The sequence below is a fragment of the Arvicola amphibius genome, chromosome 1, assembly GCF_903992535.2.
Source record: "Arvicola amphibius chromosome 1, mArvAmp1.2, whole genome shotgun sequence".
Taxonomy (NCBI): Eukaryota; Metazoa; Chordata; class Mammalia; order Rodentia; family Cricetidae; genus Arvicola; species Arvicola amphibius.
The window spans coordinates 11,948,996-12,093,174 of NC_052047.1; the positions used below are offsets into that span (position 1 = coordinate 11,948,996).

At 38.5% G+C, this 144,179-nt stretch overlaps 1 protein-coding gene and 1 non-coding gene across 6 annotated transcripts; both read left to right on the forward strand.

Annotated features, from left to right (window-relative positions):
• The first annotated feature begins 19,071 nt into the window (after positions 1 to 19,071).
• Cnot6l (CCR4-NOT transcription complex subunit 6 like) lies at positions 19,072 to 99,072 on the forward strand. 5 transcript variants are annotated; one of them, XM_038335650.2, is made up of 12 exons: positions 19,072 to 19,190; positions 42,305 to 42,426; positions 45,244 to 45,430; positions 47,309 to 47,394; positions 64,185 to 64,274; positions 74,926 to 74,994; positions 78,556 to 78,713; positions 81,441 to 81,595; positions 87,947 to 88,098; positions 89,720 to 89,947; positions 93,032 to 93,234; positions 96,407 to 99,072. In XM_038335650.2, exons 2-12 carry the CDS (start codon positions 42,315 to 42,317, stop codon positions 96,617 to 96,619), a joined length of 1,653 nt encoding a protein of 550 aa, XP_038191578.1. In that variant the 5' UTR covers positions 19,072 to 19,190; positions 42,305 to 42,314; the 3' UTR covers positions 96,620 to 99,072. The 5 variants fall into 5 exon arrangements, with proteins under 5 accessions (XP_038191578.1, XP_038191572.1, XP_038191564.1 ...); XM_038335644.2 differs by lacking the exon at positions 19,072 to 19,190 and adding an exon at positions 21,155 to 21,210; XM_038335636.2 differs by lacking the exon at positions 19,072 to 19,190 and adding an exon at positions 21,340 to 21,464.
• LOC119806160 lies at positions 35,912 to 36,095 on the forward strand. The gene has a single exon (XR_005284175.1). It is a non-coding gene; the product is annotated as a U2 spliceosomal RNA (small nuclear RNA).
• Positions 99,073 to 144,179: the final 45,107 nt, after the last annotated feature.

Below are 144,179 nucleotides of genomic sequence, written 5' to 3' on the forward strand. Positions count from 1 at the left end.
AGAGAATGAGAAGAAAGAGGGGGACACACCTGGAGCCAGAAGCCAGGCAGCCATCGGCCAGCAAGACAGAGAGCAGGAAAGTAAGACATCAGAAAGAAAAGGTAAAAAGCCCCGAGGCAAAAGGTAAATAGACAGGTAAATTTATATGAAAAGAGCTAGCTAGGAATGAGCCTAACCAAGGTCAAACATTCAAAACTAATAAGTTTCCATGCCATGATTTGGGAGATTGTTAGTGGCCCTAAAGAAAAAGCATGGTACAATTCATTTTTATACCATGATAACTGGAGAGATTTAGAATGGTTTTTCCCTTTTTGCATTAATTCATTTTTTGGCCCTTTGTTATATAGTTAAGATTTGACGTAACTGTTGTCCTTTGGGGTTTTAATGAGAAAACACTGTATATGTTGTTTATAAGACATATACATAGCTCTCTCCTCAATCATCTTAACCATCTTCTGTATTACATTTCAAAGTCAAGGCCAACACCGATACATAGGGACAGAGTTTCATCTTTACTTTGAAAGTGTTTAATATTAATATATTTTGGGAGTTGGATAGGAGTTACTTCAGTGGTAAAGCTCAAGCTTAGCATGTAGGATGTCTTGAGTTCAATCCCTAGCAACATACATGGAAAAGATAAGGAGAGGGAGGAAGAAGAGAAGGGAGGAAGAAGAGGAGGAAGGGAAGGAGGATGAGAGAAGGGAAATATCTTCTGGGGGGAAATCTAAAGATCTAAAAGATTCTACCTTTGAAAAGTTAAGAATAGTCATCTCTCACAGTACAGAAAAACTTGAAAGAAATGAAAAAAAAAAAGATAATGAAAGGAAAGCCTCCAGGGAAAACCCTTCTGCTGAGGATGCACTCAATGCTTAATTTAAATGTAGAAAAGGCCTATCACTGTAATAAGAACAGTTAATAGAAAAGACTATAAGAAGGATATCAAGGGAGTGAACCAGGTAAGGAAGATGAGGCAAAAGCAGTGTTCTTAAGACAGAGAAAAATCTGAAAAATGCTTCAAAGGCAGGGAAAGTTGTTGAGCCCAGAAACTCAGACATCCTGCGGTCATATAGGAAAAGGGTTGTCTATGTCAGTGTCTATGTCTGCCAACGAGCATTTGGCTCCATCAAGCCAGCTGCCATATCTTTATTATCTTTGTGTTCTCCAGAGCAGCCAACTCAGTTCTCAACTCATAGAAGTACTCTGTGGGTGTTGCTGGGCCCTAACAGCTCCCTTGGGGGAGGGGCTGAGAAGGGCTGGCCGGCATCAATGGCATAGACGCTGGGAGTCAGATAAAAGGCAAACAACAGACTTGTTTATTCAGCTAATGGGAGAGCCTTACATACCCTCTTTCAGCACCCAGACTGCTTTCCTGGCAGTTGACATTGTGTGGTCGCCCCTCACTGGTAGGCATGATCAGGACCACTGACTGTGCCTGTTACTAGACACTCAGGCAGATTCCAGGTAGGCCCTACAGAGGTTGGGTTGAAAGTGACTAAAAGTGACCTGCATTGTAGTTCATACTGGAAAAAGGACAGAGATAAAACTTTATAATTACTCACTGACTCCTTGATTCATCCCCAAATTCTTCCCAAGCACCCTGAGTTAGGAAGGCTCTGAAGACATAGCAACAAATCTGTTTTCTTTATAAAAATGTAACCCATACATTCCAAGTACAGGTTTAGAATTTCCTGATGTTTGGGAAAGAACTGTACCATGTGGCCCTGTCATATTTCCTGGCTTCCTGTCCCAGTATGGTCTCTAAATGAAATGCTATCGAAACAAACATACAGGGGAAAGAAATATTCTGGGCCAAATATCATGGATAAATGACTTTCTCCTGGTTCCCCAAATTACAGTGAAAAGTTTACTAAAGACCAGGGGAAGCGTTGGCTGGTGTCTACTGTGCAGCGTCTACTGACAGCAGTGGTTTGTAGTTGGCTGGTGTCTACTGTGCAGCGTCTACTGACAGCAGTGGTTTGTAGTTGGCTGGTATCTACTGTGCAGCGTCTACTGACAGCAGTGGTTTGTAGTTGCTTGTTTTTTACTCTTAAGTCTTTTGGCTCTTTGGGGGGGGGGAATCTGCCACCAAGCTCCCAAATAAATCACACACATGGAGGCTAATTCTTTCTTATAAATGCCTGGCTTTAGCTTGGCTTGTTTCTAGCCAGCTTTTCTTAAATTATCCCATCTACCTCTTGCCTCTGGGTTTTCATCTTTATCCTATATAACTTTTCTTACTTCTTACTCTATGACTTGCTTTGTAGCTGGGTAGCTGCGCCCTGGAGTTGTCCTCCTTCTTTCATTCCTCCATCTCTCCCCTCAGATTTCTCCTCCTGTTCATTCTCTCTGTCTGCCAGCCCCACCTATCCTCTCTCTTGCCTCGCTATTGGCCATTCAGCTCTTTATTAGATCAGTCATGTGTTTTAGACAGATACAGTAACAGCTTCACAGAGTTAAACAAATGCAACATAAAAGAATACAAAACATCTTTGCATCATTACACAAATATTCCACAGCATAAACAATTATAACACATCGTTAACTAATATTCTACAACATTAACTAATAATAAATTCCTAATGCTGTGAATCTTTAATACAGTTCCTTGTGTTGTGGTAACCCCAATTATAAAATTATTTTTATTGCTACATCATAACTGTAATTTTGCTATTGTTATGAATATTAATGTAAATATCTGTGTTTTGGGATGGTCTTGTGAATGGGTAATTTCATCTCTCTAATGGGGTCATGACCCTCAGGCTGAGAACTACTGATCTAGGATCATCTGGGACATGGGCCTCTGGGAATAACTGTGAGGACAGTATTGCATTAATTGAGGTAGAAAGACCAACCCTAGTAGTAGCACTACTCCCGGGCTGGGATTCTGCACTGTTTAATTGAAGAAAGGTTGTTGAGCTGCAGCCAATGTTCATTGTTCTCTTGCACCTGATTGTGGAAGCTCCTTCTCCTTGGCTTTGTTGCCACAATGAGCTGTCCTGCTGAAATGTGGGCCCGGATAAACGAGCCCTTTCTTCTTTAAGCTGCTTTTGTCAAGGCATCCTGTCTTAGCAATAGGAAAGAACCTTAGTAAGTTACTGGGATGCCTGCTTGTGAGGCTGAGGCAGGAGGATTGCTTAAGCTTAGGCATCTGAGACGAGCCCGGGAAGCACAATGAGACCCTGACTGTAAACTAATTAACTGACAAGACCTGAGGGGTGGGAAGCTAGGGGTACAGTATCGTAAGGCGTGTATTTATCCTCTTCCAGGCCCAGAGCTCCAGCTCCAGCACCACAAATAAAGAAAAGAGAATTGAGGATTATAGAAAAGGAAATGGCAGAGGATGTGGCAGAGTAACTTAAAAGGCTGGGGCAAGAGGGTTGCTGGAGCCCAGGAATTTGAAGCCAGTTTGAGCAATACAATGATACTTGAAAAGAAAAACCCTCTGAGCATGGTGTTGTACTGGTGCACACCTGTAATCCTATCCTGAGCGAAAGAGTAGGATCATAAGTTCAAGGCCAACCTGGGATAGACTGAGCTTCATCTTAAGATCTCTCTCTCTCTCTCAAGAAAATAAGCCTAAATAATATCATAAGTTTGCAGGATCTATATTGAAGTGTTACAGTTTTGCAAAGTTCATGTATTACTACAGTATAAAATTACAAGTGGGGAGTATGGGGAAAGGGGCAGCTAGAAACTGTAAACATTTTATCTGTATCCTTATTTTTTGGCCTATTGTTTGGTCTCATATGGTAGATGAGGGAGTAATATTTAATAACAATTACTTAATCCTATATTTCCAAACATGTGGATTTCTTGGCCTTTGGATATCAGAACTCATGTCCATCAGTTTGGGCTCATTCAGAAAAGCTTTTCTATCTGAAGACTCCCCTCTTCCCTTTGAAACTATCGAGGAAGATACAGTCCTTCAGACAAAACTCGACGTGCTGTCTGAGGATACTTTGTGATAACTGCATGCTAAAACACTGAGCTGAAATTCCTCCAAAGACGTGTACAGTAATGCAGTAAGTGGGAAAATTAGTTCTCTACCATGAAACAGATTTTCTTAATTTCTTCTTTTATTTCTCATCAGATAAATGGGATGTACATATTCCAAAAATAATACTTACAAAAACCTAAAGGAGTGTGTGTGTGTGTGTGTGTGTGTGCACGCTCACACATTCATGTATGATCTTTACTCCTTATAAAATCACACAGTTCAAGCCAGACATGGAGGCACACACCTTCAATCCCAGCTAGGGAGGCAGAGGCAGGCAGATCATTGTGAGTTAGAGGACAGCCTGGTCTTCAAAGAGAGTTCCAGGACAGCCAGAGCTGTTAAAGAGAGTAACCCTGTCTTGAAAACAAACAAATAAACAAACCACAGAGTTCAGTAATGGGGACTCCACCCTAATATCCAGACCTAAGCTATGTAGGAGACTGCTCTTTCTTTTCCCAACCGCCCAGACCTGAACAATCACACAGAAACTATATTAATTACATTACTGTTTGGCTTATTAGCTCAAGCTTCTTAATAACTAATTCTTACATCAAATTAACCCATTTTTATTAATCTGTGTATTGCTATGAGGCTGTGGCTTAGCAGGTAAAATTCTGTTCTGGCATCTTTCTCATTTGGCAGCTACATGGCATCTATCTGACTCCACCTACTCTCTCTCTCTGTATCTCTTCCAGTTTGGCTATATTCTGCCCTGCTATAGACCAAAGCAACTACTTTATTAACCAATGGTAATAAGATAAATTCATAGCATACAGAGGGGAATCCCACATCAAACATACTCACTTTCCAAAGGTCCCACATCTATGCACCACGGTCAGATCAAGTTTCCACCATCTTAAGAAGACTACCATAAACGTATAAGTATTAACTCAGTATGAGTTGGAAGTTGGGAGGACAAACCATATTTAAACCACAGCTGTACTCATTGAAGTAAGAGGGTTACATGGAAAGGATCCAGGAAAGGAAACAGCTCCTCTATCTTCTGAAATGCCTCCTGTGTGTTTGTATGATCCAGTGTGTTAGTGTTATCCAGTGTGTTGGTGCAATCCTGTGTATTGATATGATCCTGTGTGCTGGTGGTGTTGTGATCATGTGTGTTGGTGTGATCCTGTGTGCTGGTGTGATCCAGTGTGTTGTTGTGATCCTGTGTGTTTTGTTATTTATGTGATCCAGTGTGTTGGTGTGATCCTGTGTGTTGGTGTTGGTGTGATCCTGTGTGCTGGTGTTGGTGTGATCCTGTGTGCTGGTGTTGGTGTGATCTTGTGTGTTTTGTTATTTGTGATCCAGTGTGTTGGTGTTGGTGTGATCCTGTGTGTTGGTGTGATTCCAGCATTGCTTATAAGCACTATCTCATGGAATCCTCACAGCTCCATAAAGCAGAAAGCATTATGTGTGTTCTATAGGTGTAGAAATGAAAACACAGAGATGCGAGTGAGTCTGTTAGTCATTGTTCCCTGCTGTTCCAAGACAGTAAGCTCATAAAGAGCAAGCAATTGTTGGGCTCCTCACTTTGGAGCTTCAGTCCATGGTCACTCGTCCCTGTTGGTTAGGGCCTGTGACAGCAACATGTAGCAGAACAAAGATTCTTACTCATAGCCTAAACTGGAAGAGAGAAAGGGGAAGAGACCAGTGTCCCACAGTCCTTTTCTTCCTCTTCCTCTTCCTCCTTCTAGTGCTCCTCCCCACCCCACTCTTCCTCTTCTGTTGGTTGTTTTGTTGTTTGTTTTTGTATTGGTATTGGAGTTGTGTGCTGGAGATTGCTGGACTCAGGACCTCGCACAAGCCACACAGGCATTCTACCAGTGAACTTTACCCCTTCCCACAACCCCTTTAAGAACTTACACTCAGTGGCCTGGAGACCTCCCACTGCACCCCATCTCTTAAGTGGGAGTAAGCTGGAGCCAAGCATTTACACTTGAGCTTTTGGGAAACTTCATAGATTCAAACTATACCAAAGACTGCTCATCTATTACACAGGGTTATAATTTTTTATAATAATACAGGGTTATAATTTTTTGTATTGCATTGAACTCTGTAAATCAGTCAACAAATAGTTACTATGGGTTTGTTACGTATAAGTGTTACAGTGCACTTCAGAAGAAAGAAATCAGTATATACACCCTGTTTTCAAATTGTTTCCCTTCTAGTAACAGAGAGAGAGAAAGAGGAGGGAGAGAGAGAAGGGGGTGGATTCTAATAATGAGAAAATATTTTGAGATACAGCCATCTATTAGCTTAAGAAGCAAACAACTGATGGGGGGAGGGAGATGATGAATATGAAACAGTATATTCCCCAGGCATGTTGCTGCAGGTCTAAAATTCTCAAGCTCCTTTAAAAATTGAATTTGCTAGTTATATTGAGTCATTCATTCGGAGATAGCCTTAGGGTAGGGACATTAATTAAAACCAACTGTAGCAAATCCAAATACAGCAAAGAGCACTTAAAAGGGTGGAGGAAGAAGAGGTGGGGAACAGCCTCCCATGCTTCCCGACAAGAACTGTTCTACAGCGATCACAAAGGGAAGGCATTCACAGAGAGAAGATACAACAGAAGGTAAGCAGAGTGTGAGCGAAGGAGCCTGGCTACTCTAAGACTGTATTTGGCAATATACTGTAGTGGCAAAGCTAACTTTGCCACTTTGTTACAATACTAACAGCACAATGACCTGGCTTGGATCTTGGCTCCCATGAAGAAAGTTACTTGAGCCGGGCGGTGGTGGCGCACGCCTTTAATCCCAGCACTCGGGAGGCAGAGGCAGGCGGATCTCTGAGTTCGAGGCCAGCCTGGTCTACAAGAGCTAGTTCCAGGACAGGCTCTAGAAACCACAGGGAAACCCTGTCTCGAAAAAAAAAAAAAAAGAAAGAAAGAAAGAAAGTTACTTGACATCTTTGAGGAGAAATAATAATATTTACTTTATATGGTGTTTGTAAAGGTCAAATAGGCAAACACAAATTAAATACCTTGGAAATTGTGAGCTCTTACTAAATGGTGTCTATTGCTATCATTCCATAATTTAAGGAAATGGTGTTTAATTCCATAAATATCTAATTAGTTGGTAACCCCCAATGTCATTTTAAACAACAGGAATGTTATTAGGCTAGGTGAGCTTTAAAATGTTTCCTGTATTAATGACTTGTAGCTGGTCTATCTCTACTTACAAGTTTGGCCACTGAGAATTGATAAGGAAGGTTTTTAGATACCACAATCAGGAGAGGGAGCTGTCATAGGAAACAATATTTGAGATAAGTGAAGATCCAAAAATTCTCAGGAAAGTCTTACACATGACCGGATGCATCATGCATGACCTTTAAATGTCATTATGAAAAGCGTCAAGCCCTGTGGGTTACCAGCTCTTGCCATCAAGGGCTGATGGTATAGCTTAGTGTTTGATCACTTGCCTAGTGTCTGTGAGACCATGGGTTCAATCCCTAGCACAATGGGGGAAACCTCCCCCTGGACAAACAGGAAATGCATGTCTACAATGGTTCAAACCTAGAACAAACTCAATTTTACTTACAAAGGACTTGGGATTTTAAAGAGGAAGGTTAATACAGTCTTTTTATAGAAACAGAGCTATTATGTAACTAAGAAAGAATATAATTGTTTTTCCTGGAATTCTACCAAAAGTAACTTACCATTTTAGAACTATCATGTCACTTCTGTAACCTGCCACACCTGTATATCAGCCGGTCTGCTCAGAGCCATGGGATTCACGCTAAAGCGACATGTGGATACAAGCGTCTAATGCCTTCATTTTGGCATCCACTGTAGTCAAGTCTGAGCATTTCATCATTGTATTTAGTGGTGAATTACTTTGCTTTTAATTATCATATAGCTTATAACTAAGACATTATATTATTTTTAAAGAAATCATTGTGCACATAAAACATATTATTTATGCATACCAGGTCAGAACAGGTCAGGATAATAAAGAAAGATTACAAAACACTTTCTATTAAACGAGAGTGCTGGATCTGAAGGGATTGAGCATTATATTTGATGGTATTACATTACACTAACGCTGGCACTGAGTGGGAAAAAGTAAACTTCAGTGTTAGCTATGGTCTAGTCTCAAACACACACATACACAGATGTACAAACAGACACGCACCAAGAGCTGCACTCCTTTTATAATGTCTTACAGATTATTAAGAAAAAGAGAGCCAATAATAACTACACTAAAGAGGCCTCTTCTCTGTGCCCCTCAGTACTAAAATCCACGGTCTTCACCTCAAGTAGAGAATTATGGCAGTGCATTGTTTGGGTTTTCAGGAGTTAGATGGGAAACAAAATTTAAATTCTAATCCTGGCCAGACAATTTCCTCCACCCCCACCATTTCTTTCTTTTTTTAATCATTTGAGTTTTATATATTTATGTGATGAATTTTAGCAATTTTCACCTTTCGTTACCATCTCGTGTCTCTCCTCTCAGTGAAACTCTTCCCAAGTCCCTCTGACTTTCATCCCTTGATACGTGTGTGTGTGGTGTGTGTGTGTGTGTGTGAGAGAGAGAGAGAGGGGGGGGGGGCAGAGACCCACTGAGTTTAGAGTTGCTAGCATGACCACAGGTGGGGTTATTTACTGAAGTCTGGATAACTTATCAGTGGTTACGGCACTGAAGAAAATGACATTCCCCTCATCTAGCTGCCAGCAGTCCCTCAGAACTCAATGTGAAAGACCAGAGATTTTCTCTATCTAGTAGTTTCCTTTGAAACATGTTCCTTTGAAACAAGGGAGGAAAAACTTTATTTTGGCTTGTAATTTCAGTCCCTTTACTGTGGGAAAGGCATGGCGAAAGCAGCTCGGCTTATGATGGTGAGGCATGGGTTCACATCACAGTAGACTAGGAGGCAGGGATCCCAGACTTGAGCAGGTATAACCTCCAAAAGGTCCATCTTACAGGCCTACTTCTACCTGCTAGGTTTCACCTCCTGGCTCCACAGCCTTCAAAATTGTTCTGGACTTCAAGTTGGGTCCATTGCTCAAAACATGAGCTTGTAGGCGACATTCCTGAGTCAAACTATTACAATAACATGGGACTTCTTACTTCAAGGGCTGCCCAGATGGGTGGGGAGGTGGGAAGAAACTGGGAGGAGTAGGGGGAGAGGATACCATAATCAGAATATATTGTATGAAAAAAAAAATCTATTTTCAATAAAAGAAAAAAATCACGAATAAACATGACCATACTAAGCAAACAAAAAACAAAAACAAAGAAGCAACAAAAGCCATATACAACAAAAGCCATATACAACAAAAGCCATATACAACAAAAGCCATATACGAGCCTGCGAACAAATACCAACACAGTAGGACACACGGGTGCTAGCAGGTGTCTATGGCCAGGATACACAGTGACTACTTTTCTAGTTGCTGTTGTCAAACACCCAACCAGAAGAAGCAAGTTGAGGAAGGAAGGAGATGTTTTGGCTCACAGTTTGAGAGTTCTTGTAGAGGAGGTGATGGCAGAAGCTCCCAGCTGAGCAAACCACCGGAGGAGAGAAAAGGGAATGTTTGTTTGACTGACTTCTTCCTTCCTTTCACTCAGTCCAGGTTCCGAGCCTATGGAGTGACTTACCATATTCATGCTGGGCCTTCACCTCAGTTAATTGTCCCTCACAGACACCCCTAGGTGTGTGTTACACAGACAAATCAAAATCCAGTCTAGATGGTAATGAAGATTAGCCACGACAATATATTCGGGGAAACACTGGAATAAACAAAATTAACAAGTTTTAGTAAGACTTAATTAAAACTCCTGTTTTGCTGTAGCTCCGTCCCAGGGCCTCATGCATTTTGGGCAAGTTGCTATGTCACTAAGCTAGAGTCACAGACAACAAAGAAACAAACAAAAACAAAACTAATTTTCTTATTGAACTAGCAAGTATTCTCAGTTTCTGGGAGTGAAAAAAATGCAGCGGGTCACATGTCCTGCTTTTATATTGACATATGGACTCCCCTCTTTCTACACACCAAGAACCTCTTGGGAAATGATGATTAGCAGAGCAGTTGTGGCAGCTGACTAATTACGGTAATATGGGGCTATTTCAGAAGGCTTTCTTACCTTCAAATAAAAGTTCCCAAGGTGTGTTTTCAGGCACTATATAGCATGCAAAGGGATAGGGGTTTCGTGTAGTGATTCTCCCAAGTCACACCATATGAAGGGATTCTAACTTGTTAACTTCATGTTGACAAAAGAAGGAACTGAGAGGGTTAACCAGAGAACATAAATTAGAATGTGTGATTAGTCTGAGCCATTTCAGAACTAAAGTAAAATATGGGTTCCTTCCTCGTAGCAAAAATTAGCTACATTGTCTAAGCATGAGAAAAAAATGTGTGGTTGTTCATTTGGTTCTAATATTGCAATTTGGGACAGCAATTGTAGGTATAGAAAGAATGTGTTATTATATATGGGAAACTAACAGGAAGAAGTTAGAAAATTTGTGATATTAGAAATATTGTTCTTTCCTGGGTCTTTTGGGAGAATGGGCTAGCAATATGTAGACAAGCTAAACAAAGAATTGGAATACAATTCTAAAAGAATCTCCACCCAGAAAGAACATGGTTCCTTTAACTAAGATCATTTTAAAGGTCAGCTGTTAGAAGTTCTCCTAATTTATTTGACATAGGTGTATCAGCACTTGGTTCCTTCCTCTCTCCTCCCTTTTCCTGTTCCTCCCCCATTTCCTTCTTTGCTGGTGGTGGGGACTGAACCTAGGGCTTGACCATGCTAAGCATATGTTCTATTGTTAAGTTGTCGCCATCCCAGGTGACATGTCAGGTCAAGGTTTCCTTCATAACACATAAAATCCCTGAGGGTAAACCAATACTGAATTCTATACTTTACCCAAGTATTAAGCCCCTACATGCACAAGTCACTGAAGCTGATTTCTGGAGTGGGAGTGGAGCACCACCACTCAATCCGGGATTCAAATTCATTTATTGTGACTAAACCAGATTTGGATTATTTAATTAGATAAAATGAAGTACAGAACATACCTATGATATATAACAAAATGTTTAATTTTAATCCAATAAATCCTTAGTTACAATATATAGTTGCCAGGAAACAGGAGAAAATGGATCAAAACAAATTCTAATATATTTGTCTAAGTAATCAAACAAACCAAAAATTTGACATTGTTTGGAACGATTGTTCCTTCAATTGGAATTACTGGTTCCTTCAATAAGTCAGATCTATAAAAAAGGGAGTGTCAAATAAAGTAAGACCTAAGAGTCTTATTAACAAGATGCACTGTGGGATCCTGGGTTGGAGAATGGATGGACGGGAGCTCTGGCGCTCATTTTTTTTATCTGAAGGAAGCACCTCTCATCACGTTGATAAGGCCTGCCATTGTCTCTCCTTCCTGCAGCTGTCTATTCACAAACTCTGCTTATGACATTTCAGCTTCTTACACATGACTCGATAAATCAGCTAACCCAGTTTTCTTCATTATTGTAAGAAGAATTCCTTACTGGGGCTCAGGATAGTGCTATAGCTAGTTCTGCGTTCTGTTCTCTTTACCACATGAGAAATTGGGTATCCTGAAATTGGATATTTTGTTTCAGATGAAGTGAAGCAGTTTCTCCAAGATCATATAAGTGGCAGAGCCAAAATCTGTGTTCAGATATACCTTTTCTAAAACCTCTGGGTTCTAGCCACACCTAGCTGAATTCCTGTCCTAAACACACTGTGGGGTTTTCAGGGGCAATGGGCATGTGGCCTGTTATGCGAGCATCAAGGAAGGCTGCAGGGAATTCTGGGGTGGGTGCTTGTAAGGGCAGCTATTTGAGAGCATGGAAATGGAAGGTCAAATGGTGGAAGCCAGGAACAATGTTAACCAAACAATCAAACTGGGAAAGCTGGGGCACGTGTAACACGTTTGGATATAAAGTAGGGAGAGTGACAGAGAAATGTGCTCAATTTGAAAATGTCTGGGTCCAGGTTATAACCATCTTGGAAAGGCAGTGGGAACCCTGTACAATTTACTGGCCCAGAAATAGTTACAAGCACAATATGCACACACTCCTATAAGTTCAGTGGTATTTGGGACAAGAAAAAGACCTTCCTCTTTAGAAAAAACAGTTTTTCTTTTTAAAATTTACAGAGTAAGGGAATCCTTCTATTTGATATCTCAGAATTTAAATACAGATGTTCTTGAGGATACCAGAAACAAGCTCTACTGATCTTTCAGAGAGATAAAGAAATAAAGGGAAAAAGGGAGTAATTATGAGCCTCTAAAAACAGACCATGAAAGTTTTGCTGAAAATGCCTCACTTTAATTTAGATAAGCATAATAGTATGCTTACTTTGCCAGCATAAAGTTTCGCCAGTATTAATTTTTTTGCAAAATAAATACACTACCTCCACTTTATTTCTCTGGATCCCCAAGACATTCAGCGTTATAGTGAGGGATCCTGTCTATGTTGTCCTGCTGCTTACTTATGACAGCAATGTGTTTAACAGAAACAGTTTCTCAGCTTCTTTTCCAGCTAGTTGGTGGCTTTCATTAAGTTTATGGATAATAAAATCTAAGCAAGTATTTTAGGCAGACCTTCCAGGAAAGTGTTTACAGATGAAGATAAATGTTGCATTGCCAAGAAAATGAATCAGATAGTGAGAATTCCAACTTCCACATCTTTTTCAGTCTTTGAGCAGAAGATGCTCCCATTCTTATAGATGAGTTAGAAGCTCCTCCTCAGAGTGCAAGCAGTCCTTGAGAATATGCATCCCCTGCTCACATCCTGACCAGCAGCGTTTGCAGTAAATTGCACAACTATGTGGGGTGGGCCCTGACACAGGAGCTGGACTATGAATCGAGAGGAAGTTATGCTTTAAAGATAAGATGGTCCTGTTGGCCATGATGGTCCCTGGACTGACCACTAGCAGACTTCTCTAATGTAAGAGAAACCAATGTTATTTCCCATTTATTTCACTAGCAGATAATTCCTAGTAAACTAAGAGGAGATAGGCTAGATGTGGTACCACATCTATAAAAAGCAGTCAGAAGACAGAGGCAGGAGGATCATGAGGCTAGACTGGGGTGAGCTACACAGTGAGTTCCAAGCCAGTCCAAGCTACATAGTAAGATCTTGTCTTGAGAAATAAGAAACAAACAAAAAATGTTGATGGTATGACGTTAGGAGGGCTAACGTTAATCAAATATTTCTTGAGAATTTTTATCAAACACTAATGACAAGGAATATCATATTTATATTTGCTGATGCCAGAGCTCATGATACAGGATGTAAGACAGAGATAATCATGCACAAGTAATTAAAGGATACTACCCCATGGTTGTAACTCTATATACTACATAGAGACAATTGGCCAAGAGGCAAATGGGTACTGTGCCTTAATAGATCATATACAGAGAGAATTTTTCTTAATTTATCTTCATAAATGGAATGTCTGCTTTGCTTATAGACTATGATTTAACCCAGGATGGTGATGACAATGATACTGTCTTTTTGAAGTTCTGCTTGGTGATTTCCAAATGTATTTAGCATCAGTTAGTCTCCTTTGAAAGAACATGTGGTTATACAGAAAAAAAAATGTCTACAAGTTTTGGTTTTAGAAGTCAACTCAAATTACATTCTACACAAAAGAGAATATATCGGTTAATCTAAGCATACTTTCTATCGCAGAGTTGGGCACAATGTGTTTAGAGTTTTAGGAGGATTTAGATAAAGCTTCAAAGAGGAAGGAATGCTTGAGCACCACTTGCCACTGAAACAACCTGCTTTAAAAAAGGGCAGAAATACTTTCCCCAAAGAAAAGGAGCACCAGAGAGAAAGGAAAGTTTCTGGATAAACAAATGCAATATAGAGGACAAATAGAAGAAGCTTTCTAATTTACTAGTTTACTTTTAAATTTTGTGTATTTATTTATATTAGGGTCTAACAAGGTAGCCCTGTGCTCACAGAGACCTGTATGTCTCTGAGTACTGGGATTAGGGGCATGCACCACCAGGCCCAGCTTAGGTCTTATCTACTTGTTTCCCCCTGTGTATAAAGGTAGCTTCTGAAGCACAGCTTTGAAAATCCTATGACATTAGTAGCATACAGTATTAAAATAGTTGATTTTATTGATTGGATAGTATGTTGGCCACCTCCCAGACGCACTGAGGCACGAAATATGTGTCTTGGTAGCAATGATGGCCTGGCTAGAACATATAGGTGAACTACAGCGAAGTACTATGGAGAGTAATGATGATACCAACGGGATCAAGGTACAGACTAGAAATTCTCAGTGATCAAGGGCTTCAACTAGATAGTTTATAAGGAAAACGGATAATGAGGACTGTAGTGATATTTTGTTTGTGTTTTAACAAATAAAGTTTGCCTGCAAATCAGAGTGCAGAGCTAAGATACTGCAGAGGTACCACACACATTTAATCCCAGTACTTGGGAGTCCTGTGCCTTTAATCCCAGCACTAGAGAGGTGGAGACAGGAAGGAATATGGCTGGGTGGAGAGAGGTATATAAGAAGGGAGAAGACAGGAGCTCATGGCAGTTTGAGGTTTGGTGGAGACAGATGAGTCTGGAGATGCAGTCTGAGGACAAGATCGCTCCTTTGGTCTGAGCATTGGTAGAGGTAAAAGAACTCTCTGGTGATTGGACACTTTGCTTCTCTGATCTTCAGCATTAACCCTTATCTTCTACTTTGAGTTTTTATTATTAATACCAATTAGAATTCGTGCTGGAGAGGTCATTAAGAAGAACTCTGTTTACCATCTTATGGCGGATGACATATATGCTACAACAATAACAGCAGTGAAACATATTCATCTATTAACAGTTGTGAGTTGGATGTTAAATGTCCCATAGGCTAGTGGCTTTAAACACTTGGCTGTTGGTGGTGCCATCTGAGGTTATGGAATTTCACTGGAGGAAGTGGATCACTGGGAGGAATGCCTTGAGATTTTAAAGCTCAGCCCTACTTCCTTCACTGTGATGCAATGTGATTAGCTTCCCCCTGCTCCTGCTGCCATGATGGACTGTATCTCCTTGAACTGTAAGCCAGAATAAACCCTTTCTCCCTTAAGATGATGCTTGTCAGATGTTTCATCATAGCAACAAGAAAAGGAGCTATTACATCAAAGTAGCAGTGTACTTGGTGATAGCCATAGCCAATCTTGAGAAAGGAACAAGGGGAAGGGCAATGGAAAGAGTTGATGAACCAAGAGAAGGGTGGAAACACTAAGTCACCACCCTTGGATGTACACACCAACGGCAGTTGATACCTTCAAGAAAAATAAGAAACAGTTCATCATAGTGGTGCATGCCTGTAATCTGAGCCCTTGGGAGGATGATGTAGGATTGCCACAACTTCCAAGGTCGTCTGGCTATACAGCAGGCCATCATTCACTATAATGTGAGATCTTGGCTCAAAAGCAAACCAGCAAACAACACAACAAACCCCAGGGGCTTGGGCTATAACTCAGTTGGTAAAATGTTTGCTTAGCACACACAAAGTCCTTCGTTTGATCCTTAGGAACCCACAAAACCAGGCATGGAGGCCCAGTCCTATAATCAAAGCACTTGGAAGCAGAATGATTGGGAGTTCAAGGTCATCCTCACTGCATAGCAAATACAAAGCCAACTTGAGCCACACTAACTTCTATTTCCAAACAACAACCCCCAGAACCCACATTAAAAATGTCAGGTATTGGGGAGGAAGTGGGAGGAGTGGAAAAAGGGAAAACCATAACCAGGCATGTTATATTAAAAAAAACATTTTCAATAAATGAAAAAAATAAGTCAGGTGTGGTCTTGCATTTTTGTAATCCCAGAGCACCAGGAAAGGAGAGACAGGTGTATGATTAGGGCTTGCTAGACTGTTATCTTAGCCTACTTGGTGAGCTCCAGGTCAAAAAACCCAACCCAACCAACCAACCAATGATAAAAATATCCTAGAAACCAAACCCTCCAAAATCACCAAACAAACCAATTAGGTACACAGCCATTGAGAAATGACACCTAAGGTTGAAGAAGCCCTTGGGCTTCCAAATGCACGTACCACAGAAGTGTACACATCAGTACATGCAAGGAATGAACACACGTGAACAAATATCAAACCCAAAATAAAAACACCAAAAAGAAACATAAAAAATAGATTAAGAGCGGAGGAGAGAGAGTGATGTAGGTGACAAGAGCGTAGAAAAGGCACTTCAGGGAGACATTGCCACTTCACTAAAATACAGTTTGGAAGTCCTGTGAGGAGGTCTGCAAAGTAAAAAAAAACAGACCACATTTGCGTGCATTTTGTATGATATGTTCATATATAGGTGTGCACAAGCTCATGGGTGGAGGCCATAAGACAGCTTCAGCTGTTGCTCCTGAAGTTCTAACTGCTGTGTTTCCTTCTCTTTTGCTTGTTTTGTGTTTATATTTTGGAGTCAGAGTATTTTACTGGCTTGGAACTCACCAAGTATGCCACCATACCCAGACCCCCCACTTTTTGGGTAGGTTCTGGAGGATCAAATTTGAGTCCTCTCTCTTGCAAGGCGAGCACTTTACTGACTGGACTATCATCAAACACAATACTTATTTCAGAGTTAAAGCCATTTACTTATTTATTTATGGTTCTGGGAATCAAAACTAGGGCCAAGTGAGTGTGACAAAGTGATATATCCATGACTACAGTTCAGACCAAGTTAAAGTTACTCTGTATCCATACAAATTGAGTAAAAATACATTTAACTACCTTACCAACATTTTTAATATTTATTTTTATTCATTTATGTATTTGTGTTTATCTCTGTGTATGTTTACAGTGTGTGTGCAGGTGCCCTTGGAGGCCAGAAAATGTGGCCTTGGATGCCCCGGAGCCAGAGTTAGAGCCCAGCATAGATGCTGGGACCAGAACGCAGGTCCGCTTGAAAAGCAGCAAGCACTCTTGGCCACCAAATCACCTCTCCAGCCCTATTTTACTAATTACATCTTAAATACATCTAAATGTGAATTTTCTTAAAAGTTATGAACTTGTTCCTATAAACATAAGTAATAAAACCAATAAAATAAAATTAGTCAAACAGTAGTAATTTTGTTTAAAAAAAAACATGAAATCTTTCCTTTTGAGTAAGTTGCGGGACAGAATTTGATAGCAATAGGATACCAATGAAAACATGGATGAGAAGATTTATTCAGATAAAATGTTTCAAATGCTAATGTGGAACAAATCACAGAACAAGTACTTTCTTCACTGAGAAAGAATGAACTAATTCTGCAATCATTAAACAAAATTTCTATTAAGGCAATTTGGCCTAAAAATTTTTCTTAAGAAACTTAAATTGGATAAACTAGCCTTTTACCTTTTCTTTTGTTTTTAAGATTTAATTGTGTGTGAGCGTGCATGCGCGCCTATGCGCACTCGACCTTGGAAGCCAGAAAAGGGTGTTGGATCTCCTGGAGCCTGAGTTACAGGATATGGATTGTAGGGACAAGTACAGACAGGGCTCTTAATGACTGAGCCACATCTCTAGCTCCAAAAGCTCTCTAAAAGGAAAATTTTCATTGACACATAATTGTATTTATTTACAGAATACATTTCTTTAAATGTATACATTGTGTACTGATGAATTCTAGAAAATTGGTTTACCCATCACTATGAGTAGTCATCAAGGAAATACAAATTAGAAACAAATGAGATAACATCAACAAACTCAGTATGCCAAAGACAGATCTGTACTCCTGTGTTTATTACAGCTCCATTCCCAATTGCCAAGGCAGAGGTTTTTCTATTTTATTCTAATTTATAATTTTTTTAAAAAAGGTAAAACCTGACAAACATGAAAAACACCCAGCAAGTTTTCTTTATTGAGACAGGATCCCACTCTGTAGTCACAGCAGGCCAAGAATGTTGACCAGGCTGCTGGCCCTTTGCCTTGAACTTGCAGCAATCCTCCTGCCTCTGCCTCCTGAGTTCTGAGTTCATAAGCATGCACCACCACCTCTGTTCTATAAAAATGATTTTTAAAAAATGGTCAGCGAAACCAGTATGGTGGTAGAAAGCTGTAATGCTAGCACTCAGGAGGGAAGAGGATAGTTGAAGGATATCCTAGAGAGTGCAGGGAGATTGCCTCTCCTCTAACATCTAGAGCTAGGGATTGTAGCTCACTAGTCCTCAGTAATTAAGCACTTGTTAGCGATGCTGGGGTGGTGGTGTTCGCCTTTAATGTACTCGTGAGCCAGAGGAAGCAGATCTCAGTGAGTTTGAGGCCAGCCTTATCTACAAAGCGAGTTCCAGGACAGGAAGGACTGTTAACACAGAAAAACCCTGTCTCAAAAAACCGACCAAAAAAAAAAAAAAAAAAAAAAAAAAGCTGGAAAGAAAGGATGCTGGAGGCAAATTAGTCCTTTACTTTTGTTTGTAGAGAGTCAATATACTTGCTATCTTACAGAAAATACCTCTGTGAGTAAAGATTATCTGAACGTGACTGGATTCAACTGAGGTTTTAAAAATTATTATTGACGTTCATGTACTTGTTTTGCTTAAATGTATGTCTGTGTGTCTGGTGCCTAAGGGAGTCTGAAGAGAACATCAGATCCCCCAGAACAGGGGTCACAGATGGTTGTGAGCCTCCACATAGGTGCTGGGTATCAAACAGGTCCTCTGGACGAGCATCCGTGCTCTTAACCACTGAATCATCTCTCCAGCCCCCACCTCCAATGGAGCTTTTGATAAAAAACCTTTACCATTTACACTCTAAATTCTAAATGTTCTAATTAATCCCCTCGCCCCCAATGCTGTGAAACATTTACTACTTAAATTGAGACACCAGCAACGATCATTTACCTATGTAAATCTGGGCCTCAAGATTTATTAGTGCTTTTTAAAAATCCACAATGGCCCCCTCTCTCCTCCCTGTACTATTTCTCCTACAGCAGCCGATGGTGATGGGTAGTATCAGACTGCTGAGGTAAAAAGTCAGTGCTTTCAATCTGTCCTTCTAGGCATTGTTCAATAATTTGTGTCACCTTTCATTTTTGGCTCGTTCTCTGAGAACTTCCTGTTTATGTGTCAGCTTCCCCTGCAAGGACTGTGAGGTACTATACATGTTTGTCTCTCCAGGGCTAGGAGAGAACATACCACGCCTGGCATGTATGTTTGCTTATTGTGTATGAGCTAGAAATCCATCTAGAGTCGTTTGAAGACGGGCGAGACAAGTAAGTATCACATTTATCTGACTTAAATTTTGAAGGATTTATTTACCTTTTTCAACACTTGATAGTAGTTCTACTTTGCGGGTATGTGTCAAGAAATTTGATGGCAAATAAGGTATAGCAAAGGCAGGTTTACTGACTGCCCTGGCCTCCTGAGGTCACTTGTTTGACTGTGCTGTTTACAGAGCTAAAGATTAGTAATTATTGTTAGTATTTTTGTCAGCCTCAACTAAAATAGTTGGGACTGAATAGACTTCTTGCAGAATTTAAGACCATTTTAACACCTTTTACAAAAAGTGTGTATGTGTTTGGGGGTGGGGGCTGTTGCTAGCCAGGGAAGGAGAAACTGAACAAGGATGGAAAAACAACAGGTAGCTTGTAGGTCTTTTTGGCCCAGAGGGGCTTTTTCAGTCATCCACACTTCCTGGTGACAAGATGAAAAGGGCAGTTCAGTTTTTCATAAATGATTTGCATTTTAATCACATCCCTTTTCTCCCCTCGCAAGCGATAAAGGCTTTAAACACTCAGCAACAGGGCCTGATATAAGCTGCAACCACACACGGTTGCCTTAGTGGGCTAAACAGAACGTATTTCTCGAGGATAAAATGTGTTGTACGGTGTAAACACCTCTGGACCATCCTCGGCAAAATACCCAGCACAGAGCCACGCACCGGCAGGGACGGAAAGTGCAAATCCAAGGCGGCGTTCTGTCGTGAAGAGCAAATGCAACTGGCTTCTCGGTCTGTTGGTGGAAAAACCTTCAAGTGGCAAAACACATCCCTCCGAACTTAAAATAGCAAGCTCCATTCACGCGGCAACCAATAATATTTCTAGTTTACCCTTAAATGTTTTCATGCCGTAACTGCCGCAAACTGCCAAATACAATTTTATCGCGAGAAGGGAGGCTTTAAAAATAGGACGGGGTTATCGCAGAGCGTCACCTCCCGCCACGTAACTTAGACACGCTACCTGTTAAGAAGGAAAAGAAGGAAAGAAGCCCACTGAGGACGTGAGAGAACATTTCCTTGGGTCACTTCGCCTCACCTGCCATCTCCTTAACCAGCTAGAACGCCCTGGGCTCTGCAGTGGGCCTGCGTGGGACGAGCGTGGGGGGGGGAAATCAGTGCGGAGTCCACGCAGGTCCCCGCGTGTCTTCCCGCATACCCGTCAGCACCGAGGTCCTGATAATCCTACAAGTCTCCTCAGCTCAATCTAATCAGGGAGAATTTTTTTTTCCCAAAACACCACCGGCGGGGGCGAGGAAGGAAGCCAGCCAGCGGCTCGGCCGCCCCGCGCGCACGCGCACCTCCCGCGGCGCGGCGCCGGAGCTCCGCCCCTTCCCGCCGTCACCCCACCCCTCGGCGCTGGGGAGTGACTGACTCCCGCCAGCCCCTCCACGTCAATCAACCTCCTCCTCCTCGCACTCTCTGCACCTTGTTATTAATCTCCAAAGCGGTAGCGCCCGGACTCCTCTCCCCCGGCCCTCGGGGGTGTGAGCGTGTGTGAATTAGAGCGAAGGCACCGAACGCTCGCGTCTCTCTTCTATCTTTCTCTCTCTCTCTCTCGGCTCGGCCCGGCCTCGGCAAGCAGACCCGGCTCGGCGGTAGCAACTCCCGCAGCGGCGGCCGCCTCAGCACAGGAGAAGGCCAAGGCCAAGGCCGGGCTCCGTGAGGCTCTCGCAGCTGCGGCTCGCCGCGTCTCCGGCGCCCGGCGGGGCCCTCTCCTGCGCGGCGCGGCCGGGCCCGCGTCTCCCCTCACCCCGTCCCCGTCCCGATCCGTCTGGTCTCCGCTCCCCTCGGCCTCCCTCCGCCGCCTCGGTGGTTCCTCAGGCGGCCCGGCCCGGCCCGCCCGCCCCGCGTCCCCTCCGGCCGGTGCCTCTCCCCCCGGCGGGCTGCCTGCATGTCTTTACTGCCCTCAGCCCCGCCGCCACCGCCGCCGCCGCCTCCCCCGCCGCCGCAGCCCCAGCAGTCGCCCCGCCGCCGCCGTCGCCGTCGCCGCCCGGACCCTGGCGCGCTGAATGCAGGTGAGGAGGGGGGCGCGGGCCTGGGCGGCCAGCTCGGCGCGTTCGCCTTCCGGGGCCCGGCCTCCCGCAGCCGCGGGCCCTTGGGGCGAGCGGGCGGGCGTGGGTGTTTGTGTTTGCGTCTGAGGTGTGGAGGGGAGCATCTGTGGGGGCCTGGTGCGCGCGCGCGTGTTTGTGTGTGCGCGCGTGTGTGGTGTTTCCCCTGCCGCGGGGAAATGGCTGCTGTTGCTCGTCCTGGGCCCGCGGAGGAGAATGAGGTAGAGTGTTTTCCGCGCTCCGGAGTAGGACCGGGAGTGGAGCGAGGGGAAGTGAGGTGGGCGAGGGACGTACGTGTGTGGGTGTGTGAGTTGGGACTTTGGCGGGCGGGAGGCGGCCCCGCGGCGAGTGGGTGTGCGTGTGTGCGCGCGTGTGTGTGTGTGCGTGTGAGTGTGGTGGCGGGCGGCGGGAGCCGGCCCGCGTCGCCTCAGGGGGCGCGGGTTCCCGGCCGTGTGCGTGTGGGGAAGGGGCCGGCGGGCGGCGGGGGACCCCTGAGCGGCGTGGTCCTCCCGCTTCGAGGCCCGGAGCTCGGGAGCCTCGCAGGTGAGAAGCGCTCGGCGGGGCTCCGCGGAGGGCAGCGGACGCGGGAGGGAGCGCGGCCCCCGCGGCGGGCGGCGGGGGCTCGGGCCGCGCTGCCCGAGGCTGGGGCCGCGGCAGGAAGCGCGCCGGCCTGCAGCGCGGCCTAACCGTCTTCGCGCCCGCCCGCCCGCCGGCCTCCCGCCCGCCGGCCTCCCCAGACGCTCCCGGGACGCCGTGCTCGCGCGGGCCCTGGGCGCGGCCCAAGCCTGGCCAGGTGAGGGTCGGGGGCGGGACACGCGGGTGGCGGTCGCCTGGGCCGTCCCCCACGGCTCCCGAGGGGAGACGGAGGCAGATTGGGGCGTTCAAACTGCAGGCCTTTCCCCGGCTGGCGGGGGGACCCCGAGGGAAAGTGAATCCAAACAGTCCTTCTCGGAAGACGTGCTCCTCGGAGCCCCCCTCTCCGCCCTTCCCCGAAGGCTGCGTGCGGGGCGAGCCCGAGTCAAGACGTCTTTGTTGTTGTTGTTGATTACTTTAGCGTTGGCCAGATTTTTCCCCCCAACGCTAAGGGAGAGAATCACCCAGGAAAGGCGGGGGCAGGAAGGGAAACTGGCCTTCGTGGCCTGTGCTGCTGGTGGGGTCGGCTCGATCTGGGGAAATTGAAATTGCTCCTGCCCTGCCTCCTGGAGGGAAAGGCGTGGACACATGGAGCCGAGGAGGTCGCCGAGGAAGAGGAAGTTCCCCGAGCTGTCACCTTCGCCGGGCCAGCTCATTTAGCTTAGGCTGTTTAAGGGGGATTGTGCTCAGGAGTTTAGCTGAGCTGCGTGTACGCAGGGGCAGCCCAGCCCAGCGCCCTGAGATGCTACCTCATCCTCTCGGGTCTCAGCATAGCCCTCCCTGGACAACCAAGCATGCTTTCCTCAAGTCTCCCCGACCTAGACCAAGCGGCTTCACGGGGTGCTCCTGGAAAGCTATTTTAGAAGGACCAAATCAGAAAACGGACCTAAAGGTAAACCTGCTGATGGACGGAGTGCTTCGCAGGACTATTTATAAACGGCCTCTGATTGCCTTGCCCGTTTGCCTCACTGTCTTCACAGGGGTGCTTACTTAGCCCACACAGTTAGACCTTGCCTGTGGGTGCAGTCCCAGGACGGATTGGATGCTTTTAGGCTGTGGTCAGTGTGATGGCCAGAGACTGCTCTTTCTGAACCTGGTCTCACAAAGAAACAGTATGTTGTTCGCTGGGAAGCTGGGGGTGGGGTGAGGAGGAGTTAAAGCTGTTTTCTATTACCAGCACTTGAAGAACAGCCTGATGTGTGCAGTTCAATGGAAAAGCTCTTTAACTTTTACAGACCTATTAGAACCACGGCCATGAAATTCGTATTTGTTCTCGTATTCTCTTTCTCATTAGAATATCTAGAGGGTTTTTTTTTTTTCTTTTCAGTAAGGTAAGACTAGGATGAGAAAACATGCTTGGCACGTAGTGGATGCTTTATTTTTGTACTGCCTGCAAAAACTCTGATTTTAAGTGTTGAAACGCATTTTTAAGTACAAATACTCATTAATTACCTAGAACGATTGCTTAACTGACTTAGGGACCAAGAAAATACAGCTAGGGATGTAGCTTTGTGTACAACTTACCTTGCATGTGTGAAGCCCTGGGTTTGGTTTTCAACACTGAAGGGCAAAGGAAGTGTTTTTGTTTTTTGTTTTTTTTTTTTTTTTTTTTTTTTTTTTTTTTTTTTTGGGGGGGGGCCTTCGAGATAGAGAAAGTGTTTGTGAGCATAATGAGATATACTTTTTCTAGAAATAAAGTTTTCATTGGAGCTTTACATGTGAGTTTATAGTAAATAGCAATATTTGATGTGCTTTATATTTTTGAATAGTCTCTTAGTTTCATTACTTAAGAATTTTTGTAACATATCCCCTGGGGGAGGATTCTAAGTTCTGTACAAGTCTGAATGCAATCAAACGTTAAAATGGATCAGAGAACGAGAATTGTGTCATAAAAGTGTTCTTCCAGTTCATGTTATTGATTCTGGTAAATAAAACCTTTAGGAGTCCCTTTCTGAGTGTCAGCAAAGCTTTTCTACCATCTTATGATAATTTGCTATTTCACATTATTTTGTATAGAGTGATAAATGTGTTAATCATTGAATTTTAAGTTTTTTTAAATTTAATTTTGATTTATGTTTTTGGAAAACTGTAATAGTGAGGAGTATAAAGTAAAACCAGGAAAGATTAAAAGAATCACAAGTTTTTTTTTTTTTAAAGATTTGTTTATTTGTTATGTATACAGTATTCTCAGTATTCTGTCTGCATGTATGCCTGCAGGCCAGAAGAGGACACCAGATCTCATTACAGATGGTTGTGAGCCACCATGTGGTTGCTGGGAATTGAACTCAGGACCTTTGGAAGAGCAGGCAGTGCTCTTAACCGCTGAGCCATCTCTCCAGCCCCACAAGTTTTAAAATTACTTGCTTTTTAAAAAAATTTTTGAGGGGCTTGCCCTGTGATGTAAGCTTCCTCAGACTCATCCTCCTCCTGCCTCAGCCTCCTTATGCAGTTATAGGCAGTTGCCATTTCACTTGGTTCTAATCTAAGGTCCCACCTTTCCTTTTAGGGATGGGGGTGAAGACAGAACAGTGAGAATATGAGAATAATTTCATTGAGAGTTAAGGTCATGTCTCTTGAAAAATACTAATTTTGAGGTTAGAGAGGCGGCTGAGCGATTCAGAGAGCATAGTGCTACACAGAGGGGCCAGAGTTGTACTCCCAGCGCCCATGTTGGACAGCTGATAACTGCCTGTAATGCCAGCTCTATGGGATCTGACACTCTTCTGGCTTCCACATAACTATTTATAGACACACACACTTATAATTAAAAATAAAAAATGGTTCTTTGAAACATCAGTGCCTCTAGTTAGATTTTATCTTTGTTTTAACAACAATGATCTTAATATATTTTCTAAATTTTGTACATATACAGTGAGGTTTTCTAAAATTCCAAAGTATTCAGTGAAAGTTTTGATATATAACCAGTGAAAATTATATGTGTGTGTATATATATTATATATGTGTTTATAGGGTTAGCTTTTATTAGAAGGCAAAATATACTTTGATTTACATAAAACTGAACATACAAGGTGTTAAGTATCACTGTTACATTTTCAAAGAAATTTGTTTTGATTTCCCTCCTATCACTCCAGCCCTTTAACCCTTTGTTTTACTCCTGCACCCCTGTCTGATTTCATGTCATGTATGTTCTTTCATGCTTCGTCTCCCTCCTCAGAGTCTCTACTCTTTCTTGGAGTCCATTCTAGTATAAGTGGGAATATAAATATCCAACTTTATTCCTACTTGTATACATATGTATGTACAAGCTAGAATCTGCATATGAAGAGAGAATGTTGGTTTTGTCTTTCTGTATTTGGATCAGTTGGCTTAATATGTTTTCCAGGCCACCCATTTTCTTGAAAATTATTCTTTACAGCCGAGTAGAATTTTATTGTGTCTGTATACCACATTTTCATTATGGGTATCTAGGCTGATTGCATTTCCTTGCTGTCATGAATATAGCATCAATAAATATGAATGTGAATCTTTATTACTGTCAGGATATAGAGTCTTGAGTATATATATTAGGAGTGATAACAGCTGGATCATATGACTGCCCTGTTTTTAATTTTTTTGAGGTAATTTCTGTACTGGCTGTACTAGTTTACACTCCCACCAGCAGTGAGTAGGGATTCCTCTATCCTCACATCCTCTTCAGTCTGCTTTGATTATAGGTACGTGCCTATAATCCCACCCCTTGTGAGGCAGAGGCAGAATCCTGTAGTTCAGGTCAGTTCAGGCTGACAAACCAAACTACCCCTCTCCCAAAACCAAAAAAGCCCCCTACTCCAAACAAACAAAAGAACCAAGAAAGTGGATAGTTTATTTTTAACTGGAAATATTCATCCTTTTTGTTTAAACTAAAGAAATTACAACAAAATCAAGGTGGAATATTATTAGATTTTGAAAGGTGGTCTAAAGGAATTTAAAACAACTTTTCCAGAATATTCATTATAAACACCTTTAATTAAGAGGGATTAAAATATTTAGAAATTTCTGTCTGTACTGCTAATGCCGATTATGGCAATAACTTTACCACAAAATTTTAGTGCTTTAACATGCAGAAGTTTGAATGTCCTGGTTAGCATGGTTGTTGTCTTGTAACCTACTTTAGTGCACCTTATGTTTTGTGACTCCTCCATTCCTAGGATCTTGGATTCTGTTTATTGCTCACAGACTATTTCTTAAGAACTGAAAGGGACGTTTCCCCAAATTTCATTGGCAAGAATTTGTTATAGAGCATTATTTAAATACAGTGAATGTGAAAACCCTGGATGGGAAGTAAGTTTATTCTTGCTACAGAGGGCTTCAGGGTATTAGTTTAGATGATAGTATATATGTAGTGATATTTTGTTTCTGTTCTAACAAATAAAGTTTGCCTGAAAACCGGAGTTGAGAGCTAAGCCACTAGTTAGCCAAAGAGTCAAGGCTTGGTGGCACACACTTTTAATTCCAGCACTCGGGGGACAGAGGCAGACAGGGCTCTGTGCAATCAAGTTCACCCTGGGCTACATGAGATTGAATCTGAGAAACAGCTCACACAAAGATGATCCCAGCACTTGGGATCACACGCCTTTAATCCCAGCACTAGGGAGGTGGAGTGATAGGCCTGGGCAGAGAGAGAAATATAAGGTGGGAGAAGACAGGAGCTCAGATGCAGTCTGAGGACTCAGGGACAGGATCGCCCTTTCTTTCTGAGGCTCTGGTAGAGGAAAAAGGTCTCTCTAGTGGCTGACTGCTCTGCTTCTCTGATCTCCCAGCTTTCACTCCCTGATGTCTGACTCTGTTCTGGGTTTTTATTAAGACTGAGTAGAGTATGTGCAACACGCATACTTGTAAAATTATATCTAAAAGTTGAATTATAATACTTAAGGAAATCCTTTCCATCTTCAAAGTAAAATTTGAGGGGAAAAGGGTAGGAAAGGAGAGGAAAGGGAATGAGGAGCCACAAGGAGACAGGGACACAACTCTGATGGGAAAGGCTTAAGTGGCAAATGGACTTGACCAACTGTTTAAAGGTTTGCAATTTCATGAGAACTTACAAATTTAGTTGCGTTTGGTAGGCATGTCTTTTACTGTGAAATAACTGGTAGTAATTGTGGTTTACTGGGTTCTGGTTGTTTGATTTGTTTCCTATATTTTGAAATCAATTGGTTTAACTGTGAGCCAGAATTCTGAATTTCAGTTTCTGGGGTTTAATTTTACAGAAAACTTTTTTCTCTTTCTAAATTTCTTTTACTATTTTTTTTACTTCAAAGAAATGTCATTTAGGTGAACCATGCCATATTCTGTTTCCTTTTGCTATTTAGTAATTTTAAAGTTGTTAAAATAATATATGTGAGTCTTAATCCGGAAATAACAACAAAGACATCAAAGTAAACAACAAAAATGTAATTATTAATCTATGTTCTATGCTTCACAATGAAAATAACTACATCTTTGCTTTACTAACTGCACTGACACTGGACTTCTAGTACATGAAATAGATATTATCTCTGGATGACTTCAATTTTAATTGAGTCATAGTGTATTCTTTCATTGCCTAGGAATCTTACAGTGTAAAACCCTGACTCATTTGCTTACTTCTTCCCCAAGAACTTGACTATGTATCTCTTAGTATTCCTTTACCTTGGTTATGGATCTCATTCACTTGGCCTTTCCCCGTTTCTCCCCTCCTCACTCCTTTCCTCTCTTTTATTCCTTCCTTCCCTCCTCTTCCTGCCTGCTCTTCTCCCTTACTCTCTGTCTTACTCCCCTCTGAGGAGGAATTTTGAGTGGTTCAGTTAGTTTCTTTATGGTAAATATTTCTAATGTTTTACATCTTGAAAACTGGAGCCCATTAATTGCTAACCAAACCTTTAATCCAGAGTTTGCAGAGAACATTCTAGATTCACATCATAAGAATAACATAAGAGTAACGTAACAGTGCAAAATTGTTCCGGGTTTGAAAACTCTGAATCAGGACAAGTGTTATTTAGCTGGTGTCTTAGTTTACTATTCGATTACTGTGAAGAGATGCCATGATCAAGGCAAAAAAAAAAAAAAAAAATTTATCGGGCACTTGCTTATATTTATCAAGGATGAGCCTTTGAACCCTCATGGCAGTGAGCATGATATCAGGCAAGCAGGTATGGCCCCCTAGCAGTAGCCAAGCAGCAAGTTGGAGAGAGAACACTAACTGGGAATGGTGTGAGACCTCAGAGCCCACCTTCCAGTGACACACCTCTTCCAACAAGGCCACACCTTCTAGTCCTTCCCAGTCCACCAATTGGGAATCATTCAGATACATTCATACAGCCATACTGGGCATGGGGACACACCTAAAATCTCAGCAGTTGGAGGACTATGGCAGGAGAGTAGTAAGTTCAAGACAGGGTTCTGCTATATAGCAAGACCCTGTTTATAAAGGAAATAATTTTAAAAGGAACCACAAACCCATGCCTAACCAATTATTACGTATTTATTAATTTTTAAATGGCTATAAGCTGTTGAATTTAGGGGCCTAGGAAATGAAGACATTTAAAGTACAATGTTTTGTGTGTAGTAAGAATATGTAATGTTGAAGTTGAACCTAGGGTGCTAAGCATACTATCTCTGTGTCCTATCATTCACTGAGTTAAAATAGTCAGCCTGCTTTTCGTTCCCTCCCTCCCTTTTGGATCAAGTCTTTACTGTGGGATGGAACTAATATTTTTTAGATTACTGAATACCAAGGACTAAGAAAATTCACTCCCACAGGCTCTGCACATGTAATCTAATCTTTCTTAAAATACTGTGATATAGACAGTATGATTCTTAAGAATTTGAGCCATGAACCTTCCATATTGTAGCTACCAGAAATTCATTTAATTTCTCCATGTTTCAGTTTCTTCATCTGTAATAAGAAGATAGTAATAGCACTTATCTCAGAGTTAAATACTGATTAAATGATCTAATTCTCATAAAGTGTTTAGAATGATATCTAACAGATCTGATAACTTCAATATATCTAGCTGTTGCAGCTTATTATTATTAGTAAACATGCAAGTTACTTAACATTCCTGGTTACATTGAGTCCTGTTTGACTCCAGAGTGCCTATTATTCCATGCATAGGGCATTTAAGTCTGGTTATAGCAAACAAGTGAATATGCTAACTGACGGTAACATTCAGTGCTGTTATGAACAGTACATAATATGTTTTAACTTACAGGGATGAGTAAGCAGAGGTAGAAGTCCTTTTTTTCCCCTTTATGATGAAATGAAAGGAAGGCAAGGAAATAGGTTACAGCAACATCCTTATCATTTTCTTACATTCCTTTTGTTCCTTTGTATTAGTTATCATCAGATTTTTGTAAATTTTATTGCACCTTCTATTTCATACTTAAAATGTTTCAGTTATAATAATAGTTAATATTTTAATACTTTCTGGTTATACATTGTGTGCTAGATTGAGTTAGTAGACTTTCAGTAAAGTTGTAAATATTTTGATTTTGAGGGTCACATAAGATCTTTATTACATATTCTGCTATTACTATTGTTGTAATTTTAGTTCTTTCATCTGAGGCAGGATTTTACTTTACAGCTCAAGCTATTCTATAACTCAAGACACTCCTCTTATCTCAATCTATCTAGTATTAGAATTGCAGATGTGAGCCATCATATCCAGCTAATTTTTTTTTTTTAGTTATTAAAGATATAAAAATTTAACTGGGTGGTGGTGGTGCATTCCTTTATCCTCAGCACTCAAGAAGCAGAGGCCGGTGAATCTCTGAGTTTGAGGGCAGTGGGACCTATACAGCTAGTTCCAGGACAGCAAGGGATACCCAGAGAAACCCTGTCTCAAAAAACAAAAAGCAAAAAATAAATAAAAATTAGTAACTACTATCAAGTCAGGGTGTGAGCATTTACTGTCTCTATGTTAGATTTAAATGAAATATCATTTTTCTTTATAGTATTGGTGAGATTGATATTATTAATCCCTACTGTATATTTTAATGAGAATGCTAAAATTTAACGGATTTCATGACGATCTATATATTAAGTGGAGGATTGACAATTAGGTTGTTGAAATTCCTAACCTGTGTGTTTTCCAGGATGTTTTTCTGTTGCCTAGTCTCCTAGAATACAGAGCACATTTCATACCATTATAAGGAAGGCCCAACAAGATCTTTTCTTTGAGTACCTCTCCAGTTTTATTATTTATTCCTCGTTCTTCTCACATATTCCCTAGCTTAGCATAGTGAGTGACGTACAGTCTGCTCCGTGCTTGAAATGTGCCTGCAGTACCTTATACTTTATGACCCCACTGACTGCTTCAATAATTCACCTCAGGTGCTGCTTAATCTGGGAAACCTTATCTGACACTTTCAGGCTTTGCTTTATGACTTTCCTTGTGTGCCTTTAGCATCCTGTGTGTTCCTCTTGGATAAAATTTGCCACAGGGTCTTAAAATTACTTGGTTTATGTCTTGGCTTTGCTTCTAGACTATGTCATTTTGAAACATAAAGATGATGTATACTTCATCTTTGTGACTTAAGTGTTCGAAACATAATAAGAAATATGTAATGCTTTGTATATAGTAAGAACTTAGGAAATGTGTATTAAATACATAAGTGTCCTTGTAAGCAGTGGAAAGTACATCAAAAAATATATATTTGCAGATGTTAAGTTTTTGGAAAGGCAACTTAACTTCTGGTTAACTTGAATAATAGGAACATGAAGTTAATGGGGCAGATTAAAGCATGATTTTAAGTAGGATCTGTTCCTACATAAGGGATGTTAGTTTTGTCTTTGGTCATTGACACAGATTTTAATTTTAGAGCAGCAAGTATTTTTAAAATGCCTATGTTGAGGTTTTTTACTAATATTTAATTTGAAAGTTACAATGTGGCTTTATTTTAGAAGCATTCATTAATTAACCAGACACTTATTTTTACTGGTAGATACTCTATAACTCTGAAATCTCTTACTTACCTATACTATTAAAGACTTCGGGAACCATTGGATGATTTGAGCATGTTGATAAAAGTTTAAAGTTTACTCATTCTTTTTCAAACTGTGCTAGGGATGGAATCTGGGTCTTACACACAGGTGAACACCTGATTACTGGGATTTATGTTTAAGAATATTAACCTGACCATTTGAAGAAGGCCTAGCTTGAGTTGAGCAACCTGAGTACCAGTCCAGCCTGAAAGGTGGTATAGCTTTCATCCTTCAATGAAGAAGCTTATTTTTGCAGCACATGGAGGACACTACAGAAAACCACAGCTGATCAAAATGCAAAAAATAAGTGACTGTGAAGTGCTCAACCCCATTGGGCACATCTGCAATGAAACCCCTATGAAGAGGGGTCAGGAAGAGTATAAGAGCCAGAAAACCAGATTGCCTGCTGCAAAGACAGGACAGGGAAGCTGAACCATGAAATCTCAACAACATGGTTGCCTTAACAAGACCTGCATAATGACAACACCATTCAACATGCCAGTGTAAATGGGTTAATCTCACAAGATCCACATCTGCATGAAGAGCTTTAGGGAGAGGGAGAGGGAGCTTTATCCAGTGACAAGTCCTTTGATATCCAGTTTCGATATTCAGTCCCAAACACATGTTGATTAATCAAGTAACGTAAAATGATGGACTTAGTAGGGTGTGTGTGTGTGTGTGTGTGTGTGGTGGAGAAAAAGTAGAAATGATGTATGTACACAGCTCATGGATGAAATTTTCAGTAAATGAAAATTTTAGATTAATCTGGTAGACAAGAGGCATCAGTTGGAATGAGAATAAGTTTCTTTTAAGATTTAGAATTAAAATATAAATCAAGAAATAGGTTTAAAGTGGTGTTGTAGATATAATCAAAACATTGAATGAAATTCTCAAGGAACTAATAAAATAGATTTATGTTGGGATGAAAAAAGAAAGCTTTCAAGGCACATTGGTTATTTTATATGAAGGAGAGATCTCAGAGTAAGTGAGAATATGCCGAAAAGTCGTTTCAGGGAAGGGAATAATGAATTTTGTGTTAGTGGTGGCACAAGTCTTACTGTTAGCATTTGAGAAGCAGAACATCTAGATCTCTAAGTTTGAACCCAGTCTTACCAGTATACTGAGTTCTACTCAGACCAGCCAGGGCTATATAGTGAAATCCTGTCTTTAAAAAAAAAAAAAAATGTTAGAGAAATAGGTTGCTGCAATCTCTACTGGAGTGGTTTTTGTAATTTAGGCCCTTCTTAATTTTTGGCTGAGTGTCTTCAGTATTGACTTCCTGGCCTGTAAACTTCATAGGTTGTTAACTTTTGCTGGGTTCTGAGAACACCGTTGATAGCCTGGAGAAGGCTGTGTTCTTTTGCATAGTAATTGAAGGTAAATGAAAGGAAATAAATTGGATTGAAAAGGAACCTGTTGGGCTGAGTGTTTATCTTATTTGGTGTAGAGTGCAAATTAGCATCACTTACTGTTGATTCTGTTACCACCACATATAATTGGCTGTAGTGGCCCTCACCTGTAATCCAGCACTTTGGAGATGGAGGCAAGAGGATCAGAAGTTCAAGGTTCCTTGGCCATTTAGGGGAGTTCAGGGATATCGTGGCATACACCTTGTCTCAAAAAGAAAAAGAAAATTAGCTCTTCCCCTAAAAATTCGTAACCAAACAAAACTCTTAATTGAAATACCAAAATTAATAAAAACAAATGTGATATGAAAGTATTTGTACTTTCTTATATTATTACATTATATGTAAATGGTGAAAATATTCTAAGATTTTTGTAACAACTATATTGTGACATGAATATTAAGTTCTATTTTTGACAAAGGTCATAGTTACTGCTATCACTACTGTGTAGGTTGTCAAGGTCTCTGAAATCTGTGATACAGTTCCTTAATACAGATTCACAGATTCCCTGATATTCATGGGCCCCAGGTTAACAGTATATGCTTATTGTCTCCTGGATTTTTCTCAACTTTGTTTATTTTTTTATGTTAGTTATTTACTTTTCTTTACAGATGGTAATGATTTTGTTGCTTTTTGTCGTTTTGAAACTAATATATGCTTTAAAAAGAAAAACTTGAAATGATACTAAATGGGATCATTTCCTGGTAATTTTTTTCTCATAGTAATTAAGACTGTTAGTATATTATATGGAACTGTTATCTGAGCAATAGGCTTATATAGCCACACATATTTTTACATACAAATAAAGTAAAATCATATTGTATATGCCTTTTTTATTAAAACACATCACATTAATTTTTTATCCACAGGTATATTTTATGCTTTCAAATTTTATAATACCACTAAAATTTCATGTGCCACATTACAAAATGCTAAATTTCCTGTTTTAAAGTGTATCTCAATGATTTTAGTATAGCCATATTATTATAAATGTATCACATGCATAGTATATCAATCACAAAAAAAACCTAATATCGAACATCATCTCTAATTCCCCTTTCTGCTTGCAGCTATGAGCTACTTTCTGGTTGTTCTGTTGTTGTGAAAAAAAAAAAAGTTCTGTTTTGAGACAGATTTTCATCATGTGTCCTGGCTGACTTGGAACTCACAGATAACTGCCTGACCTGCCTCCTGAGTGCTGGGATTCATACTTGGTTTTATGGATTGACTGTTTTAGGCATTTAGTGAAAGTGGAAGCATAGACTTGACCTTTTATGTCAGGCTTCTTTCATTTAGCATAATGAATGCTTCAAGAATAAGCCTTTTGGGAGAGAGAGATGGAGAGATGGCTTAGAGGTTAAGAGCATTGCCTGCTCTTCCAAAGGTCCTGAGTTCAACTCCCAGCAACCACATGGTGGCTCACAAACATCTGTAATGGGGTCTGGTGCCCTCTTCTGGCCCGCAGGCATACACACAGACAGAATATTGTATACATAATAAATAAATAAATATTTTTTTAAAAAAAGAATAAGCCTTTTGGTAACATGTAATAGTACTTTTTTTTTTTTTTTTTTTGAGACAGGGTCTCCTGTGTCACTAGCTAGCTTCCAAGATGCCATGGATATTGTGTAGGATGTAACCAAGGATGATCTCGAACTCTGTGTCCTTCTGCCTCTACTTTCCAAGTGTTGGCCAGTATAGACATGCGTATCACTATACCCAGTTTATGCAGTGCTGTGGATCAAATCCAGGGCTTTGTATACATTAGGCAATCTTTGTACAACTGATCTACTTGCCTAGTCCTCATTTTTATGGCTAAATTGCCTTTGTTTGCATGTGGATATTTTTGGCTATTCTGAATAATTTTGCTGTAATATTAGTGTATATATATTTGTTGGCATATGTTTTAATTTTTTTGAGTATATTCCTAAGAATGGAATTTCTGGGTCATATGGTAATTCTCTGTATGAGTTTTTGAGTAAAGAACATGTTTTATATTTCTTTAAGTCATGAGTTGTTTTTTTTTTTTATTTTTTATTTTTCGAGACAGGGTTTCTCTGTGGCTTTGGAGCCTGTCCTAGAACTAGCTCTTGTAGACCAGGCTGGCCTCGAACTCACAGAGATTTGCCTGCCTCTGCCTCCCGAGTGCTGGGATTAAAGGCGTGCGCGACCACCACCCGGCTTAGTCATGAGTTTTAGTGGCTCCACTTTTGATACTTGATTAATTTATTCAATCTCCTGATAGTTGATAATTGAGTTGATTTTTGGTGGTTATCAAAGTGAAAATGTATATAATGTCTTTGAATGCTTTTGTGTATGTTTTGTTTGCTTGTGTATGGGGTTGCTCACTTGATGTTTGTGGAGACCAGAGTGTTGGGATGTCTTCCTTGGTTCCATTCTAGATCCGATATAGGTGCTGGGATCTTGAATTCAGACCCCCATGTTTTTCTTAGCAAGCACGAATTCCATCACCTCCACAGCTCCCATATGCTTTTTTAAAGGATAAATTTCTACAGGTGGATTTGCAGAATCAAAAACTATATTATTTTGATAAACCTTGCCAGATTACTCTTTATTTTTTTAATATTTATTTATTTATTAAGTATACAGTATTCTGTCTGCTTGCATGCCTGCAGGCACCAGACCTCATTACAGGTGGTTGTGAGCCACCATGTGGTTGCTGGGAATTGAACTCAGGACCTTTGGAAGAGCAGGCAGTGCTCTTAACCTCTGAGCCATTTCTCCAGCCCCAGATTACTCTTTAGATATGTATAAAAATTTACTACCATGGGGGTTGGGGACTGAAAACGCATAGCTCTGTGGTAGAGTGCTTGGTTTAGCATGCCTGAGGTCTTGAGTTCTGTTCACAGCACTGAAAAAAAAAAAATCCACCAGTTTTATAGAAAATGCTTGCTTCTCCAAGCTCGTTTTTTCCCTTCTCATTTTAATTGTTTGGATAGAATGTGATAAACATTTTTCCCCCAAGTCCCCGTCCCTCCTCCCCTCTCTCATTCCACCCTGTCTCCAAACTCCTATTCATGTTAATCATTGCTATTCTGAGAACAGTCATATATATATTACATATTTTAAAATACTAAGAGTTTTTTATGTATACGTTTTTGGATACTTCTGTATTGCTTTATGACTTGCCTGATCATGACCCCATGACCCCATATATTTCTATTGGAATATATACAGTTTTTCTTACCGAGGGGTTATACTAAAAACAGCAAAAAGAATCCATGGTACTGCCACTTATATATGTTTAAGACAAGGTTTTCCTGACTGGACTGAAACTCTTTCTGTGGACCAGACTGGGCTTGAACTCAAGAGGTCTATCTACTTCTGCCTCCTGAGTACTAAAATTAAAGGTGTGTCCCCATGCCTGGCTCATCTGTAATAATTATAATGACCTTTGCCTTGCTGAAAAGTTCTCTGTACACTAAGACTGTAACTTGCTTTTTCTGCTTGTTTTTCTAGGAATATGCAGAACTAAATTTAGCATGACTTAGTCAGAGCTTAGGTTTTATAGTTAGACTTAATTTATCTTTCATAGTGGTGGATTTTTTGTTTTGTTTTTTTTCATGTTAAGGGTTAAATAATAGGCTACACAAGTATTATTTCTGAGCTTATCTCCAGCACTTAATCTATGTTTAAATTCCAGTTAATTGCTTCTTGGGCTTTTGGCCAAGATCAGGTGTAGCATCTGTTCTTATCAGTTTGCTATGTGATGTATTATCTCTCCAGGAACAATATATTATGTATGTTTTTGGAAAAAGTAAATAGAATTGGAACATGTTATGCATTCAGTACATGTATAGACCTGGTATTGCAAGAATAGTAAACTGTTAGAACTTAAAGAAATTCTACTAACATCATCTGTGGAGTATTGGATGTTTCGCAGCTTTTCTGTATATCAATTTCCTTCCCTGTAAACTAGCAGTTAATATGCAATTCATAATGTTAGTGAAATGAAACATGAGAGTACATACAGATCCATCTAGGCATGTGCTGGGCATTTAGTCATGTCTTCTAACTTATAAACCCCGTCTTTCTTTATCCTACTAAAATTGGGTTCAGAAGATAAGAGTTTCAAGATAGTGTGATCCTCAGTTTCAAAACTAGAAAAGTCATTTGGGATTAGTACTGATTGGAAAGAGAGCAAATCTTCAGTTAGTAATTAAGAAGTCACTTGGTCTGGATCTGCTTCCGACAGAGGAATCTAAAATAGCTGGAAGACACTTAAGGAAATGTTCAACATCCTTAGCCATCAGAGAAATGCAAGTCAGAACAACTCTGAGATTCCATCTTACACTTGTAAGAATGGCCAATATCAAAAACACTAAAGACAACTTATGCTGGAGAGGATGTGGGGTAAAGGGAACACTTCTGCATTGCTGTTGGAAGTGTTAGCTGGTACAGCCCTTTTGAATCTCAGTATGGCGATTTCTCAGAAAATTAGGCAACAATAAAGACCTAGCAATACCACTTTTGAGTATATACCCAAAAGATGCTCAATTGTGCACAAGGACATGTGCTCAACTATGTTTATAGTAGCATTGTTTGTCATAGCCAGAACCTGGAAACAACCTAAATACCCCTCGAGCGAAGAACGGATAAAGAAAATGTGGTACATTTACACAATGGAGTACTACACAGCAGAAAAAATAATGACATCTTGAAATTTGCAGTCAAATGGATGGATCTAGAAAACATATTGAGCATTTTTTCAGTTGTAATACTGGATATGGATTGTGTGTAATTAAGTTTCAAAAATTGATAGCAAATACCATTTTTTGACTCTGCAACTACCTGTTATTCCTAGTATATTAAATGTGTATACTGTTACTGTTTTGTTTTGTAGTAGCTAATGGAACAAAAATGTAGTTTTTAATACCAGAACTAGACATTTGCTCCTCTCTAACCTTTAATGAGTTAATTATGGAGGCACTGTAGGTCTAAAATTTGGAAGAACATTATATTTTGTGCGCTTTTTTGCTTTTGTAGAGCCAAGAAAACAGAAATTGAAGTTAAAGGTTCTGGGGCATTTGTAGGAAATGAACAAATTAATTTCTTCTGATAAAATACAGGTTTCTCTTTCAGTGGCCAGCTTGTTTTTACTTTGGGCCATAGCATGGGAACATTCTTGACTCAGAGCCTTTGTAAATTCTCAAGTTGTTTATTCTTTTAACCATTTATTTTAGGAGGAACTATTTTCAAGTTTTCCTTTTTTTTTTCTTTTTGCACAAAGCACTGCCTGTTGGTAGGGGTTTGTATGAGTAGAATGGATATTTTGGTGAGAAATTAATCTTGCCCCATTTTCCCTCCCCCAAAGGTTTGATCCTTTTGTTTAGTGTTGTTTTGGATGATTGTGAGTCAGCATCGACCTTTCTTTAGAATCTTTTCATAGTCAGATATGAAACATTTTCCTTTGTGCTTTTTGAATGTTATCCTGGACAGTTTGGTTATTGAAAGTTTTCTGTTTTACGCTACTCTTTCTAGTGGAGACTTACAGATTTAGATAATGCTTTCCTATATTCTAGACTTTGGTTCTCAGAAAAGTAATATTAATTTTATTAACTCTTCATATTACTGTTTTCATCTAACACTGGAACATTTTATAATTTGGTTCATTTCAAAAATATGGGACAATTATTACTGATTATTTTTAGACTTTCATATCATTAATTTTGTGTTCAGGGTTTAACTTAAGATATTAGAAAACTAAAGTGAAAGGGTTTATTAGTTAAACTTTCAGCATTTTTTTTAATTTTTAAATTTTTAAAAAGCTTTTATTATATATTTGTGTTTTGTCATGGGTGTGGGGTCTATTGGAAGTGGAGTTACAGTTGTGAGCTGCCATGTGGGTGCTGGGAATTGAACCAGGGTGCTTTGGAAGAGTAGTCAGTGCTCTTAACCACTGAGCCATCTCTCCAGCCCAAGCTTTCAGTTTTTATACTATTCTCTAGGAATCAAAACAAACAGTAATTTAAATACTGTTTCTTTTTTTTTTAGGTGCAGTATAACCTTCTTAGCTTATATATGAGATTGTTTTGTTTTAAGGCAGGGTGTTATTATGTGGCCTTGCCTTGACTGAACTCTGTGTGTAGCTTTGAAGTACAGAGATCCGCTTGCCTGTCTCTTGAGTGCTGAGACCACACCTGCCATAGGTAATTGTGTACACACTCACACACACATACACACACATACACAATTGTGGAGTATTAAGTCATTGATTTTTATGTATGGTCTGAGACAAAGACTGAAAATGGAAGGAAAAAAGGAATTTGTATAAATTGTTATGTTGCTTCAGGTTTTTGGTCCCTTTTTTGTTTGAAAATGTTGGACCAAAAGTAGTCCTGTGTATGTCATACCTTTAAGAGGCACTCCTGCAGTTCCGTATGATATGTCATTCCTTTACAGGTACTCCTGCAGTTTGTCTTATTTTGGGTCTCTATATAATTTATGGTTGACTTTGTTTATAAGAGCATCTAGAGATGTTATTATTTCTAGGGTTATCTAAAGAAAAAAACTTGGTAATATAGGATTGTGTTTGCTGTACATTTTCCAGATTGTACCACTTGTATGATAGTAATTAGCTCTCGTAAGAGAGAACCACTCATGATGGCTGGACCTTTCCACATCAGTCATTAAGAAAATGTCCTACAAGCTTGCTTATAGGACAGTCTTAAAGAGGCATTTTCTCTATTAAGATTTCCTCTTCCCTCATATGTCTAGGTTTCTGTCAAGGTCACAAAACCAACCAGTGTAGAGGTATTTTCTCAACTGAGGTGTCCTCTTTTCAGATGACCCTATTTAGTTCCTCCAAGTTTTTTTTTTTTTTTATGAAATATCTGACACAATATTTAAATAACATCGATCACAATCCCTTCTTGTTAAGTTTTATAAAAATGATAAAACATTAAGGAAACGTTTTTCATCCATCCTTACTGTATGTAAGGATTATGTATCATGCGTTTAAATTAGTTCTATTTGCTTTGCTTAATACTGTATATGATCTTAGAACGGAATGATGCCCACAGAATTTACATGTATAATAGAAAATAAAGCTTTTATTTTCTGAAAAATGTGAGAAATATTTAAAATAAGCCAAATGTGGTAGAAATCAAATTTTTCTCCATGAAAAATGCTTATATTCTTTGTGCTTTATAAGTAATTATGCAACATTTATAGAAAATAGCTTTTACTATTATTATTATTACTAGAATTGGGCTTCCAACTGGGTTGCCAGATGATACAGAGAACATCAGGACCGCCCCTTGGATTCTTGGTGTCAATAATAAAAAAAAATTTTAGGAATGAACTTAAAGGGAAATGCAAGGCATTTTTATTAGAGTTTAAAGAAAAAACATCTGGGCTGGAGAGATGGCTCAGTGGTTAAGAGCTTTGCCTGCTCTTCCAGAGGTCCTGAGTTCAATCCCCAGCAACCACATGGTGGCTCACAACCATCTGCAGTGAGACTTGTTGCCCTCTTCTGGCCTGCAGGGATACATGCAGGCAGAATACTGTATTCATAATAAATAAATTTAAAAAAAAAGAAACATCCCAGCATGGGCAAGCTGTAAATCCTCAGGAGGTGCAGAGAAGGGAAGAAAAGAAGTCACACCATGGAGGTCAGACATGTACCAAGTAGCCACGTGTCAAGGAGAGGAATTTTAGGAAAAGAGTAAGGAAATCCAAAGTATTAGGAAAGCATATTTACATTCTGGGCCATACCCAAAAGAAAGAGAAAGGAAAGAAAGTAGAAAAATTGAACCTTTCTAACTCAGGCCTCAGGAAAGTAGGCAAACTGGTCAAACTTCATGGTAGCTTATAGTGACTGCAAGGGGCAGGGAGCAGGAATTCTGGGGAGAGTCTAGTATCTCATTTAAAATAATTTATTGCATCTCTATCTTTTTAGCATGGCTTAAGTTGAGCCTGTCTTTGTAGGTGTGGTCAGGTGATTGACTTAGCCCAACTGGAATGTTAGGTCTCCACCTAGGCTAGAGAGATTCTGTTCTCTTGACAAGACGGATTTTTTTCTACTTTAACATTGTAACTCCAAATAACATAATATGATGAAATTAGAATTGTAGAGTTCACCTGGAGACTGGGGATAAATAACCAATGAAGAAAGCTTGCCCTCTACTCCTTTAAGTAGAAGGAAAACTGACAAGAAATTTTGATTGTGGTCTTATAAAGCTAGCTTTGATTTCTTGGTGCAGGATGGAATACTACTATGCTTTATTTTTGATATGCAAAAATTTTACACCTCCTAAAGTAACTCTTATATTTGGAATACTATTCTTAACTTGGAAATAGACACAGATTTGAATACTTGGTTTAAGGGCATATGTGAGAAAGAACAAAGAAAAATGAGCAAAGAACCAACTGTAGAGCTGAGAATACAGTCTAGTGGTGGGGATCTTAAATGGTGTGTGCCAGGTTACTGACAAAATAAAAAATTAAATCAACTAACTATATGTAATTTGTGATAAGGATAACATATAGATCCTTAATTAGACTCTTGTGACATTTTCGTTTGCTGTTGTTTGATCTGAAGTGGATCTTATCTTCTGTCTGCTATCAAAACAGTAAGTTTTGTATTGGACGCCTTGAATAAAGTTATTATCAGGACTTTTTGTCATCTGCTTCATACTTAGCACATTAGAAGTGGATTATGATTGATTTCGTCACTATCAGGTGATTGTGCTGTCATTATGAAGTCAGTCACATTTTTGTTTTAGTTGGCATGGCTCTATAATTTATCTAGTACTTTTAAGAGCAAAAGGGAGTGACAGTAATTGCTTCAGAAGAACAGATAGATATGTATTTACCTAATTAGGATGTGTTGATGGCAAGTAACAGAAGAAAAACTCAGCTTGCGGTCGTCAGGAAAGCATACTGTTTGTGGGTGCTGCATGTGTGATTTATTGAGAAATCTGCCTTTTCTTTTGTCTGTTTTATAGACTGCCTTATGAGGTTAGATTTCCTTGTCATTGGATGGCTATGTGGAACTATCTGGGCTATACTCTTGTTTATGATCAGTAGGAAAGAAGATCCTACTTCTTACAAACAGAATGAGTCTTGAGCATTGTCTTAACTAATGCCAGTGTCAAGGGGAAAATCATATGCTATTAGTCTTGAGATATCTGAGTATTACTAAAATGGAGGGATAGAATTACATAACTCATAGAATAGTTGGAGTTCTATTAAGGAAACTAGTTGTAAGATCAGCTTTTCTAGAAAGTAGTACAGCTTGACACAGCAGAAGGGAATTGGGGAGCAACAGTGTTTTCTCACAGTCTATTTGCATTTTCCCCCCTAGGCATCTGTTAAAAGAGTTTCTCCAAAAGCCTAGTACTGTAGTGTTTTTCTTCAAGCGAGAAGGTTGCAGTATAAGATGATTTAACTATCTTGGTGATTTGGTTAAAGAGTACACCAAGATAGGTTACTGGAGTGGAGGGATGGTAAGATTTCTTAGAGAGTTATTATAATGCCATGGACCGAGGGACAGAAGCATGGAGGAGGCTCTGAGGTGAGTCCCAGCCACAGCACCAGAGAAGTACAGGGATATATCTGAAGAGAATAAGAGCCCACTTGACAGAGGAGAGAGATTTTTCTTGTACCTTCTGTGGATGGGGAGGTTCACCAGAGGCTGCAGCCAGATTCTTAAGATATGCAAGCAGGAAACAGGGAAGGAGAGAAAAAGAAAGCTTAGTACGTTTTCTTTTTTTTTTTTGTACTATATTATTTTTAATTTTTTATTTGCTCATACTATCTCCACACACATTGATTTCTCCTTTCCCCCAAATGACTAATTTCCTCAAATCATTATAATAATAATAATAATAATAATAATAATAATAATCGTAACTTTTAAAAAAGCTGTGGGGGGTGGGTGTGTGTGTTTTGGGGGGGCGTGTCAGATGACAAATTTCCAAAGTTAGTGGTCTCCTTCTACTATGGGTTTCTGGACTTGAACTCATATCATTAAGATTTTGCAGTAGGCACTCTTGCCAGCCCTAACTATAATAATTATTAATATTTTCTCCCACAGACTAATAGGGATGCCAAAGGAAAAATATGATCCTCCAGATCCTCGTAGAATTTATACCATCATGTCAGCAGAGGAGGTAGCCAATGGGAAAAAATCTCACTGGGCAGAATTAGAAATCTCGGGTGAGTGGAATCTGAAGCATTTTGTGTGAGATATAATAGCAATAAATTGGCAAGAGTATTGCTATATTTATAGGCTCTTTGTTGTCTTTAAACTGAATGAACTAATTGGAAATATATAAGAATCCTGAGGTACTTAGTGGTTTTTGTTTTTTTGATCTTTCTAGATACTTTCCCTTTCTTTTGAGATTGTCTTGAGCAAGAACAACTATCTGCAGTTAAAGATTTTCAGAATTTAGTTTCTGAGTAAAATTAGGTCCTATAATATAATAAATTTTGTGTTGGCTTTTCTAGAGTAAGTTTTTGCAAATTAAAATCTTTGCCATCCTTCTATTATCTCAGTGCTGGCAAAGAAGGAACCCTGAACTCTGTGTAGCAATACCTGCTAATTGTGAATAGGGCATGTTCAGAATTAGTTGAAGTAGAATATGATTTGAAAAATTATTGTCACCCCTGATGTGGGATGTTCTTCTGCATATGTGTTGCTTTTATTGGTTGATGAATAAAGCTGTTTCTGCAAATGACTTAGAGTAAAGCCAGGTGGGAAATCCGAACAGAGATATATAGCAAGAGTAGGCAGAGTCAGAGAGATGCCATGTAGCTGCCGAACAAGAGGGATGACTGGAACCTTACTAGGAAGCTACAGCCTTGAGATGATACACAGATTAATAGATATGGGTTAATTTAAGATGTAAGAACTAGCTAGAAATATGCCTAAGCCTTGGCTAGTGTTGTAATTAATACAGTTTTTATGTGATTATTTATGTCTGGGCGGCCAGTAAATGAACGAGTAGCCTCTGTTTACAAAACCCAGTCTGAAAATGAGAAAAACATCAAATTAAAACTGAAAGACATTGTATAAAATACCCAACACTTCACAGTTATCAAGATTGTGAAAAACAACAAAAAGACAGAAAGTACCTTAAGTCAGAGAAGGGTTAAAGAGACATAATTAAAACAACCTGAATTGAATTAAAGAACCAAAAGATACAAAAGCTGGTAAATTCAAAATAAAGCCTGAGTTTAGTTACTATTACTGTATCAGTGTTGGCTTATTTCTTGTGATAAATATGCCGTGGACTATGAGACTCTAATGTTAAGGATTTTAAGCAAAGTACATATAAGAACCCCAAGCCATATAAGTACTTATCAGTACATACAAGAAGCCAAAAGTTGGCTTTTACCCAGTAGCTACCCAGGGACCTCCTTCAGTTTATCAACCTAAAATGTCAGTCCATTGAGAAGCAAACTTCTTCCCAAGATCTGTGTGTTAAATCCTAAATTAACAACTTTTTCTTTTACTCATAGCCTCAGCATTGAATACTTGTTTTTGCACTAAAATGTAAAATCCTACTTGATACTTTGTATTTGAATAAATAGCAGGAAAGAGTTTGTGGTAGAATAGAAATAAACAAACATTGGGTCTAATTATATAAAAAAATAATATTTTTCCCTTTGAGAGTTTGTGTATTCTGTATTCTATTGCCATCTCTCATCTAAATATTTTTTGAAAGTGATAAATATAATTAATTACTTTATGAGTCTGGAGAGATGGCTTGGCTATTAAGAGCACATAGTCCTCTTCTAAAGGACACAAGTTTGGTTCCTAGCACCCACATCAGGTGGCTTACAAGTGCCTCTAACTTCAGCTCCTGGGTAATCCAACAACTTTGGCCTCTGAAAGCACCTGCAGCACGTAGCCACACAAACACATATACTCAACGAAAAGCAAAACAAATCTTAAAGACGATTGCTTTGCTTTTATAAAATTTATGAAATAATCTTTATATAAATTATTCTTTATTTGGCCTGGGATGTGTCTCAGCTGGTAGAGTGTTTGCCTAGCATTCATAAACCCTTGACTTAGTATCAGTTCCCACTACCAAATAAACTGAGTATGGTGTACTTGCCTGTAATCCTGTCACTTGGGACACAGAGGCAAGAAGATTAAGAAGTTCAAGATCCATTCTCAGCTACATAGATAGCAAGTTAGAGGCCATTTGGGGTTACGTTAGAGGATTCCATCATAAAACAAAACATTGAACAACTGAGGAGATAACATCTCATTTTTTAAACCCCGAGGCTAGATGATTTGTCCAGACCTGTATTGCTAATAAGTGGTAAAAATCTGAACTCTAAAGAGGTCTTATTTAGTGCATGCTTTATGCCCAGTTGTTCATAGGCATTGATGTGAAACTTATTTCCTTGAATATGTTTCCCTTAATGTAAAATTTTAAACTACTGTTGTTAATTTCTAACTATAACATCAGAAACCTGGGAAAGATGTTTCCTTTGAGGATGCAATGATTTTCCTGATGGCTAATCTAAGGTTGGTTCTAAAAATCATTGTTTATTTAAAATTTGTTGACCAATCTATGTCCTGGATATAGATACATCTTACGCTCATAATTTTCATGGAGTGTGTGAAGACTGTTAGTTAGGACTGTTTAATAAAATGAAAGCTCATGCCTATTCTATCACCAGAGTTCAGTTCAGCCTTGTTTTATCCTTCAGATCTGGCTTTGGGAGAGATTTCAGTCAACCTCAGTCACTCTCAGATTCTCTCTCTTTCTTTTGCTTTTATCTCCATCTCTTGCTCTGTTTCTTCCTTCCCTCCATTCCATGAGAAAGGGTGACTTGAAAATGGAGTTAAATGAAAGGAGGCTAGATGTTCTAGCAATCATAGCTTCAGATATAAAGTTAAAATGTCAAAGATAAGATACCTGTGAGTATTTGCCGTCTTTTCTAGTACTTACCAGTTCTTGGGATTCAACTTTTGTATTGAGTCTCGAGTTTATGTTTTAGTATTTTGCCTTTTAGGTAGAGTGCGGAGCTTAAGTACATCACTTTGGTCATTGACACACTTGACAGCGCTGCACCTAAATGACAATAATCTTGCTCGCATTCCACCTGATATTGCCAAGCTTCATAATCTGGTTTACCTGGATCTGTCATCCAATAAACTCAGAAGTTTACCAGCAGAACTAGGAAACATGGTGTCTCTCAGGTAAGGAAACATTAAAGATATGATTCATTATATAAAATTACAATTTACCAAATAAGAAAGTTATGGAATGTTATGGTGGGATTTCCATGTCTGTGAAGATCAAAAGATAGGAATTTAATCTTTCTTTTCCTTTGCATTGTAGGTTCTTGCTACATTGTAGGTTCTAGTTTCTTTTGACAGATTTGAGGAAGGGGGAGGTTAAAAGTCTTTCTTAGAGCCAAGTCTGATAAGACTAATCAGAAAAACTTCAGAAAAATATGATTTGCTTATAAATGAAACTTTTTGGAACAAAATTCTGTTAGAAAATACATGTTTATATTTTATATTACAATTCTTTAATGAAACCTAAAAACTTGATAAAAATGAATTTATAGTTCAAGAATCTTTAAGACTTCTCTTCTTGAGTTCAGGTCTTGCTGTGGTGCCCCAACTGGCCTCAGTTTGCAGCATTTCTGCTCTGGGCCCAAGTCTGGGGACTGCAGATAGGTGCCACTACATTTGGGATATTTCTTACAGGAGAAAACACTTTAGGACCTTAGTAAATGTTTCCCAAACATTAGTTACTTTTTTATCTCATCTATTGAGTAATGGTTTTATTGTTGTTACTGTTCTTGTTGGTTTTGTTGTGTATTTGTTTTTACATCCAGAGTGTAGTAATAATTGTTTTTTTAAGTTGTTTAAAATTAACTATTATGTTAATTTGTTCTTTTGCTACTCCCTAACTGATTATATGAATGCTTAGTTTTTTCCTTTATAATAAAGGCATTATTTTTTCATAATCTGTTTAAAATCTTAGTTACAAACTTAGCTCTTCTTTGTGTTGTGTCGTTCTCTTCATTTTTCTTAATTGGTTTGTTCCTGTCTCTTCTGTTTGTGCTTTAAGTACATATATTCTATATTAATGATTGTTTTCCAGAGTACATTGTTTTTTCATATTTTGCCTTTTTATTTTGTAACATGTTTGTTCATGTGTGTCCGTTTGCACATGCCCACAGCTTGCATGTGGAGGTCAAAGGACAACTTTGTGGGAGTTTATCCCTCAAACTTGTGGATCAAGCTTAGGTTGTCAGGCTTGACATCAAATGTCTTTACGTACTCAGCCATCTTGCCTGCCCCTTTTTATGTTTTCTATTTAGTTATCATTAGCTTCTGCAATATACTGCCTTGTTTTGTATTTCTTTGTATTTTTCAATTTTTTTCTTAAAGTATTTTGACATGATTTAGTTATAATAGTTGACGTGGGCAATTAGCTACTAATTTGTAGTTTACTTCTCAAGTTTGCTTAACAATTTACTTTTTTCATGCTGGGTGGTGCTGGCGCATACCTTTAATCTACTTTCTTCATGCTGGGTGATGGCCGTACATACATACATTTAGTGTCAGTTTGTGGAAGGCAGAGACAGGCAGATTTTTGTGAGTTCAAGACCAGCCTGATGTACAGAACAAGTTCCATGATAGCCAAATTTACACATAGAAAACCCAGTTTGAAAAAAAAAACTACAACAAAATAAAATTCATCTGTAAATTAGCTTGGTTCAGAATCTAACAGGTTTTTGATACTAATAACATCTCTCACTCTGACTGGCATGTTCTAGACATTGTGGATGAAAGAAAAACCTGAGTGAGCCCGCGATTGATGTGCAGTTCATATGCCTCTGAATTTAATCTGTGCTACAGAATGAGTAAATCATAGACATATTTAGTAATTGTAGCACTTTAATAGTAGTATACAGCATTTCGGGATTAACGTGAAGAAATGCCATGAATGTAAACATCACTCATGATGTGTTAGAAGAAAGCTAAGACTGACAAATGTAGGTGTTAATAAAGCATGTTAAATTATACTGAAACCTTTAATTTTTTTTTTTTTTTAAACAGGGAATTGCTTTTAAATGACAATTATTTACGGGTTTTGCCTTATGAACTTGGCCGGCTCTTCCAGCTGCAAACTCTAGGTTTAACAGGTGAGTGACTTAAAAAGAAGATAATGTTAATACTTAGTATTGAAGTATTATGATGTCTTTAAAAATCGTTTTGTTAAATATAGGTTAGATTTGGTATGACTTTGAGAATGTTAGGAGGAATATATGAAGGCATTAGAAATGTAGTGGTTGAGACATTTTATTCACCTGACTATTCTTCCTCCCCACTTCCCCATCCCTCCCCATTTCTCTTCCCTTTTTTGGAGGTAATGTTTTCTACTCTGTAACACAAGCTAGCCTTGAGTTCTCCATATTCACTCTGTATCAGCCCACCCCAAATACTGGAATTACAGATGTGAGCCACCACTTCCAGCTTCATTTTGTTTTCTATGTGCTAAATCTTATGTAGTTAAAACAGTCATCTAGCTAGAAGTAGGATGAAGGGGCAAGCCTATGCCTCTTGATTGAAAACTTATGAAATGTTTATCATTTTTATAAGCTTAGATTCATTAATTAAGAAATTAATACTTTTTACCCCATTTATAATTGTCTTTAATAAGAATAACTCTTATGTTGTTTAGAACTTTCAGAACAGCTAATTTTCTACATTCTGTTATAATTGATAGAGAGCCCATTAGTGAAAATTAGCAATATAAAATTGAATTTAATAGGCTTAACCTTTGAGCCAAACAACATTCTTGAAATAGCAAATGTAAGAGTTGAATACTTTAATGACTCTTTTTATATTACCTTACATATCCCCAAAATTTTGTTATATTACCAACTGAATGGATTATTTTAAATATTTGTTAATTTTACTGTTGTTTATTTTATTAAAGTGTTAAGTCTTAAAGCTAGTGTTTCTAGGGCTGAGTATATAACTCAGTGGTCAAGTGCTTTTTGCCATATACAAAGACCTGGGTTTGATTTTAAGCAATACCAAATGCAAAACAAAAAACCAAAGTTACTACTGTTTGGCTAGTCTTCATTGTAGTGGCATATTTTTCTGCTAACACAAGTTCATTAACATTCCTTCTCTGATTAAAGATCAGGGTTGTCAGACTACATAAAAGAAAAATAATATTGAACTTTGTGCCATTTACAGGAAATAAGAACTTGAGTTAATATATTATAAAAACATAATATATCTAATCTATTAGTTGTTAGCTATTCTTTACCAACTAACTATAACTTAGCTTTATTCTTCCCTATGAAGACATCCTTCTTACTAAGCTCCAGTTAATTCTGTGGCAAATTTAGAGTGCAATAGTGTTTGTTTTTCTTTTGAGTTTTCTGTATTTATGCATGTATAACAAGGTATGTTGAGGATATAATTCATTCATGTTTTTGTGTACTATGTACATAGCCTGTCCGTAACAATATGGTAAATCATTCTACTTTCTTTTCCCCCCCCCCCCCCTTTTTTGAGATACCTTGTTGTGTAGCTAGGACTGACATCTCCAACTCTCAAGTGCTAGGATTATAGAGATGTACCATCATGCCCAGCTGCATTTCTGGATTCTCATTTTCAGTAGGAATGTTCAAACTGTCCTCAGTAGTTTTCTCCTTTTTGAGGATCTGCGTAATTTTCATTCCATTTTATTTTCTGTTCAAGTGATTATATACAGAAGGGCAAAAAGGAAAGAAAGCAAGCTAGAGCTTTTCCTGCCTGTTAAAACTTTTTTCTCTAAGTGTTTGAAGGAATGAAATGTCCTTAACAAATGGTAGCTTTATATATATATAGGAACATAACTTTCGAAATAATTCTTGAGTCAGTTTTGAGCTATTTTGAAGTATTTTACATAGAATGAAAGAAAAAAGTGAAAAAAGCATTCAACATGGCACTGTGAAGCTTAAAAGTTAACAATGTGAATGAGCAGCCTCTGGGATTGCAGCCTGAATATCTTTATTTTTTTTTCTTTGAAATCATAGTTACTGAAATTTTAATAATAATTAATATTGTCTTGGTCTAACAAACTCATTTTAAAAAATTACGTTTTGATATCTGAGGACAGTGTCTGGAGGATAAGTTCTTTGAAAAATTCAGAAATGACCATTTTTTATTGACTTTATTTTTTTTTATATACAGTATAGTTTTAGCATAGTCTTTCTTCTCCCCCAAGCCCTCCCAGAGCCTACTTAGTGCCCTACAACTGAAGGTATGGCCAAGATAGTAAATTGGAAATGTTTTCCATAAGTCATTTAAAAGTCCAAATGTTGCCATAGAAAATGGCTCAGTAGTTAAGAGCAGCTCTTTCAAAAGGACCAGAGTTTGGTCCCCAGAACCCATGTTTGGTGCCTGTAACTCCAGATTCAGGTTGTCATGCCCTCGCACACATGTGCACATTCCCTCACCCCCTCGCACGCATGTGCACATTCCCTCACACATGTGCACATTCACTCACACAGATACGCCTACCCCCAACACACACACATGATTAGAAAACAAAATTTTAAAATTGTCTTTTTTATTTCTAATTAATTTATTTAATTTTATGGAGAGGCATTTTCCTAGTGGAGTTTTGTTGTTGTTTGAAAAATAGTGAACGCATTTAGAGTCTAGAAGTTTTATTTCTTTTGGGTTTTCAAGACAGGGTTTCTCTGTGTAGCCCTAACTGTCCTGGAACCCACTCTGTAGACCAGGCAAGCCTTGAACTCAGGGAGATCCCTCTGCCTCTGCCTCCTGAGTGCTGAGGTTAAAGGTATGTGCCACCATCGCCCTGTTTTAGAAGTTTCATTTCTACTTTGAGAACCAACTATAGTGGTACACTCCTTTTAATCCAGCACTCAGGAGGCTGGCGGGTCTCTGTTGGAGGCAGAGATACTAACTGGCTACTTTTTTGTTTGCCCACTTTTTCAAGGGTAGGCTGGCATAATGCAATTGAGTAATTCTGGCTAAGGTTCAGTATGTTTCCAGCAAGTAGCAAATACTGTAGCAAGCTTCATAAATCTAGTTATGCTTTGCCTGGAGAACAGTTACATGGTAGTTACACTGTGGTTGCCTTGACCTATTTAGTTGCCCATATGAGTAGCTACAAAAACTTCTAGTAGAAACAGATAAAGCTCTAGATAATGGTGTGCACTACAAAAGCATAGGACTTTGTCTCCCAAAAACACTTTGTAAATATTTTTTTCCTGTACTTTTGAGAAGAAAGTTGACCTTGTTCTTTTCACTATTCTTAACAAGGGTATGATGGTTTATGTCTTTAATCTACGAGTACTTTTGAGAGGTATGATAACTCAGTTCTAAGCCAGCCTGGTCTAGATAGCAAGTTCCAGGCCAGTAAGGGATATATAGATTCTGTTTCATTAAAAAACAGCAGCCGCAACAACAACAAATAAAGGAACAGCAAAGGAAAAACAAAACCCATTGGGCACATTCATATCAATTGGAATATGATGAGTGAATTTGTTCCTTGAAAGTTCAGTAGAATATTTCTGTAAAACTATCATTACTTGTCTATGTTCCTTTGGAAAACACTTTCTCAATATATTTGGAGTTATAAGAATGATTATTAGGAATTAAATATTTAATCATGTGTATTTGTGTGTGCCTGTGTGTAAGTTGATGCTTGTGAGTGCAATGTTCAGGGGAGCCAGAAAAGGTACTGGATCCTCTGGACTGGGAGTCACTGTTGGTTGTGAATGGGGCCCATTTTGGGTGCTAGGTCTTCTGTAAGAGCAGTATATGCTCTTAACAGCTGAGTCATCTCTCCAACATTATGATTGAGAATTTCTAATAGTTAATGATTGAGTTGTGCTAGGCTGTACCAGTGCTAAAATGGAACCAAACAACTTGAACTTTAAATTCTCCGGCCTTGTCCATTGCAGTTGGTTATTTAACAGTGTGCTACCACATCCAGTTAAATTTTTTTTAATTTACTATTGAATAAATAGAGAAAAAGTAGAAAAAGTGTACTTATTAAAAGTGTCTGAATCTTGATATATTTTTAAAGTCTACTTGTATCTATATTACCTGCCATATTAAGCCATTTTTGAGTTTTTCTCTATCTTAAATTATTTTCAGATAAATGTTTATGGCTATATATTGTCTTATTGTTTTGTCTTGTGTTGCATATTGTATCTATAATTGGAAATACTTTTCTTTTTTTCTTTTGTGAAATAGTGCCTATTGCTGTCAGCAGACCTGCTCCAAATATCTTGGCTCAAGGGACAAGTCTGTCTAGATATTAATCCCTTATTAGATTAATAGTTTGTAAATCCTTTGTAGGCTGCCTCTTTACTGTATTGATTGTTTTTATAAAGATGTAATCCCATTTTTTGTATTTGAAGTCACATACCAAAAATCTTTACCTGTATTAGTATCCCAAAGCAATTATCCTATATTTTCTTATATGATCATAGTTTTGTATGGTCAGTTCTTTATCCATTTTGAATTGGTTTTTATGACTAGTGAAAGGGGTCTAATCTCATTTTGAGTCAATTTTGTTGGTTGCTATCAGTTATTACACATGGCTTTTTATGTGTTTGGGGTTTTTTTTTGTATATAGTAATTCATAATAGTTCCCAATGATCATTGGTATTTATGTGGTATTACTTATAATAGCACCTTTTTCATCTTTTCATTTATTGAGATTTTCTGTTTTCTTTAGTTTATATGAAATTTTATTTATATTTTAATATTTGATTTGTGAATCTTTTTACTATTTTTACATTCTTTTAAAATCATCTTTATTTCTTTCAACCTACTAAGTTTAAGTTCTGCTTTTTTCTGGTTCGTCAATAGGTTGAAGTTTTTGGAACTAGAAGGTTTGGGTTACATGTTCTTTAATTTTTGTGTATTCATATAATTCCTGTAATTCTTCCCTAAAGAAGTTAATGAGAATTTCAGAGAATGTCAGAGAAAACATACAATTTTGTATTTTTAAAATTTGTTGAGAATTGTTTTTGCCCTAATACATTATGGGCTATCCTGGGTGAGTGTTCTGTGTGCTGATGAGCAGAATGTATATTCCGTAGTAGAGTGAGATACTCTACTTTGGTCAATAGCATACTTGAAGTCTCATGTTTCTATTGTATCTCTTTCTGTTCTGTCCATTGGTGAACATGAATCTATTTTTTTTGTAAATTTTTAACTTAAATTCTATTGTAAATATAGCTCCTTGTATCCATTTCCATGGAATATCAACACTCAGCCCTCAATACTTTCATTAAAAAAAATTACTTTTGACAGTTTCATGATGCATACAATTGACTATATTTGCCCCCAGCTCCCCTCTCCTTTCTCTAGACACCCTCAGTGTGTCCTCCTCCTACATTCCTATATTGTCCCTTTCTTTTGGGATGGGGATCCACTGAGTCTAATTAGTGCTTGCTTGCTGGAATGTTGACTGATGTTGGCTTCATCTTGTGTACACTGAGTTCCTGAATATAACAAGCATGTCATGTTTAGATGACAGCATTTTACTGCACTCTTCCTGTGTTACAGCTGTTACAATCTTTCTGTTCCCCATTCTGTGATATTGCTGAGTCTTGAAGATCAGAGGGTTGATGTAAATGCTGAGCACGCAACACTTAAAGTGTTCTTATACTTCGACTAGTTATGAGGCTCTGTATAACAAACTGTTGCCCACTACATAAAGAGCATTTCTGCCAAAGCAGTGAACAACACTAATATATAGGTAAAACAAAATTATTTAGAAGGCAGTTTGACAAAATGTCCACTTAACAAAGCAACAGTAGGGGCTGGAGAGATGGCTCAGAGGTTAAGAGCATTGCCTGCTCTTCCAAAGGTCCTGAGTTCAATTCCCAGCAACCACATGGTGGCTTACAACCATCTGTAAAGGGGTCTGGTGCCCTCTTCTGGCCTGCAGATATACACACAGACAGAATATTGTATACATAATAAATAAATAAATATTAAAAAAAAAACAAAAACAAAGCAACAGTAATATTTGGCCAAGGTTACAGTACCTGGCATGAATTTCCTCCTGTAGAGCAGACCTCAGATGTAATCAGAAAGCAGTTGGTTACTCCTATAATCTTCATGTTTCTATTGTATCAGTTGGATACATTTTGCCTAGCAAGTAGATACTATAGCATTCTGGGTACACTGTTGAGTAATACCATTAATGATTTTTCTCCTCCAGTGGCCTGAATTGCATCTTCTGAATACCAGCCACGAGGAATAATGTTTTCAGGCCAGTTCCACAAACAAAATGTTTTTTGTGCTGATTATGGTGGCAGCCAAAGCAGTGGCAGTAGATTGTTGTTTTGTCCCACCCCAGCCCCCTACCCACTAGTTTATCCCTTGCCTGGCACTGGAATTTTATTTTAATAATCCATATCTTCTGGGGGAAGCATTATCCACCCAAGCAGGGTACCTGTGTTCAAACTTTGCAAGCTAATTAAACAATATAATTCAAAATAATATAATTCAAAAGAAAAGTAGTGGATTTCTATAAGGGGTTTTCATATTACCTTAGTTATGCTTAACCGACTTCTCAGCACTCCTTCCCCGCTCCTTTCCCCATCCCCACTTAAGCCTCACTGGAGTGATATTTCACATGTAGTCTACCCCTTCGCCCCTAAGATCTCTTCCCTTCTACCTCTCATGAGCACTTTCTAGTTTGACCACTACAGACACTCCAGTTCAGATACACTAGTCTAAAATATACAGCCAAGTCTGAGAAGCTTATCATTTTGACAGGGCTATCATATACTTAGTTACTGGGACTTTCACTAAATTTGGGGCAGTGTGTGTGTGTTGGGGGGGAGGGTGTCTTGCAGCTGAGAAGGAACATGTGGTGTTTGTCTTGCTGGGCCTGAGATATCCCACTTACTATAGTATTCCAGTTTCATCCATTTCCTGGCAAATACTGTAATTTCAGTTTTCTTTACAGCTGAATAAAATTCCATTCTATATATGTTCCACATTTTCATTACCTGTTCACCAGTTGATGAGCATTTATTTACTAGCTGTTTGATTAGGGCAACAATGAACATGAATGTGGGTTTATCTCTGTAAGATATATGCTCAGAAGTGATGTAGCTTTTTTTTTTTTTTTTTTGTGTGTGTGTGTGTGTGGCAGCATTTCTCTTTGTAACAGTCCTGGCTGTCCTGGAACTTGCTTTGTAGACCAGACTGGCCTAAAACTCCCAAAGATCCTACCTGCCTTTGCCTCCTGAGTGCTGGGATTAAAGATGTGCACCACCACCGCCTGGCAGGGGTGGTGTATATTGATCATATTGTAGATCTTTTTTCAGCTTTTGAGAAACCACTTCACTGATTTCCATAGTGGCTACACTAGTTTGAATTCTCACCAACAGTGAGAATTTGTCTTTCCCCACACTAATGCCAGAATTTGTTGCCATCTATTTTATTGGTCATAACCCTTATGACTGGGGTAAGATGGAAACTCATCAGTAGTTTTTTTTATTAGATTTTTTTTTAAAAAAAATACCAATCCAAATTCCCACTCCCTTCCCTCCTCCTATTCCCTCCACACACCCTCCTTCCTTACCTACCTTCCCCCACAATCCTAAGAGACTTGCCCTGTGGAAGGTCCAAGGCCTCCTCCCCACTACATCTAGGCTAAGCAAGATATACATCCCCAAAAGCCAGGATCCCCAAAAGCCAGTACAAATCCCATTGCCACTGCCAGTGGCCCCTCAGTCTGCCCCAGCCATGCAGCTGTCAACCACATTCAAAGGGACTAGCTTGGTCCTATGCTTGTTCCCTCCTAGTCCGCTGGAGTTGGTGGGCTCCCATTAGCTCAGGTAAACTGCTTCAATGGATGAACCCCTCATGGTCTTGACCTCTCAAAGTAGTTTTAATTCACATTTCCCTACTGTCAAGTTGTGTTGAACACTTAAAAATGTTTATCAGCCATTTGTATTTTTTTTCTTTAAGTACTGTTTAATTTTATGGTCCATTTTTAAAATTAGTTTTTTTGATGTTTGCTACTTGAGTTCTTTGTATATTCTAAATACTAATCCTGTGTTGATCTATAGCTGGCAAAGATTTTCTCATTCTGAGACTGTCTTATCTCTTCACTTGATTGAGAGTTCATTTGCCATACAATGCTTCTTAATTTTATGAGCTCTGGTTTGTTGATTATTCCTGAGCGATTGGAGTCCTATTCAGGAATTTCCTACCTATACCTATATCTTGACGTGTACTCCCTACTTTTTTTTTCTAGCAGTTTCAGAGACCATTAATAATCACAATTAATCTTAAAAGGTATGTATTGATTCCTGTTACTTTGTTGATTTTGTAGTGTGTTTTTTTAGCCCTTCCTCGCTTGCTTAACTTTTATTCTAGTGTTATTTTTTTTCCTATAGCCTCGTAAATTTTTCTCTTTAGTCTGAGAGATTCCTTCAAGTGTTTTCTGCAGAGCTGACTTAGTATTCTTAAATTCTTTTGGCTTTTGCTATTGTATAAAGTTTTAATTTTTCCCTCAGTGATGACAGATACTTTATTATAGTATACCTGTATTAATCTGAGTTGGCAGTTGTCTTTCAGAACTTGAGATACATCTGTCCAGGCTACCTGGTATTTTAAGTTTTCAGTTGAGTAATCTACTTTTATTCTGATGGGCCTGTGTGTGACTTGGGTTTCTCTTTTATTGTATTCAATCTTAGGTTTTTATGTTTAGTGTTTCAGTTGCCACATGATCAAGAGAGTTTTTTTTCCTCGGTATTTTGTTGTTGTTTGCTTGTTTTTGTTTTTGTTTGTTTTTTCTTTCCTGATTGGAATCCTAAATGTCTCCTGTGTTTGAATTGATACTTCTTTTTCTAATTCTAGGACATTTCCCATCATGATTTCTTTAACAACATTTTCTGTGCCTTTTAGAGTCCTCTTTTCTGTCCATTCTCTGTAGATTTGGTCTTTTCAGAGTCTTACATATACCTTGGAATTCCCGTTGGTATGTTTCTTGTCTTCGTTTATTGTTTGATTATTCCAATTCCTTGGCCTTGTCTTCAAGCTCTCTTTTCCTAAATCTGCTGAAATTCCTGTTATGATTATTTTTAAAAGTGTTTCCATGCCCTTAGAATGAACTGGTTCTTTTCTTCTATGCCTGCCACGTATAGATTTGGTTGTTTCAGAATGTCATGTATGTCTTAGTCCCACTGGGACCTTTCTTAACTGTTTTAGCTTTATCCCTGCCCGGATCTACTTCTACTTATATTCATGCTCAGATACTCTGTCTTCTTGATCCTTACTATTGGTTGAGACCATTCAAGAGCTTTTTATTTGACTTAGTATGTTTTTAATATTCAGCATTTCCGCTTATTTCTGTGTTTTTTTTTAAATCTGTTGGATTATTTGGTATTTCACAATGCCTTACTTTTTCTTTGTGTTCTCAATAGGTAACTTATTTTGTCTTTGATTTCTTTGAACACACATAACAATCTTCTTGAGTTCTCTCAGATTTCATCTCATTTAATATCAGTAGTTGCTATTACTGTAGGAGCAATGATTTCTAGAAGTTGCGTTTTTTTTTTTTCTTTTACTTATGCATCTGCATTACTTTGCTGGATTTTATTTATTTTCATTCTTTCAGTTGAAGTATTTGCAGTATTCATGTGGGATCTGAATGTGGTAGAATTAAGTGTATAATTAAGACTTCAATTCCTTGGTCCAGGTACTCAGTGTTCCTGTGCAAACTATATAGGACATTAACTGCTAGGGCAGCCGTAGCTTCTTGGAGTGCCACTATTTAGGTGTTGTATTAGTCAGTTAATAGCAATAGCTCCATTTGGCTTTAGTAACTATTGGAGAATAAGCAACTAGTGGTGGTATAGAGAGTTCTCATATTTTAGATAATAAAATAAGGAGTTGGAAAGAAGTTGGATGGGTAAGGATAAGGATTAAATATTAGACTTGAAAAAGAAAACAAAATTGAGGTGGATAAAATAGCTGGGGTGGGAGGGTTGGTATTACACTGTCCACAGATTTTTGAGAATGTTAAAGCTGTGGAAGATAACAAGTGGATGGAATAAGGATGAGAGAAAGAAGGAAAGACGTAGGAATAAGAAGTGTGTAAGATGGGGCAGAGGGTATAGTAAAGAATGGTTTCTAGTAAAGTTGGTTGAGGAACATGAAAACAGTTCTAATGCCTAACTGAGTAATCACAAGCAAAACCATCAGGAGTTGTGTGTGCAAGAGTGGAGATTAAATAAATAACAGTAGAACGTAAGAAATAAAAAGAATGCTTATGGAATAAGTTGCTGGCTCAGTTGTGATGAGTTGAGAGGTGAAGTTTTCAAATGTCTCTGGATATAGCAATTTCCACATAGTGGCAAGAGTAGAGAGTTGAAACCCACTTTAAATCTATTTTATGGTAAGGTGAGTTTCTTGTAGCCATGTCCACCAAGGCAGACAACTGAGGGTGTGCCTGTGGTATCTTACTTTCCTGCCTCTTTTGAAAATTCTTTATATGTTTATGTTTCTGTTTTTATATTAGAGTTTCCACGGTTTTGCTATACCTTTTGCATTTTGTCATTCTACTTGGAATTTAGTAAGCTTGATGGATATGTATGCTAATGATTTTCATCAAATTTGACATGGTTTTGGTCCCTAGTTCTTTAACCTTTTACTCTGTCTTTCTGGGATTCCTATCTTGTTGGCACCCTTCATGGTATGCGTCTGAGACGCCTTTGTATCTGATATTGTTTTCTCCTGTGGTCCTTTGCTTCTAGGTGTCAAGATTGTTCAGCTATTCTAGAGAATTTTGTTGTTGGTCATTGTTTTCTCTTTATTTTTATTTTTTCTGTAGTTTTTTAAAACATTTTTCAGGTGTTTTTTAAAAAGTCAATTTGAAATTATCCTCCAATTTTTGTTTTTGAGCAATTTCTCATTATTTTGCTCATGATGGCCCTGAGCATGTAATCCTGCTGTCTCAGCCTCCTAAGTCCAGGGATTATATACCTGGCTTTTAGATTTTTTTTTTTTTTTTTTTACTCTGTGTAACTTTGAAGCCTCTCCTGAACCTTGCTCTGTGGACCATGCTGACTTTGAACTCACAGTGATCTGCTTGCCTCTGCCTCCTGAGTGCTGGGATTAAAGGCGTGTACCACCACCATTCAATGGTTTTTTTAAATTCTTTACACAATTTTAAAGCTCATTACACATGCAGCTGGTTTTTTAATAATGAAATTACATCATAATAAATCCATTGTCATTGGAAAGTATTATTTACTAGACTGAATTCAACCACAGTACACTGAAAATCCCTATGATCTTGGACCTACCTGGAATTTGCAATTTGTTACAGCTGTCTATCATCACAAGATTGCTTAGTTCATTTTATTAGCCTGATAAAATATTTGAATTGAAATATAGTTTCTACTAAATGCATACTGTTTTTGAACTGTCCTAAAGCTTAACAGTTGTTAAGTTGAACCACCCAAGGTCAGACTGTTAGTATCATAAGTAACTGATGGCAGTTTTCTTTACTTCGTTAATTCGTTATCTGTTGCTTTCTCCTCCCTTACTTCGGCTCATAACTTATTTCTTTGTATGTTTTACAGATTGTTTTTTTTTTTTGTTAGAACTGCACCTTTAAGTAAACATAACAATTCAAAAGTCAGAATTTTACCTTGTACTGTAGTTATGTGTTAGTGTTATAGTTTTTCTTCTTGCTTTCAAAAGTAATTTTCTATTGTGGCCACTGAAATCTTTACTCGGTCTGAGATTTTCTTTAAAGGTCTGGAGCCGATAAATCTTCCTTCTTTGCTTTGTGATTCTGTTTGGAACACACTTTCATTACTAAGTTAGAACTTTACAACAGTCTGTTAGCTTTGTTTCCTGACTGGGCATAGTTTCAAGGTTAGAGGTGAAACTTGAGCTGTTTTTCAGTCCTTGCTGTATATATAGCCCTTTTCATGTGAACGGTCTTTTAAACTGCCAGGAAATATCAAACGTTTTCAAGCCCCTATGGATATCGAATTCTCAAGATTTTCATTTGTTTAGCCTATTGTTTGTTCTACCTCTGCCATCTACCCTATTCACACAAAGTTAAAATTTGTCAGTAATTTGACATTGTTTTCTCTACCCTCTTACTAGAGCATGTGGGAAGGAGATCCTCCAGCTATGGACAACAGTCAGAGAAACACAGTACAGACCAGATAATAACTAGTCCTTATAAGATGAAACTAAAAAAGCTTCAGTTGGACTGCTCTGGCAGTTCAGGATCAGAAGTAAAAACTTCAAAAATCATTTTTCTTAATCAAATTCTTTTTTTTTTTTTTTCTGAAAAAATTCTTTCTGGGTTCTGGAGCCATTTAGAAAATTTCTCAAGATCTCAAATAGAGTATGTGTTGCTTGTAGAAAGGAGTATATTCTTAGAAATATGCTTTTAGGCAACTTCACCTTTGTGTGACTATCATAGAATGTATTTTGTTGTTGTTTTTGTTTTCCTGGAACAAACTCTGTAGCCCAGGCTGGCCTCAAACTTGCAGAGATCCACCTGCCTCTGCCTCCCGAGTGCTGGGATTAAGGCGTGTTCCACCACTGGCCGGCCCTAGAATGTATTTTTTTTTTTTTTTTTTTTTTTTTGGTTTTTTTCGAGACAGGGTTTCCCTGTAGTTTCTAGAGCCTGTCCTGGTACTAGCTCTTGTAGACCAGGCTGGCCTCGAACTCAGAGATCCGCTTGCCTCTGCCTCCCGAGTGCTGGGATTAAAGGTGTGTGCCACCACCGCCCGGCCCTAGAATGTATTTTTATAAGCCTAGATGATAAGGTTAGGAACTCTATCTCATCTCTTACTTCAGTCTAAGGATATGGTAAATACAAGATGATGAAGTTGCTGTGATTTAACAGGGCATCTATTTTACAATAAACTTTTAATGTGTGTAAATAATATATTCTTGTATAATGCAATACACGAGCAAGCAAGTTTTTATTGTCACTAAATATTATATACTCTACATAATTATATATCCTGTAATCTTAAGCAACTGGTAACACTGGCTTGTTTAATACCAACATCACTACAAATACCCAAATAATGATTACATCATGCTTCAGTGATATGAAGGCAATGTTGCATGGTAATAAAATGTTTTCAGCTCCATTGTAATCTTAAAGCACCACTATTACATGTCATTGTTTCTTGACAAAAATGTCATTATGGAGTATGTAACTATATGTACTTTGTTATATATAGTTATATATGTATATGTATAATTATATATACATATATAACTATATATAAGTTTACTACTCTTGCATTGAGACAGTTGATTCTGAGCCAAATACGAATGTTCAGGCTGCCATGAGCATGTTCCATGGTACAGGAGATTTTATAGTTATAGAGCCAAAGGAAGCCATACATCAATATATTTACCAATATATTGATAAAATAGCATCGGCTAAGTGACATGTTATCTTATTCTTACCTTTAGGGCTAGTGGAAATTGATAGTTTATTTAAAATAGTTCATCCCAAAAGTTTTACTTAATAGTCACAACCATGTTAGGTCTAATACAAGGGATGACAGTTAATAACTCTGAAAAGGGATTAAAGATAGCCTAGGATAATTTTGTCTCTCAATTTGTAACATTTTCTCTTCACAATCACAGCATTTTAATCAATCTTCTGAATCTTCAACATATATGTAGCCATTTTACTGATCTTAGTTGATAGTAGAACCGCTTCTATTTTTATCAGTTTTGTTGTTACTTTAATGGAGTGACAGATCTGAAGGCCCCTTGTTCTGCCACTTATGATTATCTTTTTATTCCTTTCTTGAATGAATGCTTATAATTTCTGTCTTTAAAGGAAATTTATCCATTGTTTAAAAGAGTTTCCCACTGAGCTCTGTTTCCAGCCAGGTTGTTTTGTTTGTGTTTTTCCCCTGGTTTTGACTGGTGCCACATAAACAGGTAAAGTTGTAAAGCTCTTTTGCATTTTTTTTGGGGGGGGGGGGACAGGCTTCACTTTTTTCTGTTGATAAATGAGAAGTGTAGCAGGCTTGTTTGGACTGCCAGCCCCCAAATCACTACACAGAGACTTATTATTAATTATGAAAGCTCTGCCTATAACTTATGCTCTTATAAATTAAATTGACCCATTTATATTAATCTCTGTTTTACCTCTTAGCTTTTTATCTCTCTTCCATCTTGCATCTGTTTCCTCTCCATGTTCTCTGGTGTCTCTCCTGCGTCTAGATACATCTTTTCCTTATCTCTGCTCAGAAGTCCTGCCTATACCTCCTGCCTAACTATTGCCATTTGGCTTTTTACTAAACCAATCACAGTGACACATCTTTACAGTGTAAAGGAATATTCCACAACAGAAAATATTTGAAATCGCCAATATAATATATATGACCTTTTGGAAATATTTTGAGAGATGCCATAATTTTTTATCATCCTGATATATTTTATCCTTTTATCCAGACTATTTTTAAAGTCTTCTGTTTGTCCTTGTCATGGTCTAGTTTGTACTACAATGCATTTTGTTAAGTGATAGCCTTTAGTAAACTTCTTTGTATATATTGTGCATTCTATATCAGCCTACTCATTAACTTTTTTCTTAAGTATATAAAGTTAAGGATTTGATTACAGCCATTTGTCTATATATAATTTTACTTTATTCTTACTTAATTTTCCTCTTCCACAGCCCCTCCCCCATACTTCTTGGGTTCTTTTGCTGGATTCTTAATCTTTCTTACATAAAAGGTGGACCTCCATTTAGGTGAATTTTTAAAAACTGGCTTTCAGTAGTTTATAATTTTTTCCTATTTATAGATTTATAGGGTCCTCCTGTCCTTCTGTGTTAAGTTTGTTTATTGCTTTCTTTATCTGTTGTATCAAAGGCTAGAACTGCTTCAAATGTTCTTACCTTATCTCTTTTGTTTTTGTGTTTACCTAAAGACTCACTAAGCAGCGTCTGAGCTCCAAGGTTCTTTCAGCAGCAACCTTCTGTTACTATGAAGGCATTGTTGATGTAGTTATAAATATGAAGGGAGAAGAAGCTTATCAGTTGGTACCAAGGTTTAAGGGATCCTCAGTTGAATATTTTCCCACCATTATTGAAAACTAAAGGGGGCACGTGGAATATATCTTTTCTTCTTCCAGATCTGTTAAGCTTTGACAAAACTATGATTTGGAGAAAATTGTTTTTAGGACTAGGCAGGACATGTGGAGGACATTCTCAGCAGTGGATTGGAGTACCAGTTATTGGTTGCACCTTTTACTCATTTTACATTTTGGAGCAGAAACCAAAGTTCTGATCATTTTTTTCCTAGAACTCTACTGTATAAGCTTTTTTTAATTTTATATCTTTTACTATTTGATATTCAGGATTTTGAGACCCATTTATACCTTTTTAGTAATTCCCATGAATCTATTTTCCTTCTTTCTTGAGTTTTCCTGTCAGTAAGTCTGTCAAAGTTTTCCTCTTGTGGTACATAAGGTATAATGACATGCTGCAAAGTACCCTAGTATTTAAGAATCCAGCTTGACTGGCTGTGTGCTTGAAAACAGCACTCAGATGAAGGTACAGAGCATTTCCATCACCCTTTCCCCTTTGAAACTAACTGAAAACTGCCAACCAGACCTCCAGCATAGATACATCTTTTTATACTTCAGCAATATATGAAATTTCCAGAAACTATACATTCTCCTAACATGGTCGTTATTTATTTTTTAAATTGCATTTTGATGGGTAAATGAACTGCTGATGGTTTATTTTAAGTTTGGAACTCCATGTCTAGACCTCTGATGAGTTTTACTTTTCTGGGTCTGAATGCTAGAGAATTGTGTGTTTCCCATTAATCAATGCTTCCTTCACTTATACAGTCTGTTGCAGGTGTTTTGATACATTTCTTAATACTCAAGATATTTTTGATCACTGTTACAACAAAATTTTCCTCCCACGTTTTACTTGTTACCTTGGCAACAGATTTTCTTCTCATTTGAAATCTTCTCATTTTCCTCATGTAATGTGTTAAAAATTTTTCCAGCTAGGTTGTAGTGGTGCACACCTTTAATTCCAGCACTTGGGAAGCAGAGGCAGGCAGCAGATCTCTGTGAATTAGAGGCCAGTCTGGGCTACAAGAGTTAGTTTCAGGACAGCCTCCAAGGCTACAGAGAAACCCTGCATTGGGGAAAAAAAAAATCCAAGGAGTCCTCTTAAAGCATTTTTTTAAATTTTACATTTATCTATTTGTGTGGAAGGGAGGTATATGTTTTAGTCACAGGAGTTGGTTTTGTCTTCTACCAAGTAGTTCCTGTGACTCAAACTCAGGTTTGATAGCAAGCAACTTTACCCTTGTCATTTCACTGGCCTGGGACGTCTTTTTTTGTTTGTTTGTTTGTTTGTTTTTTCGAGACAGGGTTTCTCTGTAGCTTTTTAGAGCCTGTTCTGGAACTAGCTCTTTTAGACCTCGAACTCACAGAGATCCGCCTGCCTCTGCCTCCTGAGTGCTGGGATTAAAGGCGTGTGCCACTACTGCCCAGTTTTTGAGACATCTTTTTTTATGATATCATTCATTCTTTTTTAAGGAGGATGGTTATGTTTTATTTAGCAGTCTATCTTTAAAGATAATGTAGACTATAAGATAATTTCAAAATAAATCATGATTAATATGTATGTATTTATGTACACACGTATATATTTCTTTTTGACAAGTGCAGATTTAAGGCTCATGCACTGAAATCTGGAAATAACTCTTTTGAAGTTACTATTTATGGCTATCTAAAGTTTTTTCTTTATATTCATATAATTTTTTCTAGATGTGTGTCACAGATAAAACAATAAAATTCGGTTTCAATAAAATTCGGTTTCGGAATTAGTATGTTGTTCCATAACGTATGCCCTGAAATTGTAATTGTCACATTTTATTTTTGTTTTCTGTTTAAGGCAATCCTTTATCACAGGATATTATGAGCTTATACCAGGACCCAGATGGAACCCGAAAGCTACTGAACTTCATGCTTGACAATCTTGCAGGTAATTCAGAGCAGTGAACTCTATAGATGTTATCAGTAGTTGATATATCACAAATTGTTTTTATAATGACTTATACATTTAGAATTTCTGCCTTTGCCTTTTGCATGCAGGACTTTTTTTTCATGTATGAGTACTTTCTGTTTATGAAGCAGTGTGGTATTAGTTTTAGTTACACTATCTTATAGGAAGTTTTACACTTTTAAAATGATCTATTTTTATTATTATTGTTACTAATACTACTGAGACAGAGTTACTGGGTAACCCTGGTTGGTCTGGACATCATAATGATTACCAGGCTGACCTCAAACTCACAAGAGATCCATTTGCCTCTGCCTCTGTCTCCCAAGTCTTGGAATCATTCATATATACCACATATGTGGAAGTGTCAAAAGAGGTCAGAACAGGTGTCATATTTCCTGGAGCTAGTCATAGTTGTGAGCTGTCTGATATTAAAAACTAGACACCAAACCGAGGTCCTTTGAAGAGCAACAAGTGCTCTTAACTGCAGAACCATCTCTCCATCTCCAGGATCTTTACATTTTATAACTGTAGACTTTGAGATAAAAATGGCTAGTAATTGCAAGTCAGTGAATCAAGATTGTCTTACTCTTTTAATCACTAAGATAGTTATTAGTGACTTGAATTTGGTGAGATGACCTGCAACCTTGCTCACATATTTTTAATGAAAAAGATTGCTATTAGTAGTGCCTAGACAAGATGATTTTGACTTTATGTAAAAGTTTACCTGTTGCAACCTCTAAGAGGAGGACCTGCTTGTTTGTCCTGGTTGCCTGGCTATCTTTGCCCCGAAATAACAATACAGAAGCTGTATTAAGTAAATCACTGCTTGGCTCCTTAGCTCTAGTTTCTTATTGGTTAATTCTTACATCTTAATTTAACCCATTTCTATTAATCTGTATATTGCTATGTAGCAGTGGCTTACTGGATAAAATTCTAACCTGTGTCTGTCTCAGGTGGAGGATCCATGGTGTCTCTCTCACTCCACCCTTCTTTCTCCCAACATTCTGTTCTGTCTTCCCTGCCTATCTAAGTTCTGCCCTATCAACAGTCCAAGGAAGTTCCTTTTAACCAGTGAAAGCAACACATAGACAGAAGGACCTCCTACACCCTACACCATTTCCCTTTTCTGTTTAAACAAAAAGGAAGGCTTTAACTTTAACATAGCAAACTACATATAACAAAACAGATATCAAGCAATAATTAGTTACAATATTTCTGTTTACTTTATCTTTTATTGTAACTAAGGAAAACTATAGCTATAACTATATATTCTTCAACTCCATCAAAGACTCCAGAAGGATATAATATTACCTAAGTAAACAGGAAGCAACTTCCAGAACTCTAGAGATGACAGAGACATCTCGCTGCCTGGATAGTCACCCAAAGTTTTTCTGTGCCATTTGGGCATCCATTTTTAGCCTACAGGCCCATAGTATCCAGCAGACTTTTCCATGAAGCAGGAAATTTCAAAGACCATTCCGCCTATATTGGCAGTTTGCCAGTCACTTTCTTCTGTATCCTGCAGAATGTCTCGCAGACTCTTTCATGAAGCAGGAACCCCGAAGGATTGTCTCACCTTTAGGCAAGTTCAGCAGTCATTTCTCTGTGAATCCTGCATGTCCAGTTCATCTAACAAACTCCATAAGGAGTCTCTACAATGCCCATTTTCTTCTTGAAGTAATTGGTGCTGCCAGGAGCATACGTGTCTCATTGTCATGAAAAGTCCTAAGTTATTAAAAACATTTTAAATGCCATATTCTGAAGGTTTCTGAAAGATTTGAAGAATATCTATCTAATTGAAATATAGCTGGAAAATCTGACATGACTACAAGCTTGACTATTATAGATGATTAGCTATTAGCATATATTTAAGTATACATTACATTTTTAAATGAACTACATAATCATAATGCCTTAATGAAGATCAGAAATACATATACATAGAACAAAATTGACCTTTTATTTGTATCAATAAACCAAGATCCATACCAATGCAAATTATATCTATATCATATCTCCCTTTAAATGTAAAAGAACATTTATAAACAATATTTGGGAATATGGGAGTAGTTATTTCTCTCAAAACTGCTTTCTGCTCTTTGAGGGCACTGTTAATTAAGTCTCTCATGGTGTATCCAGTGTGCTAGGTTCATCTCAGTTAGCAGTTGGGCAAAGTATGTTTTTGAGGGTGTTCACGGTGTATGAAACCATAGTCACCTGGAAGTAATCCACAGGTTCTCATCTTCTGTGGAAACAAAAGAACCTCTTTTCTCAAGCAACATGTCCTTAGCCCCAAATTGTGAACTCAAGATACCTTTACAATATACATGCTGCTTTAGCTTAGCAGCCCATACAATGAAATGTCTCTCTGTACTTAGCTACTTCACAGTCAAAAAATTCAAAGAAAACACAATAATATACATAATCCAGACTCTCAGTGAATTTTCCATTTTTACGTGGCTTAAAATTTTTTTAATCTATGACTACATCTGTACTCCATCTCTTTAAAGACTTTACCCTTTTATTTAAAAAGCATTAACTTTATTTTATGACTATATATTCTTTCTTCTCCCTTCCAAGCCTACGTACAGTTTTCCAACACTGTGACCCATTTAGAGGTCTTTTATGTTTGAATCTGTCCTGTTGTGAATCTGTAATTCTTGACTGTCCAGGAGCACTTTTGCTTTGTGCTTTAAAATGCTAAGCATTTAAGAATCTAAGCTGCGACATTACTAGGTCAAATAAATTACTGCCTGCTTGCCCTGCCCAGTCCAGCATGGTGGAGCTGCTCTCGCCTCTGAGAGTTAAGCACACTGCCCCAGTTCCAGGCACACAGCTGGTCCATGTTGCCATCAAGAAAGCTGTAGCAGTCTGCTCACAAATCCCATTCAAATGCTCTCTAGCTGGAACTCCTGCCAGAAACAGTCAGAGTTAGTGCTGGAGCATGACCCAGAAAGCCCACATTTCAAAATGGTGAGGCTTTTTTTCTGTTTCATCTGCTGAGTCAGGAAACCCTCTTAAAGGAACTCCAGTACGCTGTCAACAAATAGCAAGAAACCACTAAACTCTGTGTGTGTCTGTGTGTGTGTGTGTGTGTGTGTGTGTCTGTGTCTAGAATTTCTTTTCAAGCCCTCTCAGGTTTTACGTGGCCACGTTGGCACCAATTTGTTGGAAGGAGGGCCCACTTGTTTGTCCCGGCTGCCTGGCTAGCTTAGCCCCAAAATAACCACACAGAAACTGTATTAATTAAATCACTGCTTGACCCATTAACTCTAGCTTCTTATTGGCTAACTCTTACACCTTAATTTAACCCATTTCTACTAATCTGTATATCACCACGTGGCAGTGGCTTACTGGGTAAAATTCTACCATCTGTCTCTAGTGGCTCCATGGCATCTTTCTGACTCTGCTTCCTTTCTCCCAACATGCCATTTAGGGCCCCCACTCCCTACCTACCTACGTTCTGCTCTGTCAACAGGCCAAGGAAGTTTATTAACCAATGAAAGCAACACATAGACAGAACGACCTCCTACACCATTTACCCATAGAACAATTGTTTTTCACTTTTAGTATATTGTTCAATGAATTAAATGTGATAATCAGTACTTTATTATAAAATTGGCTTCTATTAATTTTCCTACCTATAAGTTAACTGATATATTCCATGTTTAGATAGGCTAGCTAAGGTATGATGCAGGTTGTGTTTTAAATACTCTTGATTTAGTCTGTGGATCTAATTGGAACACAATTTTAGTGTCAAGTTTGTCTGTAGTTCCACTCATTGTACATTTGTGGAAAATTTGCAAGCAGTCTTTAAGAATACTAGAATTACAGGACAATAAAATGGTTGTATTACATATGTAAATTTTTCTTGCGTAAGAAGGCTATTTTGTATAGTGTTTTTTTATTGGCTTGCTTAAGTGTTCAAAGTGTGGGTATGGGTAAGTGTGATTATATCTAATTTACATACTTTTTCTAGCTGCCTTTACACACACACATGTTGTATGTGTTGTTTAATGTGTATGTGTGGTTCATGAACATGCATGTGTGGGTATAAATGCCTGTGTGTGTACATGCTTGCTGAACTGTCTTTATTACTCTTTCCCTTATTGACAGTCTGGAGACAGGGTCAGTCAACCAGAACTGACTTTTTCAGCATGCCTTGCTAGCCAACAGTCTCTTGGGATGTGCTTGTTTTTGCCCCCTAGTGCTAGTATACACACATATGCCATACTTTTTTGTGTGTGTGATTCTGGGGATTTGAATTTAGGCCCTCATGTAGCATGAATAATAAAAACCCAGAGACATGTATTGGGGGATCAAGCAGAAGGTCTGAAAAGAAAAGCAGCCAGGCCATTAGAGAGATTTTGTCTCTACGAAGGCTCAGTCAAAGGGGTGATTCCACAATGTTCTCTGCCAACCTCAGACTTGACTGAGTTCCTATCTCATCCCTTTTATGTTCTCTCCGCCCAGCCATATCACTCCTGTCTCCATCTCCCTAGTGCTGGACTTAAAGGCGTTGATCCCAGGAGCTAGGATCATCTTTGTGTGAGCTCTGTTTCTCTCTTAGACAGTCTCAATCTTGAATAGCTCAGGGTAGCCTCAAACTCACAGAGGTCCATCTGCCTCTGTTTCCTGAGCCCTGGTATTAAAGGTGTATGTCAGCATTCCCTGGCCTATGTGGCTGACTTGGCTGCTTTGCTCTCTGATCTTCAGGAAAGCTTTATTAAAACACAAATAATATACCACTATACCCTCATACTTGTAGAACATGCACTTTTACATACTGAGCCATTTTCTTGGCCTTGTACACACAAAAAATTATCTAGCTATTTGGTGTAGTCTCATTGAGCTGTCTTCCTGACTTCTATGCAAAAATTTATTCATTTATTTTTTGACAGGTTTCATTATAGCCTTGCCTGGTGTAGAGTTCACTATCTACACCAGGCTGTCCATAAACTCACAAAGAGCGACCTGCTTCCATCTCCTAAGTTCTTGAATTCAGGAACTGAGCTTCCACACCTGACAACATTTTATTTGTTGTGGGGGGGCATGTGTGCTATAGCATACATGTGAAGGTTGTGTGTTGTTGCTGGGTCCTAATGCCTTCCTCGGGTGGGGGGGGTGAAAAGGCACAATGTCAACTACTACAGACACTGGGAGTCAGGTAGAAGGTTTACAGCAGACTCACTTATTTAACAGCAAAAACTTACATACTGTCCCAGCACCCAGGGTTTCTGATCCATTGACAGTTGACATTTCATGCTCATCTCTCATTGACTAGGCACGATCAGGACCTCTGACAGTGCCTGTTGCTCGGCACTCAGGAAACACAGCTTGGTTGCTCCTTATTGGCTAGGCACAGACAGGACCTTTGACAGCTCCAGGCAGACTCCAGGTTGGCTCCTTTTGGCCTGACAGGCGTTAGTGTGTAGGGGTATGTGTGCCATAGAAAACATGTGGAGATTGTGGTGAGGGCATGTGTGCTGTAAAACACATGAGGAGGTGAGAGGTCAGAGGATAACTTTCTGTAGTCACTTTTACTCCCTTTGCCCAATGGACCATTTCTCCTGCCCCTATATAGTTTGTAAACAGAGCTAAAGTAATTGTGAGTTTTGCCAGAGAGGTCACTGTTAATATTTGTTATACTCTTAAAATGAACTTTATCACAAAAGATGACTTCCTCATATATAAAATGTAAGGTTTATAATAAGAGGAAAAGCAGTTAATATTATTCAAAGTGACTTAAATTTGAATGATGGGAGACAAATTAATAAACTTATTTCCAGAATCCTTTTAGTAAGAAATTAAGAATAGGTCTAGAGATATGGTTCTGTTGGTGGACTGTTTGCTTATGTTTGCACAAAACATTTGGTTTTATCCCTAGCACTACATAATCTGAGTATGATGGTATACATAATCCTGGTTCTTGGGCAGTAGAAGAAGTTCACTTAGCTCACTGCAAATTTCAGGCCAGCCTGAGATACCTGAGATCCTTTTTAAAAAAAAAAAAAAAAAAAAAAAACCCAAAAAAACAAGTACTATGTGAATGTTTACTTAAGTTGTATATATAATACATGCATACCATTCCTAATTTACAATAAATATCTTTCTTATTTTTATCGTCATCAGTTAACTCAACCATTTATATATTTTTTCAAGAGTTTTTTGTGTAATTCATTTGGTGGTATCTCTGTTACAAATACCCTTACCTTTGCTTGGTTTATATTTTGATGAATAGAACTTTTAATATAATAAAATTTACTGGTTTTGGAGCTGGGATGGGTAGTAGTAGTCCTGGTATGGTCACAACTTCTGTGTCCTCTCCAAAAGCTTTTCCTTAGCTTACGATTATGAATGTGTTCTCTAGAAATACTTTTGTTTTACTTGTATTACTTAGAGCTATAACCTTCTTGGAGTTGATGCTTGTGTAATGACCCTCCTGTATGTGTATTTCTTATTTACTCTGAACCATTTACTGATAATTCTGTTTTTCAATTAATTACTGATTTTTATTGCTACATCCAGAAATCAAGTGTGGAAAGGCTGATGTAACTCTAAAAGTACTTGCCTAGCATTCAAAGAGGCCTGTGTTGGATCACTAGTGTCACGTAAACTGGGTGTGCTGAATCTGGTGCTAGGGAAACTCTCAGGAGATCACAAGGATAACCCCAGCTAAGACTCCTAGCTATAGCAGAGAGGGTGCCTGAACTGGCCTTCCCCTTAATCAGATTGACTACTCTAATTGTCATCATAGAACCTTCGTCCCATAACTGATGGAAGCAGATACAGAGATCCGTAGCTAATCACTGGGTCTAACTCCCAGAGGCCAGTCATAGAGAGGGAGGAGGGATTATATGAGCAAAGGGGGGGGTCAAGATCATTTTGGGGAAACTCACAGGATCAGTTGATGTGAACTAGTAGGATCTCACTGATTCTGAACCAGGAAACCTGCATAGGACCAAACTAGGGCCTCTGAATGTGGGTAACAGCTCTGTGACTTGAACAGTCTGTGGGGCCACTGGCAATGGGACCAGGAATTATCTCCAGTGTATGAACTGGCTTTTTGGAGCCCATTCTCTAGGGAGGGATACCTTTCTCAGCCTAGATACAGCGTGGGGGGGAGAGGGAGGGTGTGGTGTGGCGGGGGTGGGGGCGGGGACAGGGACTGGACAGGGATGTGGTCCTGCCTCAGCATGATATGCTAGACTTTGTTGACTCCCCATGAGGAGTAGATGGGGGGAATTGTTGGGGAAAAGTGGGAAAAGGAGAGGGAGGGAACTGTGGTTGGTATGTAAAATGAAAAAAACTTTTAAATAAAAAAACAAACTGAGTGTGGTGGCGATGGAGGCTTATAATCTTAGCTCTTGGGAGGTGGACAAGGGAGGACTATAAGTTAAAGGTCATCCTTAGGTACATTTGAAGCTTAGCCGGAAATACATAGAAAATAACTTTCTCTTATTTAAAAGTTTTTCATATATTTTGACCATATTCTTTACCCTTATCTAAAGCCTCCCCACCTTTCTACCCACCCAGTTTCATGTTTTTTCTTTTTCAAAAACAGGAACAAAGCAAAAAAAGATAAACCAACAAAACAAAAATTACCCAAAGCAAACAAAAAGTCCACAAAAATGAAAGATGGCATCCTTTATGTGTTTGCCAGTAACTGCTCCTGGGCGTGGGATGGGATCGGGCCTGCCCAAAAGTGTGGTTGATAAACCCAGTAACACTCCTTGGAGAAAATGGATTTTCTCTTTCCCAGGAGGCATCAGTTGTAAATAGTTTCTTGGTTAAGGACTGTGTCCACCTCCCCTTCTCAGTGCTGGGACTTTTTTTTTTTTTTTTTTTTTTTTTTTTTTTTGGCTTGAACTATGCAGGTCCTGCGTGTGCTGTTACAGTGTCTATGAGTTTGTATGTTTATCAGTCCTATGGTGTCTGGAGACCTGCAGATAGACAGTGTGCTATGACTGAAAGACTTTGGACACTTGGTCCTGAAAGGAGTGTCTATCAAACCCTCGAGGGAAAGGCAATCCACAGAACCAGAAATGGTGATAACTTCAGTTTTTTTAGTTAAAAAAAAAAAAGTGCCAATACATATGGAATGGTTTTCAGCTTTTGTGTTCTCCTTGTGTTTAGGTGATCTAACAGTATGATGATAGTAGTATAAAAGAGGAATACTTCCCCCTTGATCTGTGGTTTTATTTTTGTTGTCTGTTTAATCAATTTCAAATCCCCTTTCACAGTGCAGTGATAGCGCCTATCTGATAATCCTGTCAAATAGTGATATGAAGGAGTTAAAAATCCTCAGTTGTCATTGTGCATTTATTTCTCTATTCACCTGTCAGCTTTTGCTTCTGCTATTGTTTCATTTATTTCTATTTTATGTGTATGAGAGTTTGCCTGCATGTATATATGTGTCATGAGAATGCCTGATGCCTGAGAAGGCTAGTAAAAGGCATCTGATGCCCCCAAACTATAGAGTTACAGATGGTTGTGAGCCACTCTTTGGATTTTAGGAACTTAATTTGGGTTCTGTGCAAGTGCACTAAATAATTTTAACTGCTGAGCTGTCTATGCAGCCCGTTTCTGGTATTTTAAGCTTTATTGATTGTCACATACATGCTTAGAACTATTATAGTTTAGTGGATTGATCATTTCATTGTGTAATTACTCATTTTTTTGCTGTTCTGAAAACTACTTTTAGGTATTAGCATAGCCATTCTTTTTGAAAAGTTATTTTTTAATTTTCTGTATTGTATTTGAAGGATATGTGAATAGTTGAATCATACTTTGTATTCACCCTATTAAGATTTTACTGTACTTTTTATACTACCATAATAGTTTTATACTTTTTTCCTTTGGCCATCAAAGAATGATTTAAGAACTGATAGTAAAATGGATAATGTTAATGTTCCTAATTTTACCCATTTCTTCATTCTTTTTGATATCTTATTTTTCCTTGCCTTATATTTTTCTTTCTGTTTTGAGAACTTTCTTTACCATTGACCATTCTTTAAGGATAGATGTGTTAGTGACGGGTCTTTCAGTTTTCCATTGCACACTGACCTTTATTTCCTCTTGATCCTCCTCTATTAATCTCAGGCTCACAGTAGTTAGCACACACCCATAACCACCTCCTTGATTTCCAAAGGATAATTTTGCTGATACATAATTTTCATTTGGTAATTCTTTTCATGTAGCTGTCAGAAAATGGAGTGCTTTCTTGGGCTTCCAGTGTAATTTAAATTGGTTCTGTAGGTATTGTGTTAAGTCTTTGATGTTTCTGAAGTTTTTTTCTGTAGTTCTCAGAAGTTTAGTTAGAACCTGTGTTGGTATAGTTCTCATTATTTATTTTTGGGTTAGGGTTTTTCTGTGTATCCTCAGCTGTCCTGGCTCTTGCTTTTTTGACCAGATTGATCTTGAACTCAGAGATCTGCCTGTCTGTCTCCTGAGGGCTGGGTTTAAAGGCATGTGTAACTATCACTTAGCAAATTTTTACATTTTAAAAATCTTTTTTTCTCTCTCTTTTTTTTTTTTTAACTTGTATTCATTCATTCTAAAAGTCAGTGTAATTTGTGTACTGGGTCCTGTCAGTGGTGTCAGTTCTGGTTCAGCAAGGTGGGTTTGAAAAAGTCCTTACTTCTTGAGGTTGCTTCTTAGGAAATGATCCTGTTTCAGGTATAGCACAGCATCATAAATAATTGCTTTCATCTTGGGTACGATTCTGGAAGGCTATACTTTCCTGAAATTCAGGGTGATTGCTGGTTTGGGGTTAATGTATGTCCTTTTGGGAACTTTGGGATGGGACATTACAGAAAATTGACAGTAAAGTACCTTAACTACTCCTATCTTTGTGTCCTCGACTTTGAGAAGGATGAGCTAGCTGCTTTTGCATTGCATTGACATAAAACAGTAGAAAAAAGAACAGATAGTGAAAATCCTAATTAGAAAATCCATGTCTTTATATTCATTTTCTTTTTCTGTTCTAAGATTTGCCAGAATACTAAATTTTTACATAACTTATTTTTCAGATGGGAACAAAGTTAAATCACTGTAACTTATGTTTGTAATTAAAACAAAAGATTTTGCTTAAGGCTTTAAATTTAAGGCACTTTTCATAAAATCATACATGCAGAATACCATTAATGAGTTTCTTAGTGTCCAGTTTTATATTCATTGCATAGCTCTTTTTAGAAATTGAATGAGATGGGTTATCTATTGTGTTTGTGTGTGGACACTTGTGGGGGTCAGAAGATAATTTTCAGAAGATTCCTTTTACCAGTGCTCTATGCTAGCTGGCTTTTGAGCTTCTAGCCAATTCTCTGGCTGACTTCTATTCTATAGTATTATTTGGATTACATATGCAAAAGGATAAGACTTTCAGTAGGTTGCAAGGATGGGGATCGAATTTATGTAGGCTCGGACAACAGGAACTTTTACCTACTGACTCCTACATATCTCTTAAATATTTTAGTTTTGAAGTCTTAATTAAATTCTAGGATTTGGTTTTTAAGTCCTTTTGTGGGCTATCATAGCCAAATAGTAAATAGGCTGATTTGGTATTAGGAACTAAATGATACTTATTTTACAAACATTGGATTTGTTTTTGTTTTTAATTTTTTTCTTTCAGTTCATCCAGAGCAGCTTCCTCCGAGGCCATGGATTACATTAAAAGAACGAGACCAAATCCTGCCATCAGGTAGGTTTTTTTCCTCTTTGACTTTTAAAATACTTATTTGAGCTTTATGATTGGTAGGCTTACAGTTTATCAACCAGGATGTAGATGGGTTTCAAAGTATTGATAGACGAGTAAATATCTTGTATCTTTTGCAGTGGTGCTCTGGGCTAGAAAATTATTCCTTGTGCTGCAGCTTTTGAGAGGCCTTAGATGATTTAAGAAAAATGAACAATAATGAGCTTTCTTCTGAAAAAAAATTTGAATTTCTTAGATATTTTATCTTTTGTGAAATGAATACTGTTGATGCTTAATATTTAAGTTAGCTTAGTGGAAATTCAACAAGATTGACTGTAGAAATAGTTGAGAATATTTCGTAACTATAAGAATATAACCTAGCATGTCTAAAACAGTAGTTATGTTTGAAATTTAAACCATATGCTTTTGTGCAGACCAGTAACAATTTGATATTTTTGTAGGACTTTTTACTGCATGTTAAGATATTTTAGGTTTGGAAAATCTATTTTAAAAGGACTAAGAGAGAAGACTCAGTGGAATTAAGAGCACTTGCTGCTCTTGAAGAAGGCCTGAGTTCAGTTTCTAGTGCCCACAGGGCAGCACACATCCATCTGTAATTCCAGTTCCAGGGAATAGGGTTCTCCCTTCTGGATGCCTTAGGCACTAAGGCTGCATGTTGGATACGGACAGGAACTCATGCATACAGTAACATCTTTTTTAAAAACAGTGAATTATTGCTTAAGTACCTTTTAAAAATCACATCCGTAAGTATTTTTATGATACTTAATTTCATTTCAAAATTCAGTGTAACTTTTCACTATTCGTAGGTAAGAGCAGCTTGGGCCCTAATGATTTTAATTAAAGACCTAATGGGCCTTTAATGATTTTAACAGGTCTGTTACAGTCAGAAGTTACTAGCTACATTTTGAACAATACACCCCTTCTGTTCTGAGTTTTTGCTTTTTGTTTTTCATTTTTGTTTTTGTTTTTCTAAAACAGGGTCTCTCTGGTATGTAGGTCTGGCTGTCCTGGAACTTGCTATGTAGACCAGGCTGATCTCACAGAGATCCACCGGCCTTGCTTCCCAAGTGCTGGGACTAAAAGTGTGCTACCACATCTGGTCTTTTGGCTTCTTCTTCTTCTTTTTTTAATTCAGAATTATGTGGAATGTATAACATCATCATAATCTCTTTGTATTTTGATGATGAGAAATAATCCTGTGCAGTACAGTTATGGTCTTCCATACGTGTGTGGTCTTAAAGTCACCACACTGTAGAAAAACATTAGCTTGTTAAGTAGACATTGTTTCAAAATTAATAACACTTGTTTTAGCATGATGAATATTAAACAATCTGAGTAAAAGGAACACTTAGGTTTTCTAGAATGTCTTGGATTAATTTTTTAACTGATTATCCATAGTGTGGTTTTTGTCCTTTCTATTCAAATCATCTTTTTTTTTTTTTTTAAATGAAAGTCTCTTTTACCTCCATGGTTAGATTTTCGCCTTGGATTATAAGTAAAATACAAATATTGCATAATTTCTCTTCATGAAATTCAGGTTTAAGAAGAAAAAATTCAAATAGAACATAAAGATAGAAGGATGGGGAGATATGTGGAAAGAGGATGCAATAGGGGATCAGGGCAGTCAGATGGGGGTGAATATCAACAAAGTATCTGATGTATGAAAATGTCAGAATGAGACCCATTATTTTGTACAATGAGCATGTATTAATTAAAATAAAAAAATTAATGTAAAAATGAGTTTTATACATTAAAAATGAGCATCATTTTTGAACTCTTTAATCCCTGCTGAACACAATGAACAGAATTTGGAAGGAAAACTTTTACTACTATACAGCTATATATTTATTAAGAACAGGGATAATAGAACTAAATGTTAACTAGTCAGTGAATTCATAAAGTAATGTATTCTTAGGGTTGGCGGTTATGAAAAATAAATAAAGATTCCTCTTAGTGTGTGCGGTTCGTGATGGCTGAATAAATTTTAATTGTCAACATTGGAAAATGCCTTTTCTTTTGCTGAATAGAGAGATGTGTATAATATCTGAGGGTAGTTAGGAATGATTTATAATCAAATATTGTAATTATTAGCTGTGTAGTAATCGAGACCAGTTAGTGAAAAATCTTTCAGACAGAAATGGAATATAAGAAAGTTGTAGTTAATTAATTTTCACTTCCGTTTATAACTTGTAAACATGTCATTGGTGCTGAGTTTAGTCTTTGTTAGACAAATTATAACTGCTAGACTTGTCTAGGAAAATCTTCACAAAGTCTTTTATGTGGCCAAAACAATAATAATCTGCCTTCTTTTCCTCTTCAAAATGGTATTTCAAATCTGGAGAGGCAGAATATGGTGAACTCTTGGTGCTTCACTTCATAATGTAGTGGCTTGGGAATGGTTCTGGGTTATTTCCAAAATAAATACAGGGGATATAAATAACTCCAGTTGAAACTTTTCCTTCAATATACAAAGTGGCCATGAACCAGATGCCTTATTGCCTTTCCTATTATTGAAACTGAATTCAACTTTACCAAATGTTATTTGATCTTGAATTGCTTACGAATTTATTAAATTGGTGGTTCTCAACCATGGAGGTTTGTTATAACCAAGTGGTATCCCTTTTGAAAATGTGTATCCAAGAACCTAATGCTCTGACTTTAGTATAAAGTTACATCATTGGTATCAGTTTTTGTTATTGTTGTTGATGATTTTTTTTTAACCTTAGGTCTTTCTGTAGTTTAATATGCGTGTTAATTTGGGGCAAGTCGGGATTTTGTTAAACTTTAACAAATATTTTGGGGCCAGAAGTTGTGAATTTCTAAGCATCCAGATGATCATTAATGCTGCTGGGACTTAGAGCATATTTTGGAGTAGTGAGGGCATCTAGATTATTAGTTTGCTTACAGTTTTTCTTTTAAACAAGTCAGAATCTTATAAAATGATAATTTTATTCCAGAAATGAACCTTAAATTGGCACAAAGAATTGTCTTATGGCTAAGTTTTGTTAGTTCACACCTTTCTAGCTTAGATTTGTGGCAGTAATAATAGTCCTCCCAAATATTAACTCAATATTTTGATAAGAAGTAATGAAATTAGAACCCTTTAAATATAATGAAACTAAAATTTGTTTTTGTTATAATTAAACTAAACCCCTTTTTCAGTAGAACATGCAAACAATACTCTGATTCTTAAATTTTGAATTTATTAAATTTTCTTTAAAATTCTGAATCTAGATAGTTAAATCCAGACTATTAAACAAACATTGGTGTAATCTACTTGCGTGAAATCATCAGGTAAAACTTAGGTGAAATTTTCTTTAACTTAGGTGAATATAAATGTAATAGAAGATCTTACTTCTGTGAGAAATCCTGCATTCCAAATGAAACAAAGGAAAATACTTTTTCAGAATTTACTTTTGGCATTTTGCCATAATTATATATGAACTGTATTTGTGTGCTTATGCCGGTATATTCTTGATACTTATTAACAAAAAGTTGCCTAATTTCCTCCCTTTTGTCTGTTTTTTTTTTTCTTCTGCTTCTTAGCATCATTCACGGTTATGTGTTACAATGTGTTATGTGATAAATACGCTACCCGGCAGCTATATGGCTATTGCCCGTCCTGGGCATTAAACTGGGAATACAGGAAAAAGGGAATTATGGAAGAAATTGTTAACTGGGACGCAGATATCATTAGTCTTCAGGTAACACTATAGAAATTACATTGTGTTTAACTTGAAGGTGAACTAAAAATAGTAGAAGAGCCTTTGTTCAAGGCAAAACTCACAAAAAAAATAGTTCCTTTCCTTTAAAAAGGGATAATTTTCATATAAATTAAGAGATTTCCACAGTGTAACTTACCTTGCTTACCAAGGACACACATGCATTTATTTTCATGTACTGTTTTCTGAAATTAACCTTGCTTCTTGTCCATGTTAACAATTCCCCTATGAACAATTTATCAGAAGTATTGATAGAGAAAATTACAAAAAGATTACTAGGCTTTCAGGAATATAAGTTTTACTTAGAGTTGAGTTCAGAAGAGTTTTCTTAAACATGTTCCTTAAAGTAAAATATTAAAAAAACTGCACAGTAAATAAAAAATTTTGCCTTACTTTATAAACTGTTTTAAAAATTTAGACTTACCTAATTTTCTTTTTTCCTAGTTCATTCACACAGCTCTATATTAGTAAATTTTTTGTATCTATTGATTTCTCAAAAAAAATTTAAAAATCCCTTTCAATTACTTTAAAGACATGTTAAGGGCTCAGATCTCTTGGTAGGTGGACCACTTGAAGAAGGACCCAGTTATACAGGTTACACAGCTTTGAATTGGAGAGGAATGCTTTAAAGTTTTCTACTTAATAATACTGTATTTATTGAATTTTACTGAAAAAGAAATACGTATTCTTTTGAGATTTAAATTCCTTTTTAATATTTGGCTAGTAATTAACCCAAAATATTTGACTAGTTTTTTAGTAATTTTATTAATTTCAAAGCGTTATCAAATGTTTTTGTTTAGAAAATTTTTAACAATTAATAAATTAGCATTTATTAGATATGACATTGTATTTTAATATATTTGTACAGTGTGGAATGGCTAAATCAGGGTTGTTTATCTCCATCACCTCAAATAATTGCCATTTCTTAAAGATGTTTTAAATTATTTAAATTATTTAAATTATTGTATTTTATACATTTTCAGTATATCCTGGAAAGAAAAATGATGACTTGCTTTTTGTTTTTGTTTGTTGGTTGGTTGGTTTTAATTACATTGTAGGCCCTAGTCCAGTCATGGCTACATAGTGAGACCCTTTCTCAAAAAAGAAAATACAAAGAAACAATTTTTAAAATAAAATAGCTTGGCAGTTTTGTTTCTTTGTTTTGTGTTTTATGTTACCTGAAATATAACAGAAAAATCTTTAAGATGAAATGTTCTTGTAAACAGGAAGAACAGCCAGAACTGGGGAAAAGAAAGCAAATGAATTTAGACTTTGGTTCACTGTGTAGCTTTTGCTTTAGTGTTTATAGTGGCCTCATGCAGGTGCCTTTGTAAGTAAAATGTACTTTGAAAGATAAACCAAAATCTACAAAAACATTTGTAAAAGCCAAAGTGTATTATAAAATATTCTAGGAAAGTTGAAAAATTAAAAAGTATGACTAAGGAAAACACACTTCTGCACATCCTCTGGAGTATTTTTGTTATACTTTTTATTGTTGCTTATTGTTAGTTGACATTTTTTTTAAAAAAATTAAATGAGGTTCTACTATTATTGGCATATTTTGTTTCTTCACTTGATGCATTTTTCATGTTACTCCAATTCTTGAGTATGTGAATATGAGTATAATTATAAGAATACAGTTCCTACTGTAGGACAGTCACTTACAGGAGTACAGCTCCTATGTAGGACAGTCACTTACAGGAGTACAGTTCCTATGGAGGACAGTCACTTACAGGAGTACAGCTCCTATGGAGGACAGTCACTTACAGGAGTACAGTTCCTATGGAGGACAGTCACTTACAGGAGTACAGTTCCTATGGAGGACAGTCACAGGAGTACAGCTCCTATGTAGGACAGTCACTTACAGGAGTACAGCTCCTATGTAGGACAGTCACAGGAATACAGCTCCTATGTAGGACAGTCACTTACAGGAGTACAGTTCCTATGGAGGACAGTCACTCACAGGAGTACAGCTCCTATGGAGGGTAGTCACTTACAGGAGTACAGCTCCTATGGAGGACAGTCACTTACAGGAGTACAGCACCTATGGAGGACAGTCACTCATAGATCTCCACTATACAATCACACTGTTAGGAGCACCTCTATCATCACCTTTATGTCAGTATCATCACTTTCACATTTGATTATCTTATTTGAAAAGGTTTTTTTTTTTTAAAAAAAAAATGGTTTATGGATCAAAGAATAAAGTTTACCTTAATTATTAAGTTAGTAGAACATTTTGTGATTGCTATTTCTAAAATTTTCTGAAAGCTTAGGTTTTTTTTTTGTTGAGTCTATCATTCGCACTCCCAAGTATCATTGCTTTCCACCACAGTTTAAAAGAATTAGTAATCTTTTTTCTTTACATGAAAGATTTAATGTTTTCTACCACATAACCTATTATATATGTTTGTTTATATACTAGTCTTGAGGACGTGAAATATATTGAAATTAATTTGGGAGTCAGGAGAGGTGAAATATAATCCTACTCCTGTTATTAACTAGTATCGTGAACATGAGAAAAGCATGCCATCTTTCTTGTGTCTTCATGTTTAAAATGTTGGTCACGTCAAATTTAACTGCCAGCGATACAATAAGATCGTTGGATGGTATGTTACATGAAGTGCTTTATCTTACTCATACAGAATACTTTTGTGTCTTAATCATTCTTTCACCCTGTCATGTATATAATATTTTTTTTCATCTAAGGAAGTGGAAACAGAGCAATACTTCACTCTCTTTCTACCAGCATTGAAGGATCGTGGATATGATGGATTCTTTTCTCCAAAGTCACGTGCCAAAATCATGTCTGAGCAGGAAAGAAAGCATGTCGATGGTTGTGCAATATTCTTCAAAACGGAAAAGTAAGTCAGGAAAACAAAGCACAGGGACGTACCCTTAATGACTAACTTCCTCACATCTACAGTAGCCTTTAGTGGAACTCTAAAAAGGTGAAGCTAGAGATTGCAAGTGTTATAAAAGATAAAACTTTTTCTTAGGAAATACACTGGAAATGAAGATATTTATTGTATTATATTTTTATTGGGAGATTAAAACTTTGAGATAGATTTGAAGATACAGTTTTTAAAATATTTTCATAAAGTAAAACCTTAGTTTATATGTGAAGTGAATTAGTGCCTTCTAATAATAACTGATGAGGATTTCTTTCTGAGATTTCATTTACATATGAACCTGTTCATTTTTAGCTATTATTTCATATATCCAATTATTTACTAAATACTTAATTGAACTTTTTTGTGACAAGTCTGTACTAATCATGAGTAATTTCTAATCTCACTAGGACTTCAGTATAACAGGAAAAGACAGGAATATAGAACAATATACATACATATTTATGTATACATACATAGTATGTGTATATAATATATGAAAGTTGTAGTTACATGGATAAAGAGGACAGAAGTGAAGCGTATGACTTTGGATGTGAGGAGTTAAAAGATAAACACCAGTTAGTAAAAGAGAAAATGTGTGGAAGTGAGAGAGGTTGAATTCCATATTTAGCACTTTGTACTTGGTACACTGACAATTATCTACATAGACGATAGCCATATGCATGTTTTCTAGTATTTCCCTGCTTAATCCTCATCATAACAAAATCAGACAGTTTTATTTTTCTAAAAACTCATCTTTCCATCACATATACTATTTTTATGTGAACAGAATCCGTGAACTTGAAAGATATTTGGCCCACTTCTCATTTGTATGTACCTGGTTTCTTGTCTTTTCCATGAATTTTTAATAAACATGAGCTCATTTAGTTAAGAGTGTAGAACTCTATAATACTTAATGCCAAAATGTATATAGTTCTTTATTTTTTGAAAGTTATATTTTATTAGATTAAAAAGCCCTTTCTAATTATTTATATGGATTGTCTTGTTTAAATTTTTAAAGTAACTCAAGTAGATATCCATTTCTTTCTTTTTTTTTTTTTTTTAAACATAGATAATGAAATCAAGACACAGGCAGACAGGTTCCATGAGCAATGCTACATGATATCTCTCCCTTCATAGTTCACACCATCAACTTCTATAACAATACAATCTTTTGACTTTTTGTTTCCACTCTGGTATTACTTTTGCTTCTTACAAGCATATCTCATTTGGAAAAATGCTTGAATTGACCTTTATTACCAATGTTCATAGAAAACTTTTGTGACGCACTGTAAACTTAAATACTATGTGGTAACAGTAGAATGTTTCATTAACATCAAGTTATTTTCCAATCTGCCTGCTTTCCTCTATCCATGCCCCCCCCCTTTTTTTTTACCCAGTTCTCTTCCTCTTCTGATGTCTGTCTTCCTAGACAGGGTCTTTATTTTTTAGCCTTGAGTTCACTATTCAAGTGTTGTGACTACAGTGCTCGCCACGGCACCATTGCCTATTACTGCTTTACAGATAATGTAGAAGAACTTTTTTTTAAAAAAAATCATTCCCATTACAGCTTGAAAGGAGAAATTTAAATTCCTTGATAGTTTCTAGAGGTGGTTTACAATTTGAAATAACACATAACTTCAATATAGGAAATGTGTTAACCTTTGGATAGTGGCAAATTCATTCTTAAATTATGAAAGCACAGTGAACTGTTTTTAAAAATGAATATACAGAGATTATTTTATTGCATTCTTTTTCTTTCCATCCTCAGCTTTGTCCTACCTAAATAGTATAGTATCATGGACTCCATAACAGTGAATGTGACACACTGTTTTATTAAACTATTTGCTAACTATCCAGGGACCCCACTTTTTATTATTAAAATTTACATCATTTACTCCAACTCTTTCCATGTCTTTCCCCTTCCCTACTCCTCTCAAACTTCTAGCCTCTTTCTTTAATTTTTACTATCACATATGTGTGTGCACACATAGGCACATAAATGTTTAAATAGAACCTGCTGAGTCTGTTTAGTGTTGCGTATGCATATGTAATTTCAGGACTGACCACTTGATATAGGATAACCAGTTCGGGGGCTCAGTCTTCAGGAAGACTGTTTCTCTTGCATTTAGCATTTCGTAGTTGACTGTAGCTCTTTGTCTGGGGGTGAGGCTTCAGGGACCCCACTTTTATTTTCTTCTCCCTTCATGGAAGAAGTGATAATAGTGTAACGACTCGGAAATTACTTGTTTGCTGCATAATCTTGAGTTAAGTTATTTACCCTTTCAGATCTATTTCTTCACATGTTTATTTTACTTTGTAAGAAACATTTTTATGTTGTTTACAAAATGAACAAAATAAAAATGATAAATGTAGAAGAATATTTTGATTCTATAAGCATTTTAAAATCTCTTAAATCAGTGAAGACAGTAATTTTTATCAAAATACCCATTTAGTGAAAGAATGGAGTACTTTTGATAAAAGCTAGGACACAGGTTATAGACATGTAGAGAATTAGAATGCAATGAAACATTTTAGTGATTTTAAGATGGGAGGTGGTTGCTGACTATTGAGTCACACTGAAATTAAACCTAGTTTTAATTTGACAATGCTCATTGTAACCTCAAGATTTGGCAGTACCTTTTAGGCATTATCATAAATATCATTGTTCTTAATAGTTAAAAATACCAGAAAATCTAATTTTGATTGATCAAATGCCAGAAGTGAGTTTTGCTTTTGTCTTTTGTGTCAAATATGACCTATAATAGACAAACATATACGTGCATTTTATATGTGAAGTGTGTGTGTGTGTGTGAGACAAAGGCATAAAAATAGGTTTTTATCTAAACAGTGTAGGAAAGGAAGAGTGTAGTGCAGGAAGGAGGAGGAGGAAAGCCTAGATGGGAAAACAGCTTGGCGCTATTAGACATGTTACTGTTATCACATCTCACAGTACTTCAAGGAAATTTTTCTATGAACCCTAGTAATAAATGTCAAATTTAATTCAGTGGCAATTTTTCCAAATGACATAGCCTCTGGGTGTTATCTAAGAAAGGCCAGGTGCTTTTTTCTTTTTATATTATTTTCTTTTTGTATTATTAAATATAGTTTTGTTCTTGAAAGGGGGGCATTCAGAAGTTGTAGTGCCACTCAAACCTGTTACACTTTTTTTGTAATTATTCTCATTGACCTCTGGGTTATTGATTATTTTGATTGCCTTTATTAATCTGTGAATTTAATGAACTCTTGATTTCTGGCTCCTAATGCTAATTTGCCATCAATTGAATGTGGAGCTGGATAAGTGGCTCATGTTAAGAGTGCCTCTGGAGTTGCAGAGTACCTGCTTTCTTTCCCAGCTCCCATGTTCTGCAGCCTACAACCACCAGTTCCAGAGGATTGATGCCCTGTGGTCTCTACAGACACTGTGCACACGTGGTACACATAAACTCACATAGGCATACACACATACACATAAATAGAAATAATTTTTAAAATAATATAAAGTTGGGATGTAAAATGGTTTTATGCCAAAGTTCTACTTTTCAAATGTGAGTTAATAAAAATTATTTTATCTACTATCATTATGGGCCTTAAATTAATGAAGGGTAAAGAAATGCCTTCAAGAGTTCTCAGCACTTAGGAGGCAGAGCTAGTAAATCTGTTAGTTTGGGATCAACCTGGTCTACATAGAAAGTTCTAGGCCAGGCAGTTCTACAAAGACCATGTCTCAAAAACCCAAATAAACAAAAACATTAAATACTATGCAGACACAGACTGGTGTTTGCCTTATGTTTCTAACATATTTATTTCTAGTCTGTAAGTTTGCATTTACTAAGTTTGTTAATAGTTGATAAGACTCAAGGTCATCTTTTATATATTTCATGCTGAATATACTTTTAAGAAATTTACAGAGGAATGATTAGAAAGGAAGATACTAGTTAACTTTTAGTCTCATACTTTCTTCCTCCCCCTTCTGCTTCTCCTCTATTCATATTTCTTCATTTGGATGCATGTGGGGTGGTTGATGTCAGCACACACACCACTGACTATGCACTATGTGTGTAGAAGTTACTAACAGCTTGCAGGAGTCCATTCTCTCCTTCCTCTGTGGTGTAGATTATCGGGTTTTGGAACAAGGACCTTTACCACACAGAGCCATTTCTCTCGTTCATACTGCCTTCTTGATGGTGTTCGGTGTTCTTTTCGCTTACAGATAAATTTGGTGAAGATTAATAATGTAAATCCTGTTGTTTCAGTTGCTCACAGTTCATGTTCATTGTTGTCTTTCTAGCTTTAGAGTCCTCACATGGCAACATAAAACATTACTTCTAGACTGCACAATGTTAAGAAATAGTTGCTTGTTTAAAGGCTTGTTTTGAACATGTTCTCCTGCACATGAGACATTTGTCATAATCTTTCTCAATTATATAAGGTTTTTAAATGCTGTTTTATTATAGTTTTGGTATTTTAGTCATATTCTTGATTATGTACTTTTGTATACCCATTTGAGCTTTTGCTTAAAATCTACAACAGGGGAAGCATACAGAAAAATTTTTATAAATAGCATCAGGAATAATGCCTATAAAGCAGAGTATACCAATCAGAATATAAATAATAAGTGAATTTTAAATACTGAAAAAAAATGACAGGCTTAATATTTTATTTATTGCCAAAGATTGTTAGCCTTAATAAATAACTAGAAAATAACTATACACCAGTGCATGTTAGTTGAAAGAAAAATTCTAATAGAATAGAGGAAGAATGCTATATTTCAGAAATGTTTCCTGTATTGCATTCTGTACACCAGAAAGTAAAAGCCACATGGAACATATTTGGTAGATGGTGGTGGGGAGCAACATAAGTGGTTGTGTTATTAGTGTTTTACATTGAATTATATTTATTTAGAGACTCAGTTTCACTATGTAGCATTGACTTATCTGGAACTGCCTGTGTAGGCCAGGCTAGTTTTGAACTTAGAGATAGCCACCTGTTTCTGCCTCCCAAGAGCTGAGATTAAAGACACATGGCACTGTGCCTGCCTCTTATTTTTATTTATGTTTATATGTCAATGTTATGTATGTTGATTGCCCATGGAAGCCAGAAGGAGGTATCAGGTCCCCTGGAACTATAGTTGGTTGTGTTATGTCTGATGTGCATGTTGGAATCAAACTCAGTTCGTTTGGAAGAGCAGCATGTGCTATTTATCTACAGTCTACTTAGCTGCCCCTGTTTATTGATAAAGACCATGACTGAAAGCAATTTAGAGCAGGGGTTTTATTTCATCTTACCCTTACAAGTGACCATTCATCACTAGACAAAGTCAGGACAGGAAACTTGAGGCAGAAACTGAAGCAAAAATCATGAAGGAACACTGCTTACTGGCTTGCACTCTATGGCTTACTCAGTTTGTTTTCGTATTCCACCCAGTAGCACCTGCCAAGGGTGACATGCTCCCATTGAGCTGGGTCCTCTCACATCAACTTGCCAACAGGCAACCTGATAGAAGCTTTTTTTTAACTGAAGCTCTTTCCAGTTAACTGTAGCTTGTATCCAACTGATAAGACAACCAGAACAGTTGGCTTCACCAAATTTACAGTTCTTAAATATTAGCATTAGATTTCTATTCTATCCTATCATTCTATTATACTTAAAGTTTGTCACTAAGGAAAGAAAATGCTATAGTATAGAAGCCATCATCACACATCACAGAGAGCCATTTCTTTTTATAGCACAATCTGTTTTTCTGAACACTTACACATAATTACAGTCTTTCAGTAAAAACTAATCAAATGTGATAATTTTTAGCTGGGAAAAAGGTTGTATTCCTTCATTTTCTTGACAGTTATCTTGATACAGTATAAGAAATAATCTGCAAATGGGCCAGATAGATTTTATTCATTCTCTTTAAGTTAGTAACTCAGTTAAGATGGTGTGCACCTTTAAATGTCAGGCAGTCTAAACAGTAGCTTAAGCAAATGAATTTTCACCTACATCAGGCAGTCTAGAAATAGAATACCCATCCTTACAAGTTTGGCTTTTACCCATCTGCTTGGTTCACACTTGGTTATTAGTCCTTTATGTACTAGCTAGAAGGGGGAAAGACATACAATGATGAAGGGGATATATATTTTATCTTTTCTAGATGTGACCTTCATAAAGTGTTTATAAAAATCATATTTCTTATTTCCAGAATTATATCACATGGCCATTTGAAACTAGAAAGTGAAAGAGATTATCAGTGTCTGTACTCATGTCCACTCCACTTTTAATGTCTTAGCATGGCAGTATAACTACCTAAGTCATCTAAATATGTGTGCCTTTTAGATTTACATTGGTGCAGAAGCATACAGTGGAATTCAACCAGGTAGCAATGGCGAATTCAGATGGCTCTGAAGCAATGCTGAACCGAGTGATGACAAAAGATAACATTGGCGTGGCTGTGGTCTTGGAGGTCCACAAGGAGCTCTTTGGAACAGGTGAGTGTCTTCTAAACAGTGTTAAAGATAAAGATTCTAGACTTCCTTATCTCACAACAAAAGAACAAAACCTATTTAGTTCAAAATTATTTTCTTTTGAGAACTGTTGATGGAGATGGACAAGAAAATAATACTAATTATATAAATTATCTTTTATTTCTTATTATTTCCTGACATAGTTTCTATCATTATTTTTATTTACAAGGTAATATCTGCCTTTTTTTAAAAAACATACTATTAATTGAAAAAGTTTTTTGAAATAGGGATGATTTAGTTATGCTGAATTAGAAATTACAATGACTTGGTCTTCTCCAGTGTAGCTTTAGCTTCATGAGTATGAACCCTTTGTTTTTAAGGTTAAATAATTGGCTTGTTTTCTTTATTTTCTTTGTTAAATCTCAAGGCTTTGTTAGGGTGAGAACGACGTCTTTTATCTATGTGATACTTCCAGGGTTTTTAGATTATTTATAGCTTCCCTGACAGTCAGAAATTCATTGTGTACTTGGCATTATCAAGATCTTTTGTTAGCCTCTTTCCTTCCTGCCTCGGAGCACTTTATTACTTATTAATGTTTCAGGCAAGAACAAGGTGGTGGTAAGAGCACATCAGTGCTCTTCTATCCCTGTGCTGCCTGTGGAATAAAAGATTGTCTTGAGTACTAATTTGAATTATTCAGACTATACATTTTGTCAGATTTCTTCTTTCTACAGTTCTTCAGTTTATTGATCATTAAACAAAATCAACCTTTAATGTAAGATTTCGTGTTTACTTCTTTTTTGGAATTTATTTGGGTAGCAGATTTGCTTTCTTATTTCATTTTCTGTAGTTTCAAACAATGTTGCTGATTTTTCCTATTGACCTTTCACTATTCAGCTTGTGAAGTGGCAAGAAATTATTTATTGGTTAATTCAACTGGAAACATCTTTCACTAGGTTATTATGCTAATTAAATAAGAGGCACTTAAAAGTGCTTGCTTGGTGCTGTAGAGATGGCTTAGCAGTTAAGAGCTTGCATTGTTTTTCTACAGGACTACAGTTTGGTTCCCAGCACCTACATTGAGTGGTTCACACCTTGTCCTGGTCTCTGCAAGCACTGTATTCATGTACATCCTCACACCCTGATACATATCATTTAATTTTAATTTAGTTAAAATTAAAATAACTTGCTTGCTTAAACTAAGAACTAAGTAGATGAAAAGTACTATAACTCAAATACCTATTATATTATGACATAATGTATAGTGTAAGCATATACAGCAGGAGTCAACAAAGCTGTTCTGTTATGATCTAGAGAGTAAATATTTCAGACTTTTGGGGCCCACAGGGTCTGTTTGAAAATTATAAAACTACTTTTAGTTCACAAAGGTTGCAACAGAAATCTGTAATAGACCAGGTATATTCCATGGTTACAATATGTTAACATGATCATGATGAATAATAATACCACGATTTCCAGAATTACCTTTTAGCTTCTCAGATAAGTTCGAGATTAAAATCAATATGAATTTAATAGAAAAGAACAAAAAAGTAGCAATGGATCTTTTCCAAAAACTTTTAAGGTACTACTCTTTAAGAAACATAAACATAACTTTCTACATTTTCTTTTTTATGTTTAAATTTAGGTATGAAGCCGATTCATGCTGCAGACAAACAGCTTCTTATAGTGGCAAATGCCCACATGCATTGGGACCCAGAGTATTCTGATGTGAAACTTATTCAGACCATGATGTTTGTGTCAGAGGTTAAAAACATTCTGGAGAAAGCCTCAAGTAGGCCTGGCAGCCCAACTGCAGATCCTAATTCCATCCCGCTGGTGCTATGTGCAGATCTTAACTCATTGCCAGATTCAGGTATTTACAACATCATATTTTCCTTGCCTTCAATTTTGTTTTTAATCCTGGTTGAAAGGCCACCTATCTCCTAACAGGGCTTTTTCTTCTAAATTAAGGAAAACGTCTGTTCGAATTTCGGGGGGTGGAGTGAGATAGTAACTAATTGAAAAAAGTTTAGTGAGGAAACCGATTCCAAAGGAGTGGTCAAGCTTAAATGAAGCAAAATGATTGCTTTTGTACTTTACCACTCCTACTCTTACCTGGAAAGATGGTGGGAGCTGTCATCAGAATGTGGAAGTATAGAAGAGGGCCAATAACTGAAGTAATGGCTTGGAATTGAATGGTAGAATCAGTGCTCTCTAGATTGTAATAAGAAGGAAGCCATGGGACCAGATACCCCTCTCTCCCTCTGCTCTGGTTTGCCAGGGGTACCCACTAACCAAGTCCAGCTAGAAGATAAAGGTACAGGGAAGGATTTTCATCCATGCAAGCTCAACCTCCTGAGGCACAGAGTTCATCAGAGAAGGGAGAGGAGGGCACTCTTTAGAGAACATTCATTATGGAAAGCTGTCTCGCTTAATAATCTTGGCAAGTTTCCAGTGATCTTTCTGTACTTACTACTAGGTATAGAAGAATAATCAAAATTCTAGTAAGATTGTGTATCACACCACTGGACTACTTTATGTCTGAATTTCATCTTTGGAAGACTGAGTTCTCCATTGTAGATCCTAGATTTCAAATGCAAAACAAAAGAGTATAATGTAAGTCTTGTACTATTAGCAAAACATACTCTAAATATTACATATTATTATTAGGTATTTAATCCATATCCCCGGTAGAGATTAAACTCAAGATTGTTGCATGTTAGGCAAGCATTCTACCGCTGAATTTTGTCCCCAGCTGTCATCAGGGTAGTCAGAATAGTCACTCAATAGCAGATATAAAATAAATACCTATACTTGGAATTTATAAATACCAGCCTAAGAAAATATCTTGTTCATTGGAATTAAATGCTGAAATCTTTGTAAATATTTGATTTTGACCCCTAGGCCAACTAGCACCTTCTTTCCTCTGCCTCTCTCATTCTCCCACGTGTATATGCATGAATGCATGGTGGTATGTTTGTGCATATGTGCTCACACACTCCCCAAAAGTCAACCTTGGATGTTCCTTGGGTGCTAGTCACCTTGTTTGTGACACTAGGTCTCCACCAGCCTAGGGATCACCAAGTAGGGTATGCTGGCTGGCCTGTGAGCCCCGGTGATTTGTCTGCCTGTACACCCTCAGCACTGGTGTTACAAGAGCTCTCCGCTATTCTCAGTTATATTTTCATGGGTTCTGAAGCATGAACTCAGACTCCAGTGCCTGCATGGCAATCACTTTACTGAGCTGTCTCTCCAGCCCACATTCCTCTTTCTTTTTCTTTTACAAAAATAATTATTTAAACTCTCTAAAAACTGCAAGTGTTTTTTGTATTATTCCATATGATTTCTTGAAACCATTTATAATAACTACTAGCGTCATTGTTACCATTGCATAGTTCACTGGCTCAAAGCAGGGTTGGATCCTGGTTCTTTTTCTTTTTCTTTTTTTTTTTTAAGGTGCTATACATGTTATTCAATCTGGGAGTAATTTTACTGACCTTATTAAATTGTTTGCCTAGCATAATCGTAACTGCTAGATAAGTTGCATTTCCTTTTGAGTTATTTACAACACTGATATTCATTTTACTTCATGTTTTGCTATCATTCTTAATTACTAATAAATGAATTTAATATTATTGCTAACTAATAAAAGAATAAGACTTTTTTCATGTTAATTCGGCAGAAACTTTGAAGCTGCTACTCTTTTCAACTTTTTAGACACATTAATATTTTTGGTCTCTGGCACATAATATTATTTAAATTCAAAATGTTCATCATAGTTGTCAGACAGATAATGAGGGGGGTGGACTGGAGAGAGAGCTTAGTGGTTAAGAGCACTGACTGTTCTCCCAGAGGGCCATGGTTCGATTCCTAGAGCCCACACAGTGACTTAAAACCGTCAGTATTCTTAATTTCAGGAAACGTGACAGAGCTTCTTCTAGCCTGTGGGGGCACCAGACATGCATGTGGTACAGAAACTTGCAAACACTCATACACAGAAAATAATAATTAAAAATAAATAATGATACTTCTACGTTAACTCTGAGTATTGAATTGTTGAGAATGAAAAATCTAACATTCTTTTTTATATATCCCTAATGTTGATTATTGTGACTACTGCTAAAGAGATATGTCTTAGGGCTTTTGCTCTGAAGAGACACCATGACCATGGCAACTATTACAAAGTAAAACATTTAGCTGGGGTGACTTGCTTACAGTTTCAGAGGGTTAGTCCATTATCATCATGGTGGGGAGCATAGCAGCATGTAGGCAGATAGGATGCTGACTAAACTTGATATGTAGGCTAAAGGAAGTTGACTGAGACACTGGACAGTACCCTGAGCATAGGAAACCTCAAAGCCCACCTTTGCTTCTTCCAACAAGGACATACCCACTCCAACAAAGCCACACCTCCTAATTGTGCCACTCCTTAGATTATGTGGACCAGATACATTCAAACTATCATAAGATAGTGGTTTCGAGTAATATTAGAAAAACACGGTCAAGACTTCTGGTAAATGCTGTCTAGGTTCTAAAAATCATCTCAACCCAAAGAACCACTAAGATTGACAGTATACCTGGATGGTCCTGATACTTTGTTCTTGAATTGACAAATACCTTTCAGTGTGGTGGTTACATTAAATTGCTGATGTTTAATTTTTTAAGAAACCAGCAACAGGAACACTTTTGTTTGTTTCTGATACAGGATCTCATTATACAGGCCTGGATTACCTGGAGCTTTCTATGTAAACCAAGCTGGCCTGGAACTCAGAGAAATCAGCCTGCCTTTCTGCTTTTTGGGTACTAAGATTAAAGATATTTACCACCAAGCCCTGCTAAGAGTGTCATAGGACTTAACCAAGCCTCTCTAGATTTGGTGTGTCTGTAAAGTAAGTAAGGCTTAATACAACTTTGTACTAAATATTAAAATACAGCGTTCCTTTCTTTATTCTGCTAGGTGTTGTAGAATATTTAAGCAACGGAGGAGTAGCTGACAACCATAAAGACTTCAAGGAACTAAGGTACAACGAGTGTCTTATGAACTTCAGCTGTAGTGGAAAGAATGGAAGCTCAGAAGGGAGAATCACACATGGCTTCCAACTTAAGAGCGCCTATGAAAATAACTTGATGCCTTATACCAATTACACCTTTGATTTCAAAGTAAGTAGCAGTCTCTGGGTGGCATATGAACTATTTCAAATAAAAGCATGTAAAAAAGAGTATAAACCCATATGATTAAGAGTTTGCAGACCTAGAGAGATTGCACTAGCTGTTCTTTCAGAGGACCTTAGTTTGATTTCCAGCACTCATCTGGCAGCTTATAGGGCATTTGATGCCATCTTCTGACCTCTGTCAGCGCCAGGCACCCAAATGTTCAACAGACATGCATGCAGGCAAAATATATGTACACATAAAAAAAAAACAAATTATTGATTCAAAAACAAACACACAAAATCCAGTCACAAAAAATGTCTGGTTTGCATATACAACTAAAAAGGAAATTTTGTTGGGTTTTGTGTTTATTATTGATATCATTCGAATTCTTTTTTTAGCTTTCATTTGTTTACATTTTAGATATTAGTGATAATAGGTGATATTTCTAAAATTTTTACTATGTCAGCCACTGTTGGCAGAACTTGGGTATATATTAATACAGTTAATTCTCACCTGTTTACCACCACCTGTGCTTAGCAAGAACTTAAGCACTTAATATAGCTATGGCTGAGCTCACCTGGAATGAATTTATATAGTATTCAGTCAATTTTTTTTGAATATCTTAAAATTTCCCAGGTTTCTTGTAGGGATGGAGTTACGGGTTGTACTTAATGTCCGTCTTGTCCATGTAGTCCTATTAGTATACTCCCAAGTCACTTATGGAACTAGTTTTTTATATGGTTTATTTTTTTATATTCAAAAATTTCCATCTCCTCCCCCTTCCCTCCCCTCTTCACCAATACCCCCCTTCCCTCTCCAGGCCAAGGAGCCATTGGGGTTCCCTACTCTATGTTAAGACCAAGGTCCTCCCAACTCCGATTCTTCTGCATGGAACTAGTTTTTAAAAGGAAAAGGAAGTCTTAAAAATAAGGGAGGCTGTTGTTCATGTTCAGGACAAGATACTCACAGAAACACTGCTGGCAGTGACTCTCTGATTACTCACTTCCCTTTGCCTGTTTTCTGATTGTTTCCTATACTTGTAGCTCTTCTTTTTACCTCTGTCCTGCTTTCTGCCATTTCCAGAATGAATTGCATGTCTTCTATCCAAAATATACATACGTAGATGTAGAAAGATTTTTAGTATATAAAGCCTAGAGAAATTATAGTATAATACAAAAGGAAAATTATTAAATAGGTTCATTCATGTCTTCAATAACCCGTTCCTATTTTATTCACTTTTCTGTTTGTTTAGTTTTTTGAGACAGGTTTCTCTGTAATGCCCTGACTGACCTTTAGCTTACTATATAGATCAGGCTGGCTTTGAACTCAAGAGATCCACCTGCCTTTGCCTTCTAGGATGAAAGATTAAAGGTGGCACCACTATGCCTAGCTTCCCTTTTTAATTTTTGAGGTTTGTTTACTCCTTTCTAAGCAAAAGTAGGAAGGAGAAAAATCTCTATGTTGATATTAGTCAGCTTTCATAGTTACAAAATGAGAACTAAAACTGCTTAGAAGTTAATGTAGTTTTACTGTTAGATAACTATTCATTGTTAGATTGTATTGTTTTGATAACTCATACATGATGATGTGCAGTAAAATATTAAAGAACTAACTTTCTAGGGGACATAAGCCTTGATTTGTAGTGTTTTCCATGGGTAAAGTACTTTTTCTAATCTAACTTTTGTTCACATTGTTGAGAATGGTACCATTAAATTTGGCAATTGCCAGCTCTAACATATTACTGGTTTTTGTAGTTGAAAGATATACTTCTGTACTTTGTGATACATAGTTTATTATAGTTTAAATCCTGTCTTTAAATTATAATGATATATAAAACATTTGCCAGCATATCTCAGAAAATCTGTAAATAAAGTTCCCCAAAATAAGTGTGCAGTAATTAGATAACTATTATTGATGTCTTGGTCTGTGAGTAGGTAAGAGAAAATTTTATTTCTTCCTTACTTTTTGAAAACTTACTTTTTACTTGTCTGTGAACTATAAATTAAAAAATGGCATATAAGTTTAAGCCATCTACCTTGGTCTAGAATTACTTTAAAAAATGTTTCTTACCATACCCTTCATGCATTAGGCATTGTGGCACATACTGTAATCCCAGCACTTGATTGGGTAAGGAAGAAAGATCTTGAATTCAAGCCTAGCTGGGTTTTATATATATAGCAAGTCCTTGCTACATTAAATGAATGGATGAGTGGATTTTACATGTAGAAATATTTTTTTCTGTTTGGTTGTGGGTTCTCCTGATATATGTAAACATTAGATTAGGTGGAATCTGCACGGCCTGGGACAGTAGAGACACATTGTAGTGTGGAGCTGCGGGCCGGCTTTTCGTCCTGCCTGAATCCCACATGGTTAGCTTATGCCCCGAAATAACAACACACAAATTGTATTCTTTTAAAGACTGCCTGGCCCATTATTTTCAGCCTCTTACTCACATCTTGATTAACCCATATCTAATAATCTGTGTAGCACCACGAAGTTGTGCCTTACCGGGAAGTTTCTAGCATACGTCCATCTTGGGCTGGAGCTTCATTGCATCTGGCATCTCTCTGAGGAGAGGCACGGTGGTCTGTCTAACTTAGGAGAGGCGTAGCATCTGACTGAGCCATCTACCTCACTTCCTTCTTCCTGTTCTGTCTACTCCGCCCACCTAAGGGCTGGCCAATCAAATGGGCCAGGCAGTTTCTTTATTAGCCAATGGGAATCCTCCATCAACACATTAGTTTTGCTGTCTGTTAATCAAACAAATCAAATCATCTAGCTTCGGAAATTGAACAAATGTTATATATACAGGTTTTTGTCTTCATGAGTGTCTGTCTGTTTCTACTAACTGATACTTTTCTTTAGTGCCAGGATTTGTAGAAATGAGTATTTTAAACTTAGCAAATTAGGACAGTTAGCTGTATAGTAGCTTGCATATATGTTAGATTTTACTAAATCATGTTGTTTCTTTATTGAACCATCTTTATTCATGTAATAACCCATTAAAGATTAGAGCCTTGCTTAATATACAGTCAGGATAACAGGTACCAGAAATACAGGTTACTTAGCTATTTAGCTTTTCCAAATTAAGGATTGTTCTTGTTCTTTTTATGGCATTTTTCTCATTTTCTAAACATTTTTTTCTTTCTCCTCCCTGTTACCCCTATTCTCTTCCCAGGGTGTGATTGACTACATTTTCTATTCCAAGACTCATATGAACGTGCTTGGTGTCCTGGGGCCTTTAGATCCTCAATGGCTGGTTGAGAACAACATCACTGGGTGTCCACACCCTCACATCCCTTCAGACCACTTCTCACTGTTAACACAACTTGAACTTCACCCTCCACTCCTGCCTCTTGTCAATGGTGTTCACTTGCCTAATCGGAGGTAGTGGAGTACAGCCCCGCCAAGGCGGGGATCTGTTGCTATGGACCTGTACAGTTGTAAATCAAAGTATGTAGGAGTGAAGTATGGCCATCCTTAAGCTGCTGCTTCAGGTTCCTTTCATTATGTGTTTGCTATAAGACTTTGTATGTTTTGTGCATATTGATATCATTTGGCACTAGGGCTGGAACCAAAGTATTACCGTCTGTCTATCCAAACATTTAATATACTTTAAAATTGGATTTCTTTTTTTCCTATTATATTAGAAAACAGCATTCACAAATGGTAAATCACTAATCTGAGGCCCAACACCAGTGTTGCTCTCTAAAAACAAGTAACATTCTGTGGAATGATTTCAAATAAGCCAATCATTTTTATAAGAAGTGATTTTTACAACCTCCAAATATAAGATTTTCAATTGAATTATGGCATGCCTTATAGGAAAAACTTGAGTTTCTGGTTTCCTTTATAACAAGCTGATTTTTGGCCCCCAAGTCATTTGCACAGTAACAAAGCACTTAAATTTGCTTGATTTGTACATTAAATGTGATATAGTCACTAGCCATAACAAGACAATTTGAGAAATGAAAATAATTGTACAACATGCTTTCAAAGTCAAGCATTAGTTTGTGACAGTTTGTTGGCCAAAGGCTGGTTGTTTTGTTTGAGGAATCCCCCCTCCCCTTTCCTTTTTGTTCTGCCTGTTAGTTATAATTTTTTTAGAAGTATTAACTCTAAGCCCATCTCTCCAGTTCATTTATAAGGAAATAGCAGATATATACTGCCATACATATTGAAAGTAGAATTTGGTATTTTTAGGGTGCCCACAAAATTAGTATCTAATATTTGTCATTTTTCATGTCCACTCTTCTTTGCTGTGTGGTTGTACTGGAAAAAGATAGGATCCATATTGTCTTTACCACTACAGTTTTAATGTGTAAGGAAGATTACTGAATGAAAAGCCCCTGGTCAAAGTTTCAAAAAGGGAAAGCCATATAATGTTACACATGTTTTCCAAAGTAATTTAAATGGCTGGTTTGTTTGTTTGTTTTTCTTTTTTCTTTTTTTTTTTTTTTTTTTTTTGAGGTAACAATGGAGAGGACAGATTTGGGGAAGTAGTTGAAAACTTTGGATCATTTTTTTTCTGACTCTAGCTGCCAAATGGCCATCATATGCTTTTAATCTTCGTTGCCATATCTGTCTAGATTTGAATTGAGCTACTGGTTTATTCCCAAAGTTTGATGCCTCTAGATGTATTGGAAACCAACCCCCCTTTTGTTGTTGTTGGCCAGGAGGGGCCACTTAAAATCTGACTTGAGAGGCAGAAAGCATAAATAACCATTTTGTGGGGAGAAAATTAGTTGGCTGCTTGATGTTAATTATGGCACAGTAACATTGAAAAAGGTTGTGTCTGTGTTTTTAAGTTTTTCTTTATTCTGCTTTTTTGCTGCTATAAGAGTTTTCTGAAATTTATATTTTAAACTTTTCATGCACTTTACTGTTTCTAGTATCAAAATGTGATATTTTTAATAAACAAGAAATTTTCCATTATGTGAATGAAATTTTAAAAGAAAATAGCCTATATTTGTGTCTCACTAATATATAAAGTACAAGTCAAATTTAAATTATTTAATTAGTTTTAAATATATACAAATTGTCTCCTCTTTCAAACCTGACATCTTAGGCTGTTTTATTAGTCTTAAATAATACATTTCCTGTGGTTATTTTATACTAATTTCTTCCATAGTTTACTGATCAGGCTATATAAAATAATAATTCCCCAAAGGGTAATTTTAGTGTAATGAGGGTGGTGGGATGATGTAATATCATACAGGATTGCATCCAGAAGAGCTCTGTAAAGCCTAAATTCCCTTTTAAAAGTGCCTAGTGACAGAGGCGTTGTTATCTATTGTAATTGGGATGTCATTGTAGTTCAAAAAAGTTTGATGTAAATAAAATATTCTTTTAAAAAATATTAAAGTACCTGAATAAAAAAAAAACAAGTAGAAGAAACCCGTGATGACAGATTTTCCTCAGTGTTCAGGTATCCCTTCTTATATACCTCAAGCATCCAACATCTAGCCATGCAAATTGGTTATCTGAAGCATAGTACTGGAAAGTAGAATAGCATGAAAAACTTAATTTTGTGGACATTACCTTTTTTGTAATCAGCTACTGTATGTTTAGTTTTAGATCTTTTGTTTCGGGTGGGTTTTCTGCTCTGGAGGTATATGCACTAACAGAACAGTCTTCTTTCATAGACGCATGTTAATTAGCAATGTGAGCAATATTTCCTACCATACTTCACTCCCGATATTTTTTGAGATGTTTGTATAAAATGAAATTTAAAGTTCACTTATGATTGTATATGAACCACAGAGGAGCCCATTTATTAATAAAAATCTTTTTTAATAGTTAAATGTAGAGGGGAAAATAAAAAAAATTGGGAAACATTGTAAACAGCTTAAGTTTATTTTGTGTATGATTGAGGCACTCTGTTGCAAGAAGGTGTGTAATTGGGTCTCTCTGCTTCCAAATGCACTCTTTCAAACCATTCATTATCCTGTGTATTTTAATGTGGTTTTCTTAAATGTTGGTAGTAGCTCTGTTGAGGTAGGTGATTGTGTTTTGTTTTGGGTGACACACCTAGGGCATGGTAACCCAAATTTCATGTGCACGGTTTCCCTTTAGCCTCTTGCCTAAATTTCACACACTGTTTCCCCTTTGTTCCCTTTGTAAAAGGAGTGGTATCTAGTTTTGAGCTGCCAGTTCAGATGATCAGAAATGCTGCTGTCCTCAGCATTGTCTTGCTAAATGCATGCCATTTGGAACTTTGGCAGTGAGAAGCCCAAAGGACAAGGTGAATGACATGGTATATATTCGTGAAAATGAATCATATATGCTCATATACTTTCTAGTTCTCAGAATAAGTTAATAAGCTTTATGCCGTTGGGCTGCTGCATATTTTATCTGATGATAAAAGAAAATTTGGGCATTTTTAGATTGTGCTGTGTATTTTTTTAACTGTTAAATATGATTTCTGGTAATTTTCTTAAGAACTGGAGTGTTAAGTTTATTAAAACGGTGTTGTTTGAGGAAGGGGAAACTGCACTGTTTGCCATTATAACAGTCATACAAGTGCATGTCAAGTCACCCACTGTCAAGCATCAGTACCCTCCTCATAGCTTTACACACTTTGATGGGGAATATTGCAGCATCCTCAGGACTGACATCTGGAAAAGGCTCAAATCCACTTACTGCTCCTTGCTTGTTGACTTTGTTTTACAATATTGTGCCTGGTGTCAACTTTAAAGCAACAGCACTGCCTAAAAGCAAGCAGAGAACAGAATCCCAGCACCATTCTGTAGGCAACTTTTTAGAATTCAGATACAGTAGATCTGTTCAAGATTTATGGTGTTTTATGTAAAAAAAATTTTGTACAACATAGCTAAATATTTTTGTTTGATTTAGTTGATGTAAGGCGTGTGAACATTCATTTGAATATCACATGTTAAAGTCAGGTATGGCACAATGGGTTCTGAGACCAGCTTCCCCCACCCTCCCATTTGCCTTCTTCTAATCTCTTTATTTTCAAATTACGTTTCTGATATCCATAAACAGATATTCAATTTTACTAATAAGCATCCTTTGTGAATGTATTTCAAAAGCCACTATGTTTTAGTGTTACAGTTGTAGAAATATGAAACTTCTTTTTTGTCTTAAAGTCATATATCACTGAGAAGGGAGAAAGCTGAAAACTAAGACTCATATCACTTGAATCTGTGGCAGATGATGTTAAAATTGAGGGTGTGGCACATTAAACCCAGAACATGGACAAAATTGGGCTCCATTTAAAAATTCTGTCTCCTGTGTATGTCTTGCCAATAGGTGAAATTTTAAGTCTGCATTCTATTTCCAAGAATTCATAAAAATCACACAAACCACCTGTACACTCAATAGCAGATAGCAAAGGGAAGGGAAAGCACAAGGAGAAATAGGTTGAGTACGTGTATTGAAGGAGCCAGGAGCATAGAGCTTCATTTCTAACGCAAAACTAGATTTCCTAATGTTAAAAGTTGACTGTGTTCCAATACTGATTTAAATTTTAATCTTTTATATTCCCAGTTTCTGAAATGTTTTTAATAGCTTTGCAAAGTATACTAACTGGTAACTTCAGTCACACACACACAAAAAAATAAATTGTATTACAATAGTGGTCCTGTAGCAAGCAAAATCTCTGTCACATATTCAAAGTAACACGTTTTGACTGAAAATGTGAGCTGTCATGTTTGTAAGGTTTTTTTCTTCTCTATTCCCATAAAATCCAAAATAACACCTTTCTAATGTGTTAAAAGATTTGTTTACCAACTTTCCGTTTGGTTTGTATCATATTTGTATGACTTTTGTCTATTAGAAGTAGATAAATTAAGTAGAGAAGTTAGACTTATTTTTCTAAATCAGGAACTTCAACTGAAGTTTTGAGTTTCTAGACAGAAGAGAACATTTATGTCTGTAATTGCTCTGGATAATTTTAATTCTGTAATTGCACTGCAGTCCCCAAATTTAATTTCAAACACAAGTAAATGCTACTACATCTTTAACCTCATTTACCAAAGTTATAGCCTGTTTAAGAACAGGATGCCAAAAGCATCTTTCATAATTGTCAACTAAATGCTTAAAAGATAAAAGAAAACCCTTGGGTGTTCTGATCAAGAGCTGCAGAAAGAGGAGAATGGGAAGAGAAACAGAAAAAAGTCAGGAACCTGTTCAGGACACTGATAAGGAAGAACGTGTGCTTCTTACTTTAAATGCATTCCTGTAAATGTCTCAGTTAAAGACCTGTAGGAAGAAACGGCTTCCCAAAATGTTTTAGTAATACAATTAAATAATATAATTATTTCTTTTGGCATAAGTTTGGTTTAACTTGGTTCACGCTAGACTTGGTTTATTCTTAGATCCAAAGGAAAAACTGAAAATAACTTTCAAAGGATATGAATTAAGGGCATGCCTATTAAATGTTGATTTTTTTTATGACACAGCCTATAAAATGAATAGCACTGAACTGGAATTAGAAGTTTGTCATCAGAAATTATATGCCTCTTGACATGGTAGCATGGTATAGTCACTTTTCAGAATATTTGAAAAGGTATTATTTGGCACCTATTACTGGTTATTTTCATCAGCAAGTGCCCTGAATTTAATTTCCTTGTTTATATTATTTGTCACTTCTAAAAGTATAGGATTCCTGGTAGCCCTCCAAAAAATGATTATTTCTTGCTCGCTATTTTAGAGCACTGACATATTTTCTTAGCTATCAATTGTTCAGTGTACCACATTTGTTTAATTTGTGTGTAGTTACTTGAACTCAGAATATTGGCTCAGCATTGGTGTGCCAAACAATGACTTTGCTTCTTACCAGACAGACTTAGTGTCCTGCTACGGTTTCAACTTTAATGCGGTAAGTGATGCAGTGTGTGGATTGCTCCTTATCCAGAAACTACTGTCCTTTCTCTGTGCTTAATTTGCTAAAAGTATATTCCCTTACCTTGAAATTCTTGAGCGGTGCTCTGCCATCTTTTGAGAGGGGTTTGGATGGCTATTCCTGCACACTGGATCTGGAATTGTTCAGTGTTGAGTGGCAGATTTCTTAAACACCAGCAGCACTGAGAAGTGCACTATGGGCATTCGTACAGTTGCCCAAATGTGAACAGTTCTATCATCCAGGAGAAGCTGAGGTGTTGGGTTCAGTAGGAATACTTGGAGTATTTCAAGGAGGGCAAATGCTTATTAGCTCTGCTGTCTCTGAAGTGGGGTAGCATGTTTTGTTTTTGTTTTTTTTTTTTCCTTTTTTTAATAGAAAAAATACGTACTTTTTTCTCTCTCTTTGGAAAGGCCAGGCTATTTGATTATATTCACCAGAGATTAAGTTGTATCTTATTTTCAACTGGGTAAGTGCCAAGTAGTTGTACATGGACCTTTCCACTCAGTTTACCATTTGACTAGGGAAGGAATTATTTATTGTTATTTCCTGGCATTAAGTTGACTAATTTATTATTTTGCATACACTTGAGTTATTCTGTGTCCTATATAGTGGTTTTTGTAACTCTACAATGGTATAAGAGCAAAGCACATGATCCTGAAACTACGCAAAATGTTTTAGTAATTTCCCCATGAATACTTAGTTATTTCTATTAATACCATTCTAAGTAAATTCTACTGTTTCAAGTTGTGTATTTATTTTTAAGAAAAAGCCAAGCACTAAATGGACGTATTCTGATAATCATTTACAATCTAAGCTTTTTTTTCTTTATTAGAGGATTCAATGAAGTGCCATGTAATTGTAGCTTACTAATAATTAATGTTTGATAGACTGGTTCTGTGATATTCTTGACATTTAACTCTTGTCATCACTGGAGAAGATGGTTCTACTCTCATTCTCTGATAAAATCACCAGCTGCTTTATTTTTCTATTTATTAAACAGTTGATAAGGTCTGGATCTTGACCGAAATGCTTAGCTGAGATGTTTTTCATAGTAGACACTATAGAAGATGTGTGTGAAAAAGGACACAGTTGGGTGGTGGTATTCTTTTTCATTAATGTGAACATTGACTAAACAAAGCAGTCCTGCCTTTTAAATCTTGTGGCAGCTCAGAAGGGAGGTGCTTAAGAACCTTAACTATTATGTCAGATGACAAAATTTTTTTTTTCCATTTTGGAGATTGGGTACTGCTCACACATGATGTATAGGGCTAAATATATGCTTGTTTCCTTGCACCTGTGTACTTTCCCCTTCTCCCACTTTTCCTTTCCCTGTAGGCAATAAATGGCCATTTTGCAACTGCATACTTTTGTCTTGGTTTTTGATTATTTGTGCAATGCTAAGTTTCTGCTTTGGGGTGGGTACTTTTCTTGTAGGGCAAACTAGGAAACCAAGGTGATTTAGCTAGAACAATTTCAAATTCATACTTGAGTATTTTTTTGTGTTACTTTTTTGTTATTTGGTGAGAATTACTTAAGGATTTCAAATAGGATAGATTTTGAAGTTATGTGATGTGCTTTACCAGAAGTAATCAAGCAAAGGGGCTTATTTGTAATACCCTGACTTTGTAGTAAATGGTATGTGATATGCCATGTTGTAGTTTCTTACCTTTGTGCCTTGGTGCCGATGGGAGTTTATACTGAGATGAAGCTTCTTATCCTATGTCCTTGAGTGCCTGGTGAACAGAAGTCTCCTGATAAGCTTTAGGAATGTGCTATGAATATGAAGCAACTGATAGATCTTAGTGCCATTAGTCTGACCAGTGTGGCAACTGTCAGACAAATAAATAGACCTGAATAAGCTTGATAGGTTAGACTTGCCAAGACCAAAAGCAAATTCATTCAACGTTGATGTGTATTTGAACAACCTACTGCAGGGGATATAAAGATGATAGACTCCTTGTCCTCCCAGAAATGATTTCCCATATATTTTATTTATGACACAAGAAGATACCCAAATGTCTGAGTAAGTATAAAAATAGTTTTAAATCTTAGCATCTGGGAAAGAAAGGAGAGGTCATGCAGTATAATTAGAAATTCAAAGAACTGGATATATTCAACTGAAAACTGATTTTCAGGTATGAGTCAGATTCAGAGAGGAAATTGAAGTAACCAGCTTAGTACTTGAAAGGACACTTTTAGATTATTTTGGAACAGATTGCTGGCATCCAAAGAAATCCCTAGGCTACAGAGCTCAGTGCCTACTTCCTTGGCATTTAAAGATTTGCTACAAGCCTGTAGTTGACCCTGGGGCTCTTCTCAGAAGCCATTATGTTGGACTGCCTCTAAGAAGCCATTTATGAAGTGGATCTTGAAGTTCAGGTTTCAAATTGACTGCCTCAAGAAGCTCTTAAGATAGGACATTGGAATCATTCACTGAGTGTTTGTGCATTTTATGGCCTTGGGCAAAACAGGCTTATTGGTAAAGTTGAAGCAATAATTTAAATCTTCAGGGATTAGTTCAGTGTGCTGGGGATCCAAACGCAGGTCCTTGTTCATGTATAGAAAAGCACTTTTACGACTAAGCCATCATTCCAGCACCATACCGAATTTTTAAAATTGGACCAGGACAAAGCTTTGGACAAAGTAGCTAATGGTGTTTAAAGTGATCTAAGCCTAGAGACCTGGAAAGAATGAATTTAGGGAAAATGAAGCAAATTGGGGGAGATGTTTTTTAATTCATTATCTCTGTGGGCAACAGTACCTTCTTAGAACTCTGGGGAACTGGGTAAAATGCTTCTTAACAGTTTTTGTTTTGTTTTAGAGGAATGGGAAAGAGTTTACTTGTGGACCCTATCTACATGACAGATGAGTACTTTGGGTGTTGATTGCTCTATCCATGTTTGTGCACACATCACATTCAGTTGTCTCAGTGACAACAGAAATGGAGTAAGGGTGCTGAAAATGAACCCATGTATGTATGTATGTATGTATGTATGTATGTATGTATGTATGTATAGCCGAAGCAACAGAAAGAATAAAGTTACTGTGTGAGGCTAAGCACAAGGGGAATCTACCCCCTGAGAAGTTTGGACCCATTGTCTACTCTTAGTCCATCTCAGATATGTTAGCACTACCTCTAATACTCTGCTAAAACATTGCTTTGCTTCACCAGAGAGGACCATCCCATCAGTTAAGGTACACTTACTTGGGCTCTCTAGTCCATACATAAAATCCACTTTTATGTGCTGCTTCTTTAGTTCCTAAAATGTTAACCTGGTTCTTAAAATTGGTTGGTTTTGTCAGCTGTTTTCTTTGGAGGTAGATACTGCTAATACATTCCTTTGTTCAGGTGATGTCGTTAAGGTTGTGGGTCTTCATTGAGAAGAGATGAAGGAGACAAACACAACTCTGAGCAGCTGCTACCAATGAGAACTGTGTGGGTTATAGTCTTTCTTTAGAAGAGATAATGCTTTGAGGGTTAGGGATAGGAAATTCAAGTTTCTCTGCTGTCACAACCAAATGTTCCCATCCTAGATTGTAGGGTTTCATGCAGTACCTTGAAATTGAAGGCAATATTTGTTGTACGTGTTCCTAATATAGAACTTCTGAGTCTAATCTTTAATGTTGTTTATCCTGAAATAATTACTGGTACAGTGGTCTTTTACACTGCCTTTTTATGCATTCTGACTTTTACAATATGCCTTGACTTATAGCTGGCTGCTCTGAGCCTTTTGAGGTCCCCCCCCCCAAGTTTTCTAAAGTTAACTTTGAAAACTGCACAGCCAGCCCCAGAATTTTTTCCTGTCCTGTCCTGTTTAAATTCTACAACTTCCCCAATAAACCAGTGCTTCTTTTCATTCATTTCAAACCTGTCACCAGTAAGCATCTGTAGTTTTCAACCAAATAAACTGGTTAGATCTATCTTGAGTCTTTGGTTGTTGATTTTGGTTTTAGGTTTGTTTGGTTGGTTTTTGTTGTTTTAACAATTTCTGGTATTATATTAGCTTCCTTTTCATTTACAAATAACAGAACCCGAGGGATCATCTTTTCAGATAGTTTATTTTGCCTTGTGATCATAAGAAACCAGGATGGGTACTGGGAAGTGTCACACAGCACAGAAGGGGGAAAGAGTCACAGATGAATTGCTGAACTAATCACCTATATGTCACTGAAGTTTGAACCTATGTGGAACCTTATGAGGAACCATCTGGATGGTAGCCAATAGCTCCTGCACTCTATTGGTCAAAGGTTGCCTTTTTTTTTTTTTTTTTAGAGGTTAACTTCTTCACAGATAAAAGTTAAACTTTTATCATTTTGATTGAATAGAGATTTAAATTTTCTGTTGAAGAAAATCAAGGACATACACTCAATTACAACAGCAAATGATAAGGTTCTTACTGAAACCAAGCAGAGTCCCGTGTATTTTAAAGCATTATCTTTTATGCTGCTATCTCCTATTTGTAGATCATGGTAAATATACAGTTTATTGTTAAAGAACTCAAAGTGTGTCATACACTTTATATATATTAGCTCATTCAATTCTCACAATAAGCCAGCTGGCCTTTCAGATGAGACTGACTTTCGTTGTTAAGCATGGGTGATTGAAGGGAAGGGCTGTGAAGCACATGACTGGTCAAGAGGCCTTCTTACTGGGCTATGGGATCTGCAGAACTCTTGGATTAGTGGTGCAGCTGCAGTGGTTCAATTCTTTAATATAATGGAGGCTGTTGTAATGTGTTTGCCGCCCACCATATCAAGTGACTCAGGCAATGCTTGTGGTCTCTTCAAGACTCAAACATTAATTCTTTCCTCTGGGAGTGTAGGAAGCTGTTGGCTGGCAGCTCCTCCCCTGAGGACAGAGAGCTGCTTTGCTCAAGATCATGACCCATTATAGAGTGGTTACTTAACCAGTCCCAGGCAAAAAAAAAAAAAAAAAAAAAAAAAAAAAAAAAGAGTTAATTAAGGCTTAGCTCCCTTGTATCAATGTGTAGGCAATTCTGAAGACACCAAAGTTCCCTGTGCAAACTTCTAAGGCTATTAATGGCAGTACAGTTTCCTTAACAAATTTGATCCTGAGAATTATAATAAATACGTTCTCACTGTCAGTCTGCATCTAAAAAACTGGTTTCCTAGAGAATCTATCCCATGGCAAGGAGGAAGAGGTTTCATATACCAGGTTGTTGGGTTATAAAAGTCTTGCTATGGAAAACCACAAAACTTGACATAGAGGATGAATTCTCTCTGTTTTAGTTGTCAGGTGCTGTGACAAGACAGCATGACCAAGACAACTTTTCAAAGAAAGTATTTTGGGGGCTCAAAGTTCCAGAGAATTAGGGCAGGGAACATGGTGGCAAATAAGCACAGTGTAGAGCAGTAACTGAGAGCTTGCATCTGATGTATGGGCATGAGGCATAGGGAAGAGCTGAGACTGGTGTAGGCTTTTGAAACTCAAGCTCACCTCCAACAAGGCCACCTCTAATCCTTTCAAATAGTTCCACCAACTATGGACCAAGCATTTAAATACAAGCCCATGGAGGTCATTCTCATTAAAACAACCACACTGTGTATATATAGCTCATAAATATATCCCTAAGTTGGGCAATGGTGGCATGTGCCTTTAATCCCAGCACATGGTAGGCAGAGGTAGTCGGATCTCTGAATTTGAGGCCAGCCTGGTCTACAAGAGATAAGTTTCAGGACAGGCTCCAAAGCTACATGGAGAAACCCCGTCTTGAAAAACAAAATAAGTAAATAAATAATAAATGCATCAGTAAAAACATGTTGACCTTATTGAAAGGCCAGTGTAAACTAATTTATAGGGACTAATAGTCTCTCCATGAAGATAGTCTACAGTAAGGGGTTAGCAATTATCAGTCAGAATTATATAATGCATGGAGCGATAAGAAGATAAGGAAACAACTCAAACGGTGAGGGAAATAGTAACATTTAGAAGATATTACTACCTTTACGTGCATGGATGTTTTGCCTGTATGGCTGCACTACATATGTGTAGTGCCCACATGAAGGTGTTGAATCCTTTGGGACTGGAATGACAGATGGTTGTGAGCCACCATGTTGGTGCTGAAAATTGAATTCCTATCCTTTGGAAGAGCAGTCGATGCTCTTAACCATGAGCCATCTCTCTAGCTCCCCGTATTACCATTTTTAGAAGGCAGTAAACTGGAAATTGGGAAGAGATTATCAGATCCAAGAGGCTGAATTTACCTAGAGCCATGCAGCTAGAACCTTGGTAGATCCTTCCCAGAGTAGACTGTAGCCCAGAGGAGGACTATCTCTGAGGACTGACCCAGAGCTGACTAGAAATGATACTCAAGGCTCTAAACAAGAAAAGTGCCCTAATTTTTCTCCCCTCTAGTTTTCTTCCATGTCTTCCAGTGGCTGATCCTAGCCAGAAGTTATTAGTAAGAAGCCTAAAAAATGTTATATCCTCAATCCTTCGAGAACAAAGTAATGGTGGGCTGTGCACGTGAAAGCAAGCAAGCAAATAATTTCACATATGACTGTTTTTACTACATAACATCCATTCTTACAGTCTGATCATTTTAACTTTAATACAATCATAATTCAATGCTGCTATGTAATAGGATTTAATTATCCTTTGTGTAAACATGTTCCCCTTGATGATACGCTTAATAGAGCCATCTGTCATTTAATGATGGAGATAATTTCTGAGAAATGTGTTCTTCGGTGAAGGTGAATTAGTCATGCAGTTGCACAAGCATAGCTCACTAGGGAACACTGTCCTATGGTGCCACTGTTGTATAAACTCCTTTAGTTGGCCGAAACCTTGTTTCACAATACATACCTACTTGACTGAAGAGTATTCTCCAGTCTTTCTGGATGAGCATGTGGTTAGAAGTAGCTAAACAGATCGTGACTCCTCCGTAAACTGTTATCTAAGATTCTCTAGAGCCCTTTTTGGTACTCAATACAGTTCCACTGGCTTATGCAACAATTGTGTACTTCAGTTGACAGTTTCTGATAGGGGAAACACTTAAAAACATTAATGTAGGTCATGGTGATTTTAGAGAGTACATCAAAGGCACAGGCAACAAAAGTAAAAGTAGACAAATGTAGTTCTGTCAAGCTAAGTTTTTCACAGTAAGAGAAATTAGAGAATTAAACTACAGGCTATTGAGATGGCTCAACAGGTAACGGTGCTTGCTGTGTGTGCAAGCCTAGTAATCTGAATCCCTTCCACCCTCATGCAGGTGGAATGAGAGAACTGAATCCGTAAGCTTGTCCTTTGATCTCCATATGCACACACACACATGCACACACACTCACACATAACATCATGCATATACACATAATAAATGTATTTTAAAAGTTAGAGAAATAAAACTACAGAATGAGACAATATTCAAGTTATTCATCAAACAAGATGAATATCCAGAATATATAAATAAGAACTCAAAAAAGTCAGTCCCTCACAGACCAGACCAATAAAAAAATGAACTAAAGAACTAGATCTCAAAAGAAGGCATACAAATTGATTCAACAAATACATGAAAAATGCAAAGTCTTGCCAGTTGTGAAGCTGTTTGGAAATATGGGTACTAAGAAAATGCAAATCAAAACTACAATGAGTTATTTCATCACAGTTGGAGTAGTTGTCAACAAGAGGAAATAAAGAGATGCCAAGGAGTGGTGATAGCTGGTAGATTTAGTTTTAGCTTTTTGAGAATTCTCCACATTGATTGAGATAGGCTGCACTAGTTTGGAATCCCACCAACAGCGAATGTTGAAAAGGAGGGGATAGTGGACATCCCTGTTTTATATTGACTTCAGTTGGATTACTTTAAGCTTTTCTTTATTTAGGATGATTGTATAGTTATTGTGTTGACATATGTTCCCTGTATTAGCCATATAAATATATCTCCCTAGCCCTATATTCTCTAAGACTTTTTTCATGAAGACATGTTGGATTTTTATCAAAGGCTTTTCTGCATCTATTTGTAAGCAGAGACTGCTCTTTCGTTCCCAGCCACCCAGACCCGAATAATCACACAGAGACTATATTAATTACAACACTGCTTGGCCTATTAGCTCAGGCTTCTTATTAACTATAACTCTTACATCTTAAATTAACCTATTTCTATTAATCAGTGTGTCACCATGAGGCTGTGACCTACTGGTAAGGTTCTGATGTCTGTCTCCTTTGGCAGCTACGTGGCATCTCCTTGACTCTGCCTACTCTTTCTGTATATCTCTTCCAGTCTGGCTATATTTTGCCCTGCTATAGGCCAAAGCATCTTTATTTATTAACCAATAAGAGCCACACATATACAGAAGGACATCCCACATAATCTATTGAGATGATAATGTGATTTCTCTCTGTATGGTGGTTTAAACATTTACTGACTGCATATATTAAATCCTTGCATTTCAGGAATCTATTTTTACACTTATTAAAGTTTTATTCACAATAACCAAGATAGAGAATTACCTATATGCCTGTTAGTGGATGAATGGATAAAGAAGTTAGTATATATACACAATAGAATATTATTCTGCCATAAAAATGAATGAAATCCTATCATTTGCAGCAATGTATACAGAACTGCAAGTTATTATTTTAAGTAAAAGAAGACATTAATTCACAAGTGTATGCTCACGCTCTTTTTGGAAACTAGTAAATCAGTTTTATTTAATACATGGAATGGAGTAGTGATTTCTACAGACTGGGAAGTACAGTGGAAGGGGGACATAAAAGTTGCATAAAAGCAAAGCAAAATAATTTGTTATGCTTTCTTTCCCCCTGCACCATAACAGAGTAACTATTTGACTCAAACAATATCTGATTATTTCAAAAGGACTTGAAGAATATAAAATTTCCAACATTGAAAAGAATTGGTGTCTATTGGCTTTCTAGATGTTTATATGTATGCCTGTAGATCAGTGCTTCTGTCGATTTCCAAGAAGCTTCTCCTTGCAGTGATCATTGATGACTATAGAGACTCATAAAAGATCAAAATGCTGAGAATAAGTGTTGATGGCCAGACCAAAATAAGACATCTGCATCACTCTCTTCAAGGTTCAGGAACACCCATAGAAGGACCAAATAGAATGTAAGAACCAGAGGAAGGGAGGAGCATCGTGAGATGTTGTCTTCTGGGCATGACATGGTTCTCACATTTGAACTCAAAGCAACTTATTATCTCCACAAGATTAGGCCTGTGAACCATTCATCATAGGTGGGGAAGCAGCTTACCAGGCCCTGCCAAACTACCTGAGTTTGGTCAAAGAGTTTGAAGTGGTTGGTCGTAGCATAACCGGTCAAAGTTTTTAGAAATAAATTACTTCTGAATTACAAGCTATTAAATGGTACATCCACATTGCTCCTTCCAAGCCCAAGGGACAGAACTGAAGAACATGAGAAAGGAAGTGTTGTAAAACACTGACCGTGGGTGTTGATTGCTTGAACTCAGCACCTGTGATTGATCGGGGCGTAGTCTATACAAGGTTAAACTTTCTCCACAGTCAACACCCTGTCGTGGAGGTGGAGAACGCCTCGGGGGCTTCACCTCTTCTTGAGGATTTATAAACTGTTACGGGTTGTGGGGGAATGAGAGACATTCTTCCGCAGTGTAGCCACTGGTAATGTACCCATGATCCTATAAACAAACAACCATAATAAACTCATTGGCCACACACCTGCACAAAGGTACACACGTAGGAGAGAGATTTAGAAACAGGAAGAGAATTAACAGAAGTGAGAGGACAGGGGAAGGTAATGGGGACTAAATATGATTAAAATACAATTGTATGCCTATGTAGTTAGTGTACGCTAATTGAAACACTTAAAACACTTACCTTTTTCTTTGTGTAGACTCCAGAGCAGTCGGAAGTGTTTACTATGTCATCATTCATCCTTATCAAACATAATTGCTGTCATAATGTTATGTCAGTGGAGTGGTGACTTAACCAAAGCCTTGCCTTCTCAGGCATGTGCCCTGTCTCAGGAAACCACAGCTTACAGTCTCAACAGTTAAGATGCCCGTGCATGCCACAAGTCATTGCTCCACTTCTTGCCTTTAAGGTCTTACCACACGCCAAAGGATGATAACACTACTATCTTAGGGATCCAGCTTGAATATGCTTCCTTGGACCAGTCTTTGTACGAAGAGTTGTATCAGTAGGAAATCTTTCAAACATGAAAGGGTGACATCTGGTGCAGGGGACTGATCATGTAGGCAATACTGAGAAGCCACGTAGGATGACTCTGGGGTGATCTGAAATCAAGAAAATAGGAAACTGCTATCATCGTTTGAGCTGGTGGATAAGGAGCAGGATAAAATTTACCAGAGTACAAAAGCTTGATCATCTAGTAGGAGCTAAAAACCTATTAGCCATTATTTTATGATATACAGGAAAACATAGGATTACCTCATAGAACAGAGGAAGTAGCCATGTCAGATATGTCATGAAAGCAAAGAAATACTCCGACCTTTTATCTTCTCCTTCCACCCATGCAATCCAGGAAACCTAATGACATCTGCCAAACCCCCTTGTAAGACGTTTGTCAAAGGAGCTTGGGGAATGTAGATGCTGCGATACAGTCCAAACAAAGGTAAAAGGGGCAGAATCAAATCCAGCAGGTAAATGACAGCACAAGAAAGGAACTCACTCCTTATACTCAGTACCTGTATTTATGAAATGTATGTAGGCCATTAGTTGTAACATGAATATTAGATCTTGTCTAATCCTCCCTAGTTTCTGGCAACCCACATGTAGAAAATCACAATAGATAACCTCTTATGAGTCTTGAAGTTAAAATAGCAAACTTTTAAATGAAATTAGATCCATGTATTCTTTATTGAGAGATGCAAAGCACAGCACATTTTCCCCACTACTAGCTTGTTTCTCATTAGTAATGTGTAACTGTAGCACCAAGATGCCTTGTCTACATTTAGTAGACGGGAGACAATTATGAAAACGAGGAGGAGAGAGGCTGGTGAATCCTGCTTTGAAATACTCATTTCTGCTAAAATCATGATTTTTTTTAAATGCGGCGAACCCCCCTGGCCAGCAGGGAAGAACGACCACTGAGTCGAGGATTCTTCTCAAATCACGCTTTATTGGAGCCTCTTGGTTGTAGGGAGAGCAGGAAGCGAAGGGCTCAGAGCACTAAACGGCAGCCGCTTATATAGGGAGAGCAGACACAGGTCGTGCCTGGATTGGCTACTCGCTCGTCTTTCGATGCCCCCGGCCACGGGATTGGCCAAGATTACAGCACACTACTGGCATGCGAGAGGTTCCGTCTACAGCCTTGCCTAATATGGAGTTGTTTACTCAGTGGTGCAGGGGCTCGGCACCATCTTGTAATGGCAGCCAGCAAATCGGCTCCCTGCATTTAAACTTTAGTACTTGCACGTCTACTATTATCCTGTGGGTATATGAAGGGAACCTCTTTGTAAATGTCACATATTTAAGCCAAAAACAGTCCTATTTGTTTTTTTTCTTGTGCCCTTAATTATTTGTCGAAAAATGATTTACATATAAAGGTAAGATAAATTTGGAAAGTTTGGGTTTAGAAAAAGAAGGACTTTCTGTTCTGAATATGTGAATTTGTTAGTTTGTGGCCAGGAAATTCGGCTCAGTTATGAACCTGTGAACGAGCAGCAGGACTTGAAAACTTGTATCTTTTCCCTGTATTCTCTTTAAGTACAGGCCACTGTTACCAATTACCAGTCTGCTGGTTATGCTGCTGTTGTTTGTAAGGAATGCCAATAAGTTTAGTACTAGACTCAAGCTCTGTCAACCTGTTTATCAACTCAGTTTAGGATTTAGGCTTTCCAGTTTCTCAGATGCAACCTCTTCCATCTTATGGATATTTAGGAACTTAATCCATAATTGGGAATTAGGGGGAGTGTGTGTGTGTGTGTGTGTGTGTTTATTATATTAAAATAAGGATGGTTATATATAATCAAGAACTCATAACATTAGAAAACTTATCAAAGAAACTGGGCATTATGTAGCATGCCTGTAATCTCAATATTGGCTCAAGGGGCAGAGAAACATGAGGGTCACCAATAAATCTGAGGCCAGTTTGGTTCACGTGGTAAGTTCCAGGCCAACCAGGTCTGCCTACCAAGACCTCTTAAATACTCTCTGGACCTACCAAAACCTCATCTAAAACACTTCTGCCCTGCCACCAAACACTAAGCACAACAAAACACTCATCTTGAATCTGATGTTAATTTTATACCTCCCTTTCAAGTTCTAAGTCACAGCAGATGGCCTTAGCTGCAACCTACGGTGACCCTCCCATTTTCTCCATTACTTAAGTATCTTCTTTAATTGAAATCCTAATGGGATGGCTAGAAATGGCTCTTTATCTGCCAGGATTGAGTGTTTTGAACACCTGCTGTCTAAACACACACTAAAGAAGCCCTTCCAAGTAGATGCCATGGTCTATCCATGGAAATACTCAGCTGTCTGTGGGGACAAATGCCATGCCGTGTGGGCTCTCAGTGACTCGCCGCATCCTGAAAACAAATCCTTTTGGCACATGTATGGGAGAGCACTGAGAGAGCCTTGAGTTGTGCTTTTACAAAAGCAACCACAAGATTTTGTCCCCCCCCTTTTTTTCAGAATTATGCAACCACTCTACAAAGCTTTCCGAACTGCACAGCTCAACCATTGTTCTCCAGGGACCATGTCCTCACAGACCACCAGTGTCCTGTGTCTTTCGTGGTTTTTCTTTTCTTTAGAGGAAGAGTCTTGATGAACAGAGACAAGGGTAGAATTATCAGTTCTGCTCTACTCCTCGCTTGCTCTTCTCTTTGTGACCCAGAGAGGTGCTAAGAAGGGGGTCTGGGAAGAAAACAAAAAGGAAGGAGGAGGAAAAGAAAGGAGTTTTACACACACACACACACACACACACACACACACACACTTTCTAAGAGCTGGAATAAAATGGTTTGTTGCTCCTATTGGTTGTAGGTTTGTGCTTTTCGCATGTTGTACCCACAGCAGAGCTGGAATGTTGACATTTATTGCTATTATAAATATCTACACTTGATTTTTAATTTTCATTTAATTTTGTTATTGGGTGTGTATATGATGTATATGTAGGCATGAACGTGCCAGAGTGCATGCATGTGGAGGTCAGAGAACAACTTGAGTAGTTGACACTCTCTTACTTTTCTGGTAGGTCCAGGGTTCAAACTCAGGTCTCCTTCTTTGCCTGACAAGTGCTTTACTAACTGAGCCATCTTGTTGGCCTTCAACATGATATTTATACTAACAGCTCTTTCTCCATGTTTTGAAAACATTTAAAAATTAATTTTATTATTTTAAAAATTGGAAATAAAATTCCATACTCCTACTCATCCTCCCGTCTTTGGGGCCACAAAATCCCACAGCTCAGCCTGTTTGGGCGCTAGGGACCTGGAATTGAGTGCACCCAGGCCAGTGGGAGGTCCCCTCCTACATTAGTCTGCCTGCTGCAAGGTAGGCCTTTGTCAGAGAGCTGCTTGGCCTGCAAGGGGACCTGACAGTCTGCCAGAGGATCCATCATTCTTTGGGGTGAGTGAGGAGTGAGTGCCCGAACCTCGGCAGCTGCCCAGAGAAGGACCACCGACATTCCACAACTCCCCCCCCCCCCCCCCGCCCCCCCCCCCCCCCCCCCCCCCCCCCGCCACCGCCACCCGCACACTTCCTGCTCTTCCTGCAGGGGTTATTCTCCCCAGATACTGCCTCTCTCTTCCTGTCCCTTCCCAGCTTGCACCCAGAATCCTCCCCCCCCTCCCCCTCTCGTCCTCCTGTATTTGGGGCCACAAAATCCCACAGCTCAGCCTGTTTGGGCGCTGGGGACCTGGAATTGAGTGCACCCAAGCCGGTGGGAGGTCCCCTCCTTCATTAGACTACCTGCGGCAAGGTAGGCCCTTTGTCAGTGAGCTGTTTGGCCTGCAAGGAGACCTGACAGTCTGCCAGAGGATCCATCATTCATTGGGGTGAGTGAATTTAATTCATTGGGGTGAATTGAACTTCTAAAAGAAGACCCAAAGGGGATTATTCAGAGGAACAAATGGGCAGGCGCCAATGCAAGAATTCCTCCAACAATTTGAAAAACAACATGAAAGCACCAGAACCCAGCGAACTTATAACAGGAGGACTTGAACACACTAATCAAGAAGAAGTAGAAAAAATTGACTTTATGAAAGTAATAGAGTCCCTTAAACAGGAGGTGAAAAACTCCCTTAAGGAAATGGACAAGAAGAATAACAAAAAGTTTGAAGAATTGAGTAAATCCGTAAACGATATCCTAGGAAACCAAGAAAAAACAATCAAACAGATAATGGAAACAGTGCAAGACTTGAAAACTGAAATGGAGGCAAGGAAGAAAACACAACCCGAGGGCCAGCTGGATTTGGAAAATCTATGTAAACGAACAGAGACTACAGAAACAAGAATAACCAACAGAATAAAAGAGATAGAAGAAAGAATCTCAGATTCTGAAGATACCATAGAGAAAATAAATGCACTGATCAAAGAAAACAGCAAATCCAACAAATCCTCATCACAAAACATTCAGGAAATCTGGGACACAATAAAAAGACCAAACCTAAGAATAATAGGCGTAGAAGAAGGAGAAGAAATACAGCTCAATGGTTCAGAAAATATATTTAATAAAATTATAGAAGAAAACTTCCCAAACTTAAAAAAAGATATTCCTATTAAGGTTCAAGAAGCTTACAGAACACCAAATAGACTGGATCAAAAAAAAACATCCCCTCGCCATATTATAATCAAAACACAAAACATACAGAATAAAGAAAGAATATTAAGAGCTGCAAAGGAAAAAGGTCAAGTAACATATAAAGGTAAACCTATCAGACTAACACCTGACTTCTCTATGGAAACCATGAAAGCCAGAAGGTCCTGGATAGATGTTTTGCAGAAACTAAGAGACCATGGATGCAAGCCCAGATTACTATACCCAGCCAAGCTTTCGTTCACTATAAATGGAGAAAACAAAATATTCCAGGATAAAAACAAATTTAAACAATACATAGCCACAAATCCAGCCTTACAGAAAGTAATAGAAGGAAATTCACAAACAAAGGAGTCCAGCATTGCCCAAAATAACTCAGACATCTAGCGACCCTTCACCAGCACATCGCAAAGAAAGGAAACACACAATCTCTACTACCAAATAAAAAATGACAACCGGAGTTAACATCCACTGGTCATTAATATCACTTAATATCAATGGACTCAATTCACCTATAAAAAGGCACAGGCTAAGAGATTGGATACGAAAACAGGATCCAACATTCTGCTGTTTACAAGAAACACACCTCAACCACAAAGACAGACATCTACTCAGAGTAAAGGGTTGGGAAAAGGTTTATCAAGCAAATGGACCTAAGAAACAAGCCGGTGTGGCCATACTAATTTCTAACAAAGTTGACTTCAAACTAAAATCAATCAGAAGAGATGGAAACGGACACTTTATACTCATTACAGGAAAAATCTATCAGAATGAAGTCTCAATCCTGAATATCTATGCCCCTATACAAAAGCACCCACTTATATAAAAGAAACATTACTAGAACTCAAGACAGCCATCAAACCAAACACACTGATAGTGGGAGACTTCAACACTCCTCTTTCACCAATGGACAGGTCAATTCAACAGAAACCTAACAGAGAATTAAGAAACTTAATAGAGGTAATGAACCAAACGGACTTAACAGACATCTATAGAACATTCCACCCAAACAGGAAAGAATATACCTTCTTCTCTGCAGCTCATGGAACCTTTTCGAAAATTGACCACATACTCGGTAACAAAGCAAACTTCCATAGTTACAAAAACATATTAGTAACCACCTGCATCTTATCAGATCACCATGGATTAAAATTAGAATTCAACAACAATGCTACCCCCAGAAAGCCTACAAACTCATGGAAACTGAACAGTCAACTACTGAACCACAGCTGGGTCAAGGAAGAAATAAAGAAAGAAATTAAAGTCTTTCTTGAATTTAATGAAAATTAAGACACAACATACTCAAACTTATGGGACACTATGAAAGCAGTGCTAAGAGGAAAATTCATAGCACTAAGTGCCCACTTAAAAAAAAAAAACGGAGAAAGCACACATTGGAGACTTAACAGCACACCTGAAAGCTTTAGAAAAGAAAGAAGCAGACTCACCTAGGAGGAGTAGAAGACTGGAAATTATCAAACTGAGGGCAGAAATCAACAAAATAGAAACACAGAAAACAATCCAAAGAATCAATGAAACAAAAAGCTGGTTCTTGGAGAAAATCAACAAGATTGACAAACCCCTAGCCAAACTAATCAAACGGCAGAGAGAGAACACACAAATTAATAAGATCAGAAATGAAAAAGGGGACATAACCACAGACACAGAGGAAATTCAAAGAATCATTAGATCTTACTACAAAAGCCTGTATGCCACAAAATTGGAAAATGTAAAAGAAATGGACACTTTTTTAGATAAGTACCATGTACCAAAGTTAAACCAGGACCAGGTAAATGCTCTAAATAGTCCTGTTAGTCGCGAAGAATTGGAAACTATTATCAGAAACCTCCCTACCAAAAAGAGCCCAGGACCTGATGGGTTCAATGCAGAATTCTACCAGAACTTCCAAGAAGACCTAATACCTATACTCCTTAAGGTATTTCATAATATAGAAACAGAACAGTCATTGCCAAATTCCTTTTATGAAGCTACAATTACCCTGATACCTAAACCACACAAAGACTTAACCAAGAGAGAGAATTATAGGCCAATCTCACTCATGAATATCGATGCAAAAATTCTCAATAAAATACTGGCAAACAGAATCCAAGAACACATAAGAAAAATTATCCCCTATGATCAAGTAGGCTTCATCCCAGAGATGCAGGGCTGGTTCAACATACGAAAATCTATCAATGTAATCCATCATATAAATAAACTGAAGGATAAAAATCATATGATCATCTCATTAGATGCAGAAAAAGCATTTGACAAAATTCAGCACCCCTTTATGATAAAGGTCTTGGAGAGATTAGGGATACAGGGGTCATTCCTAAATATAATAAAGGCTATTTACAGCAAGCCAACAGCTAACATCAAATTAAATGGAGAGAAACTCAAGGCCATCCCACTAAATTCAGGAACGCGACAAGGCTGTCCACTCTCTCCTTATCTCTTCAATATAGTACTTGAAGTTCTAGCAATAGCAATAAGACAAAACAAGGGGATCAAGGGGATTCGAATTGGAAAGGAAGAAGTTAAACTTTCATTATTTGCAGATGATATGATAGTGTACATAAGCGACCCGAAAAACTCCACCAAAGAACTCCTACAGCTGATAAACTCCTTTAGTATAGTGGCAGGTTACAAGATCAACTCCAAAAAATCAGTCGCCCTCCTATATACAAAGGATAAGGAAGCAGAGAAAGAAATCAGAGAAGCTTCACCTTTCACGATAGCCACAAATAGCATAAAATATCTTGGGGTAACTCTAACCAAGGAAGTGAAAGACCTATTTGACAAGAACTTTAAGTCTTTGAAGAAAGAAATTGAAGAGGATACCAGAAAATGGAAGGATCTCCCTTGCTCTTGGATTGGGAGGATCAACATAGTAAAAATGGCAATACTACCAAAGGCAATCTATAGACTTAATGCAATCCCCTTAAAGATCCCATCAAAATTCTTCACAGATCTTGAGAGGACAATAATCAACTTTATATGGAAGAACAAGAAACCCAGGATAGCCAAAACAATCTTATACAATAAAGGAACTTCTGGAGGCATTACCATCCCTGACTTCAAACTCTATTACAGAGCTACAGTATTGAAAACAGCTTGGTATTGGCATAAAAATAGAGAAGTCGACCAATGGAATCGAATAGAAGGCCCAGATCTTAACCCACAAACCTATGAACACCTGATTTTTGATAAAGGAGCTAAAAGCACACAATGGAAGAAAGAAAGCATCTTCAACAAATGGTGCTGGCATAACTGGATGTCAACCTGTAGAAGAATGAAAGTAGATCCGTGTCTATCACCATGCACAAAACTCAAGTCCAAATGGATTAAAGACCTCAATATCAATCTGAACACACTGAACCTGTTAGAGGAGAAAGTGGGAAGTACTCTACAACATTTGGGCACAGGAGACCGCTTCCTACGTATAGCCCCAGCAGCACAGACATTAAGGGCAACATTGAATAAATGGGACCTCCTGAAGCTGAGCAGCTTCTTTAAAGCAAAGGACACTGTCACTAAGACAAAAAGGCAGCCTACTGACTGGGAAAAGATCTTCACCAACCCCACAACAGACAAAGGTCTGATCTCCAAAATATATAAGGAACTCAAGAGACTAGACTTTAAAATGCTAATGAACCCAATTAAAAAATGGGGCACTGAACTGAACAGAGAATTCTCAACAGAAGAAGTTCAAATGGCCAAAAGACACTTAAGGGCATGCTCAACCTCCTTAGCATCAGGGAAATGCAAATCAAAACAACGTTAAGATACCATCTTACACCTGTCAGAATGGCTAAAATCAAAAACACCAATGATAGCCTCTGCTGGAGAGGATGTGGAGTAAGGGGTACACTCATCCATTGCTGGTGGGAATGCAAACTTGTGCAACCGCTTTGGAAAGCAGTGTGGAGGTTTCTCAGGAAATTTGGGATCCACCTACCCCAGGACCCAGCAATCCCACTCTTGGGAATTTACCCAAGAGATGCCCAATCATATTACAAAAGCATCTGTTCAACTATGTTTATAGCAGCATTATTTGTAATAGCCAGAACCTGGAAACAACCTAGATGCCCTTCAGTGGAAGAATGGATGAAGAAAGTGTGGAATATATACATATTAGAGTACTACTCGGCGGTAAAAAACAATGACATCTTGAATTTTGCATGCAAATGGAGGGAAATAGAAAACACCATCCTGAGTGAGGTAACCCAGGCCCAAAAAGATGAACATGGGATGTACTCACTCATAATTGGGTTCTAGCCATAAATAAAGGACATAGAGCCTATAATTCGTAAAAATCCTAGAGAAGCTATATAAGAAGGTGAACCCAAAGAAAAACATATAGTTATCCTCCTGGATACTGGAAGTAGACAAGATTGCCGGACAAAAAATGGGAACATAGGGGTGGGGTGGGATGGGGGGAGGGGGGATGGGGCGAGAAAAGTGTGAAGTGGAGGATGGGAAGAGCTTGGGGGAATAGGATGGTTGGGATATAGGAAGGGTGGATATGGGAACAAGGAATTATATATCTTACTTAAGGGAGCCATTCTAGGGTTGGCAGAGACTTGACTCTAGAGGGGTTCCCAGGTGTCCAGAGTACGCCCCCAGCTAGGTCCTTGGGCAGCTGAGGAGAGGGTGCCAGAAATGTCCAGATCCTATTGCCATACTCATGAATATCTTGCATATCACCATAGAACCTTCACCTGGCATTGGATGGAGAAAATGACAGAGCCCCACATAGGAGCACCGGACTGAGCTCCCAAGGTCCCGATGAGGAGCAAAAGGAGGGAGATCATGAGCAAGGAAGTCAGGACCGTGAGGAGTGCGTTTACCCATTGAGACGGTGGGACAGATCTAACGGGAGACCACCAAGTCCAGTTGGAATGGAACTGATGGAACAGGGGACCAAACCGGGCTCTCTGAATGTGGCTGACGGTGGAGGAGGACTGAGAAACCAAGGACAACGGCAATGAATGTGAACTCTACAGCATGGACGGGCTCACTGTGAGCCTTAACCTTCACCTGGCGATGGATGGAGATAGAGACAGAGCCCCACATTGGAGCACCGGACTGAGCTCCCAAAGTTCTGATGAGGAGCAGAAGGAGAGAGATCATGAGAAAGAAAGTCAGAAACATGAGGGATGCGTTCACCCACTGAGGCGGCAGGACAGAACTAATGGGAGACCACCAAGTCCACTTGGAATGGGACTGATGGAACATGCGACCAAATCGGACTCTCTGAGGGTGGCTGATGGTGGAGGCTGACCGAGGAGCCAAGGACAATGGTGATGGGCTTGGTCTCTACGACATGTACGGGCTCTGTGTGAGCCTTGTCAGTTTGGTTGCTCACCTTCCTGGACCTGGAGGGAGTTGGGAGGACCTTGGACTCAACATAGTGTAGAGAACCCTGATGGCTCTTTGGCCTGGAGAGGGAGGGAGTGGGGGTATGGGTGGAGGGGAGGGGAGGGAAGGGGGAGGAGGAGGGGAGAAGATGGCAATTTTTAATAAAAAATAAATAAACTGGAAAAAAAATCCATACTCCTAAATTAACCAGTTCCAACTAGATCCATGGTTTTAAATATATACATAGAAAATTGGCTGTTTCTTTCCTGAGGAACATGAGTAAGTCCTTCTCCAGGTTATTAAATACATTTCAAAGCAGCAGAATATTTTGAAGCCTTGTAAAACATTTGACTGCTATAATACTACTCAGTTTTGCATTTATTAATATTTAAATCGAATCTAGTGTTTTGTTGGTATGAGTGAAAATACCATGTGCTAGAATGTTTGCATTCCAATATTAAATTTTGCCTTGCTAGGATGTTGTAGGGAGTATTCAGATACTATGTAGCTTATGTCTGACTGACTGTACGTGGAATCTTGGGTTTTCAGTCCATGACTTCCCTGTGAGCCAGGGCTTAAACTCCTGACAGGTGGTGTGGCCTTGAACGGGGCCGCACGCTGAGCACGCCAGGAATTTAAAGAGTTGCCTAAACAGGGCCTGGGAAGACAGCTGGGCTGGAACAGAATTAGAGGTGAGGAGGCTGGTCACATTTTCCTAAAAGCAGACCGACTACATGCTGGAGTTCAGATCAGTAGAAGCCATTCTGGAAAAGAAAGCAGCAGGAAGGGTCTATTGAAGGGACAGTTGCATGATGGGGGATGGTGCAGGGTATGGCCGGCCGTGCTGGCAAATAAGGGGAAAGGGAAGTGAAAGAGACAGAAGTACCCCTGGAAGTGGAGGGTGCGTCCCCAGGGAAACTGTCTGTACCTCCCCATTTCCCAGAAACATGATTTGGTGTCTCATGCTTTGAAGCAGTGTGTGGATATGAACTGGAGAGCTCCTACCCTTCCAGGGTATTTAACGTGGATAGTTTATATGGTATAAGGATACAGTTGGAAAAGAGTAACTGCTTGAAAACCCAACTTCTAGTAGCCATTCTCACCCAAAATCCTGACTCATCTACGGTTGGTGTAGCCTCTGGCTCCCTGTTGCCTTGTTTCCTCAGTGCTGGCAGGCCAACCCAGAACCCCTCTGTGGGCTTCGGATTCCATGAAGGAAACTAGCTGGTGACTGTCGCCGTCGGACATCTGCGTGTGCCTCACGGGTCTGTTCAGAGCAGAGCACTGCACGAAGGTGCTGTAGAAGGTGGGGATGATGAAAGCAAGACAGCCCCCGCTTCCAGGTGGGAGTGACAGCGGAATCAGACCGATGACCACGGCTGTGACACAGGGAGCCAAGAAGACTGCTCCAGAGAAGCTGTCAGGAAGATCAGAATGACACCAGGATTGTGAAGAAGATGACTTTTATAAAGGATACAGGAAAGGGGGTCAAGGGTGTGTAAGATCATTACTAGTGAAAGAAATCACATAAACACATACATGAAGGGCAGCCTCTCTCATCCGGGTGCATAAACACTGCATACATGTGCCGAGGTCTCTGGAGCACAGCAATGTACCTTCATGTTCAGTTTCTGGTGTAAGCCTGTGTCCAATAAATATGTTTTAAATCTTTGAAGACTTAACTCTGGAAAGCCTACAGAATGATATAAAGAAAGGGCATGGGTTTTTACTCCTAGGTAGGCTTTAGTTTGGAGCAGACAAGATGGTTCATTAAGTAAAGGTGCCTGCTGCCAAGTCTGAAGGCTCCGGCTAATTCCCAGGAACCAAATAGTGGAAGGGAGAGAACTGACTTTTATACGTCGTCTACGAACGCGTGTGCGCGCGCACACACACACACACACATGCTAAATGATAACAAAAAAAGATTTAAGTTAAAACTTGGACCTACTTCCTTGTTATGGGACTGTAAATAAACTTTCTGACCTCTCTGAGTACTTATCTGTAAAACAGAGGAATTTAAGAGTGGGCTCTCCAAAACTAAGGATTAAGCAGGACGACATTAAACACACTTGCACGCTCAGTTTTCTGCTTTTCTTCTCTTCCCCCTTCCCCTGACTGGCTGTGTGGCTGCTCATTGCTTCCTACGTAACAGCAGAGGGCAACAGCACCCCGTTCTTCTACCCAAGGTTTCCTGGAATCAGTCATGTTCCTTGCCGACGGGAGTTTTAGAAATATTTGAGCGAGAGAGGGGAAAGGAACTCTGTGTTCCAGAAGATAAAGAGGGCAGTGAGGGACAAACCCTGGGAGAAGCTGGGGACAGCTGCTGCCATGCCCTCCTGTGGGCAACAGCTGTGTGTTGCAGATCTCCCATCCTAGCAATCTTCCTTTGCCAACTGGGCCAGGGGGGCTTTTGTTGCTAATAGAACATAGAGCCTCTCATTGAGAATCTTAATGGAAGTCTCTGTCCTGGGAGGCCAGCTCTGAGAAGTCTGCTAGGCTTGGTTTACTGTGGGGAGTCTTACCTTACCTGACACTGTCTTGGGTTCAGCCTGTGAATCAGGGCGTTCTGAGAGGGAAAGGATGCTATTAAAAGAACGCCCTGATTCACAGGCTGTGTTTACTTGGTGTGTCAGGTGGATGGATACCTCTCAAGGACCACACTGGTTCTCTGCAGGAACTCTTTGTTCAGGTGGATGGATACCCTCTCAGGGACCACACTGTGGTTCTCCTGCATGAGCCCAGAACTCACACCAGTCATTGGTCCTGACTTTCTCTCTCCTTTCTGAGATCTGGTCCCTGCTGTGCTCAAGGATCTCTCTCTTGGAGGGAATGTGGGGCTAACAGGCTGGGAAGAGAGGCTAAGGCACCTCATGCCCTTCCTTCTGTGAAGGGTGGAGCTAGTGAGTAAGGATTTGGGAGTTGCCAGCCCCTGGCAGCCAGACCTTACAGCTATTTGAGAATGAATGCTCTCAAAGGGCCAGGAAGGAGGAGAGATACATAAAGTTCCCTGGGGTTGGTCACTGTGGAAAAGAGAGCCCTTGCCCTACAGTGAGGTTTTCTGACTGTGTGTGTCTGATAAAGGAAGGGAAACATTAAACAAAAGATTGGCGGGGGGAAAAAAGGAAACTACCTAGCGGAAGTCCTTGGATCTTGTTAGAACCACACGTGGACTTAGTCATCAGAAAGTGAATTCAAATCCTGGATCTACTCACCCTCTTTCATCCTCGGATTCTAGATCTATAGATTAGAAATAGAAACCAAAGCATCACTTGTCCCGTGTACTCTTCCCAGAAGTTCTGGTACATAGCTGTCCACAATTGCTGAGCTCTGTTACCATTTTTAAGATGCTCCCTAGGATCTAGGCTGTCATCTAAGCTATGTCGATTGGTTCTCTACAGGTGAAAGAATGGAAACCCAAAATAAAATAATCCACCCAAGATTACTAGAACAAGTTCAAGTGTTAAATTAAGAACACCGGCTGCTCTTCCAGAGGACCTGCAGTTGCCAGCACCCACGTGGTGGTTCACTCCCATTCCAGTGAGATCAGACACCCTCTTTGGCCTTCATGGGCACTGCATACACATGGTGCACAAGCATACTTGCAGGCAAAGTACTCAAGCATATAAAAGTAAAAAGGTTTTAAAGATCTTTTTTAAAAAATAGGTTCAAGACAAGCATTCATTGTGTGGAGCCCTCTGCCCAGTGCACTATGGCGGTTCCTGCATCTGAGATCACCGAGACACTGAATTGAGGGTGAGCAGGTAGTGGGCATTTTCTTTCTTTTCCTTCTTTTTTTTTTTTTTTCATGGTTTGGTTTTCCGAGGTAAGGTTTCCCTATATAACAGTCCTGACTGTCCTGAAACTTGCTCTATAGACCAGGCTGGCCTCAAACTCACAGAGACCCACCTGCCTCTGCCTCCTGTGCTCTGGGATTAAAGGCATGCGCCACCACCTCCCAGCTAGTGGACATTTTCTTATTGCAAAATGTTCTAATACATCTGTGACAAGCTTCAGTGTTTGCCCTTTTATCAAATTCTAATAGTCTTCTGTACTTTTCAGAGAAATGAAATGTCATCAATCCAGTTAAGATGTGCTGTGCACCCTTATTGTGATTATTAATTGCTATTAGTCACACAGTTTCAAACCTAATTCGCCCGATCAAGGTTTGGAAGTGTTTAAATAATTGTTGCTACCCTCATTAGAATTGTATATGCATGTACACGGCTCTAACTTTTTTTTTAATTTTATTGGCAGTTGTACAAAATAGCTCCACTTTAAACCATTTGCAGGGGTGGCAGGTGATGGCAGTGGAGGGGCGGGACAGAACAAAGTATAATGGTGTCTGCATGAAAGAAAAAATACCAGACTGAAAGCCGCTCCTTGGCATGCCAACTACAGATTTAGTAAAGTCTACTTTAAACAAATATTATAGACTGATGTACATTAAACACAAAAGATATAGCTACAAAAGCTGAGTAAATTTATCCCCAGTGTGGGAATTAAACTGAATTTCAATAGGATTCACAATAATGAGAGCTGTCTTGCTTTTGTCAGAGTGAACTTCCAACCCCAATTCCCTGCAGATGATCACAATGAGCTATTACTGGACTCCCCCTGGCTTTCTTTGAAGCATCTGAAAACCTTCATACACAATTGTTATCATTTAACACACTGAGACATTCTTCTGCTAATAGAGCTAACACATCCAAAGTTCATGCTTTAAGCAATAAATGTAATATGATACATAAATAAATAGACTTAGGGACAGAAATCAGATGGTCATCTCAACAGAGGCCCTTGACAAAGTTCAGCTTTTTTTTTTCCAGATAACAACCCTGAAGACAATAAGAACATATCTCAAATACCACAACTTATACATGACAAACATTATAGCCAACACTGGATTAATCTATTGGGGGTGATAATGAAAGAATCTCCTCTGAAACTGAGAACGATACAAGACTCCTCACTCTTCCTACTGTTACTGAATATAGTGCTTGAAGTTTCAGTGAGGGCATAAGACAAGGGGGAAAACATGGGGATAAATAGGAGAAGAAGCCAAAGAATCCACATTTGCAGCCAACATGATCCTGTATGTGAAACACCCTAAAGAGTCTACCAGAAAACACTTAAGCCTGCCACACCTTTTCAGAAAAGTAGCTGAATACAAAATCACTATACAAAAATCAGAAGCTTTTCTGTGTACCAATAATAAGCTTGCTGAGAAGGCACACACATATGCTTCTTGTTACACATACACATGCACACACACACACACACATATATTGATAACAATTTTTAAAAAGGAAGTTCTGCTTGGGATGCAGAGATGGCTCATTGGTTAAGAGTACATGCTGCTCTTTGAGTTCCCAGGATTTGGTTCCCAGCACTCACCTTGGGTGGCTCACAAATGCTATAACTACAGACCTAGGAGATCTGATGCCGTCTTCTGGCTTCCTTAGGCAACCATACATGTGTGTAGCCCCCACACTGACATTTAAAACAAAACAAACAAAAAACGATGAATGCTTCTTGGGAAAGAATTAGGAAAGAAAGAATCACAATATGGGGGCACATGTGTGAAAATGTTGTAATGAAGCCATCACTTTATATGCTAACTTTAAAAATTAAAATATATGCTCGTAAATTAAAATTGAAAACTATAAAAATTTAAAAAAAAACGAACGTTCTGAATGTGTGGAATGAAGACAGCAAAATAACTTGTCAGTTTGCTCTGTAAGTTACACCTCTCTGGCTAATGTGTCAGTACAAATATGGCTGTTGCTCATGTTGCAGGGCTTTCTTTAGACACAGTCTCTGTAGTAGCTACTCACCTTTTGACGTTAGGAACACCTTATCTTTCTGTTTGTCATAAACACGTTACTGGAGTATAAATCGCCAACCTTATAGAAAATATATAGATTATACATGAAACTTCAGTTAATCACTCAGACCCAAGAGCAGAATAAGATTTGCATCCCATTCTCTCAACTTGCTATGTTCCTCCTGACAGCAGTAGCTGCTGTGTTGTTGGTGCTAGGTGCCATCTTTCTGAATTATCAGCTTTAACTTCCTATACATCACATCATAGATTATGCATTTCCCCTGATTTTGGCTCCTTTCCATTGATAACATACATTTCTGAAATTCGGTTGTGCTGCATGAAGGAGGGGCTTCTGTCTTGACTGCAAAGTATTCCTTTGTGATGCTGTAACTGATTATTGATTTACTCTCTCTCTTGTGTTTGCACTGTTTCTTTTCAACTTTGGGCCATCATGAATTTTTTGGTGTGTGTGTGTGTGTGTGTGTGTGTGTGTGTGTGTGGGTGTGGGTGTGTGTGTGTGGTGTATGCATATGTGTGCATGTATGTGCACGTGTGTGCATGTGTGTGCACGTGTGTGCATTTGTGTACATGTGTACGTGTGTGCTCATTTGTGCTTGTGTGTACATGCGTGTGTACGTGTGTGTATGTGTGTGCATGCTTGTGTGTGCATGTGTGTGTGTGGTGTGTATTATATACCTAGGAATAGAGTTGCTGGCTCATAGGGTAGTCATGAGTTCAGCTTTAATAGATACAACAAAATGCACACCCTGATTCTACATCGCCCAGGCTCTGCTTCCACACACTTGTGTCATTTCCTGCACCTCTTTTCTAGACACCTGCCAGCTTTAGACACTTTTATTCTTTTTCTTTTTAAAGTACTTTTTCTTTTAAATTCCATGCTTCCATGTGTATCTGTGGGAAGGAATGTGCATATGAACACAGGTGCCCACAGCAGCCATGAGAAGTCATCAGATGCTCTGGAGCTGGAATTGCCTGAGGTTAGTGCTGGGAACTGAACTCAGATCCTCTGCAAGAGCAGGCTCTCAATTGCTGAGTCATCTCTCCATCCCCTCAGGTATCTTCAGGCTCTGGGTTTTGCTTAATTAGCTGACTCAAGTGGCCATCTGAGGGCAGCAGCCCCAAGTACTTCTCTTCTCTTGTCTTGGTAGAGCTGGGGTATGCCTTTTACGTTCCCATAGCCTGTACAGTATGGCGTTTGCTATGACTGCAAGGGAAAAGAAATACCAGCATCTTCTGAGATGCCTCACAACCAGACTTCTTTGTTCTGGGTCAGAGCTAGGAGTGAATCTACAGAGGAGTGGCTGTGGTGTGGAAGATCCTACCACACTCCAGCTAGATCCTTCCCTAAACTGTAAGTCTAGTGTCCTGGGATGTGATGGGAGCCTTGATCAAGGAAATGATTGAAGTCTTGAAAGAGATGGAACTCAATATTAATCAAAAATATTCTGCTTTAATAGCTGGAAGGACAACAAAAGATCGCCTAGGACTAAGATCACGTGAAAGGTCCTACAACCCAGTAACAAGAAAGACCCGCAGAGCAGACTTAAAACGTTTACTGGAAAAATAGAAGGGCTGTGTTGATACCGAGGTCACTGAGACTGCTCATTCGAGTTGGTTGCATAATCTGGCAATGATGATTGATGCTATTCTTGTTATTCTTTTGGTCCCCGCCCCTTTCCACGCCCACTCCCAGCGACCTCTGGTCTCTTGGAGTCGTCCTAAATCTCTTCCCTCTCTCTCTTCTCACTGCCCCCTTTTGTGTGTGCACACGCACCCTCCCTCTCTCTCTCTCTCTCCCTCTCCCTCCCTCCCTCTCTCTCTCTTGCTCTCTCTCTCTCTCTTTCTCTCTCTATCTCTCTATCTTTCTCTTTCTTTTCCTCCCTCCCTTGACCCGCACTGTCGAGCACCCCCTTCCTTAATAAATAATCCTCCCGCGCACGTGGTCACGTCCTGGGTCTCCCTTCCTCCGGCTCCGCGATACACCCCACGCCGCAAAAAGAAGAACATCAATTCTGCAATAGGACAGAGCCCACATCAGTTTCTGTACCCCACCGGGAAAAAATTGCATAGTCCTCATAAACTTTCCGAATAGATCCTTTGCAGAAGCATATTATTATCTTATTCAATTTGTAACATATTTTTGAACAAAATCTGGTTTTCCACACTTAAGAAGTAACTGAAGTAAAAGTTGCAGTGGTTCCACCTTCATCTATCTTAGAGATAGGTGTTAGCTCATTCATGGCATTTGGAAGGTGAAAAAAACACAGACAATGTGCTTAGTGTATTAAACATTTTATTTTACATGCTGAGAGCTTCTTTCCAAATTGATTCACTTTGTAATTAGGAGCCAACTAAGTAGTTAACATTAGGCCTTTCAATCAGCCACCAATATGCTGAGGCTCTCTCTAGCTGGAAGCCCACTTAACAGACAGCCTGAGAGTCAGGTGGGCAATCCCTCTCCATCCTCTCCTCCATTAGGGATTCCGCAGTCTCATCCCCAGCCCGGTAACAGACCACCCGCAGGGACCTATCCTACCCCCCACCCCACCCACCCCACCCCCGCCCCATCCGTGTCCCCCCTTCACCCCTCCCCCGCATATACTCCCTTGGGAGTCTGCAAATCCTCTGAGCAGACCCCGATCTCCTTCCCATGGACAATCTCCATTCACTTCCCTTCTAGCCCATTCCCATTCCTTCCTATCACTCCCAAATACCCAGAAAAACTGTCCTACCTGGGGGTCCCCAGTGGCCACACCTGCCGGGAACTCAGAAGCACTCCTCACCAGGCAACTCAGAGTCACCACACTCTCCTAAGACCCAGAGAACATAATAGAAACCAAGCACTGAGTACTCATTCAGCAAAAAAAACAAAAAAACAAAAAAAAAAAACAAAAACAAAAAAAAAAACGAGCAAATATCAACACCTAGAATTACAATCATCCCAAACCCAGATGCCTAGACACCAGCATCAAAACAAAACCACAGCCAGGACAATGTGTCTCCACCAGAGCTCAGCAAACCTCCTCCAGGAGGCCCTGAAAAATGCAGTCTAGCTGAAGCATAAGACAAGGGCTTCAAAATAGCCATTATGAATACGTTCAAGGACCTTAGAGAGGATACGAATAAATCCATTAATGAATACTATAAAAATGCAAACAAACAGTAGAATAAAATGAGCAAAGCTGTTCAAGACATGAAAGTGAAAATGGTATCAGTAAAGAAAACCCAAACTAAGTAAAATTGGAAATGAAAAATTTAGAAGTTGAACAAAAACTTTTGAGGTAAAACCTCACCAACAGAACAAGATAGATGTCTTGTCACAACAAGAGACAAGACAGATGAAATGGGTAGCCCAGTCAAAGAAAATCTTCAATCTAAAAAAAAAGAAAAAAAAATCCAGACATAAAACATCCAAGAAATCCAGAACAGCATGAAAACCCCAAATATAGGAACAGAAGGCATCAAGGAAAGAGAAGAAACCCAGGTCAAAGGCACAGAAAATATTCCTAACAAAATCATAGAAGATTTCCTTACTATAAAAAAGAGCTGCCTCGCCGGGCGGCGGTGGCGCACGCCTTTAATCCCAGCACTCGGGAGGCAGAGGCAGGCGGATCTCTGTGAGTTCGAGACCAGCCTGGTCTACAAGAGCTAGTTCCAGGACAGGCTCCAAAGCTACAGAGAAACCCTGTCTCGAAAAAAAAAAAAACCAAAAAAAAAAAAAATAAATAAATAAAAATAAAAAAGAGCTGCCTGTCAAGGACAAGAAGCATATAGAACACCAAATAGACTGAACCAGAAAAGAATTTCCCCAATGACACATAATAATCAAAACACAAAATATACAGAACAGAGGAAGAATACTGAAGAGCTGCAAGGAAAAAAGATCAAGTAACATATGACAGCAGAACTGTTAGAATAGCGTGATTTCTCAATGGAGACTCAAAAACCCAGAAGGGCCTGGACCGATGTTCTATAAACTCTAAGAAACCACAGATGCCAACCCAAACTACTATACCAAGTAAAACTTTCAATCCCAATAAATGGAGAAAGAAAAACATTCCACAATAAAACAAATTTAAACAGTAGACCTTCAAGTGACTTCTGTAGACCTACAAGTCTACATCTGCAGAGAGCACTCAACGGAAAACTTCAGTTTTAAGAAGTTAACCACAACCAAGAAAACGTAAGGAATGAATAATAACGATCAGCAAATCAAAAGAGGGTGGGGGAAAAACAGCACAAGAACAACACTGTTCACAATAATTCTTAGTATCACTGGTTCTGACTTCTTAATAAAAGGACACAGACTAACGGATAGAGACAAAAACAGGATGCATCTTTTTGCTGCATCTAAAAAACACAACTTAACATCAAGGACAGACACCATCTCAGGGTAAAAGGATGTGAAAAGATATTCCAAGTCAATAGATCCAAGAATCAAGCTGGTTTAGCCATTTTTATTTCTTTGTTTGATTGGTTGCTTGGTTTTTTTCCAGACAGTATCCATTTTAATATGTTACAAAATAGACTTCAAACCAAAACTAATCAGAAGAGATAAGGAAGGACATTATTAGGTCTCAAATCCAGGACAAGTTTCACACTGGTACCTGTGCCCCTCCCAGTACTCCTCATCCTCCCCTCTACCCTAATTAAACCTCTTCCTCCCAGGAGTTAGGCTTCGGTTTCCCTTCCCCGAGCCTGACGGCTATATAACTCTGCCATTTTGGCTATGCGAGTCTCTTGGCCTCTTAGTCCAGGTAACTCTCTTGGTCAATGGTTTCTCTCTTGCTGTCCCTCCCCCCTCTCCTCTCATGACCCTGTTTAGTCTGCCATCCATGTTCAGCCTGGACACTTCTCTCAGCCTACTTTTTCTGTTATGTCTATAATAAAAATCATCCCCATGCTTTAGGAATGGCCATGTTCATCTCCTTTTATTTTTTCATCCAAATACTACATACTCATCAAATGAAAAATACACCAAGAGGATATTGACATTCTAAACATTTTTGCACCAAATACAAAGGCATTCATAAAAGAAACTCTACTATAGCCAAAATCATATACTGACCTCACACAGTGATAGTGGGTGACTTCAGTACCCTACTCTTGCCAATAGAGAGGTCATCAAGACAAGAACTAAACAGAAATGCCCAAGATAAACAATGTCATAAACAAAATGAACCTAGTTGATATTTACAGAATATTTCTCCCAAACAAACAAAAAAATATACTTTCTTCGCGGTACCTCATGGAACTTTCTCCAAAGTTGACCACATGCTTGGACAAGCAAGTCTCAAGAGATATATGAAAATTGAAATAACACCCTGGATCCTATCTGGCCATCATGGGTTAAAGCTGAATATCAACAAGAGAAACAGCAGAAAACTTACAAACTCATAGAAACTGAATCACTCAAAGAAAAATGTTCAAGACAGAAATTAAGAAAGGAATTAAAACCTTTTTTAGAATTGAATGAAAATTAAAACACAACATACCCAAGCTTACAGGACATGCTGAAGACAGTTCTAAAGGGCAAATTCACAGCACTAGTACCTACAGAAAATAACTGGAGCACTCTCATTTTAGTGACATAATGTCACATCTGGAAGCTTTAGAACAAAAGGAAGAAATAATGCCCCAAAGGAATAGATGACAGGAAATGATAAAACTCAAGGCCAAGATCAATAAACTAGATAAAAGCAAACAAAATATAAGCATAAATATAAAAAAATTAAACAAACCAATACAAAAAAATCAATGTAACAAAGATTTGATTTTTTGAGAAAATCATCCAGATTGATAAACCCTTAGCCAAGTTAACTAAAAAATAGAGAAGGAAGATCCATATTAATAAAATTAGAGATGAAAAGAGGTAGTAACAGATACTGAGGAAATCCAGAGTCATAAGAACATACTCTAAAAATCTCAATTCTAGAAAATTAGAAAACTAAAACAAATGGATATATTTCTTGATATAGACCACCTACCAAAGTTAGATCAATATCAGGTGATTTAAGCAATCCTATACCATATCCCCTAGTGAAATTAAAGCACTATTTACAGGTATCCTGACATAGTTTGGATGATATTAGCTCCCATAGTCTCACAGGGAGTAACACTATTAGGAGGTGTGGTCTTGTTGGTGTAGGTGTATCCTTGTTGGAGAAAGTGTGTCACTGTGGGGGGGTGGGCTTTGAGGTCTCATATGTGTTCAAGGTACTGCTCAGTGTGTCAGTCTACTTCCTGTTGCCTTCTGGTCAAGATGTAGTCAGCACTATGTCTGCCTGCATTCTGCCATGTTCCCCACCATGATGATAATAGACTGAACTTCTGAACCATAAGCTGCCACTACACTTAAATGTTTTCCTTTATAAGAGTGGCTGTAGTCATGGTGTCTTTTCTTAGTAATAGAAACCCTAAGATGTCTCTTAACTGAAAAAAAGTCCAGGGCCAGATGGTTTTAGTGCAGAATTCTACCAGAATTTCAAAGATTAATTATTATATTAATGTCAATATTTCTCAAATTGTTCAGCAAAACAGAAACAGGAGGAACATTGCGTTGTTTTTTTCTTTGAGGCTGAAATAAAGACCTACAAGGAAAGAAAATTACAGACCAATTTCCCTTAGGATCAATGAATATAAATGCAAAAATTCTCAATAAAATACTTGCAAACCAAATCTGAGAACATATTAAAAACATCATCCACAATGATCATGTTTCTGATCTGAGAGATGCAGGAATGATTCAACATACATAAATCGGTAAATTTAATCTCAGCTTTTAAATTCAAATTCAGCTTCAAAAGAATCAAAGACCTCAACATATTCAGAAACCCTGAACATGATAATAGAGAAGGTAGGAAATAGTCTTGAATTCATTGGCACAGGAAAAGACTTCCTGAGCAAGCTGCTGACAGTATAGGCACTGTATTAGGGTTTATGTTGCTGTGAAGAGACAGCATGACCGTGACAACTTTTATAAAGGAAAGCACTTAACGGGGTAGCTTATAGTTTCAGAGGTTTAGTCCATTATCATTATGGTGGGACATGGTGGTATGCAGGCAGACATGGTGTTGGTGAGGTAGCTGAGAATTCTACGTCTTGCACAGGCCACAGGAAGCGATCTGTCTCATTGAACATGGTCTGAGCATATATGAGACCTCAAAGCCCACCTCCATAGTGACACACTTCCTCCAACCAGGCCACACCTCCTAATAGTGACACACACACACTTTGAGGATCATTGTCTTTCAAACCACCACAGTCACTAAGACCAACAATTAATAAATGGTGCTTCATGAAGACAAAAATCTTCTGCATAGCACGGGACACATCATTCCAGCAAAGTGGCAGAATACCAAATTGGAAAAGATCTTCACTACTCACACACGTGACAGAGGGTTAGCATCTAGAACATATAAAGAACTAAAACATCTAAACATCAAGAACAAAATTAAAACCCAATTAAAAGATAGGGTTTAAAACTGAGTAGAGAGTTCTCAAAAGAGGAAACAGTAATGGCTAAGAAACTCTTAATATTCAACATCCTTAGCCATCAGGGCAAGACAAATCAAAACTATTCTGAGGTCTTATACTAGTCAAAATGACCAAGGCCAATAAAACTCATGCTCATGCTGGTGAGGATGTGGAGTAAGAGGAACACTCATCGGTTGCTAGTGGAAGTGCAAACTTTTACTAGTATGGAAAGAGAAGGATCTCCCTAGGAAAGGGAAATAGAATAGATAGTTATGAATAGACACAGGGTCGGGGGACTTGAATGTAAGGATCAAATGGGGGAGGAAAGAGGAGGATAAAGGAGGGAATGCTGAGGGTCATTTACACACACACACACACACACACACACACACACACGAAAAAATCTAAATTGGAATTTCCAAATAATGGGGAAGAGAAATCTGCAACTAGATATCTCTTACTATCAAATGAAACTTCTAGTGCTGGGAATAGCTTATAGCAAATCAAGTTGTTGGCCAAAGGGACCCTGTGAAAACCCCAAAACCACCCAGGCCATTTCCAAGGCTTTGGGTTGCTCTCCGCAAACTAGTGTTAAGGCCCTCTTGCTGAAGATGTCTCCATAGCTCCCTCAATGTAGTGAAGTTAAACTGGTGCCTTCCTAGGACCTTCACCCCTGCTGGCTGGTGATCATGGCACTGGAAGATCTATCAAAAGAGAAAGAAAAACAGCAATCCAGAGAAAGCTCTGTGCTCTACAATGGTGACCTGCCTTCAATGCTGGTGCAAGAGTGGCCCAAAAGTTGTAGGAGTGACCAATCGCTGAACTATATAGTTTGACTTGATCTGGTTGGAATTAAGGCCTACTCCATGTGATGGAACCCACACCTGACACTGCCCCAGTAGCCAGGAACCTGAAGATAGGTAGGTCTTGATCCTAGGGGAAAATCAAACTCTACTGTTCTGCTAAAGGAATGTAGCAATAAAATGACTTCTAATGACATTCTGCTGTCACATAGATCAGTGTCTTGCTCAGCCATCATCAGAGAAACTCCCTCCTGGAGATGGGAACAAGTCCACAGAGTCACAACAGGACAATGTAAAGAGAATGAGAGACCTTGGAACACTCTGTCCTAAATGGAATGTCTCCACCAAATCCCTCCCCTCAGGAACCAGGGAACTCTGTGGAAGAGGAGGCAGAAAAATTGCAAGGACCAGTGGGGATAGAAGACGGCAAATAAACGAGGCCTTCTAAACAGGACTAGTACACATATGAACTCACAGAAGCTATGGCAGCATGCAAGGGGCCTGCACATGTCTGAGCCAGATGGAATCTCAGTTCAGAGAGGGAAAGTAGACAAAACCCAGAAGCTATCCCCCAACTGATAACTACCTGTAAAGGCAAAGTTAGTTTTCTCCAAAGGAGTCTCACTAGGTATACAAAACAATAATTAAGGACAGGCCCCATACCCAACAATAGATAATCAACACAAAACAAAGTCAGTATTTTTTTTTTTTTTTTTGTCTCGCAGTGCTTTATCTGGGTTTTTTTCTAGAGATTTTTTTTGTTTTTATATCATGGTTTTTATGATCTTGTTTTATGGATTTTTCTCTGTGAGGGGATATGTGTGGTTTGGTATCTGTGTTCCTTGAATTTTTTGTTTGACTTTTTTTCTTCATATTTGTCCTATTCTGGCTTCTTTGTTTTGATTGTGCCTAATTTCATTGAATTATTGTGGAATGTCTATTTGTATCCTAATGAGAGAGAGAAAGAAAGGGTGTGCATTTGGTTGAATGAGAAAGTGGGAAGTATCTGGGAAGCACTGGAGGCAGGGAGACTGTAATGAGAATATACTGTATGAAAAAAATCTATTTTCAGTTAAAAATTGACTATTTCTATTCAGGGTTTGAAGACTGGTGACATTTTCATTGTACAGACTAAGCTCTTTTTTCCTTTAACTAAGAAAATACAATGTTGATGGCCTCCAGTGACTATAGGGTTGAGCATCCTGGTGCATACCGGTAATCCCAGCACTTGGGAGTTTGGTGCAGGAGGACTGGGATGAGACCCCATCTCACAAAAACAAAAGAAAGACAGCTAACCACAGAAAACACAGCTTAAGATAGTATTGGAATCGACATGAGACAGGGTGAATCTATTCTCAGATCAAGTTCAGAAAGACTCATTTTGCTTGAAGCTATTAGAAGGGAAACTTTATGGGGCGTTTGATTGCTAAGGTCTGAGAAGGAACTTCCCATTGAGTGTTCTCTCTTATAAGGTAGTGCTGGGCTGGGGCGGTGGCTGAGCAGTCGAGACCCTTACTGCTCATGCATAGGACCTGGGTTTCATTTTCAGCTCCCATGTGACAGCCAGCTCACAGTCTTCCATAACTCCCGCTCTGGGGGATCCGGTGTCTCTTCTGACTTCAGAGGGTTCCTGCATGTATGTAGTACACATATATACACCCAGGAACACGTGTAAAATTAAAAGGGAGTCCTGTGGAGTGTGACAAAGGACATTTTGTCCCAGCCAAGTTTCTTGTTTGCACTTATTTTCTTTTACTAATGCATTAAGGGTTTACACTCCAGGCATCAAAAAGGTTTTCTCTTTATTTTTAGTGAGAGTGTTGTTTTGGAAACCATGTTAAGTTATCATAGACCAGTTTCTCAAAAACCCGCATTCCTTACTTTACTCTTGACAGCCAACAGCAATGTGGTCATTTTTATATTAAATAAACAAAATTGATACATGAGTCCATAAATTACTCAGATTCCTTAATTTTAATTTTCTCTATTTTTTTTCCTGTTCCAAGATTCCATTCAGGTGCCTCGTTGATTTGGTTGTCACAGCAGTACAGGCTCTCCTTGTCTCTGATTGTTTTCCACCCCCTCCTTTATTATCCTGATAGTTTACTGGTTAGGAATTTTGTAGGCTGTTTCTTACTTGTGATACTTTTCATACTTAGCCTGCATTTACGGATATTTTTGAAGATATCACAGACATAAAGAGCAAACACCTATAAACACGAGTTTTCTGTTCCTCTTGGCCATGACATGCGAGTGCTTATCAGCTTCCCCACTTCATCCAAAGCTCTTTGGAAATAGGCCAGGTTCACCTTCTTTTAAGGTTAACTCAAAATGCTCTGAAGTTCCACTCTCATTTTATTCTTGCATAGTTTTCTGTACCCGTGTCATCCACAGAGTGTATACACGCCTGAATGTCACCTACATACTCCAAAGCTAAGCTCCATCTGAAAGACCTTTTCCCTATGCCTCACGCTTATGAGGGTTGTGAACTGAAATAGTGTTCTCTGCCTCCTTGCACCACATTCAGGTGTGTTCAAAGATGAAACTCAAAGATAAGAGCAGGAGGTGCGGCACACTCCTGGGGCTTTTTGACAGAGTGGAGGTCAGCAATGACGTTCGGTTACCTCACGCTCGTTCTTTGTGGAAAGCTTAGCAGACTTACAGTTCCCAGGGCCTCAGCTTGCCTCCTGAAACGGGTTGGTTTTCTTCCAATAATGTCAGCAATTTGACCTGCTGGACTATATTTCGACCAGGAAGCTGGTGTTAGCTCCCAGTGGATTCCAGAACGGGAGGAAAACTGTTCTTCTTCACTCTGCCTCTTCAAAAGAAGGCACACTTTTATCATGTGCCTGTCTTCTTTATTGCTAATAACTGTGCAGTGTTTGAAAAAACTATTGAAAAAAAAAACAGGAGCTACCAATAAAAAGCTTTCCCAGACTCTAAGCTACAGGTGTAGATAAGCCATCCATAACTCATTTCTCAAAGTCCAGTTTAGTAGACTAATTTATTTTAGAAACTCAGTCTGTATGAGGGTTCAGAACCAGTTCTTCATCATCTAGTTATACATAACGAGCAATAGCACTAATGGAAATCTACTGAGGGTTGGCTGCAGGAGGAATTTAGGAGTACACAGCAGCCACATTAAAGAGAAAGAGAAGGGAGCCTGCGAGGTGCTCAGTGTGCAGAGGTGCCTGCTGGCTTCCTGTTGCCCCAGCTACACCCTTGAAATATTGAACTCCTCACATGGTCCAGAACAACTGAAAAAAATCCCACAGACAAAATTTAGCCATCACTTGTTTTTGTAATTAAATCTTTATTAGAGCATAACTGTGCTCATCCATTTATGTTCTCCTTGGGATCTCATTTGCTCATGCTCTAGGTACAGTGTAGTACCCTATGGAGAACATACAGAGCAAGGGGCTACAGTCTTTACTAGCTGTTCCTATACAAAATGTTGACCCCTGGATTTTCCAGGGGCTGTTGTCTATTAGAGGATTTCAAGCCTAATTCTCCTACAATTGACCTGCTTCTTAGAAGAAGAACTATGATTTCTAAGGCATCAGGATTTCTGGAGAATTCGTGGGCCCCGTTAGCTTTGGGGGCCCAGGTGTCCCCATACGTACTCCCTGTATGAAGCCACGTGAGGGGGACTAGAAGGGAATATGCTCCTGGACATACGGACTGGCACCTGAGCTGCTCCTGACGGGAAGAAGCCTCATCAGAGCGTAGCTGCCTAGACTAAAGGAAAACTGCCAGTGTCTGTAACATGGACCTGATGTAGCAGCCGCTCTTCTGCTTCCTTTTTCTGGAGTTCCCCTCTTTCGTCACCTTTTTTATTACTGCATTATTGTTATAGGACTCGCATACCATAAAATCCACCCTCTGGAAGTTTATGAGGTTCAGAAGTACGCCCAGTTGTGCAGCCATCACTGTGCCATGGGAGAAAATTTTCAGCTCTCCCTAAAATGGCCCTGGATCCATTGGTGACCTCCTTACCCTTCAGTTATAAGCAGTCACTACTTTACATTCCACATGTATGTTTATCTATGATGCGCTTCACAGAAATGGGATTATTACACTACCTTTATTTGGCTTCTTTAGCTTCACAAATGGGTTTCCATGTTTATATGCATTATAGCATGAATCGGTGCTTCGTTACTTTCTACGACAGAATAACAACACCTTCCATTGTGATCGCTATGGTGCCATATGGACATAGCCCATCTAAGGTCCTTCTGAAACATGTGGTATGAGTTTGTTCTGAGCATCTATTTTCTGTTCTTTCTGGAGTCTACTTGAGAGGAGAATTGCTGGGGTCAGTGTCACAGACTCAAATATCAGTGTTCTACGTTTCAGGGGACTCCAGACCACAGTTGCTTTGTGTCTTTGTCAATACTTGTGATTTTGTCTGCCTTTTCTGTATCTATCTTAGTGGGTAAGAAGCAGTAGCTGGTTGTGCTTCTGGCATGTGTTACCCTTTTGATGCTGGAGCTGAATGTCCGTCCGTGTACTCACTATCCATTTGTAGAGCTCCAGTTTTAGAACCCTTTGTCTGTTTTCATTCCGTTATCTGAAGATAGCATACAGGCTGATTCCTAGTGATGAGGAGGTCAGAGGGGGACAAACAGATTTCTGGCACTGAGGCCCACATCATGTGTGGCCGTCAGGCAATAACACTTGCTGCAAGAATGCAAGAATGCAGCTAGGTCTTCTAAAAAAAAAATCACAGAATTACTAAAAGGAAAAGCAGCCAGACTTTGAGCCGACAACACAAGGATTTCATGGGAGCAATATCATGACACTTGAATTTTCTGATTTTCTCTCTTCCTGTCCCTAAAAAGGCTAATTAACCAGCTAAAGAAGGAGGTAGAGGGAAGTACTCCAAAACACGCATTGACAGAGAGTTAAGTTTATTTAGACTTCACTGAACTATTTAGTAAATCAAAGATGAAGCAATTTGTTAATACCTGGCAGTAACTAAAACAAACAAAAACCCCTGGGATTGGGAAGATGGCTCAGTCAAGTGCCTGTTGTGCAAACCCGAGGACCTGCACTCAGAGCCCACATGCCAGCCAGACACGGTGGTGCTCGCCTATAATCCCAACACTGAGCTCGGTGGCCACCTAGTCTTGCCACAGTGGTATCAACGAGAGATACCGTCTCAAAGAAATAGAATTTAAAAAAGGTGTCAAGTGGTGGAGGAAGACACTCAGCACTGATCTCTGGCTTCCACATATACATGTATATACCCCTGCTTGCACACAGCTGGAATATGCCTGACATTTCATCCAAGAATGGGAAAACTGGGTGAACGCTATGGAACCAGAGGTCTTTGTGTAAAAAACAAGCTTTAAACTGCTTTATAATGTCACTCCTACCAAATGTAATTAGTTTGGTCAGCTGCAGTATCAAGTCAGCACACAATATAAACATCTCTCTCGTGTATGTATGCTTGTGTGTCTCTGTGTGTATATGTATTTGTGTATGTGTGCATGCCTGCATACATGTGTGTGTGCGTGGCATGCATGCCTGCATGTGTGTGTGTGTGTGTGTGTGTGTGTGTGTGTGTGTAACGGACACCAAGGAAGACGAGGAATTGCCCTGGAGGCAGATGGATGATCACCATGAGACTAAGGGATTAGTGCTGCTTTGGAATGGCTGTGTACAACTTCAGTAAAAATCACACCAATTACACGTCTTGGTTTGGTGTTGAGTTTCAGAGGTAACAGGGAAATCTACTAATGAGAGACTTGAGGAAAAAGAAGTATGTGGATAGTTATGGACTTAAGTGTGTGTGCATGCTCACACTCACACACGCACACACACATGTCCACGTGCACACACACACACATGCACACACACACCCCATAATGAAGAAGCCCACCAGGGCATGGATAAGTAGAAGCAAGGAGAAGTTCAAAGTTCTGGGGCATACGTAGGGTGAGGGAGTTACCAGGCAGGGTCCAGAGAGATGTCAGGGACAAGGGGAGCAGTCGGGAAGTAGCAACAATAGCACTTTTGACAGAGCCACTTTGTCCGGATGTTTCTGTTGTAAATTTGATGTATTGGGGCTTTCAGTTTAGTCCTACAAATAACAGCCCTATTATTCAGTTTGAAACCCCCAGAACCGTGATAGAAAGGACTTGGGATTTCTATGATCTGTAACTCTCTCTCTCTCTCTCTCTCTCTCTCTCTCTCTCTCTCTCTCTCTCTCTCTCTCTCTTTATATAAACTGAGAAATTCTTCAATTTGAAAAAGGGACTTTCCAGTGGAAATAATAGAATGTAAATTGTTTACTTGGCAAAATACCATTGGACTAAGCTAAGGCCCTTCATATATAAGATATGATAAGAGTTTACCTTCCCAGTGCTTTAGAATCGGGTAACAGGGAAAATTTTCCTCATTTGCAAAAAGGGAAGAAGCCTGACGAACACCACAGTTAATAATACTATAACTGTGAAGTGGGGGCTGCAGAAATCTTGGCCAACTAATGAACAAGCTGAGCAAGAGCTCAACACTGGACTGCTTGAGACTAGCTTAAGTTGTTAGCAAATGGGAAAACCTTTAAGTTTTAACAAAGAGGACTAAGACTTCACGGCTACTTGGCTTAGATCTGTTGCCCCATTGTCCTCCCGGGGAATATTTACTGCTTAGAAAAAGTACAAAGAAAAAGGTGCATGTGTGTTTGAAGAAATGGTAATAAACACGAGCACATTCTAATGTAAGGGTCATTTTTTGAGTCTGCTTCTGTTGCATTTTCCCTATGGGTACACATTCTGAATCTTAATTTCTCCATCCCAGGATATGCCAGTTTAGCGCGATGGGGTAAAGAAATAGGTAGGTAGATGCCCATCCTTTGGGCACGTCCATGCTCTTAGCATAATGCGTCGAACCGCATGATGTACTACAGAAGAGGAATGGAGACAAGTGACTTTGGAATAAACCACTTATTTGAATATTATCATTTATTTTGACACGTACAACAGTTAATACCTTCATAGTTAAATCAATTGCTTCTAGATTGTTGTGGTGAACAATGCATTTGGGAGATGTTCCTTGATTACAACTGAAAAAAATGCCTTTGAACTTGTGTATTAAGTCCCTATTCGAACACAGAGCCGGGCAGGGCACCAGACTCTGTCCCAGCATTTGTTCTATGGGATGTCAGTGTCCTGAGAGGCTTCAAAAACAAACGTCCTGTGGTCAGATTGGAGGAATGTGACATGTCACATCTTCTTGGGAATTCATAGTCACTTTTTTTTTCTTTTTTTTTTCTTTTTTTTGGTTTTTCGAGACAGGGTTTCTCTGCAGCTTTTTTTTTTTTTTTAGAGCCTGTCCTGGAACTAGCTCTTGTAGACCAGGCTGGCCTCGAACTCACAGAGATCCGCCTGCCTCTGCCTCCCGAGTGCTGGGATTAAAGGCGTGCGCCACCACCGCCCGGCTTCATAGTCACTTTTGCATAGTAAAGCCTCCAAGAAATTCTACAGCAAGGCATTCGCATTAAAAACTATCCAGCCCTGTACTCCCCAAGCACACGTGACTGGAGAGCCTCCCCTGCTTACAGCGTTCAGCTTGATCTGTGCTACTAAATGGTACACACGAGGTTTTCTGAGCCAGGATTCAATGGCTCAGAAAAGCAAACAGAGACTAAGATTAATGTGCACCTGGACAAAGTGTTTATTCACTAATATCTGAAGAGGTGCCAGGCCCTGGTGGCCGAGCTTCTGTACAGAGTCCTAGTAAACAAAGCCTCACTGTGGCTCCAGGTGCATGCTTTGTGGGGGTACTTCAGCCCTCTACTGCGAGAGCTTCCAGAGCCTGATATATAGAGGTTTTCACAATTATTTCCTCCAAATC

Bases quoted from the DNA above. Each gene is read 5' to 3' on its own strand.
- Cnot6l (XM_038335636.2), top strand. The intron at 42,427-45,243 runs GTGAGTGGAATC...TTTGCCTTTTAG, and splicing joins GGCAGAATTAGAAATCTCGG to GTAGAGTGCGGAGCTTAAGT. The intron at 47,395-64,184 runs GTGAGTGACTTA...TTTCTGTTTAAG, and splicing joins GCAAACTCTAGGTTTAACAG to GCAATCCTTTATCACAGGAT.